General features: G+C 41.6%; 9 protein-coding genes, 6 long non-coding RNA genes and 2 pseudogenes across 22 annotated transcripts; 9 read left to right on the plus strand and 8 right to left on the minus strand.

Annotated features, from left to right (window-relative positions):
• The first annotated feature begins 26,488 nt into the window (after positions 1-26,488).
• Positions 26,489-27,320, plus strand: LOC116919399. Its single transcript, XR_004391850.2, has 2 exons — positions 26,489-26,631; positions 26,851-27,320. It is a non-coding gene; the product is annotated as an uncharacterized LOC116919399 (long non-coding RNA).
• LOC116919393 (serine/threonine-protein kinase TBK1) lies at positions 26,568-30,082 on the minus strand. Its single transcript, XM_032925364.2, has 14 exons — positions 29,837-30,082; positions 29,505-29,775; positions 29,246-29,427; positions 29,077-29,158; positions 28,838-28,971; positions 28,718-28,770; positions 28,561-28,651; positions 28,420-28,496; positions 28,100-28,281; positions 27,823-27,973; positions 27,340-27,749; positions 27,134-27,275; positions 26,821-27,066; positions 26,568-26,765 (listed from the first exon to the last, which is right to left on the minus strand). The coding sequence occupies exons 1-14, from the start codon at positions 29,930-29,932 to the stop codon at positions 26,657-26,659; spliced, it is 2,226 nt and encodes a 741-aa protein (XP_032781255.2). The 5' UTR covers positions 29,933-30,082; the 3' UTR covers positions 26,568-26,656.
• A 76-nt stretch (positions 30,083-30,158) lies between these two features.
• LOC116919396 (CCR4-NOT transcription complex subunit 9) lies at positions 30,159-31,578 on the plus strand. The gene is made up of 3 exons (XM_032925366.2): positions 30,159-30,362; positions 30,639-31,241; positions 31,305-31,578. The coding sequence occupies exons 1-3, from the start codon at positions 30,247-30,249 to the stop codon at positions 31,483-31,485; spliced, it is 900 nt and encodes a 299-aa protein (XP_032781257.2). The 5' UTR covers positions 30,159-30,246; the 3' UTR covers positions 31,486-31,578.
• Positions 31,579-35,347: 3,769 nt separating this feature from the next.
• Positions 35,348-36,469, minus strand: LOC116918582. The gene has a single exon (XM_032924305.2). It carries the CDS (start codon positions 36,467-36,469, stop codon positions 35,348-35,350), a length of 1,122 nt encoding a protein of 373 aa, XP_032780196.2.
• Positions 36,470-42,874: 6,405 nt separating this feature from the next.
• LOC116933806 lies at positions 42,875-44,554 on the plus strand. The gene is made up of 6 exons (XM_045171171.1): positions 42,875-42,944; positions 43,092-43,216; positions 43,286-43,386; positions 43,453-43,570; positions 43,651-44,147; positions 44,221-44,554. Exons 1-6 carry the CDS (start codon positions 42,875-42,877, stop codon positions 44,552-44,554), a joined length of 1,245 nt encoding a protein of 414 aa, XP_045027106.1.
• A 1,445-nt stretch (positions 44,555-45,999) lies between these two features.
• LOC123470379 lies at positions 46,000-46,638 on the plus strand. The gene is made up of 3 exons (XR_006644048.1): positions 46,000-46,157; positions 46,233-46,417; positions 46,491-46,638. It is a non-coding gene; the product is annotated as an uncharacterized LOC123470379 (long non-coding RNA).
• A 155-nt stretch (positions 46,639-46,793) lies between these two features.
• On the minus strand, positions 46,794-47,874 carry LOC123470378. The gene is made up of 4 exons (XM_045170620.1): positions 47,644-47,874; positions 47,399-47,586; positions 47,158-47,340; positions 46,794-47,095 (listed from the first exon to the last, which is right to left on the minus strand). The coding sequence occupies exons 1-4, from the start codon at positions 47,870-47,872 to the stop codon at positions 46,952-46,954; spliced, it is 744 nt and encodes a 247-aa protein (XP_045026555.1). The 5' UTR covers positions 47,873-47,874; the 3' UTR covers positions 46,794-46,951.
• Positions 47,006-48,519, plus strand: LOC123470380. 2 transcript variants are annotated; one of them, XR_006644050.1, is made up of 5 exons: positions 47,006-47,087; positions 47,151-47,343; positions 47,409-47,574; positions 47,651-47,887; positions 47,947-48,519. It is a non-coding gene; the product is annotated as an uncharacterized LOC123470380 (long non-coding RNA). The 2 variants fall into 2 exon arrangements; XR_006644049.1 differs by having other exon boundaries at positions 47,655-47,887.
• Positions 48,520-50,330: 1,811 nt separating this feature from the next.
• LOC116932499 lies at positions 50,331-51,470 on the minus strand. Its single transcript, XM_045171172.1, has one exon. The coding sequence runs from the start codon at positions 51,468-51,470 to the stop codon at positions 50,361-50,363; it is 1,110 nt and encodes a 369-aa protein (XP_045027107.1). The 3' UTR covers positions 50,331-50,360.
• Positions 51,471-59,705: 8,235 nt separating this feature from the next.
• Positions 59,706-60,475, plus strand: LOC123470318. 2 transcript variants are annotated; one of them, XR_006643968.1, is made up of 3 exons: positions 59,706-59,894; positions 59,963-60,096; positions 60,162-60,475. It is a non-coding gene; the product is annotated as an uncharacterized LOC123470318 (long non-coding RNA). The 2 variants fall into 2 exon arrangements; XR_006643967.1 differs by having other exon boundaries at positions 59,707-59,894; positions 59,959-60,096.
• LOC123470317 lies at positions 60,461-61,525 on the minus strand. Of its 4 annotated transcripts, none has more exons than XR_006643964.1 (7): positions 61,444-61,525; positions 61,246-61,381; positions 61,067-61,180; positions 60,948-60,981; positions 60,811-60,833; positions 60,672-60,732; positions 60,465-60,602 (listed from the first exon to the last, which is right to left on the minus strand). It is a non-coding gene; the product is annotated as an uncharacterized LOC123470317 (long non-coding RNA). The 4 variants fall into 4 exon arrangements; XR_006643966.1 differs by having other exon boundaries at positions 60,811-60,822; positions 60,948-61,009; XR_006643963.1 differs by having other exon boundaries at positions 60,948-61,009.
• A 4,143-nt stretch (positions 61,526-65,668) lies between these two features.
• Positions 65,669-68,193, plus strand: LOC116932498 (annotated as a pseudogene).
• Positions 68,194-68,727: 534 nt separating this feature from the next.
• Positions 68,728-70,723, minus strand: LOC116932942. Its single transcript, XR_004399789.2, has 4 exons — positions 69,570-70,723; positions 69,322-69,499; positions 69,137-69,262; positions 68,728-69,077 (listed from the first exon to the last, which is right to left on the minus strand). It is a non-coding gene; the product is annotated as an uncharacterized LOC116932942 (long non-coding RNA).
• A 4,134-nt stretch (positions 70,724-74,857) lies between these two features.
• On the plus strand, positions 74,858-77,153 carry LOC116932906 (brahma-associated protein of 60 kDa). The gene is made up of 8 exons (XM_032940824.2): positions 74,858-75,049; positions 75,131-75,348; positions 75,422-75,584; positions 75,641-76,126; positions 76,182-76,327; positions 76,397-76,520; positions 76,589-76,726; positions 76,793-77,153. The coding sequence occupies exons 1-8, from the start codon at positions 74,963-74,965 to the stop codon at positions 76,946-76,948; spliced, it is 1,518 nt and encodes a 505-aa protein (XP_032796715.1). The 5' UTR covers positions 74,858-74,962; the 3' UTR covers positions 76,949-77,153.
• Positions 77,154-82,882: 5,729 nt separating this feature from the next.
• Positions 82,883-84,092, plus strand: LOC116932938. Of its 3 annotated transcripts, none has more exons than XR_004399782.2 (3): positions 82,883-82,961; positions 83,196-83,411; positions 83,788-84,092. XR_004399782.2 is itself a non-coding variant. In XM_032940855.2 (3 exons), exons 2-3 carry the CDS (start codon positions 83,217-83,219, stop codon positions 83,866-83,868), a joined length of 279 nt encoding a protein of 92 aa, XP_032796746.1. In that variant the 5' UTR covers positions 82,883-82,961; positions 83,196-83,216; the 3' UTR covers positions 83,869-84,092. The 3 variants fall into 3 exon arrangements, 1 of the variants encoding a protein (XP_032796746.1); XM_032940855.2 differs by having other exon boundaries at positions 83,196-83,414; XR_004399783.2 differs by lacking the exon at positions 82,883-82,961 and adding an exon at positions 82,966-83,096.
• A 4,374-nt stretch (positions 84,093-88,466) lies between these two features.
• LOC116932896 (pre-mRNA-processing factor 40 homolog A) lies at positions 88,467-92,350 on the minus strand. Its single transcript, XM_032940810.2, has 16 exons — positions 92,190-92,350; positions 91,916-92,129; positions 91,803-91,845; positions 91,619-91,739; positions 91,381-91,529; positions 91,114-91,310; positions 90,925-91,049; positions 90,609-90,869; positions 90,313-90,541; positions 90,083-90,216; positions 89,885-89,999; positions 89,700-89,812; positions 89,507-89,614; positions 89,229-89,423; positions 88,881-89,156; positions 88,467-88,747 (listed from the first exon to the last, which is right to left on the minus strand). The coding sequence occupies exons 1-16, from the start codon at positions 92,190-92,192 to the stop codon at positions 88,571-88,573; spliced, it is 2,460 nt and encodes an 819-aa protein (XP_032796701.2). The 5' UTR covers positions 92,193-92,350; the 3' UTR covers positions 88,467-88,570.
• Positions 92,351-101,605: 9,255 nt separating this feature from the next.
• LOC123470631 lies at positions 101,606-102,604 on the minus strand (annotated as a pseudogene).
• Between the last annotated feature and the right edge of the window lie 8,619 nt (positions 102,605-111,223).

Here is a 111,223-nt window from a genome sequence, read left to right on the forward strand (position 1 = left end):
TCGTTGAAAGGTCCACGAAACTTGTCTCCCCTCAATTATCTATAAACAACTTCACCTTTTAACCACCAAGATATTATACCCGTAGAGCAGTTCAAACAACATGATAAAATATCATGTGCTGACAGTGGAAAAAAACATGCTGAAAAAATGAGAACGAGCGACACACGGTAATGAAAGGCCGCCTATATAAGGGATTTCACTCCTAGGAATGGGGGTCAGGTCCTTTATGGTCCCTTTTCTGTTTACTTTGTAGTTACTCGACTTGTTTTCTCGGGTCTTTTGTTTTGGCATTCTTTCGCATCATTTTCTAAACCTCAACCCATTTGTTGACATGTCTAAAACCTTGGTCTCCATTCGATTTGCTGAAAGCATCTTCTCACTTTGATGGGTCTGGCTAGACGTATTGTAAAGGGGTCATGTATTTAACCGTTCTTCCCTTTACGAAATAATTTAAATTAAAAGCGGTTTTAAATAAATGAATAAGAGACGTCTGATCCACAATGTAATGTATTTGCTTTCTAAGTCTAAACTACAGACATAAATAATTAGAGGTGTGACATACCAGTTGGAACAGTTGGGTAGCGTGCGGGTAAAGTCTTCACTTCACAGATTGACTTAACGGAACATTACTGCTGCTTAACTGAGTGTTTTAGCCACGGAAGGAAGCTAAGATGAACTAAGAACAGGTAGACGGAAACGGAAGAAGGCGACTGCCTATGAGAGGAAAAGTCACGGCCTTTTATATGAAAAGATGCGGCCGTGACCCGAATATAGAAAACCATAGGGAAAGAAGACTCCGTGCAAAAGCCACCCCCGACTGGAGTTGACAGTTCTGTCAACTCACTTAAGTCGAATTTTAGGGAGGTTAAGGGGTACCCATCCGCTCGGATGAGTCATGGAGGGGTGAGAAGAATTATAGTTTAAAGTAGTAAGATTTACGGGAGAAAGCGTGAATTTGGAGTATAAATTAGTATTTAATAGTCCTGTGTTAAAGCCACCCCCGAACTGTGGTGACAGTTCGGACAGGTCACTTAACTAGGATTTAAGTGAATAATTAAAAAAATTATTTCTAAACCAACGGTTATTTATGCATTGGGATCTTAATCTAAAAAGGGTGGAATGTCTTGGCGCGTGCGGTGCAGGTGCATGAATATTGTCACGTGGTCAATGACCACGTTATGTGATCCGGTATGCAATGCTACCGGACGTGTGACGTCAGTGTTTCCCCCCCATATATAGTCCCCCGTTGTCGTGTATCAAGCCCCCAGTCTTAGTCTTGTGAACCGTCAATACAACTTACTGTTACATGGTGGAGATGCTACTGCGTTGTTCACTGATCAGGTACACGTTTTAACTCAGGTAGGCGTTCGCTGTGAGGGGTCTCTGGAAATCGAACTCGGCAATTTATTGCCGGGCACGAGACCACAGCAACGGTCTGGGAGAGCGTGTATTTGGAAGTGGGATCGCAGCGGATCCTCGTGTGAATGTCACACGGGAGAGGTGTGATAATAGACGCTGGGGAAAGGAGCCGTAGACGAGCAGCAGAAGAGGCCGCCAAGGAGATTCAGACCTATTACTTGGGTTTGAGGGCGGCAACACCTCTAGCACGATCTTCAACAGGATTGCAGGCAGCAAGCGCTGCTTCATCTCGGTCAAAGGGCCGTTCGAGAGGCCCTCCTGGAGAAGTGAGTGACCTCACTTTGGGACAGAAAGGTACGTGGTTGTCCAGGGAAGTTTCCCTACCGCGGGAGGTTCCAGATCCGTCACAATTCCAGTCTGATTCCGAGCCACGGGGCGAGGAATTCGAGGACGCACAGAGCTGCCAGGATTCTGGGAATCTGGAAGCAGGGGGGGCTATGACGGAAGGGACATACGAGTCCGTAGCTGCACGTAAGCAGCACGAGGGGGCTCGTGAGGTAGGGAACGAAGGAGGGGTTAACGCACGTACCGGAGCGGGTAACGAGAAGCGACAGGAAGTGCGGGTCGTCGATCGTGATCAGGGATCGCGCACGCGTCAGGCGGAGTTCGACGACCGCGAGTCGCTTATCCCGCAGGTGTCAGTCTCCAGTGTCCAGGAAAGGATCGACGAGCAGCGGAGGAAGTCGTACGACCCAAATTCGCTCGGAACGCAGGGGTCGGTGACCGGAAACCGAGAGGTGTGGCAGGGGTCGGCGTGGGCGGAAGACGCTGCCGACAGAAAATGCATAGTTAGTGTGGAAGCCGATACCTCCGGGTTCATCAACAGATCGTCGGGTAGCGACAGCGGACAGCCGTTGGAAGCGAGGAACGACGAGCAGCAAGGGGTGGGCTTGGAAAGAAGAAGCCTGCGCGAAGGCCTACGGCCTAGAACGTTTAGTACTCCACAGGAAGCGGCGGCGGTGAGACAGGGACGCGGCGGAGTCAGCGTAGGAGGATCGCCAAGCCGACAGTCTCTGGAAGATCCTGAACTCGAGTGGGACCCGTTTTTGGAAGAGGAGGAAGACATGGCGGAACGCCCAATGTTTCACTACAAGGAGCCGGAAAAGTTCCGGGGCACGCCAAAGGAAAACGCAATGGAGTGGATAGACCGGTTCGAAAGGATTGGTCGCCATAATCGTTGGTCGAATAACGATCTTGCAAGGGCTATTGATGTTTCGCTCGAGGGTGCTGCCTACAAATGGATTGAAGGCCTTGAGGCGAGAAACGCACGCCCAGAGCAATGGGAGGACCGGGAGGTCCAAGTAGCCGGAACTGAGGACGAGCCAGCACACTACAGAGAGGTGCGTGGGCTCAAGACGCTTTTCCTGAAGCAGTTCGTGGCGGTAAACCTGAAGCGGCAGACGGAAAGGAAGCTGCGCATGCGGGTCCAAGGAAAGGAGGAAGACATCACGGAATACTACCATGATGTTATGGATATGTGTTGCATGGTTCAGCCAGACATGGCTGAAGAGGTGCGCATAGACCACCTTTTCAGGGGATTGAGCCCGGCTCTCTACGAGAGGCTTTACGTGTTGGGCATTAAATCGTGTGAAGAATTCCTGGAGGAGGCGAGACTTCACGCAGATGCCGTAAAAACAGCCTATGAGAGGGGGTACGAGGATGCGCGTAGAGAGCGCGAGAAGCCGGCAGTCGGGGCAGTAGGCCTTGACAAGGTGCAAGACCTACAGCGCCAGATTCAAGAACTGAGGGACGAGCTAGCCCGGGCAGGAGATCCTTCGAAGAGGAAGGAAAAAGAAGAGGATCAAGGCCAGCCCGGTCCGAATGCAGTCGTTTGAATATTGGTGTTTAACCCGGATTAGTTTTACCAAATGGTAAAGTAGAAAACATAGGGGACTCTATTTGTTATGCCTTGTGGGGTTTGTTATCCAGTTTAGGGAACCCATGTCAGTAGGTAGGAGGGGGGATGTAGCGCCAATGTACTTTGTCGCTTAGCGCCGGATGCTAAGAGATGCAAATGTGCGATGTCAATGGACTTTGCCACTCTGGCCGGATGTCAGAGGACTCAAAAGCCCGTCTATGACCGGCCAGAGGGAGCAGTACAATGTAGTGATTCAGTCTACTTGTTGGTGCTGTCAGTGCTGTCTCTGTGTAATGCTGTATGTGTGGGTCGTGTAAGCTGTCTATGACTGAATACATCCCTGAAACCCAGTGAATCTGTTACATGGTGGAGATGCAGAACCTCTGGTAAGTCTCTTTTTTGGTTGTGTTTCTGTTCGATTCTGTGCTGCGGAGGCGGTGGCTGTCAGGGACCCCTGAGAGTCGACGACCCAACTGGTCTTAGCACCTTAAATTGTTGGGGTACGGGGTCACGGCTCCGACCGTAGGGCAATCGGGGGAAGCATAACGAAGGAGAGACGCCGGGGGGAAAACGGTGGAAAGGGCTAAGGCGGGGCAGACGGGTACATTGAGGGAACGTGGATAGCGGAAACCGTGAGCCGAAGTGTTCGGCAAGAATCGGGGCAGTGAACCGTGAGCCGAAGAAGTCGGCAAGAAGCGGGGAAGTAACCGTGAGCCGAAGTATTCGGCAAGAATCGGGGCAGTGAACCGTGAGCCGAAGAAGTCGGCAAGAATCGGGGCAGTGAACCGTGAGCCGAAGAGTTCGGCAAGAAGCGGAGAAGTCACCGTGAGCCGAAGTGTTCGGCAAGAATCGGGGAAGTTGACCGTGAGCCGAAGTTTACGGCAAGAAGCGGGGAAGTGAACCGGGAGCCGAAAAGTTCGGCAAGAAACAAGCGGTGCGAGGATTGCGGGAAGTAGATGATAGGAGAGGAGGACGTAAGGAGCGGGGAGAGAATCCGAGACGCTCGGGGACGTTTTGTGGCACGGGGTAGTTGGGGGATACCCGAGATCGGGAGTGCATCCCAGGGGCGGGCGAGGACGCGCAGTCGACCGCTGAGGGAAAGCGGAACGGAAGAGCGAGGAGAAATAGAGGACGGGGCTAACGAACCCCAACAGGAGCAGCGACCGGCATCCGTTCGGCAGGAGTATCATCTCACATTCAGTGAGGAGGAAACTGAGCGGTGGGAGGACGCCGAAGAGGAAGAAGGATCGGGAGAACACGAAGAAGAGCAGCCAGAGTGGGATTTCACGGATTTGAGAAGAAGATCATCGAATATCAGTAGCTACATCCGGGGATTCAGAGCAGCTCAACAGCAAGTGGGCGCAAGGCACGCGATGGCCGCACAGATAAAATTCCAATCCCCACCCACCTTCGGGGGAGGGACGGGGAAGACGTCGTGCAGTGGATGCATCGATACGAAAGAATCGGGAGATATAATCGATGGGGAGATGAAGAACTTCGCGACCACGTGGAGCTGTCGCTGTCCGGAGCAGCGCAGAAGTGGTACTCATACAAAGAGGCCGCGGGACAACTAGCAGCCGAATGGGAGGATGTTGCAGGACCTCCAATTGAACCAGGAGTTAAAACACAGCTGTTGGAGCAATTCAAGCCAGTCAATCAGAATCGATTCAATGAAGCGAATCTGAGAGAACGCAAACAAGGAATCGAGGAATCCACGATCGAGTATTTTTACGACATCCTGGATTTATGCCGCAGAGTAGACCCGAATATGACCGAAGCTACGAAATTGGCGCACCTATGGAGAGGACTCAAGCCAAGTTTACTAGAGAAGCTCTGGAGTTTGAAACCCAACTCGTGTGACGAATTCCTTCAAGAAATTAAGCGGTATCAGGAAATGACGTCCCGAGCAAGACACGAGGAATGGGCGATGGGCGTGGTCGGAAAACAAACACCAACGACGGGAGAGGAGAGAATGGATCGAATGGAAAAATTGCTAGAGGGACTAATGGGAGCCGTTGCATCAAGGAACGCATCAGGGGCAGCCGCACAGCAAGGAGAAAGAGCGGAGAGTCAACAGTATCGGTCGGATAACCGATCGATACTGAAATGGACTTCGGATGGGAGACCTATCTGCAGCAGATGTAAGACGGAGGGGCACATCGGGAGAGAGTGTCCAACAAGAGAAAATGGTCAGGGAGGCCTGAGGGGTCGGACGCAGGACGTAAAGGTCGTGTGCTACGGGTGTGAAGGGATAGGACACATACGTCGCGACTGCCCGAGCTCCCAGCGAGGAGGGGGGCACCACAACAAAAACAGCATCAGCAGGTGCGATTCGCTGGAGAGGGTAAGCAAGTAATTGGTCTAGTAGGGACAGAGCATGGAGACCCGGAGGTGCTAGCATGGCCAATTCTGAAGATCGACATCCAGAGGATGGTAGTACTGGATGTGTTGTGCTGGGGAAAACGGGTGGCTGCCGTGATAGACACAGGGGCGGTAGTGTCCGTGTGTTCGCCCAAATTAGTGAGGGAACTAGGGATAACAGTGACTCCATGGCGCGCAAATCGTCTAGTATCAGTAGACGGCAAGGAGATTCAACCGGGAGGAGCCGCAAGGTTGTTAGTATCGGATGGGAAGATGACCGTCGAGGGGGAGGCTTTGGTTCTGGACGGCGACATCGACTTACTTCTGGGGAAGGACATGTTGGAGAAACTTGGAACACGGATGAAGATTGGGGCGCTACCGGAGATCTTCATTGGAGACATTGCCCTCGGAGCACTGGGGGAGGAGACGATGGAGGAAGCACCGAAACTAGTAGTCCAAAAAGGATGCTGGGTCCCACCCCAATCGATGAAAGTGGTCGCAACTCAACCACTAGATTTGAAAGGGTTTGGCGAAAGTGCACTGGTGGAACCATCCCAAGCATTGCAGAGGACGAAAAGGGTGTCGACGGGAAAGGTCCTGGTTAGCGGCATGGGAACAATCGGACAGATGGCGATAACCAACTTATCGGACCACCAACAATGGATCGAAGAGGGGACGGTGTTAGGAATAATCGAGCCAGTGACCGAAATCAAGGAGGGAGACTCGCCAGTAGCCGTCGCGACAGCAGGGGCAGAGAAGAAAGCGTTTCGGGAGCACGAATTTGAAAGCAGGATTGGAGAAGGGGTAACGCCGACAGACAGAGAAAAGATCCGAGAAGTGTTAGTGGAATATGGCGACTGTTTTTCGTGGCCCGGAGACCAACTAGGACTGTGTACGGCAGCAGAGCATACAATAGATACCGGGGAAGCAAAACCAATTCGACAATCACCCCATGCTCGGGCATGGAAGGAGAGAATCATCATAGAAGCTCAGTGCAAGGAAATGGAGAAAGCAGGAGTTATCGAACCCTCGAATAGTCCATGGGGAGCGGCAGTGGTCCTGGTCAGAAAGAAGGACGGGACGTGGAGATTTTGTGTTGATTACCGGCGCCTAAATGCAGTGACGATAAGTGATGTGTATCCGCTGCCGAGGATAGAGGAGACTCTGGCACGATTGGAGGGTGCGGCGTTCTTTTCAATCATGGATTTGCAGTCAGGATACTGGCAAGTGCCCATTAAGGAAGGTGACCGTCCGAAAACGGCGTTCGTCACAGCGGATGGGCTATACCAATTTAAGGTGATGGCAATGGGGCTGTGTTCAGCACCCGGAACTTTTCAAAGAATGATGGACGTGGTATTAAGTGGCCTCAGATGGACAACGTGTCTAGTTTATCTTCACGATATTGTAGTGTACTCTCGGTCAGTGGACGAACACGTGAAAGGACTGCGCGGGGTACTGGGACATCTGAGAGGGGCAAATCTAAAAGTGAAGTTGGAAAAATGTACGTTCGCCCAGCCACAACTACGGGCGTTGGGACATATCGTGGATAAAAATGGGGTGTTACCGGATCCAAAGCAAGTGCAGGCAGTAAGAGACTTCCCGCACCCTCCGGTGGAGGGTTCCAGAGCGGCGAAAGTGAAGAACATAAGGGCGTTCCTAGGCATGTGTTCGTACTATAGAAGATTTATCGACGGATTCGCGAAAATCGCCAGACCGTTACACGATCTTGTGGGCGAAAAAAAAACATTTACCTGGGGAGCGGAGGCCATGGAAAGCTTCGAGGCTCTAAAGAACGCGCTAATGGGAGCTGCGCAGTTGGCGTACCCGGATAACACAAAGCCCTTCGAAATCCATCCCGACGCTTGCGAATACGGGATCGGGGCGGCCTTAGTACAGAAGGGGGAGACAGGGGAGAGGCCAGTTGCCTTTGCCAGCAGGTTATTATCCCGAACAGAGCGGAATTATTCCATTACGGAGAAGGAGTGCTTAGCCCTGGTTTGGGCGGTGAAGAAATTCCACAGCTACATTTGGGGGACAAAGGTGAAAGTGGTGACGGACCACCACGCCCTTTGTTGGTTAACAACAAAGAAAGATTTGGCGGGCAGATTGGCACGGTGGGCATTGTCCATACAGAACTATCAGCCCGAAATTGTGTATAAAAGTGGGCGGCTCCATGAGGACGCTGATGCACTATCTCGGTATCCGATGGATGGGATAGAGGACAATGACGACGAAGAGGACCTGCTACCGGTATACACGACAGCATGGGAGGAGGAGCGTCGTTGGACGAGAGAAATGCAAGGGGCAGTCCCGGGATGGGTGGAGGTACGCAGGCGACTGGAAAGGAGTACAGCCGTGGCCTACAAAAATTTCGTGCTGATTGATGGACTACTGCATCGCCGAACCTTGGGTAAACAAGGAATGAGGTTGCGTCTATGCGTACCCCCGGATCAACGGTTGGAGATTTTAGACGCGTACCATGGCGATCGTTGGGCGGCGCACTTAGGAGTGAAGAGGACGCTGGGGCGGATAGAGGAAAGATACTACTGGCCACGCTTACGACAACAGGTACTAAACTACGTGCGGGCATGTCCGCAGTGTCAGGCAAGAAAAAATCCGCCAGTAGAACCTCAGGGACACATGGAAATCATCCGCGTGGAGAGACCTTTCGAAAAAGTTGGGATGGACATATTGGGGCCTTTTCCCGTGTCGGTGGGGGGCAAGAAGAATATCATCGTTGCGGTGGATTATCTCACCAAGTGGGCAGAGACGAGGGCTGTTCCAACTGCGACGGCCCGGGACGCAGCTGAGTTCTTTGTCGAGGAGATTGTCTTACGGCATGGGGCGCCGGAGGGTGTGGTTACCGACTGTGGAAAGTGTTTCGTCGCGGAGTTCACGAAGGAAGTCATGCGTCTAATGGAGGTGGACCATAGAACGACAACTCCTTATCATCCCCAGGCCAACGGCCTGGTAGAAAGACTAAACCACACGCTGGGGGACATGCTATCGATGTATATAAACAGCACACACACTAACTGGGATGACATTCTGCCCTATATTACATTCGCGTACAACTCTAGTGTTCAGGAATCAACCGGAAAGACACCTTTTTACCTTCTCTACGGCAGAGAAGCGCGGTTGCCGGCGGATGTAGTGATGGGAGTACGCGCGACGCCTCTTGCAGAGGATCCTGATGCACTGGCCCGGAATTTGGAAACCGCGAGAAAGATGGTGAAAGAACGATTAGTACAGGTACAAGAACGACAGAAGCGGTACTATGACGCGACTCGAAGAGCTACACCGGAATTCAGCCCAGGGGAAGAAGTACTGGTGTACAAGCCGTTCCGGAAGGTGGGGAGAGCCGAAAAGTTACTTCACCGGTGGCTGGGACCATTCGTGGTGGTACACCGGGCGTCGGCATTAAATTACGAAGTAAAGAGACCAAGTGGTCGACAGACAGAACTGGTGCACGTGGTGAAAATGAAAAAATTCGTAAGAGGGGTCGAATGGACAATGGTAGACAAAGAAAGTACGGGAGCAGAACCGAGAAGACTAAAGCCGCAATGCAGCAACCTAATTGCCGGGGGAAAGGACATCCGTGACCGAGAGGCCGAAACTAGAGAGACTACACCCCGGAACGAGGAGGTGCAAGAAGCTCGAAATGAAAGGATTGACGATCAGGTGCGGCGATCGACACGAGCCCGGATGCCACCGGTACGATACGGACAAAGGCCGCAGGAGGCAGTGGGGGCTCTTCTCCTTCTGCTAGGACTACTGGGATCGCTGATGGGGGTACAACCCAGTCAAGGTCATTCCCAAGAGGCTTTTGTGAGGGATGGAGTAATATTCCAATTACAAGGGGAGGTCTTCTTTAGTGACTCGGAGTGGGTAGTAGTGACCGATGTCTCGTTCAGTCCCATAGAAAACACCCTGAACAAACTGCATCTTTGGTTCACAGACTCGGCCAAGAAGAAAGAATCGCAAGCGGAGGAAACAAAATGGAGTGCACGGTTACGGGCGCAGATGGTGGAAAGGGCGACGGACGGGTTGGAGCTATTGGGACTTGTACGTGAACGGTACGACACACTGCGGGAGGCGGTGGTAGGAGGGTCCAGGAGGGCCAAGAGAGGTATTATCGACGTCGGCGGTACCGCACTACACTGGCTGTTTGGGGTGGCGACAAGTCAAGATCTAGAAGGACTTAATGGAAAGCTACAGGCCTTGGGAGGAGAAACGTCGGGGATAGTGAGTGCGGTGGCTCATCAAGCAACGTTAGTGAATGAGACATTACGAGAGCTCGGGGAACATGTACTGGCCATGCAGCAGCTGGACAGAGCGCACCAATCATTGGAGAAGGAATTCAACAAATGGAGACAGAATGTGGTGAGTGCCGTGAACGCCCTAGAAAGTCAAGTGATTATGACGGCGAGGATGGACGAAGCCTTTCGAGCTGCTCAGAGAGTTCTAGACTGGGCCAGCATGACATTGGAGGACATCGGCATTGGTCTCGCCCTGTTGGCAACCGGCAACTTACCCCCGGAACTTTTCCCACCTACTCAACTACGATCGGTTCTTAAAGAAATTCGAGCTTCTTTGGCGATGGGTTGGGCACTGACACCTGCTTTGCAGAATGGTGACCTGTGGAGGGCATACCAGGAAGCCCGGGTCGTCGTAGCGGCCACAACAAACGGGCTTCGGCTATTCATTCATCTGCCAATAATTGAGATTACTAAGACATTTGAGTTATATCGAACATTTGTGTTGCCAGTGTTTAGTGCTGCAGGTAACGTGGGTCTTCATTACGCACCCATTCCCGCATTTCTGGCGGTAGGGCGGGATCGGCAAACATTTATTGAACTGACGGAAGCCGAGGTACGCTCTTGCCAGGGAAAGGCGAGTTCGGTATGTCCGCCCAGTAAAGCTATCTACCGAAAAAATTTTAAGAAGACTTGTGTGATGGCGCTGTTCCTGCAGGACACTGACAAAAAGAAAACGGAGTGCGATCATGTTGTAGTAGAATGGAGAGGACCTGAAGCCATTTACCTGGGCCAACGGAGATGGGCAGTATCAATGAATAATCCACGCTCTCTGGTAATGGAGTGTCCCCAACAGACAGATTCGAGGGATTCGTCGAGAGCAGAGCTGCCGTTGGTCGGTATTGTCGAAATCCCGCACGGTTGCTCCATTCAAACTGATGAGTGGATTTTGCAGGCCAGTAGGCAACACTCGTTATCATCCACTAGGAAGGGGAACGACTTTGTGCCACGTCTGAAAGGGGTGAACTGGGCTGTAGCTACAGATGCCCAACAACAAGGAAGTATGACGAGCGGGAAATCTACGAACTCATCGCTGCAGGCTTCATTAGAAGCGTCCTTGAAACGGATCGGCGGCAGTCTGACGAACGCAGCTAGTTTTGGTAAAACTATCCGTGCTTTGGAAGTAGACGATTCGGAAAGGGGAAAACGAGCGGCGGAACATCATACATATCCATTCGAGCTATGGGGTGTGGGAGCAGCGTTGTTTATGGCCAGTGTGGCTGTGTGCAGCATCCAGTGGTGCCGAGGGAGAAAAGGAGACGTTAATATGGCCGACATTCGGGAACGCCTACGAGTGGTGGAGGAGTTCGTCGAGGAAGAAGCTAAGAAGCGACGTGCGCGGCGGTGGAGTACCATGCATTGCCTTACGGAAATAGACAACCGTATGGCAGCGCATGAAGAGACTTGCTTGACGACGCTGCGCGAGCTGGAGTCGTCCATTGAGCATCTGGCATAGGGATGATGTTTTTTTTTGGGGGTGGGGGTGTCATGTGGACTGTATCATGTAGCAATGTTCCCGGTTTTCTTTCGGTCTATATTTTATTTGTGTTGTTTGTTTTAGTAATGCATTCGGGGACGAATGCAGCTAGAGGGGGGGATGTCACGTGGTCAATGACCACGTTATGTGATCCGGTATGCAATGCTACCGGACGTGTGACGTCAGTGTTTCCCCCCCATATATAGTCCCCCGTTGTCGTGTATCAAGCCCCCAGTCTTAGTCTTGTGAACCGTCAATACAACTTACTGTTACAATATTCTAGACGTGGGAACAGGTAGGAAGATGTTTCGGAAGTTTTGTGGCTAGACGAGGGTGCTTCCGTGTTAGTCGGCTGATGTAAGAGCTTCGGGCGATGCAGGTGTCTTTCGGGAAGTCGACGGAAAAACTGTCTGCTCTGTTGCTGCTTGTAGTCTAATGGTGGGTTTGAGTGGGGGCTGTGTGACGAGCGATGTGGGGGAAATAAAATTAAAAATTCCTGCTTCCAGAATGGGAATGCTGTTACAGTACCAACGCAATGGTAACTAAATTTTTCAATTTTTGCAGACGTGCATCTTGAATTATTGGAAAATCTAGTGTATTATGCTACCAATCCCTACGGAGTAAAACCTACCGAGCAAGATAAAGGTGTCTATGCAAATTTGAGGAGTCTGCATGACAAAATACTATGCCCTGATAGCCCATTCAGTCAACTTATACACACGCCGTATACCATATTGGTCTTTCAACGAATGTGTTTGCACATTTGAGAAGTAAACGAGTAGAGAGGCCAGAGCAAACTATGCTGAAAAAATGAGAACGAGCGACACACGGTAACGAAAGGCAGCCTTTAAAAGGGATTTGACTCCTAGGGATGGGGGTCAGGTCCTTTATGGTTCTTTTTCTGTTTACTTTGTAGTTACTCGACTTGTTTTCTCGGGTCTTTTGTTTTGGCATTCTTTCGCATCATTTTCTAAACCTCAACCCATTTGTTGACATGTCTAAAGCCTTTGTCTCCCTTCGATTTGCTAAAAGCATCTTCTCACCTTGATGGGTCTAGCTGGACGTACCAACGCAATGGTAATTAAATTTTTCAATTTTTGCAGACGTGCATCTTGAATTATTTAAAAACTTGTGTATTATGCTACCAATCCCTACGGAGTAAATCCTACCCAGCAAGAGAAAGGTTTCTATGCAAATTTGAGGAGTCTGCATTCTGAAAATCTACTAAAAATTTCTTAAAAATAAAAAATATTCTTTTAAACATACGATCATATTTATATTTATATTTTATTTCCCTTCCACGTGCTGAATTTCTTTGTTAAGTTTGTTTCAAAGAAAGGGGTCACTGAATTCATCAATAATCTCCCGTTTCCAAAACCAAGCAATTTTCTTATACAACCGCGAAATCTTTCTATAATTTTTATCACTTAAAGCAGGCTTTTTAAAAGCCGTAGAGTCTTCTTTTGCAATGATGACTTTATCCTCACTGCATAGGCGGCTGCCTTACACCCCAATAGTATGAAAATATCCAATAAATATTAACAACACCGTGAACGGGGACTATTTCAATTCACATTATTAACGACGTGATCGATTGATACCACGTAGCTATTCATTCACAACAATAAGTAAACAGTCACAAGCACCTGTATTCGAAGCAAGCCTTTACCATTCATGTTTTCATGAATAAGTGTAAGAAATATTGAATAATTATACTTCCAGTCATTATACATTGTCGGTGCATTCAAAACGAGGAAAAGGGGGTGTTGCGGATTACCAAAGTCCACCTGAAGAGAGAGTTTCTAAATTTGGAAGGCCCGTCAGACAGCCTATTATTTTTTACTTGTAAAGTATCCTGTTATTGTAAACTTTGTGTAGGCCGCCAGGGGCGATTTCTCTTGGTGGCCGATATCGGCAATAGCCGTTGTTAGAATTTTTCCCCTTGTAGTGGCAGACGCCATTATTTGTGTCAAAAGTTAGTTTCAATAAAATCAGTGGTAGAACCTGCCTAAGTTAAACTCACAAAGGTATGTCATCGCAGGTATTAGCGTTATTATTTAGATTTAATACTTTTCATGGTCCTTCGAATTTTTTGAGACTGACGATAACTTCCAAGTAATTGGCGTAATTTAAAGTGTAAAGTTTGAGTGTGAGATTCAACACGTGTTGTAAGGAATCACGTGTTGGGGAAATTTTCAGCCCACTATTAATTTATAGTGTAAGTGTTTTGACCTATCTGTTACCTAACTAACCATTCCCATTTAGTCCCAATCACAAAGTTGTCACACTACTCTATAGGCAATGCAAGTGTGGCAAGAAAAAAAAATCATCACGAAGTTGTATTTTAATTTCAAGTCATAAACAAGGTGTGCGATTTCGCAAAAATACAGTCTTTTGTTTCTTCTTAAATTCGTTTTTGTGTTGCTTTCTCAGACACAATATTGCCTTGGGGTATCCCACTATAATTGTTATTAAGACAACTTTTTCAGATCACCAGTAGAACTCCACAACAAATATGGTTGCCAAGAGATTGAATCAAGCAACGTTGGCGGTGACCATAGAAGTTTTGGAGAAAGAACTTCATAAAGACTTGAAGAATTAGGAAACCGCAGCTTCTGAAAACAGATTGCAGGAAGCTGAAACTGCGTTTGAGCTGGCCGATGACAGGATGAAAAGACTAATCAGAAATTACGAAACAATCATCCCTATGTTGGAACATACTCCCGAAGCTAAACAGAAGTACCTGGTGCAGCATAAAGAGTTCGTCGACCGTTTCCACAAAATAAGCATCGACTGGAAGAAAAGACACCAGTAGAAACCACAAGTATGGCAAGCCCCATACTTCAAGTTGCAGCACTAAGTGGAAGCAATACACCTCCAAGCACTACCGTTACTCCACCGATGAATGCAGTGCAACTGCAAGTACCTTCAACCCTGTGGAACATCGCACATCTGTTACCACGGATAGAAATCACCAAGTTTGATGGGGATCTTAGCAAGTGGGAGGATTGGTGGGCAATTTTTCGCACACTGATCCACGAGAATCCGTCAATGAGACCAATCGAGAAATTCAGCAGACTGAAGTTGCATTTAACGGAGGACGCAGCTGGTGCGATATCGTACTTGGATCTGACAGATAACAATCATAAAAAAGCAATAGATATTTTGACTGGGAAATACAACAAGCCGAGATCGGTAAAAGCAGACCATTATATTACCATAACAGAACTTCCAAGAGTAGAACATCAAGAGGACTTTAAAGTCCTCTTGATGTTCTACTCTTGGAAGTTAGACTACGAAAACTACATGACAAGGCAATGGGCCATGCTTTAAACCTAGGCAGTTTAGACCAACAAACAGCTCAGAATGAAGCAATTATGGAAATCTTGACAAGAAAACTGCCAATTGAACTAAAATCCCGATAGCATGGCAAAACCAGACAGTTCCACAAGACATTAGCAGATTTCTTTACCTTCATCGACTCAATAGCTGCAGATTGGGAGTATGCTTATTCAACCGAGAAGCAAGAAAAGAAGAAAACAAGACCAGAAGCAAGCGAAAAGACGCAAAGGGTAACATTTGCCACCACACCTACGGCAGCTGAACTAGCAGTCACAGGCACTGCTACAGAATATAAAGATAGGAAACAGAACACTGCGGTCAAAAGAGGATGTTTATTCTGCAATGATAAAAATTCCCCGGCAAAATGTGATATCACCCTAGAGAAGAAACTGGAGCTCATCAAGAAAGAAAAAAGATGTTGGAAGTGCCTGGGACAAAATCATCAGGTGAGAGAGTGTTGGAGTACAAGAAAGTGCTACAAGTGCGGAATGGGTCACCACACGCCTATCTGCAACAAGGCAGTTAAGCCGAAATCGGTGACAGCAACTGTGGCAGCGTCTCCAATGTAAAAGTAGCAGATGGCGCTCCTCTCTCAATCGAAGCACGCCTATTTGGTGGCGTATACGTCGAAACGGCAATGGTGGTAGTGGAGGGCCCAAACGGGTGGCATAAAGCTATCGCCTATATCGATCAAGGATCGAATGCAACCCTTGTTAGGAGTGAATTGGCACAGACTTTAGGGCTACAAGAAGTCGGGAAAATCCATCTGAAGCTGCAAGCAGTAGGACACATCCATCCAGAAAAGGAAAGAAGCGTAAGAAAGCTACGACTTCGTGGAACAATCCCACAGGCGGAATATATTGAACTTGAAGCAATAGAGCAACCCGAAATCGGGAAAATTGCTGGGTCAAGTAAGACGGAATTCGTCAGTGAACTTTGGAGACAAGGATACCAACTAGCCGACGACAGAATACTGAGCGGAAAAGCAGGACCCTGCCAAATAGACGTCTTGATCGGAGCGAATCAAGTTTGGAAGGTTCTCGGCTCAAAACAGATCGTGTCGAATACAGGTATTCGAGCGATAGAAAGTAAATTGGGATGGCTACTACTAGGGCAAGATGAGAAGGTGGCGTTATCTTCTACAACGGCTATCAGCTTTCTCTTAAAAGCTAAACTAGGAACACCCAAAGATTTACATGGATACACTTACCCGAAAAAGGAAGAAATCGATTTCGCCAGATGGTGGAAACTAGAGAGTCTAGATCCACTGGAAAAGGTGCCACTTTCAGTACAGTGGAAGACCTATGCAGAGTCCATCACTCAAGATGATGATGGACATTATGTAGCACCGCTCCCATGGAATGGGAACAAAAAATACCGTAGCAAGAATGAAGCCATGGCAGAAGGTCAGGCAAAGGCACTGATAAGAAGATTGGACAGAGACCAGGAGATGAAGACTTGATACGAATCCGAGTTTGGCAAATTAAAGGAACTTAGGTTCATTTCCAAGGCGGATATGTCATTCGACGGTATCTACACGGTTCTGCCCCATCATCCGGTTGTCAGAAAAGACAAAACCACCAGTAGAGTAAGGCCAGTTTTCAATGGTTCAGCAAAACCGAAAACGGGTTTCAGCGCCAATGATTGCCTAGAAGAAGGACCCAATCTGAACCCAGGCATTCTTGACATCATGTTACAGTTTAGGCTCAACCCCATTGCCTGGACAGCAGATATTAGGCAAGCGTTTCTAATGGTGAAACTGCTTAAAGAAGACGCGGTAGCGTTAAGGTTTTTTTCTAGAGGATGAAGACGTCCCAGGATCACTACAACTTTATAAATGGAACAGGCTTCCATTTGGACTCACATGCAGCCCGGCAGTGCTCAAGACCGTCCTGAAGAAACATTTGGAGTCCTATGAAGGTGACTTAGCAGAAAACAGCAAACAAATTCTACGCCACCAATATGTAGATGATTACTTGTCAAATGCATCTACAGTAGAAGAAGCAATGGCCGTAATCGGAATTGTGCTAAAACTTTTTGCTGACGCAAACATGGACTTAAGAAAATGGGTGACAAACAGCCAACAGCTGCGTAGATATCTACAAAAACAAGGCCTAACCAATGACTCAGACAAGTCACACTCATGTCTTAACTTAGACCCACAAAAAGTGCTTGGAGTTAGATGGAATACTAGCACTGATTGCTTTTATTTCAAGGCAAACGTTATCGTAGACGCAGCAGCAAAAGTTCAAGTGTTGACTAAACGAGCTTTTGCAAAAATTTATACAAAATTGTTCGATCCACTTGGATTAATTGGACCCGTAACGCTTCAATTTAAGCTTCTTTTTCAAGAACTGTGGCAATTTAAGATTGGATGGGACGAGAAGTTGCCCGAAGAAACTAAAAGCCGATTCAGAACAATTGTTTTAGATTTAAGAAACATCCACAAGATACAAGTGCAAAGGATGATTTCTATGGCACCTAGCAAACACACACAAGAACTGCATGTTTTTTGTGACGCTTCAACCAAAGCGTATGGAGGTGTTGCTTACGTGAAATCCAGACATCCAGATTTCATTCGGCTAATTTAGGGAAGACTGGAGTAAGCCGGGACGGTTTTCGTTTCCCCCCTATATCTCCCGAACTAATCATTAAATTAATTTATTATTTTGTTTTTATGTATTCCATACTGTAATGTACCCCCCATATTTTTTATATAATTTAATAATAAACCATTTTCCCATATAAGATCTTTAAAGTTTTCTTAGATTTGTTGGAGGAGCCTATTTTGAGGGGTAAGTGAGGACACTAGGTTGGGTGGTGAGGGACGTCCTCCGTTTTCGCCTTAAAATTCATTAAAAAAATTTGTAAAAATTTAAATAGCGTCCCACTGCATAGACTCTATAAGTAAATAAATGTTTCAATTTGATTATTGTGTTAATAAAAAAAATTTCTTATATGATAAAAAAAACCTTATTACAAGATAGGTGGGGGCTGGGCTTATTTTAATCGATTAATATGCTGAATAATCGATTACTTGTTATCATTGTAAGTAACAGTAATGGCGTCATGAGCTCGTTGATGAGTGATGGGCTTGAAGGCCAAACCCGTCCACTAATGTCACAAAAAAAACCGTTTTTTTAGTTTTGTTAATAACTGATACAGCTATTGACAAAACTCAACCAAATTTCATGCCAAAGTAGATTGTATGTATCTTAAAAACATACTAAAAATATTTTTAATTTTATTAAAATCTACTATTTTCCCCTACTGTCCCTCTTGACCCTGTGTCCCGGCATACTCCAGTCTCCCCTACTGCAAAACCAGAGCAGCACCACTCCCGAAGAACGAGATATCTCTACCACGGTTAGAGTTACTTAGTGCCGAACTCGGCAGTGTTCTAGCTGAAAGAATCGTCAACGTAGTTGGCAACGTAAATTGGGAAGTACATTTATGGACTGACTCCATGGCAACCCTTGGATGGATTCGCGGAGAAGTAAACCGTTGGAAAATGTTCGTCAGAAATATAGTTGAAGCCATCCAGAAGAGGTTTGGGCCAGATCACTGGAAACATTGTCCGGGGAAGGACAATCCAGCAGACCACGCATCAAGAAGCTTGACAGCAAAGAAGTTAGTTGCGGCTTCTTCCTGGTGGGGAGGTCCCTCCTGGCTGAAACAGGAAAAGACGGAATGGCCGCAACAAGATATGCCGACATCAGAAGTAATGCAATTGATGGAGATCGAAGAAAAATTGAAGCAGAAACTGCAAATCCTTGCAGCTAATAGTACTTCGGATTGGTTTTTACGTACTCGTATCAAGAGCGAGCAGTTATCTGAGAGTTTTACGTACAATCGCCTGGATGTTTAGGATTTTTAGGAAGGAGTCGCCCGGAAAAGCAACCGAAATGATCAGGGGAGTGGAAGATTCCTGTCTCTCTGTTAACGAAATAGCCGTCGCCAAGAACTTCATCTTAAAACTCATTCAAAAAAGGGCATTTGCAGAAATCTACGAGTCCTTACAAAAGGGAAAACCACATGGTAAACTGCTTCACGGTATTGATACACTAAGGCCCATTTGGGATGCAAAGGAGCAACTCATCCGAGTGACTGGAAAAGTAGGGCCTGCCCTAAAAGAACTGCTCATCGATCCGCCCATCCTTTTTTCCATCAAACGAGAGAATTGTCGACATGATGATTCACTATCATCATGTTAAACGGAAGCATGCTGGTGACCAAAACACTCTGACGGTCTTACGAAATCGTTTTTGGATCATTCGTGCACGCCAACGGATTAAAAGTGTCATAAAAAAGTGTGTAAAGTGCCAACGAGTTCGATCACGTCCCTTTAACGAAGAAACTGCTGCAATGCCATTGGACCGAACCAAGAAAGCGCAGCCATTTGAAGTGATAGGGATCGACTACTTCGGCCCAATGTATGTGCTAGAAGAAGTGATTCTAATTGAAAAAGACAGTGATGGGAACGATATCGAGAAGACTCGTGTTGGCGAAAAGAAAGTGCATGCGTGTTTGTTTACTTGTGCAGTCACAAGGGCTGTGCACTTAGAGCGTGTGACTGATCTGACAACACAAACTTTTATGTACGCGTTAAGAAGAATGATGTCACGTCGAGAAGATTGCATATTATCTACAGTGACAACGCATCTACGTTTACTTGTGCAGCAAAATTAGTGACGGAAGATCCTACCCTAGCCAACTGGCTCTCAAGTAAGGGTATAGAATGGAAGTTTTTTCCTAGCCTAGGTCCATGGTGGGGTGGGTTTTGGGAGAGGATGGTCCGCTCCGTTAAAAAACCGCTAAGAAAGGTGCTGGGGAAAATGAAGGTTAGTTTTGACCAACTTCACACAATACTGGTGGAAATTGAAGCTATCGTGAATTCATGGCCCCTCACTTATGTTTCTGGCGACGCACATTCCTACGAAGTTTTGTCTCCACAAAAGTTGCTGACCGGAAGACAACCTGGAGCTACATCAGAGTCACCCGACTCAACGAAGATGAACCGTGACGACCTCATCGAGCTGGACAAACAGAGAGCGAACACGCCTTGACATGGTGGAGGCTGTGGCAAGAGTCATACCTGTCTGATCTTAAGCGATTTCACTGTCGCAAGGGAAAGGGCACCAGAATTCCGCTTGTTGGCGAAATCGTCCTGCTGAAAGAACCTAACATCAAACGTGTTTAATGGCCGACGGCCATTGTTACAGGAGTGATCCCTGGAACCGACGGCAAGGTGCGAGCGGTTGTTTTTCGACTACGTTCGGGTAAGGAAACCACCAGGAGCATCTAGACTGTCTACCCATTAGAAGTCCAAGCCGATATCGACACGCCCGTCGATGATACCGGAATCGGCACAGTGGAGAAGACTACGTCTACGGGAAAGAAGAATCCGCTCCATAAGAAGAATTTGGAATCGCGTGAGGACGCTGGCGATTCCGACGGGAAGGGTGTTGCGGATTGTCAAAGTCCACCTGAACATAGATCCTCTAAATTCGGAAGGCCCGTTAGACAACCCATTATTTTCGACTTGTAATGTATGCTGTAATTTTAAACTTTGTGTAGGCCGCCAGGGGCGCTGCCAAGCAGATCCTTCTTGGTGGCCGATATCGGCAATAGCCGTTGTTAGAATTTTTCCCCGTGTAGAAGCAGACGCCATTATTTGTGTCAAAAGCTAGTTTCAATAAAATCAGTGATAGAACCTGCCTAAGTTAAACTCACAAAGGTATTTAATCGCAGGTATTAGCGTTATTATTAAGATTAATACTTTTCACATTATTCTGCAAGTTGGTTTCAGCAACATTTAGTTGTTCGCTCAAAAGAGCGCATGTTCACCGATGTAGTGAGGGGTATGGATATCGCTCCTGGTGGACGGAGACTACATGACAGTTGCCATGGGTGTTTACTTGGGAAAATGCACAAGCAGCCTTTCTCTCGTAGCACCTATACCGCTAACTCTGTTGGTGAGCTGATCTGGTCTCTGATTTGGTTGGGCCACTTCAAGTCAATTCATTCGGTGGTGCACGATACTATGTACTTTTTAAGGATGTACATAGTAGTTCAAGTATAAACTAGTATATTTCATCGCATGGAAGTCTGAAACTGCTTGATAGACTTTGCCAAGAAAATCAAAACTGAAACAGGCCATGGAGTTCAAACTCTTCGTTGTGACGGAGACATGGTTTATGTTAACGAATACCTAAAAACTTCCTTAGCTGATTTACACATCAATCTACAGATAAGTGCCCCCTACACTCCCGAACAAAATGGGATAGCGGAGCGTAATCATCGATCAACGGTAGAATCGGCAAGAAGCATACTACACTCGGCAGGTATATATACTGCCGTATACTAGTACTACATATATAGTATATTATATATAGTACTGTATATAGTACTATATATCTCAAGAAATTCCATTTAAGATGTGGGCCGAAAGCATCAACTATGTAGTGTTCGCTTTCAATCAACTGTGCACGCATCTGACAATATCACACCCTGTCAGCGTAGACATGGGGTGAAACCAGATGTATCCAGACTACGCGTTTTTGGATCTGTGACTTATTTCTTTATACCTGACGGATTGCAAAAACTAGATGCAAAGGCAACTAGAGGGGCTTACGTTGGAGAATGTGAAGAATATAAAGCTAGTCGTGTATACGTCGAATCAATGGGACTTACTCACATCGTTCGACATGTCAAGGTTTATGAAAAAGAACCATTTTGGACTCCACAGTATTTTGAGTAGGGGAGACCGTTCCCATATTGGACACTGTCCCATGTTAGACAGTGTCCGAAAAAATAAATGAAATCGTGATAAAATTTTTTTCTTATTTAATTGTGATTCTATTCACTTTCCGCACATGGTGCAGAAATTTGAAACGCCTATTTCAATTACATTTCTGGTAGTGAATGAAATAAGAATCTGTGCGAAAAATTCGCAATTTTTTTTTCTCTTATTGCTACATTTATCCATATTTTTTACTATACTATTTACGTTTAGTTATTTTAAGTAACTAGCTGACTTATTCAAGGATGTAGTCTGAAAAGAAAAAAAATTTTATTCCTTCTAGTTTATTAGATAAAAAAATTTTCCCAAATCTCTTTTTCTGGGGTCATATTGTACAAAACCCAGGGGTAAGATTAGACAATTAGTGGGAGTGTTTTGGGAGGGGCCAAATCATCGCGCTGAAAGACTAACACATAGTTTTGCTATATATTGTTGAATTTTTTTACAATTAAATTTAGTAGGCGTATTTAAAAAAAAGGTTTTCACTTTCTGGGCTATTTATTTGAGCATCACAACCTTCAAAAACTATATAAGTTAATTTAATTAAATTAACTGACACAAATTCTAGTTCACCAGTTATCGATATAACTTAGCTCCACCTCCCCCTATACTTCATTTATCAAAATCTTCTATCATAAGAAAACTTTTTTCCTTATGATTTTTTCTTAAATTCATCTTACCTTAATTGTTCATTACATTAAGAGCTATGATTGACATTTTATCTGAAATTTAAGAACCAACCCTTGACCATTTTAGAACCACGTCTAAAGTGGGACAGGTGACCGTCCAATGCAACCCCAGTAGGGGAGAACGGGGTCAAACTGGACAAAAAATTTCTTTCCTCTTTATTTAGATTTCTATGTTCTTTTTCTAATATTTATTTTTAGTTAATGGTGCAGCACCTTCTTGGGTAACTCCACAATTTTTTTGTAATTTTTAAGTCTTAAAATAAACGAGTTATAAGGATTTTAATGAAGTCGTTTTTTTTTAAGTTTTTATTTAAACGGCGGGGCGAAACTGGACAGGGACGGTGTGAGATTGGACACTGCCAGTTTTCCTCATAAGGAGACATAAAATAAATTTAAAAAAAATATGGGTAGACTGCTTATTCAATATTTTATTCATTCATATTGAAATATTTGCAATAGAAATGAAAAATAGAGAGTTATGTCATTTTTACGAAATAGGGGGCTGAAATGGACAATTTGTAGGCGGGTAGAGTAAAATGGGAGGGCTTAACAGAGTATCGAGTATCGATTTGTCAAACGGGCATATATGGCTTCTCCACAAGCACCTCCCACTCCAATATCGAAGTTGTCCGATATGACCCCAAAACTGTGTGTCCAAAATGACCCAACCCGGTGCTATTTAGTATTTCGTTAATAACTTAACACTGGAATGGCATTAAAATTAAATTTTTTTATCAATCATTAAAGAAATGAATTGGCTATTTCACATATTATTATTTTATTCATTTGTAGTGTTTTTCACTTTAAAAATGTTTACAGTAATAGGGAAGAATATTACATCAAACAGGGCCATTTTTTTAAATCTGCGATTACAAGAACAATAATGATTCGATTTTAATCAATATTTTTTCTAGAACGTTAAACATTGCAGTCTATACAAAAATTTAAAAAAAAAATTTTTTTTTCATAACATGTAGCACTTAGGGTCTTTGTCCAATATGACCCGTGTCCAAGTTGACCCCGTTCTCCCCTACAGGCAAAAAACACAAAAATTTTTTTATCCCAATATCTTCTATAATTACCATTGTACAGTTTTTAAAAAAATCAGTGGTTGGAAGAAAGGAAAAAACTTTATTTGCAAAAAAAAAAAAAAATCGCGTTAAAGGGATTGGAAATAATAGGGAAAACCCGGACCTGTCCAAGGTAGGAACGGTCTCCCCTATTTGGAGTTTTAACACTTACTAGGCACAAGCTAATAACCTACGCCACATTCGATGCCTGCTACTAAACCTAAGCAACCATAGAACCTCTTGGACGGAAAGGTACAAAACCAGACTTCTTAAATGTACAAGAAGAGTTCAATATCCTAATGGATAACCAGCTGACCCTACAGGAACCGGAATACTTCCCACAAGCACCACCCTGGGTATCTGAAATCTTCCCATCAAAGAGACTCCAGATAATGAAAAAAGAAGCAATTGAAAACTCATCCTTTGCTAGGCAGCTTCTATCATGCGACCAAGTTTAGTGTTATATGCCCTTAGGCCGCAGGGACTTTCAATAGCTGCTTCGTTAGGAACGATATCAGAAATATGGTCTACTACGATCAAGATACCAACTTCTTTTTCTTGGCTGTTGGTTTCAAACCTGTCGTTCGTCATTTTTTTCATCTTCGAGCTACAATTTTCTTGCGAATATGGTGTAGGAGTATAGTCCAGTGTCTCTAATGTAGCCCGTTACCCGGGCGATTACTTTAACGAGTGGGGTTTCCTTTGTTTGAAGACTCTTATTCCATTATTCTCCACGGCCACTACCTTTAAATCCAGCTTTTTAAAAAAGGATCTGGTGACCCAGGATCTATGGTTCCCATCAATGGCATCCAGTCAATTAATAAGATGGCTCTAGTTTTCTTGCTATTTGGGCCAACCACCATCACATTTGCAGTTTTAATCATGAAATCGTCAAAGGTGTTTGCACTGGAAGCGGATGCCGTGATGTTTGTTAGGAAATAGATTTATGACACATCCGTGTCATAAATCTTTTCCGCATTTGATTATTGACACATTCATGTCATATATCTATTTGTATTTGATCACTGATACATTCGTGTCACATATCTATATGTGTTTGCTTGTTGATACATTTGTGTCATCGTTCAACTTGTTTTCTTTTTTTTTGGTGGGGGGGGGGGGAGGTTTCCAAGCCTGGTGGTCAATCCAGTAGTGGAAAGAAAGTGGAAGAAAAAAATCAAAAATTGATAGAAGGTCGAAGAAACGCGAGGAGGCGGAAGAAACGCGAAGCCGCAGCATTTACTGCGTTGGCCATTTCCATCCCCGCTGTTACGGAAAGATTTGTTGTTTTTACTTCGACATATCTTCCACTCCGCCCCATTGCGACTGTCGGTCCGCCTGTTGCTCTTGTCCCGTCGGTATTAACCCGTCAACCTGAAACTCTGGTGATTCAGCAAAAAACCTGTGCTACCTGCCAATACGAATCACGAACGAATCCCATTGTGAGGAAGAAAGGACCCGCAGATTTATTCAACGCAGGAAGGAGAGAGAAGAAGAGCTGGTTATTCGGCAAACCGCCATCAATCAAAGGCGTTTATGCGAGACAAATGAAAAAGAAACCAAGGTTGCAGCAAGAGAGAAAAGAGAAGAGAAAGAGCTGAAAATCAAAAGAGAAAGAGAAGAGAGAAAGAAACAACGACTGCATCAAAATAGTATAGACTACCAGTTGCCCAGCCGCAGAGAAAGGGTAGAAAGTACGGCAGAGAGAGAGGAAAGAAGAGCAAAGGAAAGGTGCGAACGATTGAAGATTACTGAAGCTGTAAATACGAAAAGGAAGAAGAGTTGGAGAGAGTATGGATGGAGATTCATTTTTATGATTAAATATCGATGTATTATTTAGTTGTCTACCTTTAATACAAAGAAACTTTCAGTTCATAATCGACGCGTTTTGTGTCTGAAAGTCAAGTTTCTTTACTTAAAGAGTCAAACAGTTCTTCCGACGAGTTGCACGCTGGCGGGCAGAAGCAAATAAACTAATCATAGAATCACCAAACCAGAGTGAAAGGCTACTCGACCCGCGTGGAAGAAATGCCCGACAGTATGTGAAAGACCCTCTCCAATATCAGGCTTTCCTACCAGGTGCTGCTGACTGCTGAGTGCCCCTTGCCCTTGAACTGCTGCTGGTTGTTCCCCTGCATTCATTGGGAAGAGCTGATCCACGACACCTGACGGATGGGCGGGATTTACCTGGATACGATCTCGACCGTTCTCGACCACGTGCCCATTCCCTCGTTCGCGGTTGCGTGCGTGACGACGCCGACGATCTCCCCGACTGGAGTAGTCACTGGATGAAGATGAAGAAGTAGATGATGACGAACTATATGAGCTAGAGGTACAGTGCCGGTCCAGTTATAGAACCGCCTAGCTATGGAACCGGCTCGGTTATCGAACCGATTTTTCTTTGCCGTGTTTCAGCGCCACCGTTGGCCGTATTAGGAACTATTTCGATTTTCTAAGGCGGGAATGAATGGGTTTTGCCTTTTAAAACATGCAAAAAAATATTACTGTAATGGGTTTTATCTTTTTAGGCAATGTTGTACATCGATTTAATGACCCAACTAATAATAATAGGCGTTAAAGTTATTCATACCAAATACAATAATAATAATAGGCGGTAAAGTTATTCATACCAAATACAATAGAATACAATAGCTTCCACTATTCATTCTTATCTTCTAGCACCTTGTTCCATTCCAGTCCTTCTACCAACTCTAATTTCTTTTTCCTTCTGGTATAACAACAGTTCTTCTAGTTCATCAAACCACTTCCTCTGTGAATGGTCCCCCACCAATGAAGATACACTAGTATCTCACCATTCATAGCCATAGACTATATTACACATATATTAAAAATCTTTTTAAGTTAGTCATAGCAGCGGTTCGAACACGGGACTCTAGATCTATAGCGAACAGCATTACCACTCTGCTGTGTGCCCTTACATTCTAAGACCGTCAAAGTTTGAGGGATGAAAGAACCGACGATAGGTGGCACTAAGATCGGGTGCTTGGTTATAGAACCATTCAGTTATAGAACCGCGCACAGGCCGGTTCTATAACTGGACCGGCACTGTACTACTAACCATCTTCGAAACTAGTTTACTAAAAGAGCGATAGCTGTATCTTCTCCAACCGATAGCAAAAATGGTCTAAAGAGTGGCAGAGACGATGAGCTATGGGGTAAAAGTTTTCTGACCGACTTACCCTACCACGTTAAAAAGCTAACAATACAATTGGTGGTCAACACACTTCAAATCGATTTGAAAAACTGATATACAATTGATCCTATGGGACTACTTTGGTGAGAATTTTTTTAGGAATTCATTTTATTTTGGTTTCTGAACATCTACCATTTGCTCTACTCTTGAAACCATGTGCAAATTTTCTTCGATAAGTTTTGCCACGTCAAGATGAACTGCTTGAAGTTTTTTCAGTCTAAAAATTTAAAAATTAGATTTGTGAATATAGGTATAATAGATAATACACTAACCCATTATTGACGTTCCTATTGTGCTTGTAGTCGGAAACTCCTGCATTCACTTTTGGTTCAAGGGACATGATTTCCCCTGTGGAAAAAGTTTGCCTTCTTTTCACTGCTTCAAAAAGTTCGTGAATTTTATTGGAATAGGAAACTTGAAATCGCTCCTGATTCTTCAATGTGTCAACCCAAAGGGCATCGATCGCTGACACGTCTTTTGCCAATATTTCAGTTTGAAGGATAACTGCCTGCGCCATTCTTTAAGTAAAGTTCAAATATTATCATTCTCCACACAAACAACGAAGAGAACAAGAGAATGCCATACTTATACCAATCAGCAAGCAAATCAGCGGTATTTGTCACCACAGGAACGCATTCAGCCGTAAATAGCGATTCAAGACTTTTGAATGTTTCTGTCATTTTAATACGTTCTAACAAATGAAACTGCTCATCATTGTATGTTAAAACTGTAAAAGAAATAATAGAATAGAAAAGAGTTAGCAACATGGTAATCGGACGCTACGAATTTACCTCTAGCAGCTCTATCACGAAGCAAGTGTTGCCACGATTCTTTCAGGCGAGTTACATAGGTTGACGATTTTCCACTAACACCGCTGATGACGCCACAGGCTCGATTGGTGCTTGCCCATTCCTTGGCTAAGCTTTCATCTCGGACTACTCGTTGACAAAGCTGCTTTACACTTGGAGTAACAGATGCCATTTGATTAGATACATCGCTATAATGTGATTTGGAAAGCTGCAAAAAACTTTCTAGCGAATTTGAGCTCATAATTTCTTCACCCGGAAGCAGGCGAGCCATATCCTTGATAATAACATGAAATTTCTGCCAGAGGTGCAACTGCCGGTTCCAAGCCAAGAGTTGTTCCTCGCAATGAGCGTTTAGACGCAAAAGTGACTGAAGCTGATTAACCAACCAGTTCCTAAAGAACGATAAAAAGAAAGGGAAAAAAAATGTGTAATTTAACAAACACAACATGATTATGTGTATAATACGTCAGTGCTTCGACGGCAGCATGCATCAGAGTGTAAGAACCTGTGGCTTCTTCTATTCGCCGCTTGATGCCATAACCCACACTGCAGCATTGCTTCGCAGTTGAAGCATCTGTTTCCACAGATACAGTGGACGAAAACGGAGGACATTTTTCTGTATCAAAATAGAATTTCATTAGAAGCCGCGGACACAAAATTATTTTACTATTAAACCTCAGCCAACCCCCCCCCCTCTCCTCCCCCCCAAAATAAATATATATTAATAAATAGGATTAATTACGCGATCCGACATCTTTCAGATAAACAATGTTGTTGTTTTCACGATTGAAGATAAACAACGGATTTCCAATGCTAGACATTGGAAACTTTTCCTGTTCTGTCCACTGAGCGGTTTTAGAGAGAATTAACTGACTTGTTCGAGTCATCCCAGTTTGCTCCTCAATCAGTCTTCCAGCTTCGGAGCTGTATGTTTAAAAAGTAATCAAACAAATGAAAACAAAAACAAATTCAAAGATTTCAACATTAACAATAGCTTGTGATATAATTTTTGAAAGCTGGTGGTATAAATACACATAAAAGAAATCATCTTCATATTCTTACCAGTCAGTTGGTACCAGGTATACCCTGATGGAATGAAGGGCGTTAACGTGGAAAAAATGAACCGGTCTTCTAGTAGTCTTTAAAAAGAATGAAACAATTATTTGACTGTGTCACTTACATTACCTAAACAGAGTGGATTACTATCGCGGTCACTTCCTGAAAAAAACGATCGAAGTTCATTTCACCGCCTAAAAGGCCAGCAAAAAGGGGTGTGACAATTTTTTTCAATCCCCTAATACATGTATGTTTGTTATTATCGATAGCAGTGTTCAGATTGCTGATTAAAAAATGATCATACACACTCAACAGGCAGGTATCCGGCAATTCACGTGACCAAATGATCTCTCCATTCTAAATACAAATAAATTTTTTAAATTATAACAAAAGAGTTCAATTCGGAAATAGTAAACCAGCATGCCTCCGAATTTTGAACTCCAGAAATAACACCTGGCATTTTTTTGGCAGTGATATAATACATGGTCTCTTTATTTCTTCTTCCACCAAATGGACGGAAGGGTAAATTTCCTGTTGCAACGTGGTAGAGCGTGACCCCTAGTATGAACAATCAAAAATTAAAAGAATGAACAAAATTTGTTTTGTTGTTAAATATGTAATGTGAGTTCCATAAAAAAAATTAAGCCAGCAATAATATCATACCAATTGACCAAAGGTCCACAGTTGCACCAAATGTTTTACCAACAGGTTTCCTCAAAACAGCTCGTTCATACATGTCAGGATGCTAAGTAGCAAAAAACATGGATAATGTTAGAAAAACTTTATTGCTTGCTCTATTGTTAGGTTCTCTTTTTCTCTCTTGTTTTTATACCAAATATTCCTCAGTTCCATATAAAGAAACAAATTGCTGACCATCTTCAAGTTCTCTTGCAGCCCCAAAGTCAGTTAACTTATATACTGTGCTCCCATCCAGTGCAACAAACTTCATTATGTTGCCAGGTTTCAGATCACGATGGACTAGGTTATTATCCCTCAAATGTTTCATTCCAGCAGCTATTTGCAACATCAACAAGAAAAATTATTATTGATGTTATTTCAAAAAGGTATGTAACTTCAAAGAGAATTTCTACTCAAATGTTCCAGTACAGCCAGAAACTCATCTTCATTAAGCCCATCACTATTTTCAGGATCATCTAAAATGTTAAAGAGGCTTCCACCAGTACATAGTTCCATTACTATAACCTTTCCTTTTCCATCTTGTTCTTCTTCAATAGCAAGTAGCTTGACTATGTTTTCATGTTTAACCTTCTTTAGAACTTCAAATTCTCTCATTTGGACTTCATGTGGCCTCATATGACTCAATTGGTTAAATGTTTTCACAGCAACTGCTTCGCCAGTATGCTATACATTTTCAATTTAATAAGCCATTTTTAATAAATTGATCATACAATAATTGAAATACCTTGTTCACTCCTTGGAATACAGCACCTGTTGCTCCCTTTCCCAATACACTTGTCGTACACCATACATAATTAGAAGAACCACGCAAGAATGACATTCTAGAAAGAATTCAGTTTTTAACCTTGTCAGGGTTATGAATAAAATGAAAGTCCTAAATGAATAAACTATATTGCGAAACTAAAGCATTAATAAAAAACCGCTGGACTTTTAAGCAACAGACAGACGGACCACGGAATACAGAACTGAATATTTACAGTCTTGATTTAAGAAGAACGCCACCAGGTGCGCTGTAAACATAGAACCCAACAAGCAACAGCCCAACTAATACCAAAGTTCTTCACTCGGGCTGAGCCTGCTCGATACAACCCGTGTTGGAAAGAAATCCTGCTTAAAACAAAAACCACTTTGAAAATGGCGACCGCTCTGGCAAACTCAAACTTGCAATCTGTTGACCGAGAAAAAATTTATTTATGGATTACTGAATTAACAAATCCCGAAACTCGTGAAAGTGCTCTTTTCGAATTAAGGTATGATTTTCAACACAGCTTGTATTACAAAATGAAAAAGAGATTCATTGTTATGACATTCCTCTTGATGAGAAACATTTGCATTGCTGTATTCAATTGTCAGTAAAAGCGTAAAATTTTAATTATAGCATATCAAGCATTTCCATATTCACCCAATGATAGTTTCAATCAACTGTCAGTTGATTGGAAGTCTTTGCTGATAAGGCTATGAAGAGCAAGCGCAAGCCTACTGTTTTCCATAACCATTTTTTTTTTTATTTAATCTTGTATTTTTAGTAAGAAACGAGAAGTTGTTCCTGATTTAGCTCCCATGCTGTGGCATTCATTTGGAACCATAGCTGCTCTTTTGCAAGATATTGTTAGCATATATCCAGCTGTAAGTCCACCTACGCTTACAGCTCAACAGTCAAATCGGGTATGCAATGCACTTGCACTCCTACAGTGTGTGGCCTCCCATCAAGAAACAAGATCTGCTTTTTTGCAAGCTCACATCCCTCTATTTCTCTATCCATTTTTGCATACTGTGAGCAAAACAAGGCCATTTGAATACCTACGCTTGACTAGTTTAGGAGTCATTGGTGCTCTAGTGAAAACTGATGAACAGGAAGTTATAAACTTTCTTCTAACAACAGAGATAATTCCATTGTGTTTGCGAATAATGGAAACTGGATCTGAATTGTCTAAGACAGTTGCCACATTCATTCTCCAGAAAATTCTCTTGGATGAAACAGGGCTGGCCTACATTTGTCAAACCTATGAACGTTTTTCTCATGTTGCTATGATCCTTGGTAAAATGGTTTTATCTTTGGCCAAAGAGCAGTCAGCTCGTCTTTTAAAGCATGTGGTTCGGTGTTACCTCCGTCTTTCTGATAATCCGAGGTAAGATAATGGTCTGCCAGCATTTTCCCTAGAAAGAGAAATTAAAATAAAATTTTTTTTTAGAGCTCGAGAAGCACTGCGACAGTGTCTGCCTGATCAGCTACGGGACAACACGTTCTCAACCTGTCTGAAAGATGACAAATCGACTAAACAGTGGATGGCACAACTGCTAAAAAATCTGGAAACTACTAACGGGATGGTAGATCCTCGAATTGCCGGTTTGCCCTCCATGACTCAACCATAAATATCAATAAGAATGAATGCTCTTGTCTTGTTTAATGCGGAAAATAATCGATCAGAATTATAATACAACAAACTGTATTGTTTTTTATTGCAACCGTATGTTCCTTCCTGAATTATTCTGTACGTTAAATATGCGTCATTCAGTAAAATGGTGGGAAAATACCATCTCTTGGTGTTGCAATCGCACATCACGGTCAGTCCCGTATTAAGTTGATAAAGGTACAAAGTGGAAGTTTTCGGCATGATAACAAACAACTTGGGAATGTCTTACATGGGAAAGAGTCATAATTGCTGAATAATCAAGTCCATGATGTGCGCAGCCAAACTTGAGCCAAAATTAAACGTAACATTATATAAACCTTTGCCTAGCTTTTCTCTGCCACTCAACCTTTCGTTTTTGTTTGGAAAATAGAATATCTTTGTGAAATTTTGAATCTGAATGCAATTTTTATGTAATAATGTTTTGTGTCGTCATCATACACGCGGTATTCGAATTTTTATAACACCGATAATTTCATGGAGTGTGATCCAGGAGGCAAAGGCCCAAGAGGCTGGACATTTTCGCTCTTCTTGTAGTAATTGGAAACTTTATTTTAAACTTTGTATAATTTAAAATACTTTCCATCCATCCACACATTAAAAGGTATATTTTTACAGTTTATTATACCTTATTTATCTCAAGTCTATTTTATAGAAGTGATTTTGAGGAACTACAGATGGCTCAACATAAGTGGAGGATTCTCTGCACAGCAAGAAAGCTTTTAACAAATAGACCAAGATCGGATGCTGAGTTGCCAAGGCTGAATTCCGACCTGCGGTATTTGTCCTCTCGGGCCCTATAGGAGGGAAATGAAAAATAATATATTTAATTAAGTTGTAGTTAGTTTTATTACAAAATCTTTTGGAATCGTGTACTATACCTCTGTGCTGATATAATACAAAAAATTTGATCTCCAAAAAAGCTGTTATTTTTCCAGGAAACTTTTTGAAAGGTACTTGTTTACCTTTCCACAACACCCCCCTCAATCAGTCTAGACTGATTGAGGTATATACCGTGTTCTACGGTATATACCAGTGTTCCTTCGAATACGATAAAGTTTTACTTTAATAGAAATAAGATAGAATAAATCAGTTGAACGAATAAAAAATAAAAATACGAATATTTTTCCAAGTAGAACGAATAAAAAATAAAGAATACAAATAAAATAAATTTGTATTCGTATTTTCGAATGAAATTTCGAATAAAATTTCGAATAAAATGAGTAAATTGAATTTTGTAATTTAAACGATATCAATCTGCATTTTAATTGTCTCCTGGTAATTTTATCAAGAATATAACGGAAGCAAAGGTCATTTAAGATTTGTTTCGGGAGCTCAGTGGTAATGACTCGAAGATGGCTATTGATGATAAATGATATGTGTATGGGTATGAGTATGATACTACACGAAGAAGAACAATAATTAATTTCAGGCAGGTACGAAGCAATTGAACAACTAAATTACCTCATAGGCTAGGTTATTTCACCTAGTCTCTGAGCGAGTGTGGATCACACTCAAACAACCAGCACTGACATTCACTAGAGGGAGGGAGGGAGGCAATCAGTCATTAATTAAACGATACGACATAGACACGAAACAAATTACCTTCAACGTACACACAGAAAGCAAGGGAAAGACAGGTGGAGACGAGCACGAAGGCTGCTCGACAGACGTTTCACCCCAGACCTAGGTCTGGCAAATATTCTAGTAGACACAATAGCAAAATATAACATCGACTACAATATAAATCACACGTACAAAAGACATACCTAGTGTACGCAATCACCACAACACTACACAATCAAAGGTGATGGACAAATAAGTGCGACACTGACCATGTGACATGAGCAAAACGCCATTACATCATCTAAAACGCGAAATGCCAGAAGGGGCAAAGGGCAAGCAAGGTGACAAAAGACAAACGACATGTGAGGCCGTCCCTCTCGTGGCGATAACTTAAGCTGGCGCCGCACCATTCTCCCCCGCATCCGTCGCATCCGGACTGGACTCAACGGATGCTGACTCCAGCAGAGCCAGCGTGTTTATTCCCCGACGGAAGACGCCTCGGTCGAAGCGGACGTCCACTGCTCGCACCAATCCACCGGGTCCGGGGAAGACGTGGATGATCCGCCCGAGATTCCGCTGACTGCGCCTCAGATTTTTGTCCACCTCCAGCACGACGTCTCCGACGGTGAAGTTGGGCTGCGGTATCTTCCATTTCTGTCGCCCTGCCAGCGACTGAAGATATGTTCCCTTCCATTGATCCCAGAAGTGGTTCAGCGTTCTCTGTAGATACCGGAAATGCTCTCTCGGCAGAGCGTCGTCGAAACTTCCGACTGGTGGTGTAGCGGAATTGAGCCGATTCAAGAAATCTGCTGGAGTGAGAGGCCTTAAGTCTTCCGGGTCCTCGCTGACGGTTGTCAACGGCCGTCCATTAAGCAGTACCGCTATTTCATACAGTAAAGCTCGAAGGGTTTCTTCCGTCGGATGACGGAGGCCCTTTTTCTCCTCATCCAACGCCGCGTATAGGGTCCGTTTGGTAGATTTGACGAGGGATTCGTGCGCTCCGCCGAAATGCGGAGTACTGGGCGGCTGAAACTTCCATTCCATGCAGTGGGTTTGAATAAACTTGACGACCACCGGATCTTCGTATAACTCTGCCGCCATCTCGCGGAGCTCCCGTTCTGCTCCGATGAAATTGGTTCCATTGTCGGTATGGAGAACGCGTGGCTGCCCATACAGGCCGATAAAGCGTCGAAGAATGAGCAGAAAGTCGTCCGATGAAAGACTGGTTACCAGCTCCAGGTAAACCGCTCGGGTCACCAGGCAGGTGAACAATACGCCCTATCTCTTCGCCGTCCGGTTTCTGGATAGTAATACGTCCAGCGGGCCGAAAAGATCACAGGCTGTCCGCGTGAAAGGGGGCGATCCGAACTCCAAACGTGATGACGGGAGATCCGCCATCATCTGCTCTCCTGGCTTTGCGCGCTCACGCCGACATCTTTCACATTCGCGCCGACTAGCTGTCGGCCGCGGGGAATCCAGAAATTTTGCCGGATGTAGCTGAGCTGGTAATCCGTTCCCACGTGTTTCAACGCACAATGGAACGAACGCACAATCTTGATTGTTAACTGGTGTGACGCCGAAAGAATGGGCGGGTGCAGCTGCTCGTACGGGAGCTTCTCCCGGCCGATCCTTCCCACGAGGCGGAGAATTCCGTCTTCCCCCAGGACTGGGGCCAGCGACAGCAAAGGCGAGTCTTGCCGGAGCCACTTTCCCCTCCGGAGTCTCTCGATGTCTTCCGCAAAACTTTCCACCTGGCTTCTTCTCACCAGCTTCAAATAAGTCCCCTTCAGCCGGACGAGTAAAGGCAGGTCGTTCTCCTCGACGTTGACGCCGTCCCAGTCCAATTTGGGTGTGTCGACACGGACCTGGCAGACTCGGACGGGTCGGATTTCTTCGATGACGGTCATCCATGGTAGGTCTTGCGGCCACTGCTCCGTGGGCTGCCGTAAGAAGTCCGGCCCATCCCACCACCGGGGTGACAACGCCTCCTCTTCAACGGTTGACCGCGTCGCCTCGTCTGCCGGGTTCAGACGGCCTGGGATGAACCGCCACTCTTCGGGTTCGGTGAGGGTCTGGATCACTCCTACCCGATGGCTCACGAACATCGGATATTTCGCTGCTGTCGCGCGTATCCAATTCCGCACGGTGCTGGAGTCCACCCAAAAGAAGCGTCGACGGATCTTCCGGGTCATTGCACCTTCCACCGTTCTGGCCAGTCTGGCCGCTTGCAGCGCGGCGTTTAGTTCCAACTTAGGAACTCATAGGTTCTGTTTTGGTGCGAGCTTCGTCACCGCCCGCACTTGCCGAATTTCGATGCTTCCGTCGCGATAGATTTGACGAACATAAACCACGGCGGCATATGCCTCTTTGGAAGCGTCCACGAATATATGTAGTTCCGTCTCCTCGATCAGCAACTCCTGCGGGAATAAGCATCTGGGAATTTTTACGGCGTTCAGCTGTTTGAGCGTGTCGAACCACTTCTCCCACCACTTCCGGCTTTCACCAACCACCGGGTCCGTCCACTGTAGTCCCTGCACGCCGAGCTCACGTAGCTTGATTTTGGCTTTCACCACCATCGGGGTGGCCATGCCTTGCGGTTCGAAAAGACTCGCAACCTTGCTGGCGATGCCTACCCGGGTGTAGACGACTTCGGTAATGTGGTCCATCTGAAACGTGAGGATGTCCGACTGGGCCTTCCAGCAAACTCCAAGCATCTTTTCTGCTTCCGCGCCATTAAGAGAAAGTTCGGTCGTTGTGGCACCGTCCACGGCCATTTCCTGACTGAATTCGGGGGAATTCGAGACCCATCCTTCCAGGTGCAGATCCGCCTTCGCGAGCGCGTCGCTCACTGCTCGTGCTTCTTTTACACCTTGCTCGACCGAAGCCACTGAACTGAGATAATCATCCACGTAAAATTTTGATTTGATGGCGATGAGGGCATCCGGATCTTGACTGTAGTCGGCCGCTGCCCGTCGCGTCACGCTGATGGCCAAAAAGGGTGAGCAGGTAGCTCCGAACGGCAGGCGAGTAAACTCGCAGACATAAGGTCTTGTTTCACCCTTCCGCTGCCACAGGAATCGAAAAAAACGACAATCTTCCGGTCTCATTCGTATGCGGCTAAACATTGCCCCGATATCCAAGGCCCACGCTACCACTCCTTCGCGGAATTTCAGAATCACCGCCATAAGTGGAGCTTGAAGCGCTGGTCCGCTGAGAATGGCGTCGTTCAACGCCTTACCCTTGTATTTTGCCGCTGCGTCGAAGACAACTCGGGTCTTCTTCCCTTTCCGTACGCCGTGATGGGCCAGGTAATATTCCGGTTGTCCAAGTCTCTCCTCTCCAACGACGCGTGCGTAACCCTCGGTGAAGTTTTTCTCCATGGCCGCTCGATAATCCGCTTCGAATGCTTCATCTTCGTCGAAACCCCGGAGCAAGCTTGTCAGTCTCTTCTGCGCCAACACCTTGTTGTTTCAGAGCGCCGGCTCCCCCGTTCGCCATGTAATCGGTACCTCGTATTCGCATTCCAATCTCCGGACTCTGGATTCAAAGCTCTGGACGGCTTGTTTGTCCTCTTCGGAGATGAAGGCGATCCGGTGTTCAATGCCGATCTCTTCGGTGTCACAGAACCGGCGCATCTGCTGCGCTAAAGCTCCAACGTCCTCGTCCGTCGCGAATATGGCGTGGCTCCTGATGTTGTTGGCCGCGTCTCTCTCGCCAATCACGCAACGCACTACCCAGCCCAGTCTCATCCGACTGGCAACAGGCTCGAAGTCTCGACCGACACGCGTCTCCAGAGCTGCTGTGAGATGAATGGCATCACTTCCGAGGAGAATATCGACTCGGACCCCGCTGCTGTAAAGTATTAGATCCTCCAGATGTTTCCATCACCGCTTCATCAACTCCCAGTCGATGACAGGCTCCAAGCTGGCCACGGTCGGCATCGTAGATCCGCAAAGGTCAATGGTCTCGCCGGAAGATAATTTAATCCGCAGCTGGATGCGTCGGGACGTGTACTTGTTGACTATTCCACCGGCAACGTCGACTGTGAGTGTCTGCACGCTCCCCTGCAATCAAAGACGTCGAAGAAAGCCTTCTCGGAAGAGAGTGCTATCGCTTCCTTCGACTACAAAGCCGTTCGCCTGAATGATATTTCCGTCGATGTCAAAAACCTCCAACGGGATCATTCCGACCGCCGTCCTGAGCTTGGTTGAATTTGAACGGGCCGCCGCGGGTCGTGCAGCCTCCTCTGGTTGAGTCTCAGCATATCCATGCAGTAAGGCGTGGTGCCAGTGCTTGCAGTCAGGTACTGAACAGGGCTTCTTCGTTGGGCATTCACGTGTAGAATGTTTGGGTCTGAAACAGCAAAAGCATAACCTATGCCGAATGCAGAAGAATAGCCGGTCCTTGGATGACAGTCTCTTAAAGGTTCCGCAATTCTCCAGTGATGACGGCCGTCACATTGGAAGTAGTAGGCTTTCGGGCGGGGCTTGGTGCCTCCGTTTCTTCCGCCGGAATCTGCTTCCGCCGGCTTAGCTCCGCCTCCTCTTCTTTCTCTCTCTGCATTTGCCGAGTGGGTCCGGGCATTCCATTTTTAATGCTGTTTCGCTGGTCCACCACCCATTTGTTCCGCCGCGAGGCTGTGAGCATTTTGATATGCGGATGTTCTGCTGCAGAGCCATCGGGCAAATATATTTAGATTTCTTTTGTCGATGCCGGCAGACCGATCCTCGTTCCAGGCGAGTCTGTCCTGGATTGGCAGCTTGAGGCAAATCCGATCGATAATGTCAACGAAAGCAGTTTCTCCTATCCGATGTAGATCAAAAAGATAGGTTCGAGTCTTCTCGGCGAACCTCAAGATGTTGGATTTGGGTCCTGCTTGCTGATGTCCAGCCTTTCGACGGCTTGAATGAGAGCCGCACGCATGGCGTCCTTCCGTCCATAAGTCTCTTTTAGCCGGGAGAGCGCTTCGACATATGCGGTCTCCCCTCCGCCGAGTCCGTAGACAATGTCAGAACAGTCTCCTCGTAGATGGCGCTTGAGAATGGCTAATTTTTCTGCTGCGGCATGATCCCTGTCGTGTACCAACGCCTTGAAGAGATCAATCCAATTAAACCAGTGTAAGGCTTGTCCGCTGAAATCTCCTAAATCCGCTTTGATGGCCGCTCGGGCACCAGTACTCGACCGCTGAGGGGGAGGTAACCGCCCGTCACGATAAAGGTCGATCCAACCGTCGGGCGTCGTGTCATCTGTCGGCTCGTTATTGTGGAATTGTTGCGAGCGGCACCAATCTTTAACATTCTGTTTTCTCTGTTCCTCGTCGTCAAGTACTGGATCTTCGGTTGTCTTCAACTGACGTAGCGCCTGCTCAGCTTCCTTCCTCTCCCTTGAAGTCGAACATGAGGCTCGAGGCGTTGCAGGTGGGGCTCTCTGGGAAGGGCTTGTCCTCCGGCTAATATGGCTAGATGAAGCTGGACTGGGAGCACGGTTGTTGGGACGACCTGGTACTGTTCCTTGGCCCGGGTTAACCCGGTTGGTTGGTTTATGGACGGCTGTTCCATGTGTGCGACCGACCAGTGGGTGTACAACGGAGCTGGACGAGGAAGAGGCTGTGCTTCCTGCTCGGGTCGATGGGTCATCTTTCCGGGCTTCGAAAAACTGACGAAAGTCTTCCTCGACTATCTGCACCGCTTGGATGTACGTTAGGTGGATCCGATACTGTTTATCCGTGTCCTTCGACACGCTACTGGAGGCGAGCCTCGTATTGTTTTCTCAGCCTCGATGAGCAATTGTTGAACGTGATTCAGCAAGCCTTGAATAGCACCACGAGATCCTCGGTCAGCAATGGATTTCTGGATCGTTGTGCAAGCCATCGAAATCTTCCTCCGCAAATTCTTCCGCATCAGCTTCTCCTTGCTCACTCGCTACTCTTCCTCCCTGATGGCCCTCCCGTCGGGCGTAGTCGTTGGTCCTGCCGCCAGATTCCGGCCACGTGAACGTCTTCGCGTGGTCGTAGGATTCGTAGGCGTCGTGTCAGGTACCGTGACGTTAGCCAGGGGCCCCGTTGGACCGCTTATAGTCTTTGGAAGGAGTTGAGGAATTGCGGAACAGTTGGAGGTCCCGTTGGACCAACTGCTATTGATGGAGGCACTCCAGGAGCTGGCATGTTGTTAGTTAGCCGAGTCGTTCCGATGACAGAGGAAGCTGGCCAGGATGGACCAACTGGACCCGAAGGTGGTCCCGTTGGACCGGCTGGTGTCTGTGTATGAGCAGTTGACGGAACGTTCGTCGTTCCAGGTGGTGCCACGGCTTGATTCGGTACAACTGGGACGTTTACAACTGTGGGATCCATCCTCCCTTTTCACTTGTCCGAGCTCCGGTTCGAAGGACCAAATGTTTCGGGAGCTCAGTGGTAATGACTCGAAGATGGCTATTGATGATGAATGATATGTGTTTGGGTATGAATATGATACTACACGAAGAAGAACAATAATTAATTTCAGGTAAGTACGAAGCAATTGAACAACTAAATTACCTCATAGGCTAGGTTATTTCACCTAGTCTCTGAGTTGGTGTGGATCACACTCACACAACCAGCACAGACATTCACTAGAGGGAGGGAGGGAGGCAATCAGTCATTAATTGAACGATACGTCATAGACACGAAACAAATTACCTTCAACGTACACACAGAAAGCAAGGGAAAGACAGGTGGAGACGAGCACGAAGGCTGCTCGACAGACGTTTCACCCCAGACCTAGGTCTGACAAATATTCTAGTAGACACAATAGCAAAATATTACATCGACTATAATATAAATCACACGTACAAATGACATACCTAGTGTACGCGATCACCACAACACTACACAATCAAAGGTGATGGACAAATAAGTGCGACACTGACCATGTGACATGAGCAAAACGCCATTACATCATCTAGCAAGGTGACAGAAGACAAACGACATGCGAGGCCGTCCCTCTCGTGGCGATAACTTAAGCTGGCGCCGCACCAAGATTTAAGAAACAAAGAACTAGGAAACTCAATCGAAACACTGAAAATGAGTGAAAAAATGCTAAAATCATTTTAGCAATATAGTTTGATTAGTTTCCAGTATCCAGTTAAATGCTCTTATGGACTTTGAGGATCAACAGCATTTCAAAAAAATCGTCTGATAGACGGTTTTCTCTTGCTGTTCATATCAATGGAGAAATGTTTTTAGCAATATCAGAATCGTAAGCAGCTGAGGTTGACGGTGACGCCTTATTATGATAACGAAAGTTTATATTAGAATTACACTAATAGGCCACGCGACAAAGAAATTGATAGAATATTTGAACAATAGCAGACTAGCCTATTCAATGAGAACTCTGGAAATGTGAATGCAGTAGCTGCTAAACAGTACCCCAAAATCGGCTTTGGAATTTGTATTCTTTTATTCGATTTAGTGGCTTTTTAAAATATTTCGAATAAAGAATACAAATAGAATAAAACTTTAAATTATTCGAGTATAAAGAATACGAATAAATTAAATGAAAAAATTATTCGAAAATAAAGATAAAGATTTATTCGAAATCGTATTTTAAAATACATTTTTATTCGAAAGAACTTTATTAGAAGGAACACTGGTATATACCGACCGTTCGGTAGGGCTCGGCCCCGAGCCGAATGGGTGGGTTTTGTGGCTACCCGGTTTGGTGTTTTCGGGTCAAAGTTGGGTCCGGGTGGGTAATATGTAATGAACGCCAAGCGAAGCCCGAGAAGAAACCGAGAACCCTACCGTCTTCCCTATCTCCTTGCTCTATATCACCCTTGCTAATTCTGCCTTTACCCAACTTCCACCCCGTAAAATTTTTGCCGTACACATATCTCGGGGAAACGCCCAAGGCAACAATATGGTGCGCCCTCTATGATATTGTCACCCCTTCTATTCATACAGCAATATAGCACTCCCCTTGTATTGCTTTTTCCCATTCCTACGGTGAACGAAAAACCAACCTGCCATATTTCCATAATAACCCTGCGTGACACGACTGTCACGTAGACTGTTCCCCACCCCTTCATACCATAGAATGCTTCCGATAAAAACAGATAAGGCTCCAACAGCCATATTATTCAATAGGCTACATTATCAGCCATCCGTATACTATAACCCACCCAACCCCACTCCTTACCCCTCTGTCGCTCCCGCAATAGCGAATCGCTTTTCTTCTTGTAAACCCCCCGATAAACGAACTCCCACCACAACCACCTCCTCCCCCCACAATTTAGGATGTCGGGAATAAAGCCGGAAAGAAACAGCGTATGCAAACGTACGTTGCGGTAGTCCATTTCGCCATCTCTAATTTCTCCCTCTATCTTAATCTTACTCACTTTCCCCCATTGCCCCTCCCTCCCCGCGACAACGCCATGTTTTCCCCTGTAACTTCCCTTATCCAAACATCAACCCCTAATACTAATAATCCCATGTAAGATAGGATGTTTAAGATATAGATAGATAAAAATATTCAGCCACTCAGCGGCATACCAACGTATACGGCCCCATATGCTCTGTTTACGTCATTGTTCTCTATGTATATGTCCAAGCCAACCAAATAAGTATTATGCCGGCCACGTGCTACTCCTACTACTCTCCTCGACAAACGCATTCCAGATCACGACATGCGACTGCAACAAGCCAAGCAGAGTCGGACTCCTCCAATTTTCCGATGGCTCCTGCGATCCTGCCACACGCACTTCGAATACGAAAGTAGACTGTCGAGTCATGACCGACAAAAAGTCAGCTTTTAACTTCCCGGGATACATCTGAGGTCGATGGAAATCAATTAAGCATATCACGATCAATTTCGTAGGACAAGTTATTACCATTCCGGAACGCATCGCCATGGAAACGACGACAGTAGAGTGTGATATAATGAGACATTCGAGGCGATTCAACGAGAGCCCAATGATGAAATCAGAAAACAATTGGATATTTAACCAAGAGCCGGAGGACGTAGGATATTGGCTAAGAACCACCACTGTGGTTACAGTCAACTGTATGTTAGAAGAAGTCCTCCTTTCCCGAATTGATGAAGGAGACTTGATAAACACACCACTAGGAAAAGCCAACGTATCCCATGGATCCCTATGCCACAACCATCTAACATTATTTTGGATCGACACCTACGGAAAACCAACTGATATCGCAATCCGACAATTAGAGAAGGGCGTGGAATTCTGGTATGAATCTTCAACGAACGGGACTTGGATCCTCCAAGACGACTCCAAACAGTTGGACTTTCACGTACGGTTGACGCCACGCTGCCAAACCGTGAAATGCGACAAAAAAATTGACAGTTGGACAGAGACAACCATTTGTTCTTCATTAAATACCAATTGGGATCGTTCACAGTTACCGTACCATCCGTCATCAAGGATATTGTGACAAAAGAAAATGATTCCCTAGATATCAACATCCGACAAAACGCAAGAATCCAGTATAGAGAAAGTGGAGAACGCGTACCCCCCTAGTTTTACGAACGCGCCTTGCGGTTGGACTCCATCTTTACCGAAAGTTTTGTGATGGCTCTGTACATTGTAAATGGGTTATAAAAGGGATCTTAGTAATTAATTCATAATAAGTCGTAAACGCATACTGTGGATTTGTGAACAATTTTATTTTAAAAGTAAGTGAATAGGCTTTCTTTTAGTGTAAGATTTAATGCATTTCAAGTGTAGGATTAAACGTAATTAAATGATAAGTGTGATGTTTACAGGAATTCTTGTTATAGGTCGTGTGTGTAACAATGGATGTGTCAAAGTTTGACTTATCCGAGTATAGTATGGCACTACCTACTATTAAAAAATTATCTTATTGTAAAAAACTATGTGGTTTAGATTAAAAACAATGTCCTTTCAAAACAGCAAAACTATATTGGACCAAAACAAAAGAGGAATTAAAGTCTCTCGTGAATAAATGTACTCGAAACGACTTATTTTTTTATTTTGTGTATGAAAAAGTAGTGGTTCAGGTCGAAGTTGTGGAAAATTGGAAATCTCTAGATTCCCATGTTAAATTTGTTAATGGATATCTCAGAGAATTCATTGCCATGAAGATCTCAAATGGAAATGTTATCGTAAAAGGTTTGGTAAGTCTTTTTGTATGTTTAGCTTACTTAAATAGTTACATAATTCAAATAACCTCCAACATAACATAGGTAACACATTCTATGGCCTACACGAAGCCCCCTCTAAATTGTTGGGTTGGACTGAAACAGCAAGGGAATGTTATCTGTGGACATTGTGACTGTAAAGCTGGGTATAATTACTATTTCCCTATAGTTTTAATTATGAAATGTATTTGTACATGTCCAATTTCTTCTAGGTTGGGTGGGTATTGCTCACATGTAGGAGTTCTTTTGTGGGGAGTAGTAAATCTGTCGGAAGAAACTGTGACAAGTGCAATTCAACAGTGGCATAATAAAGCAACCATAAATCATCCAGTATGTTTACTAAATCAATTTCCTTAAGTCTGAACACAATCATGTTTTCTCTATTATTAACTGTTATTGTCAATTTAAAGGAACTCCCAACAGCGATATCATCTCTGCAAACCGCAAAGAGGGGAAATGTTGAAGATAAGAAATTTGACGCATTATCTGATGATTCACTTCATAAAATGCTATTCAAACTTGAAAAGGAAGAACGCGGGGTTGCGTTACATAGATTAATCGAACCCTTCAGTGAAAAATGTGTTCCGCAATTACTAAAAACACCTCTACCACAGAGATTAACGGCATTGTTTGACAAAGCTAAAGTTGATCTCCCTATCGCAGAAATTCAAAGTTTATGTGAAGATCTAATTATTAATTACTCAGTAAATATTGAACAGCAATCTATCATCGAGCGGATTACTAGAAGCCAGGCAACTTGTAAAAATTGGTACAAGATCAGGGAGGGAAGAGTCACAGCAAGCAAAGTTTATCAAGTAACTAGAACCAGTTTACAAAACCCTTCTAAATCTTTACTACAACAAGTAGCATACCCTATGGATTCATTATTCCAATCACAAGCAACACAGTAAGTTTTATAATGTTAATGAATAACCAAAGTTAATAATTACTGAAATTAATTCACAATTTTCCAACGTTAGATGGGGAATAAAACATGAAAGTTCAGCTATCAATCTTCTTAAGCAACTCATGAACACTAACAAACTCCATCAAGAATTTGTTGTTTCTGAAAATGGATTGTACGTTTCTCTTTCACATGGTTACTTAGCGGCAACTCCAGATGGGATTTCGCATTGTAAATGTCATGGAAAAGCCGTAATAGAAGTGAAATGCCCTTTCTCTCACAAAGATCGTACTTTGGAACAAGCTGCTATAATAGATCCCAACTTCTGTCTATATGTAGATGAAGATGGAATTCTCAAACTTAAACGATCTCATCCGTACTTTTATCAGGTTTTACCGCTAATAATATGAATGGTGACCATCATTTCACTATTTTTATATATTTTCAATAGGTGCAGCAACAAATGTTTGTTTGTGAGATAACAAAATGTTTTTTCTGCGTTTATACATCAAAGGATTTTGGCTGTTTTAACATTGATTATGAAGGAAGCCGGAGAAATAGGCCCGGTCGAAATAGGCCCCGACGAAATAGGCCCGGCAAATAGGCCCGGACGAAATAGGCCCCTACGAAATAGGCCCACTTTAAAAATATTTTTAAAGTGGGCCTATTTCTCCGTCAAAGTGGGCCTATTTCTCCCAATTATTTCTAAGTTCCATTAGGTACTCTGAAATATTTTCATAAAAAAATTCGACCTACTCTACATGAGCGAGAAGGCGGAATAATCTGCGAGAGATCCGCCACCGTATATATTCATTGCCGTAGCTCAAACCACGATGAGTGATTTCACACATTGCCGTTTCGTTTTTCACATGTTAGGCAGCTGATTCCCGTCTTTATTTTTTGATGAACGTATTCCCCTTGATCTTAACTGTAAAACTCATTTGTTCAAACGTCGTTTTCACTTATTAACTATCGCTAATTAAAATTAAATGAACAAATTTCCGTGTTTTCTTCGCCATTTATTTGTTCCGTAGCTCGATCCCCCCTTCAGCGGCTCAGCCTTGAACGCGTCTCTCCCCTTCAGCGGCTCAGCCTTGAACGCATCTCCCCCCTCTACCTATGCCAATGCCAGTACTCAGGTGAAGTAGGAAATGAAAATGTTTGATGAAATAAATCTTATAAATCTTACGGATTGATTTCAAACATATCCATAACAATTTCATGTTTTTTAAAGCAACAAACGCATATCACTTTTAAGTTTCTTGTTTTATGGGGCTGACGCGAGGTGCTGCTCAAGCCGGCCAGAAGGGTGGTCGAGCGGGGGAGGCTGCACGCACTCATGGGAGAGGGGTGAGTGAAGGGGGGTTTACCTGGGCCATACCATACACTCCCATGTTTTCCCTTCTCCGTACATGTCAACGGGTGGTCTAGTGGTTAGCAACTCGGGGTAATAATCTCAAGTGCCGGTGTTCGAATCTCGGCCATGTCGGAATAGAATTTAATTTACAAAATATTTTAGAAAAATTAATAGCTCAACAGCATAAAGCGGTGTGGAACTACCCTGGCGAAATTGATCGTTTTTGGTTTTTTTTAATTGATAAAGAAGAAAGAAATATACAGCACGAAAAGAAAATTTCTATTATAGTTGAATACCAAATGTAGTTTTGAAGATTTCCATCTATCGGTGATAGTGGCGTCAGTAGCGTGGTTCAATAGCGTCATGAAGATGGCGTCATCTGCTCATCGTCAACTTCAGCGTTTAATTTACAAATAAGAAATAGAAATCTTATAAAAAAATAAAAATAGCTTCAACATGTGTACATTTTATTTTTAATCATTTTAAAATTTGAATTACAATTTTCGTTACATTTGATCTGTAAGAATTCAATTTTGAATCATTTTCATTTCAAATTGATTCACACACATAGCAGACGCCAACACATCAAGCGTCATCAATAGCGTGGTCTATGGTGCAATGCTATCGCTGGAGTAAGTTGTTTACCTTCAATTCGGGTATGTTAGAGAATTATATCATGTTATTTTCAATCTTAAGTTGCCACTATTGTAATTATCAACTTGTGTGAATAGGTAGCGTCATGATTGGACTACCCTGATGGCGTCATGATCGCTGCTGATTGCCTTTCAAATAGGTTTTCAGCATTCTGCTTACACCTTTGGCATAGAGTCACATATTTCACAATCCAACATCAATTGGTAGCAACAGCAGCCCTTCTCTCCATCATCCAGAAGGGTCTGAGATCAGTGTTGGAGATGTGAGTGACAATTTTAATATGATGAAATTTATCTACCACCAAATTTTTACTCGTGTATGTTTTTGTTTTTCAGGATGGTTCGGAACAACCCATGGAAAGCTTATCACTCATTGATGCTGTGATGCCTGATGTTGTTGCAAGTCGTCAACAGCAAACACAGAACAATCAGAAACCACAAGTGGTAAAGACAGAACCACCAAATTCCAATGGAGATGAACCCATGCATTCCTATCGTAAGATGGTCAATACTTTTCTTTGATCCGCTGAACTACTTACTTATTTTCCCTTCAACTATTTAATGAAGGCTGGGAAGAGGAAACAGGAGTAGAGATACCTGCCAGCAAATCAACTGTACTACGTGGCCATGAATCTGAAGTTTTTATCTGCGCCTGAACCCAACAACTGATTTATTGGCTTCTGGCTCTGGTGATAGTACTAAGGACATACGGTAACAATATACAAATTTGTGCCAATACATTTTATACATCAATAAAAATAAGATAATATGTTTTAAAAATCAGTTGAATGTTAAATTTACATTTCATCATCGCTCACAAATGACATGTCATAATTATCTATGTTTTCATCATTCAGGTTTAAAGGATGGTCAGTGACTACAGTTGGGAATGAGGTTCTCAGTTCTAACACTATTTCCTCCAGTAGTTCCACGGTTGATAACTAATAATAATTATAGATTGATATGGTTATTTAACAATTATTTGAATCATTTCAGTTATTACCTCATTATCCTGGTACCGTGTCCACAAAGCAAAAAGGATGGAGTTCTTCAACTGTGTCTCCTTCTTCCTATGGGCCTTGATTTTCTCGTGTGAGAGAAGCTTCTGTGATAGCTTTACGTCTTCACACAGCTGCTCCAGCACCAACGTCATCTTGTAAAACGGGAGATTTGGGCCACCCGCCAACTGGTAGGAGATAAATAATGAGTAACACTAACTTAATTAATTACTTTACTGAAAATACCTTGTTCCAGTCATTGTGAAGCCCTTCACAATCGTTATTTGTTCTCAGAAGCAGATTGAAACAGGACCAATGAACAGGAGTCCAAAAACGGCCTCGAATCCAGTTTCGCTCCATATAGTCCATTAATTTCTCCAGTATTGGTGGCACCGATGTTCGTAAGGAGTCAAACACCGAAGGTATTTTATCGGCTATACAAAACAAAACTTTAAAATTTAATTTTTTAAATTTCATTGCAAAAATGTAACCTGGGAGATAGGCGAGGGAAAGCAGACGAAAAATGAAGTCGCGAACAGGATTGGGTCCTTTTTTGTTATACTCGGTCGACAGGTTGAAATCGCGGATTTTCTTCATTATTGCCTGGCACCAATGGAAATTACATCCCAAGTGGTAGCAAGAAGGAAACAGTTTTCGGACTGCGACAAAAACTGCCCGTTCAAAATCTGTCACAATCCGTTCAACTCTGGGAAGGGGCATGATTTCCTGAATAAGGTAACAAAATAAGTTAATGCGGTGAGAAATCAATTAAAATGAATTTATTGTACCTTTAGATTTTTGAACACCGCTATATAGTCAATAGCTCTTCTTCGAGACATACAACAGAAAAGAAGCGGCACTTGCTTTAAATCTCCTTTTTCGTTATTAAAATTGTCACTCACATCTCCAACACTGATCTCAGACCCTTCTGGATGATGGAGAGAAGGGCTGCTGTTGCTACCAATTGATGTTGGATTGTGAAATATGTGACTCTATGCCAAAGGTGTAAGCAGAATGCTGAAAACCTATTTGAAAGGCAATCAGCAGCGATCATGACGCCATCAGGGTGTCCAATCATGACGCTACCTATTCACACAAGTTGATAATTACAATAGTAGCAACTTAAGATTGAAAATAACATGATATAATTCTCTAACATACCCGAATTGAAGGTAAACAACTTACTCCAGCGATAGCATTGCACCATAGACCACGCTATTGATGACGCTTGATGTGTTGGCGTCTGCTATGTGTGTGAATCAATTTGAAATGAAAATGATTCAAAATTGAATTCTTACAGATCAAATGTAACGAAAATTGTAATTCAAATTTTAAAATGATTAAAAATAAAATGTACACATGTTGAAGCTATTTTTATTTTTTTATAAGATTTCTATTTCTTATTTGTAAATTAAACGCTGAAGTTGACGATGAGCAGATGACGCCATCTTCATGACGCTATTGAACCACGCTACTGACGCCACTATCACCGATAGATGGAAATCTTCAAAACTACATTTGGTATTCAACTATAATAGAAATTTTCTTTTCGTGCTGTATATTTCTTTCTTCTTTATCAATTAAAAAAACCAAAAACGATCAATTTCGCCAGGGTAGTTCCACACCGCTTTATGCTGTTGAGCTATTAATTTTTCTAAAATATTTTGTAAATTAAATTCTATTCCGACATGGCCGAGATTCGAACACCGGCACTTGAGATTATTACCCCGAGTTGCTAACCACTAGACCACCCGTTGACATGTACGGAGAAGGGAAAACATGGGAGTGTATGGTATGGCCCAGGTAAACCCCCCCTTCACTCACCCCTCTCCCATGAGTGCGTGCAGCCTCCCCCGCTCGACCACCCTTCTGGCCGGCTTGAGCAGCACCTCGCGTCAGCCCCATAAAACAAGAAACTTAAAAGTGATATGCGTTTGTTGCTTTAAAAAACATGAAATTGTTATGGATATGTTTGAAATCAATCCGTAAGATTTATAAGATTTATTTCATCAAACATTTTCATTTCCTACTTCATCTGAGTACTGGCATTGGCATAGGTAGAGGGGGAGATGCGTTCAAGGCTGAGCCGCTGAAGGGGAGAGACGCGTTCAAGGCTGAGCCGCTGAAGGGGGGATCGAGCTACGGAACAAATAAATGGCGAAGAAAACACGGAAATTTGTTCATTTTTTTTAAATTAGCGATAGTTAATAAGTGAAAACGACGTTTGAACAAATGAGTTTTACAGTTAAGATCAAGGGGAATACGTTCATCAAAAAATAAAGACGGGAATCAGCTGCCTAACATGTGAAAAACGAAACGGCAATGTGTGAAATCACTCATCGTGGTTTGAGCTACGGCAATGAATATATACGGTGGCGGATCTCTCGCAGATTATTCCGCCTTCTCGCTCATGTAGAGTAGGTCGAATTTTTTTATGAAAATATTTCAGAGTACCTAATGGAACTTAGAAATAATTGGGAGAAATAGGCCCACTTTGACGGAGAAATAGGCCCACTTTAAAAATATTTTTAAAGTGGGCCTATTTCGTAGGGGCCTATTTCGTCCGGGCCTATTTGCCGGGCCTATTTCGTCGGGGCCTATTTCGACCGGGCCTATATCTCCGCCAACCATTATGAAGAGAACTTTGTTACTGAAAACATTATACCTAAATCAAAATTGTACATTCTGCAGGTTGTCTTGCCGGAATTGTTGTCAAAGTATTGGAGTCAAACTCGTTATGAAAAATCATCTTCAAAAGACAAAAATGAAATGGTAAATTTAGAAATGCAGGAGTCAACAATAGATCAAAGCGGAAATGTAGTTAACACTGTTAAGGTTACACGATCGCAGATGTGTTACTGCAATGGCCTAGTAAAGATTCCAACTAACAATGACTCTGTTATTAATTGTGCTAATGAAAATTGCCGGGCACATGTGTATCATAGGATCTGCTTAGAAGCATTAGGTAAAAAACGGTTTAATTCAAATTGGGAATGTGATCCTTGTAAGAAAATTAAGAGAAACGCGAGTAATTTAGTAAAAGTGAATGAGACAAATAACAAGAAACGACTAAAGCCTCGAAATACTTAATGTGATATCAGTAATTTAAGCAATAAAATGAAAGATTTGTATAAATGTATAATGTAATACAGAATTAAATAGATGAAACAAATTCTTCTTATTTTTGCATCCAATTTTATTTTCAACATCAATCGAGTGGAACGACACTTGGTAGAAGATTGGAGAAAATACAACAGACTTTTACTATTTTATCCACAAAAGACTTATCAACCTCTACATTTTTCAAAAAATTAATATTTATGGGACCCTTTAAGATTTTGAAACGTGTCCGAATGGCGCCAATTACTCTTTCAACGTGAATTCTAACATTAGCAATACGTCTTGTCTCTTCAGTTTCTTGTTCACTTAATTGTTTTTTATCTTTCATAAAAGGAGGAACTTTAAATTTCGCATCTCTAGTGGCAACGACGTCTTCAAGTGGAAAACCTCTATCTGCAAGAATCAATTCTCCGTGTTGTAACTTATCTAAAATATTGCTTTCGATAACTACATGCTTATCACTAACCCTCCCACAGAACCCATTTGAAACAAAGTTAACAGTACCTTGCGGTGTTATTGATATTAAGATTTTGTCGGTTGGGCGTTGTTTGTAGTAAGAGAATGATCCAGCTTGATCACTTGGAGTATGTGGTGTGTCTGTTTGAATTTCAAAGCAATCCCAGATTGCAGTAGTATTTTCAAATTCGCCGCCCCTGAAACACATGGGCATTGTTTTAAGGAGAGCCTCTTTTGTAGGCCAAAAAATTACTTTAGAAAAGAACCTATCATGTATAATACCTATCCATTTGTGAAAATAATCGGAAACTGTGTAGCGTGAAACATTAAAGCGAATCGCTAAATCCCTAAAACCGAAGTTAAGTGCAATTTTCAATAACATTACGAAAAATTGACGACGTAAATCTAACGCGCAGTTATTGTGTTCCTTAACTGGTAGCGATGCTTCAAACATTGTTTGAAACGAATGATTACTAAATCGCGTATAGTAAACCATGAACTCGTCGTTTTCTACACACTTAGTATATAGATCTTTTGATTTTTCATTTAAGTTATCACTTAGTCGAGAATTATTAATAGTCACTTCTCCTAACTTTGAGTTAAGTTCATCAATTGTTTTGTTTGCTACTTGTAGTTGTTCTTCCAGTTCCATAATTCGTTGCAGATATTTCGCTACTTCAAAATTTTGTTTGACAGTGTCCTCGTTTCTTGATGAATTGTTTCTTGAACTGAATGTAGGCATACCTATTTAAAAGATATGTAAAAATATTAGTATGTTATGTTACACAGGAAAAACTTGAAAAACAACGTCTTTTACTTCTTATGATCCTCTGTTCAGTACTCGATAACTCCTCTCCCAACAACAAACTTGGTGCCCAGTCTGTGTGAGTAACATCCTGTTCATAACTTGGTCTTCCTACATGACAATATAAAGAATTACTATTGTTCTATTGTTAATTTATAAAAATAAAGAGTATATTACCAAGAGTAAAGTGTTTATCACAAACTTTAGTGTACTTCGACAAAGAATTTTCAGAAACACCTACTCTCTTTAGCCACAATTTTCGCCTTTCAGCTAACACACCATTGTCATTTATTCTAACTTTAGGAAAAGAGTAAAAGCTTGTAGTTTTATGAGACTTGTCATTCCTTTTGCACCCTTTTACAATGCAACTCATTCCACTCAATCTGTCAAGAAGAATTCCTGTAAACATCACACTTATCATTTAATTACGTTTAATCCTACACTTGAAATGCATTAAATCTTACACTAAAAGAAAGCCTATTCACTTACCTTTAAAATAAAATTGTTCACAAATCCACAGTATGCGTTTACGATTTATTATGAATTAATTACTAAGATCCCTTTTATAACCCATTTACAATGTACAGAGCCATCACAAAACTTTCGGTAAAGATGGAGTCCACCCGCAAGGCGCGTTCGTAAAACTAGGGGGGTACGCGTTCTCCACTTTCTCTATTTGGAGGACGCCGCCATCCGCCACGAAAATGAAATCATCCGCGTCCTCAAGAGCATGCAAAGCGACCAACGACGTGCTAAACACGCACAAACCGTGTCAACCTCCCAATTTAAGGGATGGCTGGCAGCCGCACAGCTGGGTCTTCGGCAATGCATCAAACTGGTCGCCACCGGAAATATCGTCTCAGCCCTACAATGCGCACCTACAACAGTAAATTTCACGGCTGATACAACCACTTGTGGACCTCAACCGCGGTTCAACAATTTCACCATTGGCCGGTCCGGTTTGGGAACTCACTGCTTTCACGCCTTGCTCCTGGGCTGGAGGTATCGTGATTTCAACGACAAACCTCACGTCTATCGCAATAACACGTGGCAACCAGTCGAAGGATCCGTCGTCATCCCACAGCGCGATTTGGCTGACGCTTTCCGATATCAAGACGTCAATTTCTTCAAATACCGACATCAAACCAATCCCGCTTATACGGGATAGAATATAAGTCCTCATTAGCCTGATGGATATAATTGCCGATATCACAGCCTCCATGATGAACGAACACTCCATGACTGTTCCCAATCAAATTGCAGGAGCATCGGCTATCGTCGTATCCACCGCCGAAAAAGAAGGTCTCGGAACCTTTACCAATTGGTTCGAGAATTTTAAAGTCTACTCATTCATCATCCTGCTAATCGCTATCTTCCTACTGATCGCTCGTGCTTGTTACGCCCTCGAATTTTGTTGTTTGATATGGAAATGTTGTTGTAAGCCCCCATGTCCTCCCCCTACGGTGGTTTACCAGCCGAGAAGCAGCCGACCCACAGGTCCCTGAATTTTCTTTTGGATTGCGGGACGCAATCTATTATGACGGGTAGAGATATAACGAAACGCCAAGCGAAGCCCCTTCTTAACTTTTTTGCTTAATTAGACTAATACCTTATTTCTTAAACTCTCCTTAACTTGATACACCACTAATTGACCTAGTTATTAGACTTACTAGAAAATATAACAAGCGGAGAGAACAAGTATCGGCACGCCCGTTATAAATAGAAATTTTTACGATTTGTCAAAAGCTGCCCAAAACGGCCTTAACTTGTCGTCGCTGAAAATAGATATATTTTTGTCTGTTGAGAATTGCCCGAAACGGCCCGAAACTGCCCGTTCTATTTTTAACAATCGTCCGAATTCGTCCGATACTGCTTGAATTTGTCTGCCTATACCTCTTCGTGACGTCCAAAATCGCCCAATACCGCCCGATTTTGTCCCGTACCTTGACATTGTCCCGTACCTTAACATTGTCCCGTATGTCTCCCATGGGATGATGACTAACATATAAAAAGCCACCGCAAAATCCCAAGAGTCAGTCAGATCTACTCTGCCTGTTCCGTGTGCCAACTTAGGCCTCTGCCGCTCTCCCGCCTTGCCCGCTACCGTAACTCTTGCATGCCACAGAATAAGTACCCTTTAAGTAATCACTAAGTAGCTGTTTGACTCTTACTTTATTACGTCTATGCCTTGAAGTTAGTACCCATTGGTAACCTTTAAGTGTTTGAGTCTTCTTTCCTCAATTTACGAGCTTGGTAATTATTATACGGGTACCTGTTAAAAATCGGTTTATAATACACGGATTTTTATTTATTGTGTGCGTGTTGTTTTATGCTTGCTAAGTATACAAGACATTGTGAGTAAAGACGCCGCATTAAATTAAACTTTTCTGTATTGGAGACAACATGACAACGTCGTGTACTTCTTTACACTAAGATGTTGTATCCGGATGCTACCCGGGTTTCACCCGGTTTGACTACCCGGTTCCGGAACCCAGTTTCGATGTAATTTCCAAGGCCTTTTTTTCTCGATTATCGGAAATATTAATTAAAAATAATTAAGTATTTATGAAGAAATAAAAAAATCATTAAGTATTTCATTTGAAACAATTGTATTTCCCGGTTATATTTTTGTTTTCGCGAAACAAAAATTTAATAAGTAATTGCCAACCAGCAAGAATGAAACAAAAACAAATAAAGATGAAGCAACCAATGTTGTAACTTACGAGATTCCAGCGTCTGATACGCGTAGTCTACCTGGCCGAAGCATGATCGTCATCATCTTCGTAATGTTCGACAACATCAACCTCCCCCACCAACCCTGCTTTATACCAAGACCGTAAACATACAAGGGCTTCGACGGTCTCGGGATGAAAACTCATTCTCGGAATTCCAAAGACTTGTACAGATCTTGAAAATTGAAATTGCTATTTGCTAGTCTAGGAACAGGAAACTAATGACGCATTGACGTTGACGGCTTTGACGCAGTGACGCTGACACGCCGTGATAGACTGCCAGTCCCAGTCCGCCACACGCATGTAGATCTAGGGATATATATATGACAGCAGGACAGAGAACTTGAACTAGCTTGAATGCTTGACTTGACCTGACACCTGACGTGTGTCCTGACTCCTAAGTCCTGAGCTGACCTGTTATTTATCCTCTGTCAATCCAGGTCCTTCAATGCCATCTGGTGTCAGAATTTCTTGGAAAAAAATTCATGTTTCGACCTATTTTTTGAATTGGCGCCATGATGTCCACCATTTTCCAAGATGGCGGTGGGTTGACCTATTTACCCGTTTGAACCACCCATCACCTACCCATTTGAGAAATAGTCAAACGGTTTGGGTTGGGTTGGGTAATTTGTTGCGACGAACCGGGTCTAAAACCCGGTTTGAGGCAAACCGGAGCCGAGCCCTACCGTTCGGTAAGATTGCGTTCCTGTTTTCCAACTCTCTGAAGTCCTACCTACAAGTAGTGCCACCAAAGGCCGAAGGGGGGACTAAAACAGACGTCGATTCCTAGGACTGCAGTATGGTAAAAGTTTTTTAATTTTGAGTATGTTTATTTTTATTTTAAAATGACAAGTAGAAAGGGAAGTAGAAAGGGAAGAAGAGTATTTGATGTAGTTGAGAAGTTGAGAGCATACCAAAGCTACGATTATGTTAAGACGAATAAGCGCAGTGATCCCACTACCCAGGAAGAACACAGATCTGTTACAGAATCCTGTACCCTACAGAATCCTGTTTCACAAGTACGTGAAACAGATCCGTATCAGGTTTGATACAGCTCTGTTTTACAGAAAATTTGTCTGGAATTGCTCTGTTTTACAGGAACTGGTAAATGTTTGTTTCGCAGATCCGGGACAGATCTGTTATTTTTCTGTAATACATAATTCTGATTTTTAACTGTACTACATACCTGTTCCGGATCAGTTTTCTACCTGAGAAAATGGTTGCTGATTCAGCTCTGTTTCCCATGTTTGTCAATAGTCTGTTTTTACTCTGTAAAAGGACATGCTGTTTTTCTTCTGTATTACAGGTATGGCATATTATGGCATATATTTTAACAATATTGTCGCGGGGAACAACAGCAGATGTCCCTATCTGTTCCTAGAAGCGTCAAACTCAAACGATATAGTTACGAATGTTCTACTATCTGTTATGTTATCAGACATTTCTCCCTAAATAAGTAGAAGTTCCAGAATAGCTTTAGAATGTGCAGTAAAATCTATTAACCTTAGGGAGAGGGCGTAATTTCAAAGCTAGTATAAAACCCACTGTTTTTCCATTATTAGTCGCTCTCTTTTCCACTAAACTAGACGCTTAGTAAAAGTAAGGATTCAATTCATTATTCATGTAGTCATTGTATTCCCTTTTTCTGTGTTAAGAAAAATACAAACGTTTTCAAGTCAAGTGTGACAATATGCATGTTTTTTCTCTGTATTACTGAGTAAAACATATTTCTGTTCTGGGTCTGTATCCCAGGCATGGTACAGGTCTGCATTTTCTATGTAAAACTGAATTAAATATTTTCTCTATATATGGGTGTAACATCACTGCAATACCATGCAGCCAGATGTTATACTGAATAAGTCAATGTTGGGCTAATGGATAGGAGTTTAACTCAGTAGTCGAAAGGTTTGGTTCGAATCTTGGTTATGTCGAAATGGAAATCTGCTAGTGGTCAAAAAAATATTTTTAAACTGTTAAAAAGCTTCCGGTTTCCCGATATGGAAGTAGAAGATCGGTGGTAACTGTTAAAGATCGCGATTAGATCCTGATGACTGTTGAGAGGACAAGGGAAGAAAATAGAGATGACCCAAAGCTTCAAAATGAGTATAAAGACACATTTTTAAAATGTTCCTCAACTTCTTTGTTGATGACTAACTGTAAAAAAATGACAACGTGATCAAAGTTAAAAATTTATTATTTATGTTCAAAGTTATTACCGAAAGAGATCACACTTAAAAACATAGATTTTGTCAGATGTTATGCTATTTTAAAATAGCATAACTACATTCATCATTCAAAATCCCGACAATAAATAAAAACCTTTGTGTCGGTCAGACTCGTCGGGCAAAACATGCCGATGTCAAAAAGATAAAAATTAATTCACTTCATACACATGGGGTTGAGGGATGTCAAATAAATTTAAATGAATTCAATTTACGTAGTATGGAGTATGGGGATCACTAACCATCGTTCAACCATCCCATCGTTGAAAGGAAGTTTAATACATTTGATGGATTTTTCTACAAAGTCAATAGGAATAAGTTGTCGTTGAGGCTTTAAGTCACCACAAATATACAAATCAAGATCAGTTGCAGGCATAGGCGCGTTAAAGAAATTTTTTTTTATCCATCTAAATCATATAAAATATTAAAAGCATGGGCAACCGATAAATCACCACCAGATTTGAATGATTTAATTTTAAAAATTTTTTTGTTAGCCAACATTATGACAGAATCCGCAATAGAATCGTCCTTACATACAGCACTTGAATTCTTCTCGATTTTGGAAGGTGGTTTCTTTCCACTACGCCGATAGCGTTGATTTGTCCGCCTAGCTTTTCGTTGTGTTGCTGTTATGTTCCCCTTTTTCTTTGACAACATTTCGCAATCAATGCTATACATTGCGGCCAGAATGTGAGGACATATAGCACTTGCTGCGCAAGTGCAAGTCTGGTTTCGAACACCGGCCTTAAACAACTTTACCACGTAAATGTCTCCCGAAGATCCGACTACCGACCAATGTTGAAGCGAAGGAACTTGTTGTATTCTGTTTTCTTTTATTATATCCATGGCTCGCTGCCTCACGCTCTCACTAGGAGTAGAATACAGCACAGTATGTTCGCCTACCGTTGATCCATCATCGCCTTGCTAAAATTATACAATATTAGCATATGAATTATAATCATATAATAAATCAAATTTACCATTTTTGGGGTTGGTCTAGACGCTTTCATTTGATCAAAAAGATCATCCATGGACTGGTATATGGGTTTTTTCAGTGCCGTGTTCTTATTTGATTGTGAAAGATGAGGACGAAGGGTGTAGTCGCGGCATCCCAGCCGACCTCTCCGAATTTTCATTTCATAGAACAAGGTAATTTTCCTAAGCGAATTTGCCATCACATCAATTGTTTGTTCTTTCCAATTAATTAGTCGCTTCATGGAGGCATTAAAAGACTCGGACTGATTATTACTCAAGAGTTTAATACCGTAAGGTAATAACACCCAAGAACCCATCCTATTAATATCCACATCAATGATTTTATCATAATGATCCGCAAAATCCTAATAGAAATATATTTAAAAATTTTGAAAAGTAAAAAATTATTTTGGCTGATATATTACTTTATTCTAACTGTTCAAATAAAGTTTTGCGAGCAGCGACTTGTAGGACCTCTCTGTTTTTTGCAACAGAAGATGCATAAAATCTGATTTGTATGTTGCAACGGAAGATTTGTCTTGAATGTTAATTTTAGACAAATGAAGCTTCATATTCTTCCAAGCATGAATCCAACAGCGGAACATTGGAATGTTTGGCCAGGTTTGGAAAACTGCATTTGTAATAGCTTTTTCAGCATCAGTCACAATTGTCACATTTTTTGATTCAGCTATTTGTGGAATAAGTTCTGCTACTCGCGAGAAGAAGAACTCGTGAATAGTTTGCAACCGATCCATAATGAAGCATGAACATAAGAGGGATAACGGGCATTTCTTCGAACTCCGTTTGCCTATAAGTCAACACGGAAACATAAAAGTCGCCCATTTCGAACGTAGTGTCATATGATAGGCACATTGTTGGCAATCCGTCTCTTTCAATTAATTCTTGAAAATCTGACAGTGAATCTATAAATATAAATATGTTCGTCAACATGTTAATTAAATGCAAGTGAGTGGTACACTAACCTTTGCTAAAGCAAGTGACGATTTGATGTGGAGTTATGATGATATCGTGGATGAAATTTGTTTCATAAGCAATCTCGATTAGATGATAAATTCGGTCATCAGTTGAACGGGTTTTGACGCGGACTGAATGAATAGTATTCTGTACTTGCTTTAAATCCCTCACAACATCGACATTTTGTCGTCGGTCGTCCAGATTTTTCTCGGCAGCCTCCAACAACTTCTCACTATAAACCTTTACGGGAAATTTGTCCTTTTCCAATTGTAGTTTCTGTAGTTCTGAGTCTTTGGTTCGAGTGAATGCCGTAACCTTTTTTGAATTTCCGTGAGGAAACATTTGGGCATGCGACTCGTCACCCAAATACCGGATTAACACTCGGCGTGGGAATTTAGAGCACTCTATCGCGCGTCTTTGAAAAGAGTCAATTGAAACATTGGAATTGCGGTGAAATAGGCCCGGACAAAATAGGACCCTACAATATAGGCCCGTCAAATAGGACCTACAAAATAGGACCCTACAAAATAGGCCCACTTTAAAAAATATTTTTAAATCGGTCCTATTTCTACATTAAAATGGGCCTATTTCTACCAAATTATTTCAAATCTCATAAAAGCCTCGGAAAACATTTTCCAAAAATTGACCAACCTAGTCTAAGCAAGAGATGGCGGCTTGATAGAAACAGGCAGTCTGTATATACTTTGCCTTTTTCAAACCGCTATGACATCTGATATCATTTTACCGTCTTGTAAATCACACGTAATTTAGCCGAATTCAAGTTTCAATTTTTTAAACATATTAACCGTAGCCATAACTTTTAAGTTCATTTGTTAAAAATTTCAATTTCCTTTCAGAACTGATAAATTTTAAAGAATAAGTAAATAAACGTGCTCGCGCTCTGCAGTTTTTTTCTCCCCTAGCCAGATCTCCCCTTCGGCCTTCAACGCGTCTTCCCTCTACCGATGCTAAGGCAATGTTTGCCCAGTGCATAGGTGAAGAATTCAATCAAACAATTTCGATGAAATAATTTGTACGCTTTTATTGAAAACGTTTTTATTAACTATTAAATATATTTTATAGCGCGAAACGACTATTTTTATAACATTTTTTAAATACAAAAGCACCAAAGCCTGGTTTAAAAATTCTCCATCTATCGGTAAAAGTCGCGTGGTTCGATAGCGTCATGAAGATGGCGTCATCTGTCCATCATCAACCTCAGCGTTTTACAAATAAGAAAAAAGTAAAGTTATCAAATAAAATTAACTTTCATGTACCTATTTTTTATTATTTATCTTTTTCAATATGTAAATTGTATTCTTCGTAACATTTGATTTGTTAGAAATCGATTTTGAATCGGTTTCATTTCAAGCAGACGCCAAGCATCTTGTAATAGCGTGGTCTGTGCTTTGTGATTGGGATGATTGCAGTGTTACTGCTGGAATGAGCAATTTTAGGTAAATAAGGTTATAATGTTGTAAATTTTTATTCCAATATAAAATGCTCAACTTTATTGAAAAGATAGCGTCATGATGGGGTGCCCTGTTAGCGTCATGGTTGGAGTGCCCTGTGTTAGCGTCTTGATTGCCGTGCCCTGTGTTAGCGTCATGATTAGCGTGCCCTGTGTTAACACGATATGTTTTATTTATTCGTGTGCTGGTATGTGTGTTTGCAATGCATTTGGCATCATTTAAAACTAGTTAACCTCTATACTTCTTACATAGTGATTTCAACTCCAGCATTGGTCAGAGGAGACTCGCAAGCAGCAAGGAAAGTAGGCTCCTCTTCATCAGCAGTTTGACAAAGGAGTCCACAGGGAGATTACTTGGTATGTGGCGGAAGTTATGTGATGATACCGGCAAAATTCCTTTTCTTGGTCCCGTCAACAGGTAATAATGGCGGTCTCTACAGAAAAGATGATGTGTATAGGTCTACTTGGTTATCTATAACCAGTCACAAAAAGTAACATTGCATAATGATGAATAAAAGAAATAGTACTGTTGTTGTTGATAAATAAAGTATTTATTATCAATTTAAATCATTGTGTTGTTGTGTGACAAATAATGCAATCAACTTGTTTACGTAGCTTAGCTTTGGCTTATCATAGAGGGAGAGGGCACCAAAGACATGGAGTATAGCAACAGAAGCATACCATAGCATAGCAACTGTTATAAAAAAGAGTTTCGACCAATTAATAAAGTAAACTCTAAGAAAATTAAATAATTAAATCATACTCAGATGTCAGAGCTCGATAAAAAGACTGCACAGATGTGTCCCAAATTTGACATTCATAATCTTAATGAAGAAAATCAAAGAAATTCAATGTAAACTTTGATTATACTAAAAAAAATTGCAATCAAGCTGTCTACATACTCCTAGAGGCAACTTAGGTTTGGCTTATCATCAAGTGACAGGTCACCATAAGCAGGATAACGGAAATTGAATTTTAAAAAAAGGTTAGACCAATTAATAAAGTCAAACCATAATATAATACAAAAATGAAATCTTACTCAGATGTCATGGCTCGATAAAATTGCTGCCCATCTATATCCAAAAAATTGACTTTGCTTATCTTGAAAAACAGAGATATTAAACAAAGATATTAATTACAAACTATGAATATACTTACAAGTAATGAAATCAACTTGTGTACTCCTTTGTATCAAACTTCTGGCCGATGAAGAGCAGCCTCCTTTCCTTGCTGCTTGCGAGTCTCCTCTGACCAATGCTGGTGTTGAAATCACTATGTAAGAAGTTTGGAGATTAACTAGTTTTAAATGATGCCAATTACATTGCAAACACACATACCAGCACACGAATAAATAAAACATATCGTGTTAACACAGGGCACGCCAATCATGACGCTAACACAGGGCACGCCAACCATGACGCTAACAGGGCACGCCGATCACGACGCTAACGGGGCACGCCATCATGACGCAATCTTTACAACCAAGTTTAATATTATATTGGAATAGAAATTGACAACATTATAACCTTATTTACCTGAAATTGCTCACTCCAGCAGTAACAATGCAATCACATAGCACAGACCACGCTATTGATGCTTGGCGTCTGCTTGAAATGAAACCGATTCAAAATCGATTTCTAACAAATCAAATGTTTCAGAAAATGCAATTTACATATTTAAAAAGATAAATAATAAAAAATAGATACACGAAAGTTAATTTTATTTGATAATTTTACTTTTTTCTTCTTTGTAAATTAACGCTGAGGTTGATGATGAACAGATGACGCCATCTTCATAACGCTATCGAACCATGCGACCTTTTCCGATAGATGGAGAATTTTTGAACCAGGCTTTGGTATTAAAATATTATACAAATATTCGTTTCTTGCTTTAAAATATATTTCATAGTTAATAAAAACGTAATCAAAAACAGCGTACAAATTATTTCATCGAAATTGTTTGATTGAATTCATCTCCAAAGCACTGGGCATTGCCTTGGCATCGGTAGAGGGAAGACGCGTTGAAGGACAGGGGAGATCTGGCTAGGGGAGAAAAAACTGCAGAGTGAGCACGTTTCTTTACTTATTCTTTAAAATTTATCAGTTCTGAAAGGAAATTGAAATTTTTAACAAATGAACTTCATAGTTATGGCTACGGTTAATATGTTAAAAAAATTAAAACTTGAATTCAGCTAAATTACGCGTAATTAACAAGACGGTAAAATGATATCAGATGTCATAGCGGTTTGAAAAAAGGCAAAGTATATACAGAGTGCCTGTTTCCATCAAGCCGCCATCTCTTGCTTAGACTTGGTTGTTCAATTTTTGGAAAATGTTTTCCGAGGCTCTTATGAGACTTGAAATTATTTGGTAGAAATAGGCCCATTTTATTGTAGAAATAGGACCGCTTTAAAATATTTTTTAAAGTGATCCTATTTTGTAGGGTCCTATTTTGTAGGTCCTATTTGACGGGCCTATATTGTAAGGTCCTATTTTGTCCGGGCCTATTTCACCGGCTACCGAAACATTGCCTTTTTCAATTTGCGATTTGAAGTAGTATTTCGTGCATTTTAACCCTGACTTACTGGTTACACTAAGAGTGGCACCTTGGATCCAACGATAACCGTCACTCCTTCAATCTTTTTTGTTTAGTAAATCTGGTGACCATTCAAAAATATAATCAAAACCACCTTTGGGTAACACAGGGACTTCAGTTAGAACCGGGATACATGATTCTGGTTCAAACAACTTCAACATGTCTTCTAAGTTTTCCTTAGATGGAATCTTATTAGTCATTTTTGCACGAAATAACAATGAAAAATCGTGAAGTGGCAACCACACCACACACCGCACATGAAAATCACAAACGAGAAAGCACTTTTTAAAATGTTACGCACAATGCACTGTAAAGAAATTATTTGTTTGCAATTTTTTAAACCACAGATTAAAATCACAAAGAGTTCCCGAATGGCCGAATCACAAATCCAAATAGCACGAGGTCCCATAAACAAGCATGTATTCAAAAGAACTGCATACAATATCTCAGCCTCCGCGTGGTTCACCGATTCCCCCTTCTCTCTAAATATGTCTCTAGGGAAAAACCGTCATACCACCCACCCACCCCCAAATTTACAAGTGTGATTTACTGATTTAAGAAAATAAAACCGTTCATAATTGAAATGGAAGGATTCATTGGTTTATTCAGCATTACTTTTATTTTACAAACGAGTAACAGAGCAAAATATTTAAATCTGAAATACATGCAAAAAGGAAAATAAATATGCAGGGCTAATAAAAATAGTCGGTACGTTAATTCAAATATGAAATATTCTAACTGCCATCTAGTGACAGATAAAATTCTACTAGACTTTTAATTTGAGAATTTTTAAATGAATTCAATTTAATATTTTGGAAGTTAAATTCCATAATTTAGACGGCAGACATAACACTAAAATTTGGAAAGTCGGCCTTTGAATTCCATAGTTTTCGGTCGAATTCCAGATTTTATACTTCCATTTTGGAAGTTCCAATTCCATAGTTTAGTAACACCCACGCTTTGGTGAAGATTCTGGTGAATATCTACTAGCTGGTTTCCTGCTGCGCTTTTCCACTTGGTTTCCACTCGGCATGTTGGAAGTAATCATTATGGATTTATGGAACTAAAATTTCAACTGAAGAGCATGATGGAAACTAAGGGGGTGTGAGTAGGGGGTAGTAGTATATAAGTAGGCTTGCCAGCTTAATTAATTTGTCCTGCATCTTGTTTGCCGAGGGGCACTAATTCCCCTTTTATTGAAACAGCCAAAATTCCACCAACAAGTAACGCGATCGATTATGATTTTAAGAAATGTAAGTGGTGTATAAACATAAAATGCGTGTTAAATACACATTTTAAATGTAAATTGTGAGTTAAATTATTGAAACGACGGATTTGTGAGATGAATGTCTAAATAGTGTGTAGTACAAAGACTGTGGTACGCGTTATGTAACAAACATGTTTTACAGATTTTGTAAGTCAGGTTTGTCACAGACCTGTATGACAGTCTTTAAAATTGTTTCACTCCAAACAATTTGCAGACTCTCAAAAACAGATCTGTAACAGACCTGAAACAGAGTCTGTGTGCTACCTGGGTAGTGTTACCACCAAACATAGAAAACGAACTGAAATTTATGAAAGGGTAAGTTGTTATTTTACTGTTTCTATTCTTGACAAAATTTCACTAATATTATTAATTATTATCTAAAAAGGCTCAGCTTTTATCTAATGATCACTTCAAGGGGCGAATCATTGTGCCCATTCACTTCCCCAACACTAAGCAATCAACAACCTACGGGAAAGGTAGAATCTATTGTAACGAAATCTTTCGGCGAAATAAGGCACTATATCACTATTGCAACGAAATCTGTCGTTGCAATACGTGGCGTTATTCCCTATTGCAACGAAATGTCTCGGAGCAATAAATTCTCGTTTTCCCTATTTTAACGAAAGGTTAAATTGTGTATATTACATTTTTTTATGCATAGCCTCTTTATAATACATATAAATAAATTTCATTACCTACCGACAGTATTATTTCTTTTTTCATTTTTTTCTGTTTGTTTCTGTGTCGGCATTTTAAAAGCCATCAAGGTTGAAGGATAATGGCTCCATACTTTGGATTAAAAAATTTCAGGGATTTCGGTAAAGGCGGCATGATGAAAATATTGTATTTTTCTGCAGTAGGGTGATAGTTTATAAAGGGATTATTCTTTAAGATAATCCTTGGATTAGCGACGTATAACCCACGTATTTTTCTTTAAAGATAATCCTTGGATTACAATTAACGAGTACGGAAGTGGACTGATGAATAGAAGTTGTTCACTTCAAGTATGTAAAGGATTTTTAAAAGGATGTAGTGCTGAAACCTTTATATACCACACATTTTTTTAGAAAACCCTGCAATTTGATTTTCGCCTCTCAGACTGACCACACGCACATCTACAGCTTCCGATATTTCACCTTACTTCTATTTGACTACTCATTTTTGAACACTCATATTTTTTCTACATTTTGACTCATACCTAGTATTATTAAACTAGGTTTTTTTTGCCTTAACTTACATTTAGTTTAGATATTGACACGCGTTTCGTACACATTTTTTATTATTCTATTGATAAGCTTTTGTTTTCTGTGTAATAAAAATAATGGCACTTTCAACACTCAAACCAGGTAGATCATTGGATAGCTGGGAGGAATTTGAGACATTCTTGAAGGAATTGGAGACTGTTAATTTCTACCCTCTTCGTTTTAAGGACAAGAAGACTATCGTCTCTTACAATAAAGTGGTAAGCTTGAAAACTTTATATTACCAAGGTTTAATTCGAATACATATTTATGTGTGTTGCAGCTAAAAGGCCCTGCTCTGGACGAGAAGTGGAAATTTAAGCACGCAACCGTAATCTGTAAGCACAGCGGGAAGCCAACATCCCGCTCGAAGGATCACACTCGGCCAAACCAATTTCAATTTGCTTGCGAATGCCCATTTCACTTTAAAATAGTTTTCAACACCTTGGATGAAAAATTTTTAATTCCAAAAACCGGGTTCAATATTAACCACGAAAACCATGGAATCTCCGCCAAACATATCTAACTATACCAAAGAATGAGGTACTAACAAATAACATTCTTATTCAAAATAACAGCAAATAACCGTCTTTCACATCTATATTCCTTAGTAATCTTAATGAGAGCGAAGCTGGGTTTGTTGACGCCGCCGTAAAGATGGATGTGTTACCAGGAAAAATTGCAAGTGAACTCAAGCTAAAATACAACAAGTACGTAACTTCCAAAGATATCGAAAATCGCCGGCAGCTAGTTCAAGGTATACGGAATTCTTCCTAATTTCTTAAAATTTTTTTAACGACTGATTTTTTTCTTACTGGGATTATCTTCCTCCGAATGGGGAGCTACATCTGAAAAACTTGAGCTCCTTCGTGCTGGAGGGAGCATCATCCACGTCGACACCGATTACGACGGAGAAGTTAATTTAATTTACAACTAACTGCAAGAACAAGTAGAACTATTCGCAAAATATCCTGAGGCTATTCAACTCGACGGCACCCATCGGACTATATAACAAGTTAGGTATGCCTCTTTAGAGCATAATGATAAAGGACAACTATGGACTTGGACAGCCAGCTGGTTTTTTTTTTTCGTCCGGGAAGAAACAACTGAAAGGATTAAAGCTGGGCTTCAGTTTTTTTCAAAGGTAACTCAGATTAACAAAAACATTAATTTCGATTAATTGTAACATGTTATTCTATTTAACTTAGGACAACAACGTACAGAAAACAGAAGTAATTATTACTGACAAGGACTGTGCGGAAGTCGGAGCAGCCAAAGAAATCTTTGTCAACGCGAAGCATATGCTGTGCCATTTTCATGCTTTTTTGGCTGTCGACATCCGTCTCCGAAAAGCAAATTTTGAATTAAATCACAGAAAAGAGATTTATGACAGCTTTCACAGAGCTGTCTACGCCAAATCGCTAGAGGAGCTGGAAATAGAAGAGGATTATCTCGTTGCATTGGGTAATACACATTTTTTCCAGGCTATTTAAAATAAAATAATAAAAATCTATTTCTTTGCAGAGGATGATGAACTTGGTGCCTACTTTGATAATAACTGGTTCAACATTAAGGAAATGTGGGCAATGGTCTACCGCACTGCCCTAATTACACTTGGGAACAAAACTACAAATCAGATTGAGCGGAACCTCAAATTAAAAAATCTATAATTTTTACAAAACATAAATTGGATTTTATTCTAGTTACCACAAGACAATATTAAGAATATAAAGATTAATTCTCCCACCGCCAAAGAAGACTGCCAACACTAATTGAATGCCTGGTCAACATAGTTCGATTTCGAATTATATGCAACGGCAAAAAATCTCAACAAGCCGGCATCAAGTTTAGCGTTCACAAACTAAGCCCACTACTGGAATACCTGCAAAAGAATTTGACACCTTACGCATGGGAATTAGTTTTGGCTCAAACGCAAGCAAAGACAGCTAACTATACATACGTGAAGGTAACAGATAATGTGACATTGCTTCACAGTTACAACACTTAAAAAAAAAAGATTTTTTTTTTTAGGAACAACACCAACATGTTATAACCTCTACATCAGGAACTTTTATTATTTATTTAGACTTAAGTAATTGTTCATGTGTGGCTTACCAAAACCACCGTTTACCTTGCAGGAACATATCGCCAAAGAGACAGGAAGAGATGAAACACCTATAAATGGGCGTTGACGCATTCAAGTAAATATTGTTTTAAATGAATTCTTGCGAATTAAATGTAATTAACAAAAAATATCTTAGGCTGCTGCTGAAGAACTTACACATCACCCCCAAGACCCGGAGGATATAAACATGCTACCAAAAGATCCTGAAAAATTTCCAGCTCCAACGTCGCAACCTAAGCAAAAATCAAAGACAACTGTGTCAAGGACCCTTCACATCGTGCTAACAGAAGTAGCAGAGGTAGTCCAGGATTTACCGCTTCCAGGAACTGACAGCACTGGCGCCCTACTACAACACCTTGTTTGTCGTTGGAAAATAAATGCAAAAATTCGATTATTTGAAGGTAAACAAGTTTCTTTTTAAACATTTATCATAAAATAATCACGATGCATTGTTTTATTTAGATGGAGATAACCAGGTGGAGGAAGAAGAGCTATCTCAGAAAAATAGAAGAAGAAAAGGAGAAACGTCTATGGAACAGCCACCAGCAAAGAAGAAGAAAACGTCTCAGGAAGCGGAGGAAAGCTACAAAGAACATCAGCAACAATTGGATGCAGAAGAACCAAAAGATTTCCCTGAATCTCTAAATAATTACAGACCTGCCGATCCAGACTCTCCAAAAGCAGGTTCCTCTACGGATACAAACGAAAAGCCAGTAACTAGGCTGCCAGAAAGAAAGCGAGGGCCTGGTCGTTAGGCTAAGGCCCTCGATTTCTTCAAATGGTCAGCAAAGCCATTTCAAAAGAAGAAAAATGTCAACCAAGCAATATGTAAGTACTATTGTAGCACATTATTACTTAACTTATACATTTTATATTTATAGATTTTTTAAACAAAAATTTTGTATTTAAATTTGTTTCTTTTAGTTGTGTTGACAAAGTTGTGGCAGGTGGAAGCAATGCGGCCAACAGAATTTTAAAGGAATCATCTCTCGTCACCGAAGAGATGGTTTTGACGGTTCGGCGGTTCACCGAAGTACTCGGCCTAACCGAAAAATGAAAAAGTAAAACATCTTTTGAAATTTTTTTGTTTTCACATTTTTTGTTTCAAATTTTTTAGAATTCGACAGATCTTTTCAAGAGCTATCCATTTCTATAAGATTTATGACGTATATACCTATAACTAAGTCGCAAATAATTTTTTTGATTTTTGCTCAGTTTTTGTGGTGGGTGGGGATGAGTCAAAATGACAAAACTTTTGCATGCTCGTTTGCTCATTTATCATGGTTACTTTAGCTAACTACTAGGTTTTTTAGAATCTTTATAAACTCGAGCATTTTTTGATGCATTAAAATCAATTTTTCTACGTGATATTATGTTAAAAAAACCTTTAAAAAAACGACAAATCAGCTACCATCTGGCAGCTATTTTTTTATGGAAAGAAATTTAAATGTATGGCGATACATTTTCAAAAACCCCCAAAACCGTACGACATGGCGCATATTTTTTGTGGTCTAGCCTTATACATTGAAATAAATGAAATTCAAATAAAAAGAGATGGAAAACATTTCTGTATTTCAACGAACAAACGAATTTTTTTCCCATTCGGCTATAATAAAATAATATAAAACTGATATAAGTTCATGTAATAAATCTCATGAAGGCGGTGGAATGGGAATTGGAGCAACATGTTTCTTCGAAAAACCCTAGATCCACTACTTTTTTTACTGCATGGAATAACTTCTGTTACCGGCGATAAAGTTTTGGGTAACTTTTTGGCCTTCGGAATCGCATCCAAATATGGTGGAGGACTAGCAAACGAAATTGACAGTGCAGTGAAAGCCGGAATTGACGGATAAGTATCACAAGAAAATACTGGTTGTGCTGGGGCAACAGGAACCATAATTGAAATTGTAGTGGAATCCGGAATCATGTTGTTGAGTGCTAAAAAATATAATAACAATTTACTAATTTGAACACGGGGAACACTAAATAAATTTTACTTATCAACTCTTCTTCAATACCACTATTAACAAAATCCATTTCAAACGCACTGTTTGGATCTTGAATATTTTCAGGAACAGCTTGTTTGTTGGTACCGTCAGGGTTTTTAGAAATAACTTCAACACCTACAGGGACTTGGTTTAACTTGCAATATTTTTAGTCACTTAAAACATTCTGTTATTACCTTGATCTGCAGCATTGCAAGTCTCAAAAGAAATTTCTCGAAAATTTTATGAGTATCAAGAAATGCTTGGGTCACGTCTCCAAAAGCTTTCCCGTAGGTTGTTGATTGCTTAGTGTTGAAGAAATGAATGTGCACAATGATTTTGCCCCTTGAAGTGATCATTAGATAAAAGCTGGGTCTTTTCAGATAATAATCAATAATATTAGTGAAATTTTGACAAGAATAGAAACAGTAAAATAACAACTTACCCTTTCATAAATTTCAGGTCGTTTTCTATGTTTGGTGGTAACAATAGTGGGATCACTGCACTTATTCGTCTTAACATAATCGTACATTTGGTATGCTCTTAACTTCTCAACTACATCAAATACTCTTCTTCCTTTCTTTCTACTTGTCATTTTAAAATAAAAATAAACATACTCAAAATTAAAAAACTTCCACCATACTGTAATCCTAGGAATCGACGTTTGTTTCAGTCCCCCCTTCGGCCGTTGGCGGCACTACTTGTAGATAGGACTACAGAGAGGGAAAACAGGAATGAAATCTTACCGAACGGTCGGTATATAGTATATACCGTGGAGACCATGTTGCTTTGGCCATAAGGCTTGGTCGTCAGTTTTCGAGGGTACTTTAAGAATTTTTTTTTCAGTTTTTAACTGATACAACAGAGGGCAGCACACTAGTTAAGAAAAATCGCTAAAAGAAAGGCTTAGGTAGCTGGAATTTAGCTTATGAACGTAAATTTAGCTTGGAATTGGAAATGTATGAAACAAAACCGTTGCAACATTTAAAGAATATCTTATGTTTTCACTCCTTTTTAAATATCTTGATATAAAGGTGCGTCTATGCTAGCAGTTTTTAAAGACAAGTTACGGTCATACAGGCATACCGGCATACAGTCTTACTGCCACGCTATTTCAGTTTTTCCGTAACGCAATCTACACTGCACATAGGTTTACAGACATCATACGGAAAATGGGCGTTGCAGAAGGCAGGGCAAACTTTTGGTAGTTCCTGCACATCCCGCTAGGGGAACTTTGTTGTCAAAACAAACTAGTGCCAACTCAAAAAGGACCACGAGTAGTCTTAATCAAAGTTTTGTATGCATTATTGTAAGGGTGCTTTTACTGCAATGAAATTGGGCTGCAATTGTTTCCTTGGCTTGTGCTTGAATTTGTCCGTCTTTGTAATCGTGCAATGTAGTATTATACAATACAGGATGATTTTTAACACACAAAATGAACCTCTCGACCTCTTTTGTTTCTAGTTTCAGTATACAAAATATTAAAATTGTACATAAACCGAGAAAAAGCAACAAATAGAATTAAAGTATTTACTTTTCGGTTATTTTCTTTGGGGATTTCTTCTTCTTTGGAGATGGTTTGGGCCCCATGTTTTTTATTCAAATTCAAGTTTTTTAATACGCACGACGACTGTGGCAGACGAACTTCAACAGACAATGTTGCAGTCATGTGTGGTTGCACTAATAAAGAGTATTTGAAAATATATACTTTATTCTCATTGGCTGAACCTTATTTTTCATCTTACGGAAACTCTCACTTACGGGAAAAGTTTGAATCATTTCAAACTTTTTTTCTTACAGACACACAGGCATACAGGCATACGTTTACGGAAAATCGCTAGTGTAGATTGAACGGAATAAGCTTTCCGTATGCCTGTATCGAGTCTGTATGTCTGTATGACCGTAACTTGTCTTTAAAAACTGCTAGTATAGACGCACCTTAACCTAGCCTAGGATTGACATGTAGTTTACTTAAAACACACTAGGTGCCATCACCATTGTTAAGGAGAATTTTGACGACCAACTTGGTCGTCAAGTCATTACAAAGTCACTTGTGGATAAAGTTAAGTCTGTTAAGGCTAATGTGTCAATTGCAGCCGGAATATTAAGAAGTTTATAACGTTTTACTTGTTCTCACTGTAAACCTCCAAGAATCTCTAAAGAATTCTAAAAACTTCAAAAAAATGAAAACTTTTCTAATGTAAGTTATTCAGAAATGTGAACCAAATAACTGGTTAATAAAGAAATAAAGAAATAAGAATGGGTCGTGAATTGGTTGCCTTTTTTACACATAAAAAATTTATTTCCACGGGGTTTTTTTATTAAATTTGGTTATATTTCGGGGTTTTTTCATTTAGCTTAACAGGGTTTTTTGGGGGGTTTTTTACTTTAAAAAAAACCTTAGATTAAGTTTTCTGGCAACGTCACGGCGTATCCTAGTAGCAAAAAGTGGAAGCACTGCGACCAAGCCTTATGGCCAAAGTCGACGCAGTGAACGAACCATCCCCTCTATGACTCTGGTACGCGTACTTGAGAGGGTGAAAATGGGACGAATTTTGGAATCGTCTGTTTTGGCAACTATGGCCGGGTGTGTAACTAGAGGGCCTATTTTAACGTAGGCTCTTACGGGACTACCCCTATTCAACTGTTACATTCAGGTGTTTAAATTTTTTTTTCATTTAGAAAAATTTGAATCGTGTGTAGAATTAATTTTTATGCAAACTTCATGTTTTGGATTTTAATTTAAAAATAGTTGTATAATAAAAAAAATTAAAAGGGTCAAGAATTTCTGAAATTCTTGAACTTTCCACTTCTGCTAGACTGTTCCACATTATATATTAGACGAGGAATTTATTCTTTGGAGCAGTTACGTTTGCGTCTTGTTAAAACGGTAGCAAATATATTTTTGTTAGCTAAACAAAAACATACAGTATGGCATGACGTACAGCACGACAAACTTTGACAAGCCGTAGATGAGCAAAGAAAGCGGCAAAATTGATTGCAATCCCCATGGCAATCACTTCCAAAGAACGTTCAACCGGTAGCTCCATCCTTTCGTGGCCGAACGTATATGATGTTCTTTTCCATTTTCGGTGGTAAGGATATCGATCTAGTTTACCTTCGGTCCGGCTTTTTCGGCTTCATCTGGATATTTTAATTTTTGGGAAAAAAAGGGTTATTTATTTCTAGGTTTTAGAAGAGGAACGAATTCGATGATAAACGTCGATAACTTAGGACGGGAAAATATCGAAATTCATTAAATCATGTCCGATCATTTCGTGGACTCTATAGAGCAAGTGACTGACGCGTACCCCCATTGTTTTACGAACGCACCTTGGTGTTTTAAGATAAGCTTTTGCGGCTGGAAGCCATGTTTGTTTCGAGATAAACATGGCCGCCAGCCGCAATTTCTCTCTTAAAATAGTAAGGTGCGTTCGTAAAACAGTAGGGGGTACGCGTCAGTCACTTGCTCTATTAATATCAGAGCCTGTGACTAGGGCTGTGGCCCGGACCAAATGGGACGGGTTTTTTCTTAAGGGTTTAAAATTAACGGGTTTTTTTTCTTAAAGAGTTTTGAACCGGGTCCACGATGCAAAAAAAAATGTCCCGTCCCGCTTGACCCGTGGGTCAGAAAAAAAAACAATCCGGGTCGGGTCATGTCCCACGTAATTATCGGGTCAAATGCACTTTTCTTCTCTTCTTTTCAGTCTCGTCATCAGACTCAACCATTACAACGTTTATATTTGGAAAACTTCTTTTTTTGCCAGCAGCATCGCCTGATTGACATGATTTAGGTACATTTGGACGTTTTCTGCGAATGGTGGCCAATTTTCAAAACAATTTTTCCACTATCCACAATATCTTTAAATTTTTTTACAATGAGCTAGAACTTGAAGTAGGAGAGCATGGCATTTTAGCATAGTCTCCAGCAGTTCAAAACTATATGTGATTTTGTTTGGCATAGAATTGTGTAAAACTTGTGTAGAAATTGTGGAAAGTGGAAAATTTTTTTTTTAAATTGGTCATCAGTCGCAGCACTATATTGAGACAAACGTCCCGAGGCGCCTGTGGGTTGGTGACTTGGTGGGAGGACCTAAGTTCCCAAGTACGCAGAGAGATACCCCAATTCCTGACCGTTACTGTAGATTGCTATGTTTTTAAGCTATTCTGCTTTGTTGACTCGTAACTTAGCGTAAGAGTTAAACGCTTCTTTTTCTTACTACTAGATGGCGCCACATCTCGGGTTATCCCGAGAATCCCTTGAACCGTACCGAAACCCGACACGAAAAAAAAAATCCCTAAAGGGTTGCCTTTTATCGGGTTTTTTTTCCTTGACCCGGGATCTGACCCGGGTTTTCATGACCCGGGCCACAGCCCTACCTGTGACTTGTGTCGACATGGACAAACTGACAGTTTTATTTTCGGATCGTTGCAGAGCATACAAACACAGTAGCCTAGTGCTAAGGCAATTAGGACATGGGGTAGAGAATCTTTGGTTCTAAAGTACAAATGCTGGCGCTGATTTGCTTTTATTTTACAGTGAATAAAATTTTGGGTTTCATTTGCTGAAAAAATGTTCATTTTTAATTATTGAAGTGTTAATAGAGTTTTTTTTGTAAGAAAGCATGAAAAACATGTTTAAAAAAAGATCTAAAAAGGTTTCACAAAATATGAAAAAATATGAAAAAATTAAAAAAAACATGAAAAAATAGGAAAACATAAAAAAATATGAAAAAATAGGAATAAAATGCAAAAAATATGAAAAAACAAAAAAATATGAAAAAATACAAAATATATTTAAAAATATATTTTATTTTTAAATTCGTACACCCAAATGACGAGTCGACAACCCCCGCGTTCTGACCCATTTTGAAGTACGATTAATTACTTTTTTATTGTTTCAAAGACTAGCGCTAGCATTCTTTAAAATATCAAACTGCGCTATACAGAACGTTTTCTCTCTTCTCTGAAAGAAAAAAGATATCCTCGTAGAAAATTAGTTTTCTCTGCGCTAGAACAGTTGTGGATTTAAATGTTCAGTTTTTTTTTTGTTTTTTGTTTTTTTGTTTTTTTTAGTTTCAGAAAATAATAGAAAGAGGAAAGTTAACTTTCAAAATTTCGTGAATTTCTTTTTCATTTTATTCTTTCGTGAAAAGGCAAGGCAAGACTCGCTTTACTTTTAATGTGGTGCTGGATTTCAAAGGGTATATGTTAGGATTTACATATTATATAAAACTCTAGAAAGGTATAAAAGTGCTTGTCTAAATGCACCTATAACGGCTCACTTTCCGAACTCACCGATGTCCCAAAAGGTTTGCTTTCAACTCTTTTTTAAATGTTGGTCCTGAATTGAAAATTGTGACTGCAACAAATGTATGTGCATGTAATAGAAGTCGGCAGAAAACTGCATTCATTTTTATTTGTCACTTCCATTTTTTTTTTTTTTTTTCAACTTAAATAGTTCTTACGTTGTCCTAAAAATAATCAAAATATGACGCTTTAAATCACTCTTAATCAACGCAGCAGTTGACGGTCTGTTGTATAATAATTATATAATATACATGTATATTATTATATTATAATCCACAATTTAAAAGTGTCATCTCTTGCTGTTGTTTTTCTTTTTTGTGTGTGTGTTTTTTTTTCTTCTTCCCCCCCCCCCCCTTTCCTTGTGGTAATTAATGCGAGGTTTGCAGACGCGCTCAGCAGATGGCGCTAATAAAAATGCTAGCAATTCTGTAGCAAGTCGTTCCGACAATTATTACGGCCACAGTATAAAAGGTGGTCGCTTACTAAAATTGTCTGTTGGTATTCATCGTTTGAAAAGTTACGAACTTCATGATGCAAAACACCAACGCAGCCTCAGGAAGACCCCCTTTTCCATCTCCTGGGAATTCTATGCGATTTAATTCTCCAACGTACCCTGTAAGAAACCTTTTCATTTGTCTTTGTTTACTCACTACTACATTACATTTTCTTGGATTATCTTTTTGCTATAAATGAAAGCGCCCAGCATTCAATCAAATTCAAAACTCGCCGAGCAATGCATCTTCCCCAAATCCCGGAATGATTGTTCAAAGGCCCAATATGATAGGAAATCCTACATCCACCAATGCCTATACTGGTCAGCCTGTTAGACCAGGTGGACCAGGAATGAGTCCACAAACGGTAGGACCAGGGAAAAGGCCAGGTGATATGCGAGCTCCAAATCAAGCAGGGAAAATGTATGGAGCTTCTTATTTTCATTTTTTTTCTTGTTAAATGCCTAATAATTAACTATCTAAATAATTTGTATAGGGAATATGGCCCTAACAATGCTAAGAAGAAGAAAAAACTTGCAGACAAGATATTACCGCAGAAAGTTAGGGATTTGGTTCCTGAATCTCAGGCTTATATGGATCTTTTGGCCTTTGAAAGAAAACTAGATGCAACAATTATGAGGAAACGTCTTGATATTCAGGCAAGCATAGCTGTTAAACATCTAATTTACATATTTTAATGATTTTCAATTTACAGGAGGCTTTGAAAAGACCAATGAAACAAAAGCGCAAATTGCGTATTTTCATATCAAATACATTCTACCCTGCAAGAGAAGTTGATACTCCTGACGATGTTGCTGGTGGCAGTGGAGTTGCCTCTTGGGAGCTAAGGGTAGAAGGACGCCTTCTGGACGATGCTGCCAAATCGGACCCCAACAAAGTCAAACGGAAATTTTCGTCGTTTTTCAAATCATTGGTTATCGAATTAGATAAAGATCTGTATGGCCCTGATAACCATCTAGTGGAGTGGCATCGAACTTCCACGACGCAGGAAACAGACGGGTTTCAAGTGAAACGGCCAGGAGACCGTAATGTTAGGTGCACCATATTACTTTTGCTTGATTATCAACCTTTGCAATTTCGTCTCGACTCGCGACTCGCGCGCCTCCTTGGTATTCATACACAAACAAGGCCTATGGTGATTTCCGCGTTGTGGCAGTACATCAAAACTCATAGACTTCAGGTATTCCCCAGATAGTCATTTGTCAAGACCGGTAATACAGCTTCACTTTCTATAGGATCATCAAGAAAGAGAATTTATACGCTGTGACAAATATATGGAACAAATATTTGGATGCCCTAGAATGAAATTTGCTGAAATTCCGCAAAGGTTGAACCCTCTCTTGCATCCTCCTGATCCCATCGTCATCAACCATTTAATAAGGTTGTGCTAGTTTACAGTTAGAGAACATAAGAGGCTCAATCTCTACTTATCCGTTTTTACGCTTTACAGTAGTGTCGAGAGTGCTGATCAAAAAAAAACAGCATGTTATGACATCGATGTTGAAGTTGATGATACATTGAAAGCCCAGATGAACAACTTTCTGTTGTCTACTGCTAGCCAGCAAGAAATTCAGGTTCGACCATTTAAGTTCGTGAGAAACTATTTCTAATTTCTTTTTTTTTTTTTTTTTCTTTAATTTAGAGCCTAGACAACAAAATACACGAAACCGTCGAAAGCATTAATCAACTGAAAATCAGCCGAGAATTTTTCCTTGGTTTCGCTCGAGACCCCCAACAGTTTATAAATAAATGGCTTGTGTCACAAACTAGGGATTTGAAAGTGAATACCCCTTATTTTTTTAACTGAAGGAATTCCTTTGTAATTAATCTTCTGTATTTGTTTCAGACCATGACCGACATAGTAGGAAATCCCGAGGAGGAAAGGCGAGGGGAGTTTTACGAGCAAAGCTGGACGCAAGAAGCAGTTTGCAGATATTTCTACAGCAAAGTGCAGCAGAAACGTGCGGAATTGGAACAAGCTTTAGGCATCCGCAACAACTAGAAAGCATCCAGTATATCATAATTTTCATTAGATTTGCGCTAACCAGGTCGAACTGGTGACCAATTGACAACATAATTTTAAAAAAGGGGGAAATCGGAGGAATCCTGCATGAAACCATGAAAACGGTTATATGTCAAGAAACCTTATTTTCCGTGAAATGTCGTGCATTCTAACTTTTGGTCTAATACATTGATGTCTCCTCATACTGATACTGTTTATTGACAGTTTCTTCGAGCTAATACAAAACGGAGGTCCCATATTAGTACCACAAATTACGAAGTGAAGACCGCGTTGGGCGCCATAAGGCAAGAGAGGAAATTGGAGCAGACAGGCGTGGTCCTGAGGATGAGGTCGGATTGTAGCCTACTTCTACACCTTTGAAACATTTTCCGTGCTTTATGAACATTCATAAAATTTTTTATGTTACCAGTTGAACTTTTTTTTTAGAATGTTAATTATCTTTCACCATTTCCCGGTTCGTCTAAATTGTATAAAAATTTTCAGCTCTTCGAAGGTTAGTTCAAGGTTGCCTTAAGTCTTTAAAAACAGCGACGTTTTTTCTTTCGTGGTCCCACTGTACAACTAGAGCCATATCGTCTAACAAGATGTGTTTTAAGGTATCAATAAGTAACATCATTGATAGTTAAATTTTTTGTTTTGTTGTTCAAACTGCGTGTCTATCCGAGATATTGTTTCTTTTTAGAATACAGGTATATTACCAGCATTTAAGTCAAATAATCAATAGATATCATCCATGTTCAAAGATGTTTGATGTACTATCGGAAGCGATATGCAAAAAAATTGAAAAAACAAAACAAAAAAACAAAACAAAAACACAAAAAAAAAAAACACTTTTTGAAAATTGACACCGGTATATTTTTGTCTTGACAGCTTTTACAAGGTGAAAATCCACCCTCTATTAGCATAGTTTTATCCACACCGCAGCAGCCAACCCGTGTTGCATTTCATTTAAGCTCCAATAACACCATTCATTATATCAGCCATATGTCATGCAGTACCGGTACACGAGTTGTAAAAACACCAAGTAGTAATTGGCTAAACGGCTCAGGTGCGAAGGGTCGAGTAAAGTTCCACTGCAGTTTCTTTGTTTTCTTTAGATGACATGAAGCAACCTATTTTGAGACTAGGATCTTCTTTCGTGAATCGTGGTTTTGCTTAGTTGTATGTCTCTATTCGTCGCTCATAATTCGTTCTAGAAAATGTCGCAAGACACGGTACTGTTTCGAGACGGTTTTTCCGTGTGTCTGTATAAAACATAACAGTGGAGACCAATACGTTCATAAATTGGCCCAAAAGTGTATTCTTTTTTGCTCCTTGACACCCATAAAGCACTTTCTGTACTGCCCACACAGCACCGGGCTGTCTTTAAGACGTCCTGAAGATGTCCAGTTGTCCCGAGTGGGGATGTCCAAAGGATGTCTTTGAGCTTTCTTAAAGACTCCTTACTTGTGTCCCAATTGACCGGGACAAGTACTATTTTTAGGATGTCTTTCAGATTAGCTCAAAGACTTCCTAAAGACGTTCTTACGACATCTTGCCGCCGTCTTAAAGGCATTCTTGTGCCGTCTTTTACATGTCTTCCGATAAGCCTAAAGACTTCCTCAAGAAGACCTAACGACATTTTTCGAAATTTACAAAGAAATCCTTTGGTCATCTTTCTGATGACATCTTAATGATATCTTTATGACTTCTTAAAGCCATCTGTTTGTCATCACAAAAAAATTTCGCAATGTTTGCGGGATTGTTGGCTTATTTTTTATTTGGTCCTTTTGTCAGTTCTTAATTCATCTGCACATATTTATTATATTACAACATGTTTAAGACGCTTTGACATATATTTTTAAACTGTATTAAGACTAGATATTTTTCTTACGTAGATTGTTGGATTCGAACTGCAGAACTCTGAATTCTTGGCTCAGTATCCTAACCATTATGCCACTTTAGTACATAAACAATGAAATCAAAGTACTTATTGAACTGACCTATGGATTTGTTACTTAGGTAGTATCATTGTCAAGTCCCGACTTAGTCTTGCTCATGGATATATTTAAGAATTTCTTTTTTAGTCTTCGACAGCTTTATCCAAAGGTAGTCCTGGACGGACATCTTAAAGACATCTCTATATAGTCCCAAATTGCTTTGGCTATAAGTGTCCCCTACAGGACATCTTAAAGTCATCTCTATATAGTCCTAAATTCCTTTGTTTATAACTATCTCTAAGAGGACATCTTAAAGACTTCTTTATATAGTCCTTAATTTCTTTGTCCATAACTGTCCCCTACCGGACATCTTAATGACATCTCTATATAGTCCTCAATTACTTCGTCCATAATTATCTCTTAAAGGACATCTTAAAGACATTTTTATATTGTCCTTAATTTCTTTGTCCATAAGTATTCCTTACAGGACATCTTAAGGACATCTTTATATTGTCCTTAATTGCTTTCTCCATAAGTGTCCCTTATAGGACATCTTAAAGACATCTCTATATAGTCCTAAATTGCTTTGTCCATAACTATCCCTTAGAGGACATCTTTAAGACATCTTTATATTGTCCTTAATTGCTTTCTCCATATGTCCATCTTTATTTTGTCAGGCAGGTCCCTGTCCCAAAGTATCCCCGACAAGACATCCAAAAGACATCTTTTTTTGGTCTGGCATGCCCTTGTCCTAAAGTATCCCCGACAGGACATCTTTAAGACATCTGTTTGTAGTCCGAAAAGGCCTTGTCCAAAAGTATTCTTGACAGTACATCTAAAAGACATCTTTTTTTGTTCTGTCATGCCCTTGTCCTAAATTATCCCCGGCAGGACATCTTAAAGACATCCTTTTCTAGTCTTTTTTTGTCTTGTCCCAATAGTAGGCCTGACGGGACATCTTATAGACATCTTTTTTTTGTCATTCATGTCCCTGTCCCAAAGTATCCCCAACAAGGCATCCAAAAGACATCTTTTTTTGGTCTGGCATGCCCTTAGCCTAAAGTATCCCCGGCAGGACATCTTAAAGACATCCTTTTCTAGTCTTTTTTTGTCTTGTCCCAATAGTAGGCATAACGGGACATCTTATAGACATCTTTTTTTGTCAGTCATGTCCCTGTCCCAAAGTATCCCCAACAAGACATCCAAAAGACATCTTTTTTTGGTCTGGCATGCCCTTGGCCTAAAGTATCCCCGACAGGACGTCTTCAAGACATCCTTTTTTAGTCTTCTTTTGTCTTGTCCCAAAAGTAGGCCTGACGGGACATCTTAAAGACATCTTTTTTTTGTAAGGCATGTCCTTGTACCAAAATATCCCTAACAAGACATCCTAAGGACATCTTTTTTTAGTCCGGGATGTATTTTGGACTACCGGATATCCTTTGGATGTCTTAAAGATTACCCGTTGCTATGTGGGTGTAGCCTGTAGCTTCTTTTAACATATTGAGACATCATAAAGGGTATAACGTATCTAGGGTATATTAGCTATCACTAGTGTTCATAATTCTCTACTCCTGTACCCGCCCGCTGCTTTCATTTCATTGCAATGTAAGACTTACAATTTGAAAAAAAAAAAAAAAAAAAAATAATAATAATAATAATAAAATAAAACAAATAAATAATTCAAATGGTTCCATTGTCAAGTTTGATTTGGCAGATAGAATTAAAACTTCTTTTTGTTTTCGTCTGAGACTATTACGGCTTTGCAGTTGACAAGAGGGTTATGCCGTGTTATTTCTTCGTTTCGTTTGAGTTGCAGCCACTCATTTTTTCAACAAACCGTCAACGGCAACTAATATGTCTACTATGAAGTTAAATAGTTCAATATTCTTCGGTTAATTTTTCGATCTTATTGTTCCACTGCAAATATCTTAACTCGCACACGAACTCTCAATTATCTGTTATTATCTGTTAGAAACAGATAGGTCAATTAGCAAATGCAGAGTCACGTTTTGCTGGCGGGAATCAACCCCACATTGGTCACAGACCCACCCAAATTTCTTAGGCGAAAAATGTCAATTTGAACGAGGATATTTTTTTAACATCATTTTTGATTAAATTAAATTTTCTCAGTCAACACGAATTCATAAGAAAAATGGTACACGATTATTGTACTCGCATTCTTAAAAAATGTGTGCAGTTGCGGGCTCCACCATCACTGCAACTATAATTCCAGAGTGAAGGCCGTCATCATCAACCTTTGCCACTCAATTGATAAAAACTGCAGATGATGCGATGTGAAACAATTGCTAGTCGTCACCAATGCGTTGTTCGCGTCTCCTTTTTCGTTGTTGACGAGACAATACGTAAGCGCCAGAACAACTGGGAAGCAAAATTATTTCCGTGTGCTATCAATGAAGAAAGGGATTGTTCAACGGCTGACTGCCCCGACTGTGTTACGCATAGAAACAATTCTAGTTTCATCAAACAAACAGTCGTTCACCGATTGTTCGTTCTTACAGTGGAATAAAAAAGTATGAAGCCTTTATCTTGCTAAAGTAGACTCATAACTCCTGAATTTCAATTCCGTGATCTAATTAGGTTAGAAAGAGAAAATCGAATTGCAGCCCAACATATTTTTACCAACCCATCCTTTACAACTCTTAACTTGAAATTGTAAAAACAAAAAAAAACAAAAAAAACACAATAAACCCCCCCGCCCCCCGAACCCCAGAGATGCCAGTAGAAATTCTCTTTCCTTGTTTCGCTATGCTTTAGAAACTAAAAATAGGCAATGAAGGCGATCAGCCAAGAGCCAACCAATTTTCTCCAGGCCTGGTGGAACAATAATGAAGGAGCACCGCGCACGTTGCCCTATCCATACCAAAGTAATCGGACCGGATGATAATTGAGCGCCCAAGATACAAAGCACAGAAATTAGGTTCAATTTGTTTAGTAAATTGCAGAAGTAGCAGGCGATGAAATGATACACAGTCTCGTGTAGCGTCATTCCTTTGAGTCGCGTACTACGAATTCCAAGCATTAATCGCTCCCAACTATAGGATCACAAATAGAAGGTCATGACATACTTACATTCGGCTGGGTCCAATGACAGATTCGCGTAAAAAAATAATAGAAAACAAAATAAAGGAAATAATAATTTGAAAAAAAAAAGATTAATAATAATAATAACAATATAACGTTGAACAATAACAGCTATGTTATAAAAATAACATCTAGGGTTGTAGAGAGCTGTCCAATCAGGCTGTATTTGGCACCGGAGCTAATCGTTCTCGGATTTTGCTAATCCGTCAGTGTTGACGGGAGAGACGCAGTTTGAGCTCTTTAATTGTCACAATAGTGGATGGGGTTAACAGGCTGCATGGCTGCTACACCAGGTAGATCAATTGGCTGGGACTAGTCACAGAGAAGCGTTTGTATGAGGCTAGGTGAACGACAATCGATGACTTAAAAATTGCTAGTGTCCACTACCTTGACCTATTCATGGCTTTGCGTTGGACTGAAATTCATATAGAAGCGACTAGAAGGTGCGTTTTTTTACGCCATTTTACAATTATTTAAAAATAAGTTGCAGTCATAAAATGTGCAGCGTTTGGGAGCATTTTACTTACTTTGCTTCTGTTTTGCCTACTTTCCCTAAAATTTGCATCTTTTCTTAAACTTTAAAATTTCACCTCTTTCATCGGGTAAGATGGACGAAGATTTTTCTTTTTTTTTCTTTCGCGTGCAACCCCTTTGAAAGGCGATGTGTTTAGCATTTGTAGACTACTATAAATGCTTATTCATCACCAGATGGTGGAGCTCAAACAATTAGTGATGCTTGGTAAATTCTCAGTAGAGTGTGTCTTATTAGCATTTTCATACGCCTAGCAGCAGTGTGCGCACAACAACTTGTCAGATCTTCGTAAAGGGTCCAGCGCAGTCGGCAAGAAGATGAGGGAAGTGCGCAAAATGGTTACGAAGAGACTTACGGCGTAACACATTGTACGGTATATAAAGATGTTCAGTTGCCCGGATCTTGACAGTCTCTCAATCCTTAGGACGTTCTTCAGCAGGTAGGGTGAACCCATCGCTATCAAATTGACGACTTGGTTGCAAATACGCCAGCGTCCGCCTATCATCGCTGGTTAAAAACTGCTCTGCAACTACTAATGTTTGGCTAGAATGTGTAACCAAATGCGAAATGCTTGGTATAGAAATCGCATCTCAACTTGTTTCATTTTTCATTTAATCCATTTTTTTTTCTTTCGATCGAATCAATTGTTTAACTTTTGAAACCTGTTTTTTAGTTATTAGAACACAGTTCAATCATGCTGAGGTCGATTTCGCTGAAAGTGCTCCTTGCGCTTGTGGTGGTGTCTTCGATTCTAATGACATCATCGTCCAGCTCTAGTTGGGGAGTTGATGCTCGTTATCTACCCACTCGGTCTGATTCGCTATCGCCCATAGGGCCTCCTCGCGGTGAAGATCCTCGCTTCGACCGTTTCTACGACATCGTTAGACAGGTCGTTTCGAGTCACTCTCTTTCCGCCTAGATTTGTATTCGCAATTTATTTTCATTTATTTATTTATTTTTTCTTTCATTGTTTACTAGTTTTTTTGTTTTTTATGACATTTTATGACATTACTTGTTGATGGGCAAGTTATGCTATTCTCGACCAACGTTACAACATAGGCTATACTTTTGCAAACAAGGCAAATGGTATGCCTTTTGTCTCGGCGTATTGTCTTAGTTTTACAGAGGGTTCACGCGACTTGTATATCGTGTAGTTCTTGGTGATCAGCGGCTGGCAAACGAATGCGAAACTATTTGGTTTGCCGAAAGCTGATCATAATCAAGTGCTTCCAATACTAACAAATGATTCATTATGACTTTTGTAGCTATTCCGAGATGGCGGAGGCGACGTGATGGGCGAAGCCAAGTATCAAATTCAAAGCCAATTGAACAGTGGCCAATACTGAAATGAACGACGTGAAAGCTCATCTCTCTATACGGACAGTCTCGTTACTCCATAGCCATTTCCGAACATACCAATAGTTTCTGATTTATTTCCTGTTTTCCAAGCCACGAAAGTGTTAAACAAAATGATTTCGCAGGAGGTATACTACAGAACTCTTTTTTGTGTGAAGGTGCAAAGCCCAAAGCAACCATAATCGAAGCATCAATACATACCGCTTGTAACTTATGATCTGTGCTTCATGATCCGTCTTAAAAAATAAAAGATTACAAATATCATTGCATAAATGATGCTACCGGGGAAGATGTTAAAACGAACATACCGGTACATCTATCATCTACGGTTATCATCAATATACCCAACACTGGTCACAGACGAAAAAAATAAATTTATAGACCTAAGTATACTGTATATATTTATATATAATTTTCATTATTTCGGGAGCATTTTCCACATATGACGCTTACCAGAAGCGTTCTTATTTGAAATATACCAAACTTTACACAGAGCGGAAATACCGCAAAAATACGTTACGCTAAGCATTAAACTATACTACCACTAACATCCTATTCTTATTTTTTATGTTTTTCTATAGTCCAATGTGGAATTCGCATTTGGATTGACATTTTGCATGATTGTTTCTTTTTTTTTTTTAAGTAAAACGAAGATGAAACGCATAAACACAGAGCTAAAGTTCAATGACTGAATACCCTTTGGATATGGAAGACAGACATTCAGGAAAGGTAAAAAAAAAACGCCTATCGGCTGTGCCGCAGAACTAGACCACCAATGGTATTTGCACGGCCCGGATCAAAGACGTTTCACTGTTCACTGAGCTCTATAGGATACGATGAGGTTGTGTTATAAGCTTCCTGTCTTACAGTAGGCTACATCAATTAATATTAAGTCCTTGGTAAAATAATCTATCGTGTTCCTGTAGAGCAATCATTCCGGCAACAGAGTAATAAAGACGACTCCTACAATTTCATTAGCTTACACGTTATGATACTTCTCTATCCTGAACCATTCGATCAAGTCTGTAGTATTTTGTTTCTACGCTCTGGATTTAAGAGAAAAAATTTTCACATTTGTTTCTTTCAAACGTTTTATGCGATTGATTTTGCCCTTTCTAGGTGCGGACATATCTCCTAAAGTCTCAATAGCATTTTCCAAGATAAGCTACGAATTTTGTCCTAAAAATAAATTCAAGGAATTAGTTCCATGGCAATGCAATGAAACTAATTAGACGTTCCGTTTACCTTTCTTTGCTTAGTATACTTACTCGCACTTTTAGCAGATGTCAGCTAAGTAAGCGAAAGCAACTATAGCACATGGTTGTGCGTCGGACGAATCTGCGTTGTGTTTATGGGTTATTTCACGTTGTTTGCCAATATATTCGTTTCATGCTCAACAACAGACATTGATTTTCAGCACGACAACACGGCCCACAGATACGAAAGTAGATTCCTGTAGTAGTAAAATCCGTGAATGTTATCCCTTACAAATATTTAACATACAAACAAAGACGAATGTCAGTAGGGGTGGGTGCTTCTGTAAGCGGCGAAGATGTTTAAACAGCAAAGAGCGGGATTTTATTTATTAATTTTTTCATTTATTTATTTTTATCGGGCTTTATCCACACGCAAAGGCAAAGGGTTAACCGAGGCGTTGCCGTCATTGCAACAAAAGTTAACTGTTTATTTTTTAGTTTGTCTAATGTCTATGCAGTGCAATGCTTTTTATCTTTATCAATTTTTTTTTTTCAGTTTTTGGTATTATATTTCACTATGTGACGTTGTGTTTTCATTGCAACTTTTTGAAGTTGTTACTGGCATCGCTCCAGTATCTCACGGTATATTTTATAACACGCCTTCATACTATGAATTTAATCACAGATAATTATATTAACACATTAAAATTGCACCGTGACATTCCCCATATAAAGAGGAATCAAAGATTATCCTAAGAGCATAAAAAAAAATAAAAGCAATGCCCCAACGAAGTGGGCAAAGTTTAAAATTTTTGGTTGTTTTTCCCCTGTAGACTTACAGCATATACTTATAGACTTATAGTCCACTCGATAAAACATTTTATAATGTCATGCACTGCTATATTAATAATTTAGTTAATGTACGGAAGCGTGGAAAAAATACCAGGAGGCAATAGCGCCACGTCAATAACAATTTCCAATAATTTCAATGAAAACACACCAATTTTTAGTTAAACAATAAACCCCAAAATAAAATGAAACTTAATTAAGATAAAAGGCATTGTACTGCATAGATAAAACCAGAGCCATAGAAAGGTTAAGACTCTATGACTCCGATAAATCCACTAAAAATGTAAAAAACAAACAGTAAACGTTTGTTGAAATATTATCACGTGATTTTGGGCACATAGGCGAAGAGCGGCATAGAGTTAATACATCTGGCGACAGTTTAACCAAAAGCTAAAAGTGAAAACTAAACTCGTCGCTGCTTGCAAATGCAAGACAGTCAATTCGCTCAGCCTCCACTTATTGGCTAAACACGGCCAAAAAGTCGATCTAATGAATTTACTTTAACAATTTAAGTTGTTCAAAAAGATAGATCAACTAAGGTTACAAAACAAGAGGAGAGAGGCAGCAGTTGCTTTAAAGGAACTCGGCAAATAAATTTTCCGCATGTTTATCAAAAACCCGCTGATTAGATTTAGACCAACTCTCTTAAACACAGCTTTCTTTATTGTAAGAAAGGATGGAGTTTGGATTCTGGAAAGGTAAAACGTTGGTTTTTCATAAACTTAAATTTAATGGTAGCCAAGGTCTTTCCCTGGAAATACAACGTTGGCTACTAGTCTAGACTCTAGATAAGAAAAGAAGACATATTACATTAATTGAATCGCATAAGCGTTTCATAACATGACAATATGCAATGATGGCAACGCCTTGGTTAACCCCATGCTTTTGCAAATGGCCAGAGGTAAGCGATTGGCCTAGGACACGGAGACCTAGCTGTCTTTTGTCTGTGGTATATGAATAGGTATACAGTAGGGGAGACCGGGGTGAAATGGAACAGGGGGTTAAGTTGAACAGTAGGCTTTCATAATGAAAAACTTGTTAAAAAAATAAAAATTCTTTAGGGTATATGAGAAATGGTATTTTTTATCCTGGGGGTAAATTTAATTGGAGTAGTTGAAATAATTCTCTAGTTATTATCGAAAAAGTAAAATCACTGGTGTGGATGATAAGGAATACTGTTTTATTTTTTTTGTTTTTAAGCAGGGTTATCAAATTAAAATTAAAGTAAGATAGCCATTTAAAGATTTTTCTTTTTTCTATTTAATGGCGTTTTAAAAAAAAATTGCTCACTTGTACACCGAGAAAATGTTACTTTTTATGTGACAACTTTTACGGGGTTAAAGTGAACACATTTTTCGGGGTTAAATGGAACGCTTTGTAGCGTCAGTAGAAGGAGCTTAAGGAGGGCTTTGTGATGGGGATAGGAGGATAGGTGGGGTTTTGTAAGGAAAGCCAGAATACAGTAAAAATACACGAAGAAAAAATAGTCATACTTTCAAACAATAATTACTCAAGAATAATCTACTTGTTTCTCGCAAACATTGTAATATTCTTGAAGAGAAATGAATTACCTATTTTCCTATAGTTTTTTCAACAGATGTTATTCATCCGTTGCTGAGAAAAATGGCGTTCCATTTTACCCCGGGGTCTGTTCCATTTAACCCCGTCTTTTTTCGGTCGAGTGCAGGTCGAGTGAAAAAAAGCTGAGTTATATTTTCTTTCATATCTCGTTTATTTTTCAATATAAACATAACAAAAAAAATCAGTGGGTAGCCAAGATGTATCTAAACAATACAGAACAAACAAAAATACTAAATTCTATCTATTTTATCAGATATCGTAAGAAATACGGCAGACATAAAAAAATGTTCCATTTCGCCCCGGTCTCCCCTACGTATAGGCTACCTGATCGCCAGAATCTACAATAATATCGTACTATATAGTCCGGGAGCCGAGGAGGTTTTCCTTATATATCGTTTCTACTATTATTTAAGAATACATTATTACTAAGTTCGATACGCTGAGTACGGAAAACCAAGTCTGGTCCGCCGCAAATGGTGCAATCACGCCGCCAGACGCTCCCGAAGTCGGCGTGAAATATCGTAAAACCCGAAATCGTTTCTACTGCCTAATTCTTTTTTGTATGTTTAGGGATTGATATGACAAGTAACAATATCAAAGACCAGACTATTTTTTTTGGTGCAAAATGCAAACCAGACCAGGGTGTGTAACAGCTTTTTTTACTTTTAATACTGGCGCGACGATCAAGACGTCTAGATGATTTTTTTTTACTATGTTGAATTTTCCTTGTTTTTGGCATAATACTGATTTTTTGAAATCCAACTTCTCGTATGGACCGAATGCGAATGACTATCGCAGAACAAGAAAATTTGAATAAGTCAATGCTCTCTACTGTTTTTGGAAGAATTCTGGATAATCAAATGGTGAAGCACAAGTAGAAGAGTAGCTGCTGACCATCAAACAACATAAATTAAGACACAGAAATAAAACGAATCGTTGATTTAGAGTTGAAATCCGCAGAATGATGGAACGAGTCGCTTTATTTCGAACTTTAATGAGAACTCAGGTAGGAAAATGAACCCAAAAACAGAATTACAACCAGGAATATGGTGAAGGTGGGTCACGATCATTGATGCTCTTCTGCCAACTGTTCCAAAAGCAGTCTCCTTCTTCTTTCCAGTTCATCCTCGCTCCATTCGCCGTCTTCTTTACTCTTCTTGTCATTGCAATTGTCACCTCTATTTTTTCTGTCTTTGTCTTTTTTCTTTTCTTTTGCACGATTCTCTTCGGAATCCGATGACGGCTGCAACGCAAAAAAACAAAACAACAACAAAACAATCGAAAAATTAGCATTTGTACCGTGAAAGGAAAAGAAAAAAAAAAAAATATTAATAAAAAAAAAAAGTGCATTTTTGTATTAGGCTTTTATTTGGTACCGAACGACTACGTTCCTTCTTCTTTTTGCTCTTCTTTTTTTTGTTCTTTTTGTGAGAGAACGGTAATAATTCTTCCTCGATCAGCTTTAAGTCGTTTTCTTCGGATTTGGAACGGGAGGGAGATTTCGACCGTGATTTAGATCTCGATTCCGACCTAGCGGTAGATGGTGATCTAGACGATGACGATCGCCTCTTTTGTTTTTTTTCTTTCTTTTTATTCTTCTTTGACCTTGAATGGTGATGGCCACAAGTCTCTTCCATGTCACGTTGATAATCCTAGAGATAATAAATGAAATTTTTTTTTCTTCTATCGTATGATCAACGAAACACTATCAAACCGTTAACTACCTTAAAAATCCGAATGCGGTCGGATTCAGCAATGATCGCCTCAAACGCAGAATCTCCTTCAAGTTTTGGTAATGAGGTTTCCCATGTAGCTAAATGATCCACTTCTTTGGCCCTCAAAAGGTTTCGAAACGCATTTTCCAATTTTTTGGATCGCCGGTTGTCGTCCTTCAGCCTCTCTTTTTCTCGGACTTCAGCCTTAACCGTTCAAAAGAGAAACATTTAAGGACACTTCATTTTCATATTTGCTCACCGGGCAATATGCCAGCAAATGTACCTACCTTTTCAAGTAAGGCGTTGTACGTTAATTTGACATTGCCGCCATCCAGAGTCAATGACCGTTTATCGTCGCACACTACTGTAGCAAAGTCTTCAAACGTTGTTTTGATCTGAATATGGTTACAGATTATTTTGCCAAAAGTCCAGATGGAAACTCAAGATTCATAATAATACATATATGAAATTTACTCTTACATCAACTTCAAACAATTTTTGTTTGAGAATCTCCTTGATGATTTTTTTCTCGTCATGAAATCGCGATTTCAAATCTTCTATATAAAATTTAAATAAATCTAGTGGATTTGAACCTATAATAAGAAGCAAAACAAAAGTTAGCCATCATTGGCTTTTCAACTGTTGTTCTGTTTGTTACAACGCACCTGGCTGTCCCAGCATGGCAGAGAATCGCAGGTCGGTGCTTATAATAGGATAAAGCTCTACCCATAAAGACATGGAGGTCAGTTTTCCATTTTCGTGCAGTTCGTCAAGCAGATTCTGTTCCGTTTTTTAATTCATGGAAGAGACTCAATGATGAATGATTTCTAAAAGCACTAGTAAGGAATTCCCAATTGGCTTACCAGGAAAGAGTCCCGATTTTTACGTTGCAGTCGTTTAATTCTTCGCTTCCCTCTCTCTCTTTCTTCTTCCTCTTCATGCTCTAATTCACGGATATGTTGTTCGAAAACCACCAAAGCATCTTCTTTATCCATGGCTACAAAAGAGAAATGCCAGAAAAACGTCTTATAGTGCAAAGCAAGTGCAGAGCAAGTGCAGAAAAATTCACAAATAAAAAACAACAAAACTGTACCTAATAGGTCATTATCTTCAGCAAAGCTAGGGTTATCAAGCAGAAGTTGCTGCGCCTCAGTCCATGCCGTTCTATGGGTAATATCGGTGATAGAATCTAACACTCGGGTTAAATTTTTCATATTACGTTTACGCAAGGCTTTTTCTTCTTCTTTTTCTCTTTTACTCAAATGAAAAATGGCATCTTCATAAATATCTCGACGCTCGCCTTCTGGAACGTTTTTCCATACCTTGGGAAACATTAAACCGTAAAACAAAATTCTTGTGTTTCAGATGACAACCACTAGCAGAACAAACCTCGAGGTTCCCATAGATTTCTTCGCAGCGAAAATACTTCGTACTTGAATTGATGCTTGAATCTATTAGAAGAAAAGCTTCTAAATCTTCTTTTGCTTTTTTTGCTTTCAGCCTTTGTTCTTCTTTCTCTTCCTTCTGTTTTTGTGTTTTGTACGCGTGGAACGCCTGCTTCCGCTCTGTCAACTTTCCCAATGCAGCTAACCGAGGGTCTCGTTGTATGTACTTTAACGCTTGATCCCAACTGGCGTTACTTGGTACATTCTAAATTAAATTTTAGTCAGAATAATTTCCGGCTAAGACTTGCAACCATTCTTACTTTTTCTCTCAGAAGATCTTTGAATGCCTCTAGTGCTTCCCTTTTGTCCTTGAATGTTGTTTTTGGTTCAGGTGTACTCGTTCTGCTGTCGCTGGTAGGACTAGGTTTGGCATCCATGCTATCTTCTGTGAGGGGAATCGGGAAATGCAGAAATTCTTCGACATTTTGATTGAAACATGAAAGAATTACCAGTTTGTGGAGATGGCACTGTTATTGCAGCTAAGGTTGCCGCCATCGCTTGATCAAGGGCTGAGATAGGAGCACGGACGGGAGTTGCCGAGCTTTCCGTGTTGGTCACAACTGATTGGGAAATTGTGAGTGTTGCTGTGCTAGTTTGTATTGCAGGCACCAAAGTATCACCTACTGCTTGGCCATTTGCTGTGGTTCTAGAAAACACATTTTAAAAATAAACAAATAAAATGTGTATAATTACAACTGAAAGAATAACAAAATTACTTAGTTGTCTCTTCTGATGCAATTTTATTTTTTAGCTCTCCAAGTTCAGGTGGAACAGTCCAACTTGATTCTTTGGTAGAGACATTGTGGTAATAGATTTTCCCATCCTCTGTTTTGTACTCTTTCCAGGGACATTGTGAAAGCATTATCTGTAAAAAACAAAACAAAACAAAACAAAAAATATACAACTCAAATGATATTCAAATGGCAAATGAAACTGTAATTATATTACTCATACCTCAGCAGCTGTCTTAAGTTCATCTGGTTTGTCCCACAAGCTTTGTTTTGTAAAATTGTTATAATAGTAGGTCCTCCCATCTGGTGCTTTGTGTTCGGTCCAAGTTTGTTTGCTTTCTCCACTTATATATTATACAGAATCAGTGAATAATTAAAACCATTATTTAAAAAAAATGTAAATCTACCCCTCAACAGTTCCTTGTGCTGGGATACCATGAGGGAAAAAACCTACAGGAAAAACAAAATAAACATTGTTCCTTTAGGGATAAGAAACATTTAAAAGTTAACACTAGAAAACCTGACGGTGGGACTGATGGAGCACCAAAAGGTGAAACACCAAATACAGAAGGAGGTGCCATGCTTGGCATAGCTACTCCAAACGGTGGAGGAATTCCTGGAGTTGGTGGTATGAAACCTGGAGGTGGCATTGCATATGGCGGCAATGCTGATGTGAAGGATCCTGATGGTACTACTGGTGTTGGCATACTAGATGAAGTTGGTCCACTTCCAGACTGGAACAGAAAACAATTCTGTTAAAAACAGAGGGAATTCTTTAAAATATGAGCACTCACCATGTTACTTTACTGGCAAACTCATACAAAAAATAACTAGTTGGCTTTTGCTGGCACTTGACACTATTTATTTTCGTTTCGTAAAAATCTTCACCAAAGCGTGGGCTTACTTTCCTAGCCTTGTCTCCTACAGACTCATGGCTATCTAACAAACTTATGATGTAGCTTGTAGGACAGCGAACACAGCGGCCAAAATTCAGGTCTCAACCCCGTGTGCCATGGGTACTTGGGTACATGGGTAGGTATTAAGGCAGTATGGTTAAGTCTCTTTAGAGTGGTTCGAGCAGTAGGGCTGTGGCCCGGGTCATGAAAACCCGGGTCAGATCCCGGGTCAAAGAAAAAAAAAACCGATAAAAGGCAACCCTTTAAGCCTCGCTTCTACACTAGAGTTCCTTGATTTTAATATTATTATTATTATTTTTTTAATTATTATTATTTTAATATTATTATATTATTTTAATAGAATTCCTTAATTTACCTACTTTCGCTTTTACACTAGAGGTTCTTCTTAAGCTTTTAGTTCCTAAATCTTTTAAGTTCTTAAGAAGTTAAGCTAAGTTTTTAATTTTTCAACTTACACTGTCTAGTGACTTTTTTTTAAAAAGAAGGCGGAGTTAGTTTTCATCATCATCATCATCATTCATCATCATCATCGAACCTTTGTGGTGGCACCAGTGCAAAAAAATTTACGAAGAAGTCGAAATATTCCTATTGGCTAGAGCTTAAACTTTCCTAAAAGTTTAACAACTTAAAAGCTCAAATATCAAACCAGTTTGATATTTAAGATATTAAGCTTTTGAGTTATTAAGCTGTTAAACTTACAAAAATTATTAGTGTAAGCCAGAAACTTAAAAGCTTAAAACCTTAACTTCTTAAAATTAAAAGCCTAAAAGTTTAAAAAACCTCTAGTGTAAGCGAGGCTTTAAGGATTTTGTTTTTCGGGACGGGTTTCGGTACGGTTCAAGGGGTTCTCGGGCTAACCCGATGTGGCGCCATCTAGTAGTAAGACAAAGAAGCGTTTAACTCTTACGCTAAGTTACGAGTCAACAAAGCAGAATAGCTTAAAAACATAGCAATCTACAGTAACGGTCAGGAATTGGGGTATCTCTCTGCGTACTTGGGAACTTAGGTCCTCCCACCAAGTCACCAACCCACAGGCGCCTCGGGACGTTTGTCTCAATATAGTGCTGCGACTGGTGACCAATTTTCAAAAAAAAATTTTCACTTTCCACAATTTCTACACAAGTTTTACACAATTCTATGCCAAACAAAATCACATATAGTTTTGAACTGCTGGAGACTATGCTTAAATGCTATGCTTTCCTACTTCAAGTTCTAGCTCATTGTAAAAAAAATTTAAAGATATTGTGGATAGTGGAAAAACGGTTTTGAAAATTGACCACCATTCGCAGAAAACGTCCAAATGTACCTAAATCCTGTCAATCAGGTGATGCTGCTGGCAAAAAAAGAAGTTTTCCAAATATAAACGTTGTAATGGTTGAGTCTGATGACGAGACTGAAAAGAAGAGAAGAAAAGTGCATTTGACCCGATAATTACGTGGGACATGACCCGACCCGGATGGTTTTTCTGACCCACGGGTCAAGCGGCACGGGACAATTTTTTTTGCATCGGGGGCCCGGTTCAAAACCCTTTAAGAAAAAAAACCCGTTAATTTTAACCCCTTAAGAAAAAACCCGTCCCATTAGGTCCGGGCCACAGCTAGGGCTCGGCCCCGTGTCCAATGGGTAGGTATTTGGGCGAATGGGTAGGTCTTCTCGGCAAAAAAATTGGATCCGGTGGGTAACGGTTCCTAAGACTTTGTGCCCACTACCTACCCGGGTACCATGTGGGTAACACAATTTCGAAAACCGTTTCCATTACCCGGGTTCAAAACCCGGTTATCCCCGATTTCCTACCCGATTACCCGAGTTTTCCCCTGAAATCAAGTGACACCCTTTGAATTTCCCGCCACAAATTTTTTTTTTGCTACCCTCCCTTTTAATTTAACTTGGGGCTTTGCAAGCCACCATTTTCCAAGATGGCGGTGGGCATACCCGGTGTGCCCATCAAATCCGCCCAGCCTACCCACTTTGGCAAATATGCTACATGGATCGCCCATGGGCGACTATTTTTGGTGACGATCCGCGGGTAACCCGGGTTTTCAAGAACCGGGGCCGAGCCCTAGCCACAGCCCTAGTTCGAGGTTGCCATCTTGGATAGGTATTTCTCCCAGTTTGGTGCAACCTCAAACAAAAAAGCATTGGCAATTTTAGTATTTTTGGTGGGAAACGAATGAAAGTGAACAATTTTTGTAATGGGTGTAGTTTACCATGCCTGAACTTTCAATATTTTCAAAAAATCTTGAACCGATAGCAAAGAATCGGTTGTTAGAGCTTTTGTCGTCGTTGAAAATTGATGATCCAAACTGGATTGACGATAATCTTTGGAAAAAATATCGTGATGCCATTCCAATTGTTCCGGCAGTGACGTGGCCTAAGCTAATTGACCATTTTCAAAATGAAAAAAAGGCGAAATACTGGAGAACCACTGCAAGTTCGAAAAGAAGTTATTGCTGCCATGGAGCAGAATCTGGATAACCAATGGCTTAGGGACTTTAGTGGGTTAGAGCTGACAAGAAACACAGTCGTGCTGAAAGCCAAGATGAACCAAAATTCATCAAACTATTTCTTCGTGTTATGTGAATCACATTTTATATTGTATTTATACTGTTACACTTGGGGGTGATGTGTAACACGAGTGTATTAGGACGTCCACACTTTAAGACGTCAAGTAAGAACATTGCATTCAAGAGACACTACACCGCCTATTTATGGTAGGTGAACAGCAAGGTTGAATCATCGAGTGCTTTCGCCCTTGCTGTTTCTACGAACAATCGAGATAACCCGTATGACTTATTACTGAGCAAGGTCGGTTGTACGAGTACATCCGCCCTTGCTTGTTTCTACAAAAGAAGAAGATACCCTTAACCATTTACTACAAAGGAAGGCCGAACGTTCGAGTACATTCGCCCTTGCTTGTTTCCCCGAAGCGTTAGAGAAGGTGCAAGCGTCCTGTGATGCTACCGCAACATTCAGACAAAGCAAGGTCGAATGTACTCGTACATTCGCCCATGCTTGTTTCCAAGAAGGAGGTGAGTGTGGGGTGCATCTCACGCGTATGTCACGTGATTTCCACGTGAGAGATCCCCCCTCGTGAAGGCGGTCGCCCCCGACTGCTTGATAAAAATAAAACCCCCAGAACGGTAACCCCCAAAAAGTCCTAAAACCCTAAATCAGAAAACCCAACACACCAAAATAAAGCACAAACAAAAAATCCCGAAAACAAAAAATTCCAAACGAACACCCCAAAAGAAACATTCAAAAAAAGGAAATGTCGTGTCAAACCTCCGCCACCTGTTCGAGGTGCGGTAGGAAGTGATCGTCTTGAACATCTAATTGTTCGTGGGCCCTCATACGGCCTCTCAGCCAAACAGTTTGGTAACTGAGATAAGTTGTTGCCACCACTAGTAATAGTAACATGATCAGAAATTCAAACGGATATCTTGGCTCCGACAGCTGAAATTCTTCGGTCGTCTTCTTCATTAACTCTTGAATCTGGAATCCTGTCATTTCAGACGACGCACGAGCGCCATCGTTTCGGCGCAGTAGGTCGCTGATGAAATTAATTGATGTGGCATTCGCCTTCGGGAGCTCAATGATGGCGACCGATTTGAACGTTGTTACATTAAACCCCACTGCGGCCAGCGTGGGTGCCACCAGAGGATCTAACGAGGCCTCCAATCGTTCGTCTAAACTGGCGGGGAAGACCCAGTCTTCCGTTCGAGCCGTACATCCAGGAGGGACATCAAAAATCCCAAACGGAGGCAGCAACAGTGATTGCGGGGGCCCTTGGCTGCTACCGATCGGACATGAGAACACCACCTCATGAGCTGTAACGGCTGAGAACACCCAGCGATTCTCTCCAAGATAAGCTACTTCGTATCCTTTCCATTCTTTAAATTGTTGTCTGCATTGCGTTAGCTTACGGTTGGCGTCATTGGTGAATAACGAAATCGCACAGGATTTCCGTGCTCCCCGTTTTCCTAAACCTGTATGAAAATTACAAATTAATCGTTCCAATTGTTTGCAACCCCGAACGTCGGCAGTCGAAAGTTCAATAAAAGTCTCCAAATCTGTGGAAACGGCCAGAAAATTCGGTAGGTCCCCGATCGCCACTCCATGGGTGCCATTGTCTGTTGCTCGTGGTAAACTGAAAATTTCAAACAGGGTATACTGCTGTGCGTGATCGTAGATCGGAATTTTGATAAAGAGACGAAAACGTCCCTCCACCGCTGCCACCGTCACCATAGCTTCACTCGATACTGCACAACCCAAGGGTAGTTGTCGATTAACTGCTTTCAACACCGAAGCCATTTGAGCAGGTGGAAATATCTGAGGCGCTAATCGGCCGTTTGCCAAGAGGGCCAACCCTTCGTCAAGAGCGTCTGCCAAGTCTCGAAGCCACTGCAGGCTCGCTTCCATCGACTCGAATGCTGTGTCTAGATTGATGAAAAAATCGAAATACTCGATCATGTAAGCTTGACGCTCTGCCATTCGTCCAAGCAAATTTTTGTAATTCTTTGTTAGTTCCGCCGTTTGTCCTTCCAACTCCTGGATCAACTTGGTATTTGTCCGGATCTCCCAAAGTGATTCGTTCACTACAGTTGCCTGCTGGTCCATCAAATGGACTATTTCATTTTCCCGGTGTGTAAGGCCGGTGATCTTCTTATTCAATCCAGCGAGATCAGCCTGGGTGGCTACTCCGAACAGCCACTTTAACGCTGATCCGCCGCCATCGATCACCGCTCGACGTTGTTTGGAAGGAGAACCAATGGCGTCCCGAAAAGTTGCTAGTTGATGTTCGGATTGATTTAATTCACGTTCAAACCAATGACACTTGACATCAAGTTTTTTGGCCGCCGATGCACCTTGTTGATTTCCTGTTTTACGGCATTTAACGGACATGTCCGCGTACTCCTACAGCCTCACTTTCAATGTCTGAACCACTGCCTCTGCCGGTCGTATATCGAGGTCTGTTATGACTGTCCAGAATGATTCTACGAACGCGACACCCGGCTTTTCATTGAAAATCACGGTGTCTCGGACAAGCAACGCATCTACCTTGACTGACCCGAGAAAGGCCAATACACAAATTGTGTAAGGCAGCAACAAAGCGAGGTAACGATTCGGTCGACCAGCTCGACGAGCCGGCTGTATCCTTGTGGGGAGGCGGCCCGGCCTGCTTGCTGTCTCTGGCTGACGAACTCCCCCAGATGACGGTACTGGATGGACGCTGTTGTCGGATAAAACTGCAGCCCTCTCACCGTGGTTTCCATTATCCGTACCCGTCTCCCGATGAATCCTCACAGGTGGTTGAGGGGCGTTTGGTAGAGGTGTCTCACGTGTCGCCTCTGTGGATTCCGTGTTCAAATTTGGACCTCGTTCGACCAAGTCGTGAAAAAGTTTCATCTTTATGACGTGCACAATCTCCGATTTTCTTGATCCGGAACTTAACTTCACTTCGTAGTTCACGGGAGTTGTCTGTCGGATCACTTTGAACGGTCCTTGCCAGCGATGAAGCAATTTTTCTGCTCGTTTTACTTTTCGAAAGGGTTTGTACACCAGGACTTGGTCTCCTACTGGAAATTGAAGCTCTCTGTGGCGACTGTCATACTCTCGTCGCTGGTTGTCCTGGGCGACTCCCAATCGCGTGTGCACCAATGCTCGAGCCTTCGCCAATTCGGTCACAACCTGGGTTGCATAATCCGGAGCCGTTCCCGACGTAACCAGCCGAGGGTTGGCATCCGCACCTAATTCAAAATCAATAGGTAACATTGGTTCACGCCCGTAAAGCAAAAAAAATGGTGAATATCCCGTAGATTCCTGCCGCGCCGTGTTGTAAGCAAAACACACGTAAGGTAATGCCTCGTCCCAGTCTCTATGGTCCGCGCTGACATACATTGAGAGCATAGCCGCCAAGGTGTGATTCATCCGCTCAACCAATCCGTTTGCCTGTGGATGGTAACTTGACGTTGTCTTGTGGTTGGTTCCAAGATTCTTCATGACTTCTTGGGTAAGCTCAGCTATAAAACATTTCCCTTGATCCGAAATGATGGATTCCGGTGCTCCATGACGCAGCACAATTTGTTCAACGAAAAATGTTGCCACCATATCCGCCTTTCCGTTGGGCATGGCCCGTAGTTCCACCCACTTCGTTAAGTAGTCAACAGCAACGATGATCATCTTATTTCCGGTGTTCGACATGGGAAACGGACCTAAGAGGTCGATTCCCACCTTTTGAAATGGACGTGCCACCTGAATACACTGCAGGAAACCGGCTGGCCGTTTGTTCACTCCTTTTCGACCCTGGCAATTAGGACATGATTGCACATAATTCGTAACATCAATCGCCAAACGCTCCCAAAAGAATCGATTAGCAATTTTCGTTAGGGTGCGTCGAACTCCCCATATGCCCTGATATCAAGTCGTCATGGTATGCCTTTACGACGCGTTCCCGAAAGGAACGTGGGACGCACAGGCGACGATACTGTTTACCGTTTTTAATGGTCTGTAAGCATAGTCGCCCATTGAATAGACAGAAGTTTTTTAACGTTGCACGACCTGCTTCCAACTGGTCCATCAGACGACGCCACCGCGGGACCCGACGCTGCTCCGCAACAAATTCTTCCTCCGGTCCAAAATCCACCGATCTGCCACTCCCCACAAGTCCAATGGCCACACATCGATCTTCTTCTTGGTCTTCGGTCACGGGTAAAGGGCATCGCGAGAGGCAATCTGCGTTGTCATGGAGTTTTCCGCTTCTATACCGGATTTCGATGTCATACTCCTGTATCGACAAGCTCCAACGGGCTAGCCGTCCAGCGAGATCTCGTTTGGTTAACAACCAACACAGCGCCTGATGGTCTGTAACTACCACGATCTTGCATCCCCATACATAACCTTTAAATTTTTTTAAGGCCCAAACCAAGGCCAGGCATTCTTTCTCGGTGATGCTGTAGTTTATTTCGGAGCTGCTTAACAGGTGGCTGGCATAGGCCAACGGATGTTCTTGCCCTTCCACTCGTTGTGCCAATACCGCACCAATGCCGTAGCCACAAGCATCGGGAATGATTTCCATTGGTAGGTCATAATTCGGATGAGCCAGGACTGGGGCTGCAAGCAGCGCTTGCTTCAGTGTGTTGAAGCTGGACTCCTGGTCAGGACCCCAATCAAACACTGCATCCTTTTTGGTTAACAAAATTAACGGGCGTGCAATTATAGAAAAATCTTTGATGTGTGGACGATAATAAGAGCACAGGCCAAGAAAGCTCTGTACTTTCTTCACTTTAAGAGCCACAGTCTTTCCTTCGTTGCACGGTGGGAACTCCTTTACCGCTGCTAATTTGTCCGGGTCTGGACGAATACCATCCGCATCCACTACATGCCCTAATACTTTCAAACTTAGTCGTTCGACATGGAGGTCGATTGTTGACGAGTACACTATGACATCATCCAAGTAGACGAGGCACGCTGTCCATCGAAGTCCGGCCAGTATAATATCCATGGACCGCTGGAATGAACTGGGACCGTTCGATAGGCCAAATGGGAGTACCTTGAACTGGTACAACCCATCAGCCGTAATGAAGGCAGTCTTGTGACGGTCCTCGTCTCTCACCGGAATCTGATGATATCCGGCTTGTAAGTCGAGGATGGAAAAAAATTTTTCTCCTTCCAATCGACTCAGCACATCCGCAATTCTTGGTAGAGGATAAACATCCCGTATCGTGACTGAATTCAGCTTTCTGTTATCGACACAGAATCTCCATGTTCCATCCTTCTTTCTGATTAGCACCACCGGTGCGGACCACGAGCTGTCCGAAATTTCGATAATTCCCGCCTGTTCCAAACTTTTTACTTGTTCGTTCACGATGGTTCTAGCCTTCCACGCGCTGGCATACGGGGCCTGATGGATTGGCGGGGAGTCTCCCGTTTCAATGTTGTGTTCGGATATGTTGCAGCGACCTACTTCCGAAGCGTTTGCCGCAAAACATTCCAAATTCTCTTCTAGCAATTGGAACATTTTTTCACGTTTGTCTTTCGGAATGCCATGATTGACTTGTTTTTTGAGGTCGTCTATGAGTGTCCTCCGCTGTTTCACTTCTTCCTTTGATGGTGGTCTGGTCATTGGGGAGTTCTCTTCTTTTGTCGTTAGGCCACAGCTCAGCACTTCTCCGTCGTAGCCACTGATGACTCCCAATGTCGTCCCTTTTGGAATCCACACGTTAGTCGACGTTAGATTGGCCAACGGGGTGAAATCCACTTTGGCTGCCAGTAACGCATGTCCCACCGACACTCCCTTGGTTTGTAGAAGTTTTCCTGATGGTTCGAAACAAAAGTTCTCCGCCTGTAAAGCTGGCGCTACTGTCATCACATTGGCCACTGAGAAAGAAGGGATTGCTACATCAGCGTTGGTAATCAATTTAACCGACCGTGTTTGGTGATCTGTCCGCTGCGATGTAATGGCTGCAAGAGGCTGATCTCCAAAAGTAATTGAGGCCTTCGGCTCTCGATAATCGATTTGTACTTTGCCATACTGTTTCAGGAAATCATTGCCCAAAATCAAATCAATTCCGTCCATCCCAAATACCACCGCTTCGCCAGTTGCTGTTCCCATTTTGTGGTTGACCGAAATGGTGGCTGCTCCCATCAACGTTGCTTGTTCTCCATTAGCCATCACCACCCGCGGTCCGTCCCATGGACGCATCACGAACTGGGATGCACGTAGCAGCTCCGGTGATATAACTGTCAGTGCTGCCCCTGTGTCGACGACTGCCATTACTTGCCGTGTTCCACAAGTGACTTCTTCTCTGATCAGCTTGCTGAAATCTAGTCTAAGGACTCTGCTCCTTTATCTCGTCCTGTGTTGATGAATCTGCCGTCGTCTCGGCTAGCTGGGACACGATGTTGATTGGCGCGGGAGGACCCAACGGCCCTCTCTGTGGGCCAGGAGGACCTGAGTAGGATCGTTGTCGGAAACGAGCAGATTGCGGATTTTCCCAACTATTCCGGGCCATGTGCCCCGTTCCGTTACAACAGTAACATTTGAGTACTCCGTTATTGTTTCTGTAGATTCTCTCCGACTCTCCCCACGTAACTGTCTTCTAGTTTCCTGGTCTCTTCGGAGGTGGAGTTGCTTGAATCTTCAAACTTTCTACCGCACCTTGCAGTTCTTTAATTACTTTCCATAATTCCGTATCAGCCACAGTTGGAGCTGGTTTTGGAAGGGCCCGAATGAAATCAATTGGAACATCCGCCACTCTGGTTGCTGCCACCCCGAGCACCGCGTCCGGCCAGTTTCATCTATTGGCCAAGAGCTTGGCATCAGTAAACCGTTTCGCCGCCTCTAAAAATTCTTCGCCTGTTTTGGGTTGTAACGGGTACAATTTTTCGACCAACGAGGGCCGTAATCCCCCAAAAAGATAGTCGACTTTGGTGGCTTCCGCTATTGTTGGATCCACCACCCTACAAAGATCAATAACATCGTAATAGTAGTTAGTTGTCGCTTCTTTGATACCTTGAACCCGGTTCCGCAAGCGTGTTTCCTGGAACAGCTTGTAGTTTTGTTGCTGAAATTCTTTCAAAAACAGTGTTCTGACTCCAGTTACTGCCGGAAGATCAGCTGCGTTGAGGCCAACCCCCGGTCGTATGGGTAAATCACGCCACTCCGTCGGAAGTGTGGAGCACAGGTACCATTTTCTTGCCGCTCCATCCAGATACATGCTGAAATTCGCCCTTAGCTCCGTATCGCCCCATTGATTGTACGCTCCCGTTGACTCTTAACGCTCAAGCCAGTCGAAGGCGTCATCTTCCGGCGTTTCCTTAAAGACCTTGGGACTCAAAAACTTTATCTGAGGAGGCATAATGCCAGTACCTGAATCACTATCGGTATCTGCAAATAACTGCTCCTCGTCAGTGCTATCCCCGTTTTCCTCTTCTTCGCTTTCTTCGCTACTTTCGTGTGCGTCGTCAATACTCTTGTCTACGTTAGATTCTTCAAGATCTTTCGCAGTACTCTCCAACTCGTCGCCTTCACTTTTTTCGCTACCTTCTTTAACTGCCTCAATACTCTTGTCTACGTAAGATTCTTCAAGATCTTTCGCAGTACTCTCCAACCTTTTTTCAGCCTGGATTATCCGCTGCCCACTTCCCACTACGTCCTCTGTGCTGTCCGGCTCAACAGTTTTTCCTTCCAGATGCTGTTCCGGTACCGGGCGCGTAGATGGAGGCAAAGGGTGTAAACGTCTGCTCGGATCCCTTGGACAACTAGGCCAACGTCGATTCGATGACTCTCTCATTTACCTCCGGCAAAAAAAATGATTAATGTCTTTCTGCATTACAATACCTCAAAATCTTGTCACAGCAATAAACGATTTCCTTGAGAGAAAGCTAATAGAAACCAAATAGTCTTACCCACTGTCAGCCGAAAACGTGGCTCCGTATCCAACAATTTAAGATTTGGCACAACCCGTTGGTTAAACCGCTTGTGGTAGAGCCCCTAAACGATTTTCGCCTCTGACAATGAATAATACTATAAGATAAACTTCCTTGCCTTGTCTCCTTAGTAATGCTGCATCTCCACCATTTGTTACACTTGGGGGTGATGTGTAACATTAGTGTATTAGGACGTCCACACTTTAAGACGTCAAGTAAGAACATTGCATTCAAGAGACACTACACCGCCTATTTATGGTAGGTGAACAGAAAGGTTGAATCATCGAGTGCTTTCGCCCTTGCTGTTTCTACGAACAATCGAGATAACCCGTATGACTTATTACTGAGCAAGGTCGGTTGTACGAGTACATCCGCCCTTGCTTGTTTCTACAAAAGAAGAAGATACCCTTAACCATTTACTACAAAACAAGGCCGAACGTTCGAGTACATTCGCCCTTGCTTGTTTCCCCGAAGCGTTAGAGAAGGTGCAAGCGTCCTGTGATGCTACCGCAACATTCAGACAAAGCAAGGTCGAATGTACTCGTACATTCGCCCATGCTTGTTTCCAAGAAGGAGGTGAGTGTGGGGTGCATCTCACGCGTATGTCACGTGATCTCCACGTGACAATACATAGGTTACAGCATCACAAACATTAAGTACAACGTACTATCCTTGGGTAGCCTCTGCTAAGGACGGCATGGTTCAATTTGCTCATTGCACATGTCCAGCAGGGTAATATTTCACCTAACTGTTTTGTTATTTTAACAATATTGTCGCGGGGGAACAACAGCAGATGTCCCTATCGGTTCCTAGAAGCGCCAAACTCAAACGCTATAGTTACGAATGTTCTACTATCTGTTATGTTATCAGACATTACTCCCTAAATAAGTAGAAGTTCCAGAATAGCTTTAGAATGTGCAGCAAAATCTATTAACCTTAGGGAGAGGGCGTAATTTCAAAGCTAGTATAAAACCCACTGTTTTACCATTATTAGTCGCTCTCTTTTCCCCTAACTAGACGCTTAGTAAAAGTAAGGATTCAATTTATTATTCATGTAATCATTGTATTCCCTTTTTCTGTGTTAAGAAAAATACAAACGTTTTCAAGTCAAGTGTGACAAATGGTGGAGATGCAGCTCGTTACCCGTAGTTAACGAATTTTGTGCTGCTCTAAAAATTAGTCGATGCAGGAAAAATCTAATCCAAGATTACCTAGTTGCCCTCGCGATCCAAGTAGACGATTGCATCCAGAACAATCACCCGAATTGTCAGGTGGTGAAAGTGCAACAACAGGCCCGACACAAGATCCAGCAATCTCAACTTCTATTGAAAATCTAGTTACCTCAGGTGAAGTAAAATTTAAACAGAGCGATTTCAGAAACCCTGAAAATCAGTCGGATTCAAGATCCGACTACGAAGCAGATTTACAACCTGACTTCAAAGCAGATTCAAGATCCGACTCCGAAGCAGAATTAAGTCTGCCCACACATCAGGTTGTTCCTGTGATAGGACAACACCCTTTGGTACCTCCAAGACATCAGCAGCAATTTCAAGGTACAGCTATGGCAGCTGTTAGAAAATTTATAAGCCCACCTGTTTTTCGGGGGAGTCCAACGGAAGACGCTCGTCAATGGTTAGAGCGCTACGAAACAATCTCTACCCACAACGGTTGGAGAAATGCTGACAAAAGAAATAATTTCAGTATGTACTTGGATGATACTGCAAGAAATTGGTTCCTGTGCGCAAGACTCCCGAATGACTGGGAAGACACAGCAGCACAGGCAGCTGCTGCAGGAAATGCGGCTGTGGCCGCAGTACCCGGTCTACGTTCGGTGTTTTTGAAAGAATTTCAACCAGATAATTACGGTCTTTTCCAAGAGACCAGACTCAGAAGTAGGACCCAAGGAGTGGACGAGCCAATCATTAGGTACTACTACGAAATTCTCAATCTTTGCAGACTGGTTGACCCGAATATGTCAGAAACGCACCGATTGGAACATCTTTTTAGAGGACTACGCCCAACACTTTTCAGAAAAATTTATCCGCTGAAGCCCAAGACATGCGAAGAATTTTTGGCACTAGCAAAATCCTATACAGAAGCATCACTTATGTCAGACACACGAGGATGGAAGGATACGACAGCTGAGCCGCAGAAGCCTCAGGAGCAGTTACCAAACCTGTCAGTGGTCTACCCAGACCAGCAAGCAGATTTGATGAAGACGATGAGAGAATTAATTCAAGAGACTTGCGAAAAGTTAATTTCAAAAGAGAAAAACGAGCAAGTAAATTCAAAAGGACCTTTTAAACCAAAAGGTCGCACTCTAACAGGAAGGCCGCAATGTTTTTTTTGTAAGAGGTCAGGACACATTGCTCGCAACTGCTTCAAGAACCCTGAATCAGAACAATACAGGGGTCCGCCTAAAGATGCAGCCGCAGGGGCGACTTCAAAGAGAAATCTTTCCATCAACCTAACCGTTCCAGATACGTAACAGATATATATATATATATATATATAACTAACGTTACAGATACGAAAAAATGGCTGACCCAGAAATGATCGTGTTCAACTTGAATCCTGCAAGACTAATAAAGGAAGCAGTAAGGTGTGGAGAAATAACTGCAACAGCACTGATTGAAACAGGAGCTGCAGTCACAGTAATCTCACCCGAATTACTAGAGAAAACGGAATTTGTCGAAAAACCTCTAGTCGGACCAAAGATCCGTCTAGTAAATGGTCAAACCCTGTCACCACAGAGTACGGCAGACATAGTAGTAACCCACAGAGGCAAAACTATAAAAGGTAACGCAATAGTTATGCCAATGTCGGGTTTTGAACTACTGTTAGGAAATGACTTCCTACAACAATTTCGAGCTATCCACATTGACTACGAGTCAGAAAAGTCATCATTCACGACAGGGAAATCACCGCTTCCAGAAATCACTGCTCTCCAAGTAGAACAGTCACAAGAAAGCCGGCTGATTTCAAAAGATAGTCAAGAAATACCAGCATACACGGTAAAGCAAATTCCAACATCTATCTCTCACAGAATGGAAGGTTCATGCATCGTGACACCATCAGCTTCACTGTTAGCAACATCAAGTCTGTCTACCGGTCACGCACTCGTACAAACGGATTTGAAAGATATTCCAGTCGCCAACCTGTCTCCGAAAACAGTGTGGCTAGAAAAAGGAGTGACACTGGGAATCCTAGAAAAACACCCCGAAGCTGAAGAAATGGAAGAAATTCAAGAAATTCTAACACTAGATGCTTCGGTGAAGAACCAAGATGAAGATGCAGAGAAAGAAGAATTGTTGAAACATCTCGAAGGAAGAATTGGGGAAAATCTAACAAAAGAAGAGAAAGAAGAGACAGTAAAAATCCTCAAGCAACTTGCTCATTGCTTTGCACTAAACGAGGATGATTTGGGATACTGTTCAGTCGTCAAACATGACATCAATACCGCTAATGCGCGCCCAATCCATCAGCTTCCTTACAAGAGTGCCTGGAAAGAACGAGCTGTTATTCAAGATCAAGTGGAAGGAATGCTGCGTAGAAGGGTCATAGAACCTTCTGACAGCCCTTGGTCTTCCCCAGTGGTTTTAGTCAAGAAAAAAGATGGTACTTGGCGCTTCTGCGTGGACTATTGCAAACTTAACGCAGTAACGGTAAAAGATTCATATCCCTTACCACGTATTGCCGACACCTTGAGTCGGCTGGAAGGCGCCATATTTTTCTCAAGCATGGATCTTCAATCAGGATACCATCAAGTTCCAGTTATCGACAGTGACAGACCGAAAACAGCCTTCATCACTGCAGACGGATTGTACCAGTTCCGTACTCTTCCGTTCGGTTTAACAAACGCCCCTGGTACTTTTCAGAGGACCATGGACATCATCTTAGCTGGACTTCGTTGGACGACGTGCCTGATATACTTGGATGACGTCATAATCTACTCAGCAACCTTCGAACAGCATTTGCAAAGACTTCGGCTAGTGCTGAGTTGCCTTTCTCAAGCTGGGTTGAAGTTGAAATGGTCAAAATGCTTATTCATGGAGCATGCACTGAAAGTGTTGGGACACCTCATCTCAAAAGAAGGTGTGGCACCAGATCCTGAAAAATTGGAGGCAGTTCAAAGCTTCCCATCACCCAATGAAGGCCATTCAACAGCAAACAAGGGGAAACGAGTACAAAGCTTTCTTGGTCTGTGCTCGTATTATCGACGTCACATCCAAGGCAACATCCAACAATCCACGTCGACATCAATTGCACGCCCGCTTACTACACTGACGAAGAAAGAAATTCCCTTCACGTGGGGAGAAGGTCAAAGTAGCAGCTTCAATGCTTTGAAACAAGCACTTACTTCGCCACCAGTATTTGCGCATCCCAACTATGATCTACCAATGGAAATCTTTCCCGATGCCTGTGGTTATGGCATAGGAGGCGTTCTAGCTCAACACATTGAAGAAGCAGAACGTCCTATAGCATACGCCAGCCGCCTTCTAACAAAATCAGAAGTGAACTACTCAATCACCGAAAAAGAGTGTCTTGCACTAGTGTGGTGTCTTTCCAAGTTTCGATGTTTTGTGTGGGGTTGCAAAGTGAAAGTGGTGACCGATCATCAGGCTCTTTGCTGGTTAATGAGCAAAAGAGACCTTGCAGGCCGTTTGGCCCGATGGAGCTTGTCGCTTCAAGAATACGACATAACTATTGTGTACCGTAGTGGGAAAACGCATGAAAATGCAGACTGTCTTTCAAGAAATCCGCTACCAGTTGCAGAAGAGCTAGAAGATGATCGCTGTTTCATCGTGGGAGCAATCACTTTTCCTGGCCTTTCCGAAGACGAAGACGAGTCATTGGCCGAAAAGCAGAAAGCCTGTCGCAATTTGAATCAGCTAATTGTGAAACTTCTGAACGGAAAATCAAGAGTCAAAAATTTTGTAATTCACAACGAAAAGCTGTACAAGGAAACTTTTAAAAATGGAAAGAACTACAGAAGACTGTGCGTACCGGTCGATTACCGTGAAAGAATTCTACAGGCATACCATGACGACGTTGTGTCAGGTCACCTTGGCATCAAGCGTACTCTACACAAGATTTGCGATCGTTTCTTCTGGCCGAAGATGGCACTTGACATAACTCGTCACGTACAGCGCTGCGTACATTGTCAAAGCAGAAAAGGATTCCCAGACAAACCTGCAGGACTCTTACAATGCATCAAAGTAGAGAGACCATTTCAAAAAGTAGGCATTGATCTACTAGGTCCATTCCCACTGTAAGATTTAGTTCAGCTCGTGACTGAACTTACCTTAGTAAAGAGAAAATTGTGTGTGTGAAGATTGAAGAAAGAAACACGGGAGCACTGGCTGTTGTCTTGACGGTGTGAGGTATATTCGGTAACAAACTGCCCCTTGCCCTGTACATTTTCCGGCCGGTAGGCCGAGGGGTGGGGCTACACAAATAAATTGTAACATGGTGGCCTCCTAGCGAGGGCCACCCAAATCATATGCTATAAAACGTGATGGAAGTCGCGTCCGTCTTCCAGCTCGTGTTGTCGGATGTTGGGAACGAGATATATTCCCAACACCCACTATCTACCAAAGGAAATAAGATGATTATTGTGGCAGTGGACTATCTAACCAAATGGGTTGAACTGAAAGCCATGCCGACTGGAAAAGCAGATGACGTCGCAGAATTTTTTGTTAATCAAATTCTTCTACGTCACGGAGCTCCAGAACAAATCATAACGGATCGAGGAAAATGCTTTACCTCAGATCTAACGCAAGCTGTTGTCAAGAAATTGCACACAAACCACAAGACAACTTCAAGTTACCACCCTCAGGCAAATAAAGCGGTGGAAAGGATGAATCATACATTGGCAGATATGCTCTCAATGTACGTCAGCAGTGATCAACGTGATTGGGATCGTACTCTACAATACGTATGCTTTGCATACAACACAGCAAGACAAGAGTCGACGGGGTATTCACCATTTTTCTGCTCTATGGACGTGAACCCAAACGTTATGCAGAGTTATGCAGATCGACTACAAGCTGATCTGACTGAAGCAAAAGAAATTGTAAAAACTAGAATGCAGAGAGTTAAAGAAAAACAAAAAGAAACCTACGATGCTCGCCATAGAGAACTATCTTTTCAAACAGGAGATCTAGTTCTGATCTACAAGCCATTTCGCAAAGTAGGAAAAGCAGAAAAACTTCTTCACCGCTGGTTGGGACCATTCAGGGTGTCGAGAAAAACTACGCCAATAAACTACGAAGTAATCCCAGCAACCGGACGGGGAAAATCAGATATTGTTCACGTCGCTCGAATGAAGTCATTTCACGAAGCCACTTTGGAATGGGAGTCACCGCAGACATCCATCCCAGATAACACTGAGAGAGCCGCAGAAAAAGACAAACAGAACGATGAAGAACAACAAAAAGAAGCACAAGACCTACCTGATGCAGTTCACTCACAACCTCTGTCCGAAGAGGAAGTAACAGTACCTGAGGAAATTAACGTGTCACCCGACACAAGTGGTAGTGAAGTGATCACCTCTTCTCCAGACTAGGTCCCTTCAGATGCATCACGAAGACCAATACGAAATAGAAGACCTCCGGCTAGGTATCTCACCTTCTTAGTGCCGTTCTTCATTTTCTTGCTGGCCCCCTCCACAAACAGTTCACTAATCCTGAGAGAAAACGCCATTTTTAAACAACAAGCTGACGACGCGTTGAGTGAATCATCTTGGACAATAGTGACTGACCTTGATTTTGGATTAACTGATACGGCCACGGCGTACCTTAAAGAGAAAATTCTGCAACAGCAGGAAGTAGCAGAAAGATGGAAGAATCAAGGTACCAGACCTCAAAAAATAGCAGCCAAAAGAATTACCAGCAGAATGCAGTCTTTCCTGAAAGGAATGGAGAACGCAGCAGATCGATTATCGAATATCAAAAAAGCCTTGAATACAAACCAAAGAAATCGTCGAAGTCTCGTCGACGGGGGAAGGAACAATCCTTAAATGGCTTTTTGGAGTGTCGACACAAAAAGATTTGGAACAGCTGAACAATCAAATTCAAAATCTCTCCCAAAATCAGCAAGAAATAATCCACATTGTCGACAAGCAAGCAACCGTCTTAAATGAATCACTGTGGGAAACAAGAACAAACGCAAAGTTAATAAAAGAGCTGCGAGGCCAATACTTAATACTGAGAAACGCCACTATCAACATAATGGAAAAAATAACTGACATGGAAGACTTAGAACTGAGCCACTTCGAATACTTTTTCCAACTGGATGAAACATTTGAAGCAATGAATCAGATCTTGCAGTGGCTACAACAACTGGCTGATAGCCTCGACGTCGGTTTTAGTCTCCTAGCCAACGGGCATTTGGCCCCTCAAATCATCTCTCCAGCTAAATTCAACAAAGTCATCAAAACCATCAATGGTCAATTACCAAGAGGATGGTCTATTTCGAGCAACGAACTTTGGGTCGCTTACCGGGAGCCTACTGTTTCAGTTGCAGCCATGGAAAATTCCTTTCACCTCTTCATACATGTTCCTATTTTTGACCACTCCCAGCAGTACAAGCTCTTCCAAATTATCAACCTACCAGGAGCAACAGATAATGGAACTCATGGCGTCTTGTTCGGAAATTTACCAGATTACCTTGCCGTATCAGCAGATCTCGAAACATTTTTGGAACTTTCTAAAGATGATGTTCAAGATTGTAGCAAGATAGGACGCCCTCTTTGTAAATTCCACACCGGCATCAGTAAAAGAACTGCTAGAAAATCCTGCGCAATAGCTGTGTTCCTGAATGATACGCCAAGAATTAATACACAATGCAAAAAGAAATTAACGGAATGGCGTGGCCCAGAAGTAATTTACCTTGGAACAAACCAATGGGTTTCTTCAGCAACAAAGCCGCATGAAATTGTGTTTTCATGTTCACCTGGTGGCGAGGAGCCACCACTTAGAACAGCAACATTGCCTCCAGTAGGAATGTTTGAAATACCTTTGGGATGCACCGCTCGTACAGAAGAATGGGTATTCCCAGCTAGCATGGAAGGAAACGTAATGGCACCGAAATTACAAGCAGTTGTCCTACCTTCGGTAAAAATCTTCTCCCAAGATGTAAACATCACGCCTACCAAGAAACATCCCTTTGTGGAACTGCCGCGAGAAAACACGTCATCAGTTGACATCATCAGTCAACTGTTACAACGCAATGCTCAAGCCAGCCTTTCAACAGAAATGACCGGAGAGCAGATTCATAATCTCATCGCTGAAACTAGAAAACAGAAAGAAGCATATTCTATAATTCCATACGTTACCCTTACGAATTGGTAATGGCAATTTTACTGCTCACCCTTTGGATAATCGCCTTAGCCTACAAGCAGTACACCCTTACTGTACGACTAGCCGTACATGAACAGTACGACAACCCTCCACCCGGAGACCGCGGGAGGGATGAGGTAC

Source organism: Daphnia magna, linkage group LG3, assembly GCF_020631705.1.
Source record: "Daphnia magna isolate NIES linkage group LG3, ASM2063170v1.1, whole genome shotgun sequence".
In the NCBI taxonomy this organism is placed as follows: Eukaryota; Metazoa; Arthropoda; class Branchiopoda; order Diplostraca; family Daphniidae; genus Daphnia; species Daphnia magna.

What these genes read in the sequence shown, in the direction of transcription:
- LOC116919393 (XM_032925364.2), bottom strand. Translation starts at nt 29,932, where the DNA reads ATGTCATTCTTGCGTGGTTCTTCTAATTATGTATGGTGTACGACAAGT. An exon ending in CTGGAGTTCAAAATTCGGAG is followed by an intron (nt 28,771 to 28,837) that starts GCATGCTGGTTT and finishes ATTTGTATTTAG; the next exon opens with AATGGAGAGATCATTTGGTC. An exon ending in AATAGGAACGTCAATAATGG is followed by an intron (nt 26,766 to 26,820) that starts GTTAGTGTATTA and finishes TTAAATTTTTAG; the next exon opens with ACTGAAAAAACTTCAAGCAG.
- LOC116919396 (XM_032925366.2), top strand. Translation starts at nt 30,247, where the DNA reads ATGGCGACCGCTCTGGCAAACTCAAACTTGCAATCTGTTGACCGAGAA. An exon ending in AGTGCTCTTTTCGAATTAAG is followed by an intron (nt 30,363 to 30,638) that starts GTATGATTTTCA and finishes TTGTATTTTTAG; the next exon opens with TAAGAAACGAGAAGTTGTTC. An exon ending in CGTCTTTCTGATAATCCGAG is followed by an intron (nt 31,242 to 31,304) that starts GTAAGATAATGG and finishes ATTTTTTTTTAG; the next exon opens with AGCTCGAGAAGCACTGCGAC.
- LOC116918582 (XM_032924305.2), bottom strand. Translation starts at nt 36,469, where the DNA reads ATGGAGAAAAACTTCACCGAGGGTTACGCACGCGTCGTTGGAGAGGAG.
- LOC116933806 (XM_045171171.1), top strand. Translation starts at nt 42,875, where the DNA reads ATGGATGTGTCAAAGTTTGACTTATCCGAGTATAGTATGGCACTACCT. An exon ending in ATGTTATCGTAAAAGGTTTG is followed by an intron (nt 43,217 to 43,285) that starts GTAAGTCTTTTT and finishes AACATAACATAG; the next exon opens with GTAACACATTCTATGGCCTA. An exon ending in AAGCAACCATAAATCATCCA is followed by an intron (nt 43,571 to 43,650) that starts GTATGTTTACTA and finishes GTCAATTTAAAG; the next exon opens with GAACTCCCAACAGCGATATC.
- LOC123470378 (XM_045170620.1), bottom strand. Translation starts at nt 47,872, where the DNA reads ATGCCCCTTCCCAGAGTTGAACGGATTGTGACAGATTTTGAACGGGCA. An exon ending in TTCCCTCGCCTATCTCCCAG is followed by an intron (nt 47,587 to 47,643) that starts GTTACATTTTTG and finishes TGTTTTGTATAG; the next exon opens with CCGATAAAATACCTTCGGTG. An exon ending in CACGGTACCAGGATAATGAG is followed by an intron (nt 47,096 to 47,157) that starts GTAATAACTGAA and finishes AATTATTATTAG; the next exon opens with TTATCAACCGTGGAACTACT.
- LOC116932499 (XM_045171172.1), bottom strand. Translation starts at nt 51,470, where the DNA reads ATGCCTACATTCAGTTCAAGAAACAATTCATCAAGAAACGAGGACACT.
- LOC116932906 (XM_032940824.2), top strand. Translation starts at nt 74,963, where the DNA reads ATGATGCAAAACACCAACGCAGCCTCAGGAAGACCCCCTTTTCCATCT. An exon ending in TTAATTCTCCAACGTACCCT is followed by an intron (nt 75,050 to 75,130) that starts GTAAGAAACCTT and finishes TATAAATGAAAG; the next exon opens with CGCCCAGCATTCAATCAAAT. An exon ending in CTAGCCAGCAAGAAATTCAG is followed by an intron (nt 76,521 to 76,588) that starts GTTCGACCATTT and finishes TCTTTAATTTAG; the next exon opens with AGCCTAGACAACAAAATACA.
- LOC116932938 (XM_032940855.2), top strand. Translation starts at nt 83,217, where the DNA reads ATGCTGAGGTCGATTTCGCTGAAAGTGCTCCTTGCGCTTGTGGTGGTG. An exon ending in ACGACATCGTTAGACAGGTC is followed by an intron (nt 83,415 to 83,787) that starts GTTTCGAGTCAC and finishes TGACTTTTGTAG; the next exon opens with CTATTCCGAGATGGCGGAGG.
- LOC116932896 (XM_032940810.2), bottom strand. An exon ending in TGAAGATAATGACCTATTAG is followed by an intron (nt 90,217 to 90,312) that starts GTACAGTTTTGT and finishes TCTCTTTTGTAG; the next exon opens with CCATGGATAAAGAAGATGCT. An exon ending in ACCGCATTCGGATTTTTAAG is followed by an intron (nt 89,157 to 89,228) that starts GTAGTTAACGGT and finishes TATTATCTCTAG; the next exon opens with GATTATCAACGTGACATGGA.